The sequence below is a fragment of the Equus asinus genome, chromosome 25, assembly GCF_041296235.1.
Source record: "Equus asinus isolate D_3611 breed Donkey chromosome 25, EquAss-T2T_v2, whole genome shotgun sequence".
In the NCBI taxonomy this organism is placed as follows: Eukaryota; Metazoa; Chordata; class Mammalia; order Perissodactyla; family Equidae; genus Equus; species Equus asinus.
This window is the reverse complement of record NC_091814.1, coordinates 19,153,154-19,269,034: the sequence shown is the minus strand read 5'-3', so window position 1 is coordinate 19,269,034 and position 115,881 is coordinate 19,153,154. Positions and strand designations below refer to the sequence as shown.

Genomic DNA, 115,881 nt, shown 5'->3' with positions numbered 1-115,881 from the left:
GGGGAATACCTAGAAGCAGGGAAACGATGGAGAGGGTGAGGCCATCGCCGCTCAAACCTTGGCTGATGGCCCGTTTCCCAGGCTCGGGAAGTCCTACGGGCTAAAGAAGCAGCAGTGGCACGTCGGAAGAACAGATATTGGCAGCTGCAAACTGCAAGGGAGATGACTTTTTCAGCTCCAATTTAAGCAAATAACTGCCTGCTAGAACAATTTTCATCTTCAGAAGAACGTGGCGGAATCCAGAAATGCTATGACATATTGTTCACAATGCTAGTTTTTAACCAAAAGTACTAGACATGCAAAGAAAGAGTGAAGTGTGATCTATGTAAGGAAACGGTAAAGTGTGATCCATATTCAGGAAAAAAGACCATCAATGGAAACTACCTTTACAAGGACCCAGATGCAGGATTTAGCAGAGAAAAATAAAAAATTAAGTGTTACAAATATGTTCAAAGAATTGAAGGAAATATGCTACCAATGAAAGACCACGAAGAGTATCTCAATGGAAAAATGGAAATTACAGAAGAAATAAGATCGAAGTTCTGAGTTTTAAAATTACAATAACTGAAATTAAAAATATTTGATTTGCTCATAAGCGTATTAGATATGATGGAAGAAAGAGTTCATTAACTAGGAGATAGATCAATAAAAATTGCTCATTTTGAACAAAATTAAGATTGAACATTGAATGAAAGTGAACAGAATCCCACACCTGTGGGACAATATGAATAAGTCCAAGGTATGTGTAATTGAAATTCCCGAAAAAGAGGGGCAAAGAAGTGGAAAATATATTTGAAGAAATAAAAGTGATTCCAATTTGTCCAAAATTTGATGGAAATCATTAATTTTAGAATCAAGAAGCTCACAGAAAATAACCACTAGTCACATTATAGTCAAACTGCTGAAAACCAAAAGTACAGGAAAAATCTTGACAAGAGCGGGAGAAAAATAGTGTCTTAGCTACAGGGGAACAGTGATGATGACTAACTTTGCAGCAGAAGACATTGGAATGGTTATTCAAAATACCGAAGGAAAAAAATGTCAGTTGATATCCAATGAACTTGAAATCTAATGATGTTCTCCTTCAAAAATGGAAAAGTAAAGACATTTTCAGATAAACAATAGTACAGAAATTTGAGTCCAGCATATCTGTACAAGTAATTCCAGAGACTTCTTCAGTCCAAAGGGAAATGACTCAAGAGGACAACTCAGATAAGCAAAAAGGAAAAAAGACACTGGAAATGGCAAAAATGTCAATAAATATAAAAGATCAAATATAATTGTGGTTTTCTTCTCTTGAGTTTTTATAAAGACATGGTATTTTAAAGCAAAAATTATAACACTACGTTGGAGGCTTTTATACATCTTTCCCAGAAATTAATTAGGCAAAAAAAAAAAAAAAAAAACCCACTAAGAATATAGGTGATCTGAATGACATAACCAACTTCTTTAACCCAGTTGACATTTATAGAAACTGCACTCAGCTGCTAAAAAATGCACAGTCTTTTCAAGGGCACATATAAAATGCCCATCAAGATAGACCATATTCTCAGCCATAAAACAAACCTCAATAGTTGTTGAAATATTGCAGAGTATGTTCTCTGACCACAGTGAAATTAAATTAGAAGTCAAAAAATATAAAATATCCTTAAAAATGCCCCCAAAGTTCTGGAAATTAAACAACTTTCTTCTAAACAACCTGCGGGTCAAAGAAGAAATTACAAAGGAAGTTAGAAAGCATGTCTGAAGTAGGTGACAATAAAAACACAGCATATTAAATTTGGGGGATGCAGCAAAGGCCCCATAGCATTACGTGCTGATAGAAGAAAGTAAGAAAGTTCTCAAATGACTCATCTAAGCTTCCACTTTAACAAATCAGAAAAACAAGAGCAAACGAGATCGAAAGTAAGAAGAAGAAAGAAAACAACACAGACAGACCAGAAATCAATGAAATCGAAAGCAGAAAAACAATAGAGGAAAACCAGCAAAATCAAACACATGAGGAAACAATGGAGAGAGGACACAAATCAGCAACGTGAGAAGAGAGAACATTGCTACAGACACAGCACACATCAGAGTAATAATAAGGAAATATCACAACCAACTTTATCAATAAGCTTGATGATGTTGATGATACAGACTAATTCTTTGAAAGACACAAGTTACAAAAGTTTACTTAAGAAATAAATAATTTGAACAGGACTTTATCTGTTAAGGAAATTAAATCTATAGCTAAAAATCTTCACACAAAGATAATTCTAGGTCCATATGGCTTCACTGCTGAATTCTGCCAAACACTGAAGGCAGAAGGATCACAAATCTCCAGAAATGCTTTGAGAAAATAGGAGAAGAGGAAACACTTCCTAACTCACCTCATAAGGTTGGCATTACCCAGATGCCCAAACCAAACAAGACACGACAAGAAAATAAAGCTACTGACCAGTCTTCCTCATGAATTTAGATGCAAAATTCCTTCTGAAAATATTAGGAAACAGGATCTTGCAATATACAAAAAGGATACAATATTTTGACCAAGTAGGGTTCATGCCAGGAATGCAAGGTTGATGGAACATTCAAAATCAAGCAATGTAATTCACCATATTACCATATGATCATTTCAATAAATCCATAAAAAGTATGTGACAAAATTCAATGCTATGATAAAAATTCCCAGCAAAGTGGAATGGAAGACAACTTACACTGACGAAGGTCATTTATGAAAAATGTTTAGGGAGTTCATAGAGTAAGAGAAAATATTTGTAAAATGTATATCTGATAAAGAACTTCTGTTAAGAATATATACAGAACTCTTAGGCTCCATAAGATGAACAACCTCTAAAAAACAAGTAAATGACCTCAACAGACATTTCACCAAAAGAGACAGACAAATTGCAAAGAAGCACCTGAAAGATGGAGAAGTGCTTATGTCATTAATCGTGAGGAAAATGCAAATGAAAATCGCACTGAGATACCACTACACAACCCTACAATGGCTAACACAGGATAACTGGAAATACCAAGTGTTGGAGAAGATTTGGAGCAACTGGAATTCTCATATGCTGGTAGAAGTAATGAAAATGGTACATCCACTTTGGGAATTTGGCAATTTCTTATAATTTTAACCATACATTCACCATATGAGCGTTCCACGCATAGATGTTGACTCCACAGTGCCATTCCTAAGGAAATGAAAACCAAGGCTGAGATTAGGCGAGGCAAGATAGGTACCCAGGGAGCACAGTGCCTCCTCAAATTTTGTACCCTAGATGCCTGCCTTTCCTCAGACCAGTCCCAGCCCTGAGAAAACATATCTACACAAATGTACGAGTGTTCACAGTGTCTTTATTTGTAATAGCCAAAATCTGGAAGCAACCCAAATGTCTATCCATCGGTGAATGGATACCACCTAGTGGTCCCTCCATACAATGGGTACTACTCAGCAACCAAAAGAAATGAACCGCCAGTACTCACAAAAACATGGAACACTCTCCAAGGCTTTACGCTAAATGAAAGAAGTCAGACGCAAAAGACTACCTACTATGTGAGTTCATTTACACAAGTTTCTAGAAAAGACAAAATTATAGTGTCAGAAAGCAGATCTGTGTTTCCTGGATGGAGGAGGATGCGGAGGGAAGGAGATTGATCGCAAAGGGAGACAACAGAATTTTTTGGAGTGATAGAGATATTCTACATCTTTATTGTGTGGTGACTACTTCACTGTATACGTTTGCGTGAATATGGGAAGGAATGCATCCCTCAGAGGCAGACAGAGTTTGTTGGATCCCTGAGACAGACTTAGAAGCCCTGAGGCTGAAAGACAATATACAGACTCTGCTGGTGACTGACCCAAATGCCAGAAGAGGATTTGTTGAGTCCAAGGACTTTTCATCTTCCACGGACTGGGTGAAAGGTAACATCCTGGGCTCATCCGGTGATGAGCAAGCAGCTTCTTGTGGAGCTTAAATCTAAAGAGAGAACCACACATTAAAGAAACAGACATATCCGTCCTTAATTACAAATAAATGCTTCAGAAGCACAGTAAAGGGTGCCAGAGATCAGATGTAGTAGGAAGGAGCTGGGAGTTGGGAGAGAATGGATATCACATTCCAGGCAGAGGGAATGGCATGTGAAAAGCCCTGAGGTAGGAGGGAGCAAGGTTCACTTTTCAGAGAATGACTCTTTTATATTGAGATGTCATTTACATACAGTGGCCAATTTTAAGTGTATAAGAAGATTTTCTTGTGTTTCCTAGAGAAAAACTTTAGCTTTTCTACAACTGTGTATTAGATTCATTCAGGGTTTTATTTCTTAAATTGGAGTGGGAACAAATTGGTCTGGCATTTTCCTCAAGATGTTAGAGTACAACCATGCCTCCCTATCCTGTTTGGAACTTCCCTCGAGAAGCTAAGTGCTTGGGCCAGATGTTGATGTTGGCTGTGTAGCTACTCACTTGTTGAAACAGGTGGATTTAGACATGGGACTGTGGGCAGCCATTCTGAGAGCTTAGTCTCTGTGGTTTTTCTGTGAATTTGCTAGAACCGCTTGCACCTCAAGTGCCCTGGGCTTATGAGTTGGTTCTGTTCCATGATGCAGTAGTGCCCCTTTGATTTGCATGTGTGTGTATTTTCATTTTTGCGTGGCCCAGCAAGTTTGGTAACCAGCATCATTGGTATTGTTATCTGTAGAAGCAGAGCCTGGAGAAAACAGCATGTGGTAAACATTGGTCACTACAGACCCTCCTGGAAGAAATTCTTGGGTGACGATGAAGATGTTGGCAGAAGTTACAAAGATTTTTTTTTACTGCAGCAAAAAGCATAGTAGGGTATCTAGGCTGTTGTAGGACTGAGATTTGGGTTGCCTTGGAAGTAAGCAGTTCCTCTCACATGAATGCTCATCAGTATTGGGGCAGACCAGCTTCCATTGTAGAACATTGGAGAAAATATTGAAACTACAATTGAGTATTCGGGAACTTTTTTCAACAGATGCCTAGCCACATCTTCCAACATCTTGTCATGTACAGTAGCATCATGGTAATGGACTGGTAGCTGAGGCGAGCTGATGGGGCTCCTCTCCTTATACTTTAAGTTTCAGAGGCTTGGGGATGAGTGGAACCCTGGCATGGATTCCCAGCTTTCCAGTTTCATTCTCAGCATTTGATGCTGTTCTGCCATGGCCCCTTTCAGACCCTGCATCATGAGGTGCAGAGCTGAGGCCCCTGAGCTGAGCTGAGCTGGGAGGGGACCCAGATGCTTGGCCTCACACATGAGATCAGCTGCAGCGGCTCATGGCCCTGAGGTCAGCGGTCTCTGACGTAAAAGCTGGTGGAGGCAGCTATGTGGAGCCCTGAGGCTGCAAGGACCTCCAGGGCAGAGGCGAGCAGCTGCACATCTTGGCCCAGGCTGCACCACCTGGGTTGTTAGGAGGATGGAGGGGACCTGGTGGCTTCTACTCCCCAGGGTCTGGCCAGCTTTCATTGGCTGAGGAACATGAGGAAAATATTAATAGTAACTGCAATGGTTTGGATTTACGCATAACTCTTTTAGGAGAATATTTCAAAGGTCATTAGCTTTAGGATGAATCAATACTGCAAGGGGTTGTGTAAAATGGGGTATGAGTGAATTGAGTTATTGAGGTTGCAGTCTTCAATTTATTCACTCATGGAAAAAAGTGGTTGATGGCTTAAAATGAGTAAATTTTTAAATAGGAATTTTAGCAATGACTCAAATGATGGTCAGTCATGTTTATGGTAAACAGACTCAAGTCGATAACCATTGGAACAAAAAATGTGAATTCACAATAGTCTTATTAAATTCCAATCACCAATTTCGTTCCAGCAGAATAACATTGCCCACCACATGAAATTAATGTTAACTTGAATTTTATTGCTCTGTTTCAGTTTTTATACTTTAAACTTTTATTGATATGAGACAAGCATAAAGTGTATAGATTTAGTATTTGTAAATCTTTGAGCAATGTCACAATAAAATAACTTAAATCAAAGCTGGGGTTCGAAGTGTACATGATACGTTTTAGTTCTAAAGACATCTCTGATTCTTGCTCCTAAGGCAAGTAGTGTCCGCCACACATAATGGCAGTGACCACCACACATAATGGCAGTGACCAACCTGGTGGTTAGAGGAAGCACTGCAATTCACTGAATGCTGGCCCGTTTAAACAGCCTTCCCTTAGATAAACTTCTGCATTCTTCTGGGGAGGTCTTGAAATGAGGTGAGCACCAGTCACTCGTCTCTCCCGTATTGACCTGTTCCATACTGTGGCTCTCCAGCTATATGAAGCAACTATATGAGCGAGAGAATTAGACTCCATGTGCTGAGAACAGAACGTGGAAAGAAATGATGACTTTTAGAGTGAGGAAGTTTTCAGGAAAGCGTTGCTAACAGAGTGATCCAACAATGTACACAGTTTGGCTAGAAATTCTCTTCTCTTCAATTTTTACTTTTGGTAGCTCTAACATTTCTTGACCTTTTGCCCTCTGGGTAATCCATTGCCCACCACCAGAAGAGTTTAACCAGCAGCTAATGACCACCGGTCAGGGATTCTATTGACGGGCCTCCTGCATTTGGGTTAGAAGGCCTCCTGGCTGGGCCCAGTGCAGCCCTGAGAGTCTATGGGCTCAGAGTTGAATTTTATTCCAGTGACTCTATGAAGGTAGGAGGGGGAGAGGAGGCCCAGAGCAGGTGGGTGGGAAGTGTTGGTCCAGCTTGTTGGGCTCAGGCCCACTCTGCTCCATCTGCTTCTGAATGGTGTCCATCCAGGTCTCCATCCTCACTGTCTCCACGTCACTTGAGCTCTTATTAGGGTCACTTGAATAAAACCTTGCTACTGCCCTCTCCACTGGGGTGTCCTACAAGTGACTTTGCTGACCAGGGGACAGAGACACTCAGCCCCTGGACTGTCCTGAGCCAGGCCTGAGGAGGCATCTCTCCCTCTTGTGGAGTCTTTTTGCCAAATGAGTGAGGAGAAAATCCAGTCAGCTCAGGGCAGGTTGGGTTCAGACTCCTTGTCCTGGGGGTTGGGGATGACCTGGCCCCCACCTGGGCAGAAAGCAGGAGCTCCATGGAGATTGAAACAGGAGGCACCCTATGAATGGAAGCCAAGCAGGCCTTTCCCTAACTCTGCCTTGAGCAGCCCCAGGAGAAATGTTGAACCTTTTCCTTATATAATAAACAACAGCTGAATGATAAGACCTATTGTTTACACGAGGAATCTTGGTTAAACTAGGTTACAGAGTACAAGTGTGCCGTTGCTTTAGTTTTATATCTGGTGCTTGTGTGACAATGGCCGTCAAAAATATGTACAGGATTAACCAAAAAACCAACTCAATGTAGGAACGTAGCCCTAAAAGACAAAATATTGTATGGGAGATACATGTTGAAGACTGTCCCAGAGACAAGGCTGACCTCCTGATTGCCACTCCTGCCTCCCACCTAGGGTGTGTGGCTCTTGTCAGCTCCCCGAGGTTGAAAGCAGTGGCTTTCCTGCCCTGGGAGTGATGGAGCAGAGGCCGGAGGAACTCTGGGTAAAGAGGTACCAGAACAGCGCGATTCTTGAACGTTTTTGCCCCTGACTCACAGTAAGAAACACATATTACATCACCGGCTCTAGGAAATCTGATGAACTCTGGGGCTTCTATTCCATTCCATTTCATTCCATTCTGTTTTCTGGTCCACTAATTGGCTTTTACAACATTGAGTCTTTGAGATTTTTGTTTTATTTATTCGTATATCCTCAGTCCCCAGGACAATATTGCTTGGAATAGAGGAGAGTAGATGCCTAATAGACACTGGTCAAAGGATGAAGAACTAATACGGAGTAATGACTTGTACCAGGACGTTTGTGGTTCGGGATGCTCTGAACATTTTGTGATCTGTTGACGTGTGCTCTAAAGTTATGTGTTGCATCTGGCTGTTTTATGATTAATTAACTTTATCTGAAAAATGTAACACTTTGTCTTTTAGGAAGTAGGTCCCTGCATTGAATTAAGTTGGAATGTGTGTGTCCCTAATTAGTTTTGGATAATTATGTACATATGTTTGCCTGCCATAGTTATGTAAGTGCCAGATATAAACCTAATCCATACTTTGTAACCTCACGAAATCAAGATTCCTCATGTAAAAAGTGAGTCTTATTTTTTTGGCTATTTCCTGTATAAATAAAAGTTGCCACTTAAAGGACTCTCCCTGCGTCTCCAACTGACAGAGCCTGGTAAAGGAGATCTCCTTTGCACCAGGACATGTTGGCAGCTTGGGCAAGTGACTGCGCTGACGCGGGAAGCTGAGGGGTAGAAGATAGTGTGACTGTGGGGCTCGGTGGGGAAGGGACACATGTCCTGCAAACCAACAAGACTCTGCTCCAGAAACAACAGTACTGCTTAAGCCGGTGGTTCTCAAGGTGTGCTCCCAGGACCAGCAGCATGGACATCATTTGGGAACTTATTAGCCAGGCAAATTCTTGGGCTCCACCCCAGGCCTTCTAAATCAGACACTCTAGGGGTGGGGCTGGCATCCGTGTTCCAAGAGGCCCCGGTGGTTCTGATGCAGCTGCAGCGTGAGAATCCATGCCGTAGAGGAGGCTACCTGGGCCCAAAGATGGTTCTTGAAGCTCTTTTTGAGAGCAAATATGCCCCAAATGGCCAACAGATCACAGAAAGAATTGTGCCTTTGTCACTATGAGAGAATCAGAGGTGGCCATGTTCTTAACGTGTGGCAATAGTGCAGATGGGGACTCAGGAGTCAAAGTCATAGATTTACAGAATAATCCCAATAAGAACAGTAGGTGCAACCCCTAAAACCCCTCACCAGTGTGAGGCCTGTCCACTATCACACCTGAAGGGAGACCGACAGAGGCCAGGAAGCAGAGTGGGGACAATACGAGATTGTCTAAAACAAATATGATAAAATCAGGCAGGTCATGGGCAAAATGCAACCAGAGGTTATGAGATATTCACTATGAGTACCACTGTGAGCGAGGTCCTGTTTAGAAAGAAGAGACTTATGGGGATCCTGAGATAAGAAGAACTTGTAATCTAAAGAAATATTGAAAACAGAGCAAAACCAAGGAATTGCTGTGGTTCCTACAGAACTAGAGTGGGGACAGAACAAGGGAGTTCTCATTAAATGAAGGAGGCAACCTAACACATTCAGAGGCATGTGAAGGCCTCAGGGTTCCAGGATCCCCAGAACTGGGAAGACATCATGTGCAAAAGCCCTTCTCAGCAATGTCCTGAGGCCTTTCCTTGGGATTGAATTTCTGGCCTCAGAGCCTCTGTGTTGCAGGCCCTGGATCTGTGCTGTTTGTGGGAGGTGCTGCTCACTTTGGGAAATCTACTTGATCCAAGACCAAGATCCATATGTTATGCAGGCTGACCTGACCATCGTCTCCATAATTGGTTTCCTGCCTGCAAACTACCAGGTGGAGATTGCGGGTGCCCTGGCTGAACTTGACAGGAATTTCCTCAGAATCAGGTGATACTGTGATCTGTTGCCCAGGGAGCATGCAGACTTCTTCAGTGAGCCTGGCCTTTGGGCCCATTTGGGGTGCCCCTGGCAGCATGGCCATATTATTGGGTGCAATCCCAGGCTTTCCATGTGGGGGCAGGGCTGGTCCTCATGGAGATACAGGTGGATCTGATGTCCTGCAAGGATCAGAGGGAGTTTGTGTGGCCTGGGGATGGGGCATGGTTTTGTGGGTCCAAAATGTGACTGACCACCTGGAGACGTGCTCTGAGACCAGAGACTGTGTATGCAGGCCTTGCAGACAGGCGGCGAGCTCTGTCACCTTCTAGTTGAATGAGCTTGGGCAAGGTAGTGAACTCTGAGCCTTAGTTTCCTTTCTTTCTAAGATGAGGATGTGAAAGTATTAATTGCACCTACCCCAGAGGACTGCATGGAATAATGCCTTGAGGTGCCTAGGTCAGTGCCAGGCACATGGCGGGACCTCGGCAGAGATGAGTTGCAGTTACTACAACCCTGTGGATAGGACAGACCAGGGCCAAGGGGTCCATCTGGTTGTCTGGGATTTCACAGGACAGGCCTTTGCTGTAGAATACTGTTAAATGGTCTGGATTATGAAGATTGGATTTACAAGATTTAGGAAGCCAATAGAGACCAATCATGAGGCATCTCTCTCTCTCTTCTCTCCTTCTCCCCATCCCTGGTTGCAAAAAGACAATTATGAAAAGTCCAGAAGTGTTTGGTGCCTCCATGATGCTACAAGCAACTCTTTTCAGGATGCCTGTAACTTGGGTGGAAAAGCTTGTGTGGTAATGGGAGTGGGGTCAGGCATAGGCTGCCGAGGAGGGATGGTGTAAAGACTATGATGACCTTTGGAATTCTGTAACTTAACATCAGTAGGTTTGACTATCGATGAATGACCTGAAGGTCTGTGGCATGTAATGCATAAATTTACGAGTACAAAACTTCAAATCACATGCTCTGTGAGGCTAGTGTGCGTTGAAAGTTGCTTAGCTAGTGAGCGAGCCTAGGAGACGGCCCAGCACACCCAACCAACGTGGTCCTCTATGGGTCTTCATGAGCATGGTAGCTCTGGAGATTTGATTAAGAACGAGTGTGTGTAGGGCCGGCCCTGTGGCCGAGTGGTTAAGTTCACCTGCTCCCCTTCAGCGGCCCAGGGCTTCACTGGTTCGAATGCTGGGTGAGGACATGGCACCGCTCATCAGGCCATGTTGAGGCAGCGTCCCACATGGCACAACCAGATGCACTCACAACTAGAATATACACAACTAGGTACTAGGGGGCTTTGGGAGGAAAAAGGAGGAAAACAATAAAAAGATTGACAACAGTTGTTAGCTCAGGTGCCAATCTTTAAAAAAAAAAAGAACGAGTGTGTATGTGTGTGTGAAAATGGCTCTCCAAGGAGAGAAACATGTTGGTGAAAGACAAAATTGTCTTAAAGCACAAGGATATTCACAGGAAACATCTGACTCTTAATGAAAGTGTGGTCCCGGGGACAGAAGAGAGGCCGCTCCCACGGCTCCTTACATGTGAGTTTGGGGATATTTGCAGGTGTCCAGAGAACACCTAGAAAATACCCAGGGTGTCCTGGATGATCGTAATGTCCTGGAGGAAGTGAGGCCTTGTCTGCTCAGACTCTGAGGGTGCCCATCACGCAGGGCCAGGGACGGACCCAGGCTCCCGGCTGCTATCAGAAGCCGGCCCTTTTGTGAATGGAGCTTGGGGTCTATCAAGTGGTAACAATGTCCATTGATGTCAGGGTGTGACAGCACTGTGGTGACATACGTATAAATTGCACTGACACTCTGGTGACCCTCCTTATGATGAGATCTTAAGCCTATGTGTTGATGCTGTGACCAAAATGATGAGGGTTGAAGGAAAGCTAAGAAATCTGTATGTGTCTCTGCCTTAAGGAAACACTAACCCTTTGAGAAACTTCCCCTTTCTACTCTTTCCACCATCATGGGTGACAAAACAAGCATACTAATAAAAGGAAATTGTTTTCTCTCCTCTTCTCACCTCTTGCCCCTAGCTGGGAGAAGCACACACACACACATGTCCACTCTGGAGGGTCCTGGACACAGGAACACTTTCTTCCTTCAGGTTGAATGTTTCTCAGCTGCTTCATGTGGGGCACAAATCTTGAGTGTGTCCATGGATTTTGGCCCGAAGACCAGGGAGAGATCACGGTGAGAAACACTGAGCCACCTTGCCTCCCCTCCCTGCCACCGCCCCACCCAGTGGCTTTCTGTCTGGATGCTGCTGGGCTTTGAGAGTGAGGCCCTGGTTGCTCGGTCTGTTTATACCCCTCCTTTGCTTTTACCATAGGCATGCTCCTTTGCAGAGCATTCACAGAAATACTGGAAATGGCCCCACATGGTAGAGCTCTTGCCTGACTGGGCGATAAATTCTTCCACATGTGCTGAGGCAAGCGATGTTCTTACCGACACTGATAAATGATAGTTGTGTCCTAGTCAAGCATCTTTCCATCTTTCTATCATTTTACCAAGGGTTCTTTTGCAATCATATGCTGGTGCACATGCTGGGGCAACGGTCTGGTTGTGAGGAGGGAAGGTGTAAATTCTCCATGGAGAAGCTGTGAGCTCTGTAGTGGCTCCGTGGATTTCTGCCCGGTGGAAATGAGGCTCTCCTGAGTTCATTTGTCAGGCCCAGGTCACTTCCCATCATTTGTCTTGAGGTCTTTTTGTTTGCTTTTCTGTTTCTTTGAAAGCACTCGTTTTATTCCTTAGAGTTGGCAGTCCTGTGAAAATAGCTTTTCACAAAGAATAAAGTGTAGATGTTACTCTAGAGAATATATTGTGAAAGCCTTTTGCATCCAAGTGGGGGGTTTTTGAGGCTTCAGACATTACATTATCAATCATCAAAAAGTTGACATTCCCCTTGGGAAATGGTTATTGAGTCCACATGACAGTTGCAGGCTGACCCCAAAAGGGAGCTGTGAGAACTTGTGCTGTGCGTCCTTATGCAGCCCTGCAAAGGGCTGTGGTATCTGACAATTTCTTCAAGTCCACATGACAGTATTTGTTATCATGTTTTAGTTTTTTGGTTGGTCTTTTACAAATAGCCTCTAACCAGAATGGGCGGAGGTAGGAGGGCCTGGCCGACGGGAACCCCTGAGAAGGGCCCTGTGAGGACCTGTCAGGGGCTCAGCAACCGGGTGCCCAGTTTTGAAATGATCAGTCAGGACTTTTACGTGTTTGCTCGGTGTGTACAGCAGTCCCCCTGCTCTGTGGTTTCACTTTTCACCGTTTCAGTTACTCATGGTCAAATGTTAAATACAAAATTCCAGAATGAAACAATTCATATAAATTGCCCGACATTGGGAGTAGCATGATGAAATCTCACACCATCCCACTCTGTCAGGCAAGGGATGTGAATCATTGCTTTGTGCAGCGTATCCATGCTGTGTACACGACCCGCCCCTCAGTCAGTTGGTAGCTGTCTACCGAGGGCTACCACCCTCTGCCTCTGTCAGATCGATGGTGGTGGTATCGCGGTGCCTGTGCTCAAGTAACCCTTATTTTACTTAATCACGGCCCCAAAGTGCAAGAACAGTGATGCTGGCAATTCGGATATACCAAAGAGTAGCCATAAAGTGCTTCCTTGAAGTGAAAAGGTAAAAGTTCTCAACTTAACGTGGAAAAAAAAAAATCATATGATGAGGATGCTAAGATCCACGGGAACTCTTATTACACTATATTGTGATAATTGCTTTATTTTATCATTATTTATTGTTGTTAATCTCTCACTAGGCCTAATTTATAAATTAAACTTTATCATAGGTGTGTATGTATAGGAAAGAACATAGTATATATAGGACTTGATATTATCCACCATTTCAGGCATCCAGTGGGGGTCTTGGAACATTTCCCCATGAATAAGAGGGACTACTATATTTTTCTCAAGCTTCGTCTCATTCATTTAGCACTTCCTGTGGTGGAAAATCTTGGTCTGATGTTCGACCATCTGCCTATTACCACAGACTCTTCTGGAAAACACTGTTGATGATGAAGCCTATCTCCGGAGCCCTGATGGCCTCGCCTTACTCAGTGGCCACACAGCCACCATATGTCCTGCTTTGGTCACTTGAGTCCTACACCTGTTATGTTCCCGCCTCCCTGTGTTGGTGGTCTGTGCACTTTGTACCCACCACACAGGGTGACGAGCTCTCAATGGTCTTAGAAGAAGGACAGAAACTGAAGACTCCTTCCGTTTTGTGGCTGGTGACCCCATGAATGTGGGTCCCTGTCCTGCTGAGGATGAAGAATCTGAAGAGTGTCTGGCGGTCCCACAGGCCTTCCTGTAGGAATCCGGCCCTCCCTGACCCCCTTCCCTTCCCTCCCACAGGGCCGAGGGCCTAACTTATTCTTCTTTCCTTTTAGAGCTTTCACCAGCCAGTTTACCTGGGGTTTTCTCTTCCCTTGACCCTGACTTTGGATCCAGCTCCCTTATGCTTGCCTATTCCTGGGACCCTTCATTTTCAGGATTTTACTGGGTTTATTCTGGGGGTGTAGACTAGTGGTTCAAAAATAGGCAAGTTATAAAATTCAAGAAGTCCTACGGGTGTAACCCGAGGCTTACCAACTGCTGAGAGTTGTGGAAACCTCGCTGGCTGCAGGCTGCAAACGTGAGAAAGGGGAGACTGGGTGGGGAGTCATGGCCAAAAGCCTGGGGGTATTTTCCACCCCTACGGAGCCAGAGAGACAGCCGAGCTTGTTTGAGATGAGAAAGACGGTGATCACCAAAACGAAATCATCACATTGGGTTTGGGTTTTAATTTAAAAATTCAGAAATCACTTGTAAAATTTTTGTTGTTGTTGGAAGAGAACAGTGAAATTGTTCCCCTGACACCACAATTAACTTTTCAGCATTAAAAGTAAGTCCTTGACTACTATGGACTTAAAAAGTTTGATCGCTTTACTGCTGAATTGTTTGTATCAACTTATGTAATTTTCCAAATCACCTTTCATTTTTACCCTCATTATTTTTTTATGACTTAATTATCTAAACAACATTTCAGTCCTTCAAACTATTGAAACATAAAGGTTTTAATGTGTATCATGTGAACAAAATTGGCAAGTTTCTTTGGATTAAGGGAGTCCTCATTACCGTGGTTTGTTAGGGTTTGAATATAGTAAGTGCAGTCAAAGCCAGAGAAAATAAAAACAGAAAACAACAACAAATGTTTGCCCTGAGACTTTTTATTTAAATCTCAATAGCTACAAGTTTACTGATTAGAAACTGTTTTAGTCAGTTAGAGATGCTGCATTAGTCAGGGTTCTCCAGAGAAACAGAACCAATAGGATAGATAGACGATGGATGGCTAGCTAGCTAAAAAAGGATTTATTATGAGGGATTGGCTCACTCCATTATGGAGGCTGAGAGGTCCCACAATCTTCCCTCTGGAAGATGGAGGCCCAGGAAAGCTGGTGGTGTTAGTCCCAGTCTGGGTCCACAGACCCAGAAATCAGGAGCGCTGATGTCTGAGGGCAGAAGATGGATGTCCCAGCTCAGTCGAGGGCAAATTCACCCTGCCTCCTCCTTTTTGTTCTCTTCAGGCCCTCAGCAGGTTGGATGACACCCACCCACCCACAGTGGTGAGGGGGATCTTCTCTGCTTAGTCCACCAATTCTGATTCAAATTTCTTCTGGAAACACTCTCACAGAACACTCAGAATTAATGATTTACTAGCTATCTGAGCATCTCTCAGCTGAGTCAAGTTGATACATAAAATTAACCATCACAGCTGCCATAACAAAACACAATAGACTGAATGGCTTAAACAACACAAAATGATTTCTCACGGTTCTGGAGGCTGCAAGGCCCAGGTCAAGGTCCAGCAGGGTTTAGTTTCTGGTGACACCTCTCTTCCTGGCTTATAGAATAGACTGCCTTCTTGCTGTGTCCTCATGTGGCAGAGAGAGACAGAGACAGAGACTAGACAGAGACAGAGAGAGACAGAGAGAGAGAAAGAGAGAGAGAGTGAGAGCGAGAGAGCTCTGGTGTTTCTTCTTATAACAGCACTAATTCCATCATAAGGACCCCAACTTCTTGACCTTGTTTAACCTTAATATCTTCATTACTCCAAACACAGCCACTCTGGGGGTTAAGGCTTCAGTATATGAATTGTGAGGGGCACAAATATTCAGTCCATACCATTCCACCGGGCCCCCCCAAATTCATATCAAAAATGTATTCATTTCAACCTGACAGCCCCAAAAGTCTTAACTTGTTCCAACGTCAACCCTAAAATACAAACTCTCATCTAAATGTCATCTAAGTCAAATATAGTTGAGATTCAAGTCTGATTCTTACTGAGGCAAAATTCCTTTCCACCTGTGAATCTGTGAAACCAGATAAATTATGTGCTTCCAAAATACAGTTGTGGGACAGGCGTAGGATAGACATTCCCATTCCAAAAGGGAGAGAGAGGAATGAAGGAAGAGGTGATGAGAGCCAAACAAGTCCAAAACCTAGCAAGCCAAGTTCCATTAGCCTCGAGAATAATCCTCTCTGGCTCGATGCCCTGCCCTCCAGGCCCACTGGGTGGCAGCCTCACCCCCATGGTTTTAGGTGGGGGTCCTGCCTCCACAGCTCTGCAGGGCAGTCCCACCCCCAAAGTTTCGGGAGGAGGCATCTGGCCTATGGAAACTGGGGTGATGGCCCTCATGACCTCTGAGTTGCCTTCAGGGTCATTTTTCCCTCTTCTGGAAGAGCAGCGCAGGTTAGCAGCCCTGAGAGAGGAGGTGAATCCGGGCAGGGGAGCTTTAACATAGAAGAGAGATGAGATGCATGAAGGCCCATGTGAGGAGATGAGAAAGGAACACAGGCCAGACATATGTTTAGCAGATGTAGGCTGATAATCATTTTATGGTGGTTTATCTACTGAAAAAGTCCCTGTTATCACATCTTGTGAACCACGAGGCTCTTATTTTACCTCAAAATATTTTGGGGGAGGTGACAGTATTTTCCCTTAGACCTCTCTAGAGTTATAACCATTCATCACCCCTGCATTATTTCTCAACATATATCACTTTATTTAACCAGTTGACCACAACCTTAACCTTAACCACAACCACAGATAATAAACTAGAAAAATTTTTTGACGTAAACTTGGTATATAACATTTTAAAAGTTTCAAGTGTACAACAAAGTAATTCAGCATCTGTACACACTACAAAGTGGTGGCCACCCTAAGTCCATTTACCATCCATCACCATACAATTGAGCCCACGCACACGTATCACCCACCCTCTGATCCCTTTCCTTCTGGTAACCACCAACCTCTTCTCTGTATCTATGAGTTTGTTTTTGTTGTGTTTGTTTGTTCTGTTTTTTCAGATTCCACATATGAGTGAAATAATGCAGTGCTGTCTTTCTCCATCTGACATTTCACTTAGCATAATACCCTCAAGGTCCATCTATGTTGTTGCAAATGGCAAGATTTCATTCATTTTTTTACAGCTAAGTGATATTCCATTGTATGTGTGTGTGTATATATCTATATGTATATATACACACCACAGCTTCTTTATCCATTCATCCACTAATGGACACTTAGGTTGTTTCCAAGTCTTGGCTCTTGTAAGTAATGCTGCAATGATATAGGGGAGCTTATATCTTTTTGAATTAATGGTTTCGTGTTCTCCTGATAAATACCCAGAAGTGGAATAGTTAGATCATATGGGAGTTCTAGTCTTAATTTTTTGAGGAACTTCCATGCTGTTTTCCACAGTGGCTGCACCAGTTTACATTCCCACCAACAGTGTTTGAGGGTTCCCTTTTCTCCACATCCTCACCAAGACTTGTTATTTCTTATGTCTTTGACAATAGCTGTCGGTGTCGCAATCCAATGTACACATCAGGATAGATGTAGAGAGGGCTGATGGCAACTCTGAGTTTATTGTAACCAGTGTTTCAATATATACATAGCTTACATCTGTTAAACATACACAGGTGTTCTGGATGAAATAATTAGCGAATGCCAAGAATTCTTAGTGATTTCTCAAGGAGCCCTCCCTGGGCATCTGTTTTGATATTATCATGTTATTGCTGTGCTTGTACATTTTTATCTCGGAGCAGGCAAGGTCTCTTAGGCAACGGTCCCTCCTGCTCCCGATGTTGATACCGTTTCTCCATCTGTGCCCCCGGGCAGCCGCCGCCTGTCTTAGGTTGTCTCCCCCTGGAGGTCTTACCCGTCATTGGCTAACCGGCCTTCTCACCTCCGGGTCACAGTTTGTTGGCAAGCTTTTTCCAGTGATTATTAACCCTTCCTGTGTCAGGGGAGGCTACAATAGCCATTCTGATGAGCATCAGGTGACATTTCATTGTAGTTTTTATTTGCATTTCCCTGATAATTAGTGATGTTGAACATCTTTTCATGTGCCTGTTGGCCATTTGTATATCTTCTTCGGAAAAATATCTATGTAGATTCTCTGTCCATTTGCCAGCCAGGTTGCTTGTTTTTGCATTGTATGTATTCTTTATATATTTTGGATATTAACCCCTTATCTGATGTAATATTTGCAAATATCTTCTCTCATTCAGTAGGTTGCCTTTTCATTTTGATGATGGTTTTCTTCTTTGTGCAGAAGCTTTTTAGTTTGATGTAGTTCCATTTGTTTTTTCTGCTTTTGGTTCCTTTCCCTTGGGAGTCATATCCATAAAAAACATTTCTAAGATCGATGTCAAGGAACTTATCACCTTTGTTTTATTCTAGGAATTTTATGATTTCATCTCTTATATTCAAGTCCTTAATCCACTTTGTGTTAATCTTTGTGCCTGGTGTAAGATAGTGGTCTAGTTTCATTCTTTTGCATGTGGCTGTCCAGTTTTCCCAAAACCATTTATTGAAGTGACTATCATCTCTCCATTATATGTTCTTGGCTCCTTTGTCATAAATTAATTGACCATATATTTCTAGGCTTATTTCTGAGTCCTCTGTTCTGTTCCATTGATCTGTGTGTCTGTTTTTATGCCAATACTATATTATGTTGATTGCTATAGGTTTGTAGTATCATTTGAAATCCAGGAGCATGTTACATCCAACTTTGTTCTTCTTTCTCAAGATAGCTTTGGCTATTCAGGATCTTTTTTGGTTCCATACAAATTTTAGAATTATTTCTTCAAGTTCTGTGAAAATTGCCATTGGAATTTGAATGGCGATTGCATTGAATCTGTAGATTGCCTCAGATAGTATGGGCATTTTCACAATTTTAATTCTTCCAATTCATGGACATGCAATATGTTTCCATTTTTCTGTGTCTTCTTCAATTTCTTTCATCAGTGTCTTATAGGTTTCAGTGTACTAAACTAGAAAATATTTTAAAGAAATAGACACCTAAAGTATTATTCGGGATTGGCCTTGAATTTCTGCGTCCACACCAACCCATCCTAAGTGTTAGTGAAATTTGCCCTGCTGGTGAGTCTGAGTGTTGGACTCTGTGGTCCATCTTCCTTCACAGGCACCAGAGGTCTATGACCTAAGCTGCCTAAAGTGCAGCCTGTGTCAACCTGTTGAGATTAGAGCTCCTATTTGCCACTGATGGGTGTGTCTGTAGGGGTGGGTGGGTCGAATGTGCACAGATGTTGAGGATGGACAGAAAGACCATGGGTTGTATTTAGGGAGGAGCTGAGAATTGGTTGTAGGAAGACTTGGGTTGTATTTTGGCAGGAGCTGAGAGCAAAGAATCAGAACCATTTGTCTGTCTGCATCCCCATTTCCCCTCTCAGCAGAGCTGAATTCCCCACACCAAGGAAAGGGTGGAGTTTGCCCACATCAGCATGATGGCCCGCAGCCCCCATCCCTTCTTGGGTTTTACAGCAACTGTTCTATGCCTGGACAGCCGGAACAACATGACCTGCCGTTGGTTGAGCCTTTGCAATATGTGTGGCACTTTGGCTGGAAGAGAAGTCTACTTACATTACCCCCAATGTTATTTATAATCTTAATAATGACACATAGACTGGACTGATTACTACTACTAATAGTGATAAATATAACGACATATAATGATGGTAATAGCTAATGCTTAATGAGTTCTTTCCATGTGCTAGGCATACTCTGAGTATTTTATTCATTCATCATTCATAAAATACTTAAGGAGCTCCTACTGTGTACTAACTATGATTCTAAGAGGAGGACACGCAGAGAACGGGACAGACTCAGTCTCATGGACGGCACCTTGGAGCTGGGCAGAGAGCAGATAAACAAAGAAACAGGCCTGTGCCATCTGAGGTCATGCAGTGATAAGTGCCATGAAGAAACTGCAAGCAGGGCACAGGGACAGTGAGTGACGGAGGGAGAGCCAGTGTGCGGCATTGTTTTCAGTAGAAGGGTCAGAGCCAGCCTCTCTCAGGAAGCATCATCTGAGTAGAAAGTCGAATGCAGTGCAGGAGTGAGCCCTGGGAAGATCTAGGGCAGAAAGGGGGGGCACAGCAGGGTCCAAGTCTCTTAGGCAGGAATAACCTGCACTGAAAAACAGCTCCCCTCACATTTAAAAATGTATCCTCTTTTTAGCATATAGTCTGTGAGTTTTGACAAACATACCCATTCATAGAACCACCACCACAGTCAAGTTAGAATATTCCATCACCCCCAGAACCCTGTGTCCCTTTGTAGTGAAACTTTTCTGCCCCCCCTCACCCCACCCCCATCTCTGGCAGCCGCCGATGTGTTTGCTGTCCCCGTCATTTGGCCTCATAAGAAATCACGACAGTGGCATTGTGCAGGCTGTAGTTCTGAGAGTGGCTCCTTCCACTTGGCACAGTGTGTGAGATTCATCCACGTTGCTGCAGTGTCAGCAGCTTGCTCTTTTGAAATTTGCTGAACGGGTTTCCATGGATGCTTATCCATTTTGCTTATCCTATTCCCAGTTAGGGAATATTTGGGTTGTTTCCAGTTTGGGGCCACTATCAACAAAACTGCTAAAAACATTCGCGCGCAAGATTTGGTGTAAATGGAGGTTTCCCTTTCACCTGGGCAAACACCTAGGCCTGAGATTGCTGGGTTGAACAGCTAGTGTGCATTTAGCTTTACAGGAAACTGCCAAATTGAGAAAGAGTTTTTAAAATTTTTTAAATCTCAGTCTTTACAACAATTGTTTGGGGTGGGACCCATCATTATCCCACATTCCACGTGTGGGTTCTGAGCTCTCCTGTGGTGGATCTTGGGAATTTGGGCTCAACTCTCTTCCCTGATGTAATTGCTTCTCTCTGCCCAGTGGCTTCTTTCTGGTCTCTCAGGCTGGTTTCCTCGGCTTTCTCTCAGTTTCTGCCTCTCCTAGCATGAAGGCTGGCCCAGGCCTGGCCTCCTGGGGCATCTTCTCCATCAGGACGTGTTCTCCCGTGGTGGTGCCACGGGGGGCTGCCCAGGCACTTCTGCCACAGTTGCCTGTTGAGGGGCCCCTGCCACTGTGCACTCCCCACTGTCCAACCTGAGGCTGCCCATGTCTGGGACACGGCTGGCTGTGTGCAGAATGCCAGCTCCTGCCTCTGGCAGAGCCACTGGTCTCCAGCTGCTGCCTCCTTCTGCCCCCTTCCCTGTCATGGCCCCAAGGAGACAGGAGGCAGCTCCCCCAGGTTGTTGCTGGGTACTAGTCACCCTCCCAGCCTAGCACCAGCCCGGGGACACAGTGACCTAGCGGTCAGTAGTTAGAACTGTGGCTTTACTTTGAGTTTCCAATGTGTTGACAATACCCTCTCTGATGCACCTCCACACGAACTAGACACATTCCTGCGGACAGGATTCACGCTCGTGTTTACAAACTCACACAGGAGATGAAAGTACACAATAATAGTAATGTTCTCCTCCCTCTTGCTCCAGTTTTAGTCCTGCAATTACCAACTTCTGGTGTTAGTCATCTGGTGATTCGCACAAAAATATAAATAGCATGATAATATATGTAAATTATTGCTTTATTAGCTTTAGATAGTGTCTGTTAACTATGTTGTAGGAAAGATAAAGAATTTAGGGCATTATATGACCTTCCTTTCTCCCTGCCCTCTCTGCTTGCTGGTTTTGATCTGTAATGTTACTGGGTTTTCTAGTGGTTAGATGCATGCTTAAAAAGAGAGTACTTAAATCTCTATTTCTTGATGGATCGTCTTTACACAAAAATGTATTGATGCTCCACTACCCAGAACAAGGAAATTAGTGCATGTAGACTTCCCTCCACTCTCCCCTCCAGATTTCTGCCAGCCATACTATCACTTTCATACTGAGCGTGTTTATAGCGTTTAAATACTGAAACAACTATAATTAAGTATTCTATACTTTGGGTTGATTCTGAAAAGTGAAAACCCTTAAACAGTGTTTAATGCATTCTGATTATGTAAACATTATTCACTGCAGAACCAAGTCCTCTGATTAGACTCATGGAAAAGGAAATAAAGGACCGTGTAATTAAACTTTGGGCACTCAAGGACAATGTTCTGTGAAAGAAGGTCTCTTTTCTTCCACTCCGTCATTTACCCACAATTACTGCACGCTTCAGTTTGCATCAAATTTGAACCATGACTTTCTTAAACTGTCTCGTTTTTCCCAAGGTTTCTAATTGCCATTTTATTTGTTGTTTTTAGAAAATCACATATATCTTCATTTTATCATTAGAATTGACTAAGACCTGCTTAGGATCTTTATTTTGAGTTCTTATTCATGTAACTTGTACAGTGGAAATGACTTGCTTTCTGAATACAATCTGTACAGAGTCCTCTGACTGTTTTGGGGCCATTTGCTTCCTAGGGCTGCTGTGTGGTTGTCAGTTTAGGAGTTTTTCATTGCCCACTTGAGTCTCACATTTTCTTGGATCTGGGGTCATTTTCTTTTTTGGAATTCATTATCATTGCTGAAATTTAGATTTGCTGGGTGCATACTCCATCAGTGTAGCATAGCAGTTAAGAATTGGTCTCCTGAGTCTGAAATCTGTCTTCACCACTTATTAATTCTGTGCTCTTGAACAACTGTGTGCTCAGGGCCTTGGTATCCTCACCTATAAAATGAGTAGAATACAGCTCCCACACTGGGTATTTCAGGATGGGCTAACAGCGACCAATAAACAATACAGATTAATATTTTGGTGGATTCTGGGAGGGAGAGTAGTATATTGGTGTGCTCGTGTGACCATCCTGGAGCCTGGCAGACAAGCGTATTTCTGAAGTAGTCATGAAGGACTGCTCTGCCACGATGCGCTCCCTGATTATCTCAAGTTGTATTTTATGCCCAAGAAGCCCGCATGCATGTGTCCAGACCTCCCTCCCAAGCCCAGACTCCCATCGCTGTCTCCACTTGCATGTCCAGTACACATCTCAAATGCAACTATTCAGAACTAAAGTCCTGATCTTCTCCCCCAAACTGGTTCCACTCACTATCTGTTTTCCGCTGCTAGAATGACAGCTCCCTGAGGACAGAGTTTTGATCTGTTTTGTTCACCGATGGATCCAAGTGCCTAGCACGTGCCTGGCTCAGTTGTAGGCACTAAATAAACCTTGTCGAATGAATGAGTGAATGGCAGTGGGGAGAGCCAAGCTTCTCCCACACTGCCTTGCTCCACTGGTGCAGCTCTTTGAAGGTAACACCTGGAGGGGTCCATCTGGTTAATAAGTCCAGAGAGCAGAATCTCCTTAAGGGTAAGAGTCACAGGGAGGTGGCTTCCAGAGTGCAAGAAGGGAGACAAGAAACATGAGGATTTCCCACCCCAGCCGTCACTAGACCAGCTGGTCTCAAGGGTTCTCTCCAGCTCTAACCTTCTGTGACCTCACACCCTGCTGAGCTCCCTGGCCCTGGAGGTGTTCCAGCATAGGCTGGATGATGTCTCAATAAGGATAACAAGGGGGGACTCAAGCATGAGAAAAGTACCAAGAGTGGATGACCTTCAAGTTCTCCTCTAATAATAAGATTTGATAATTAGGTGACTAGCCTCCCGCTTGTCTCTGCCATCTCCCAAAGCCAGAGTCACAGCCCTGGAATCCATGGCCTGCTGGGTGCTCTTGAGCCCTGTCCTGACCCTCACTACTACGCTATTACTCCATGGTCACGGCCAAAGAAGCTGGTTTCCTTTCCCTTCAGCATTTATTCTATGTTTGACGAGCAATATGGAATGTCCTTGACTGAGAGAGGACATACTGGACAGATGGAAGGGAGGCTAGAGAGGGACATCTGCCTCTCAGTCTTCCTCTTCCATCTCTTCTCCCAATTCTCACCCCTTCTCACTGACATGGCTACATAGCCAGCTCTGGATGAGACCTATCCATCAGGATGCACTGTGGCTCTCCACGTGGAGCCACAGGTGGACATATGGGTTCAGAGGTGTGGAGCAAGCCTGGGAGAGATCTGGACAAGAACAGTGACGATCAGGTGGGAAGTGAGGCTGGAGGCTGGGATGAGGAGGAACGGCTCCAAGGGACCCATCAGCCTGAGTACTCTCATTTTGTCTCTTTTCCTCCTTGTTCTGGATCCTTCAGCTCCCTGGTGCCAGGAAACCTAGCGCTGCAGCATATGCTGCCCCTTGCCCAAAGAATTGGTATTTATTCCAAGCCCTCTTTTGAGCAAACAGCATGATCTTTGGTCAAGAAGAGACCTGGAAGAATGCCTCTAGGGAATTCACTCCTTTGCTCTTATTTCTCTGGAAAATGGCCAGATAACACCCAAATCACAAAGGTCAATCCCTGAAATGCTAAAAACCCATATTCCCACACCTCCTGCCTAATTATCCCATTCCCCTCATGTTAAAAAGGGTACCAAGAGATATTCCACTGTTTTTCTTCTGGAGTATCTTTTTGGCAATTCAGCAGCTGCTTCACCGTAATGATGGGATCTGGACCAATAAAGCAAACAGAAACCAAGGCGAACTCTGTAATGAGCACATACACCTCACCATCTGCTTCTGAGGACACCTGCTCAGTGTGTACACAAACCTCCTCTCCTTCGATATGTAATCCGGTCAGCAGCTGTTATTATTTTTCCTGTTTACAGATGAGGGAACCAGAGCGTGGAGAGGCTAGATGGTGAGTGATGGACCCTTACAGGAGCCAGGCCTTCTGACTCCAAGGTTCATGCGCTCCTCTGCTTCTGCACAAATGCCTCTGTCCAAATGGGACTAGCGGCCCGTGAAGCCCATCCAGGCCATTTGGTGAAGTGGTTAAGAGCATGGACCTGGGCACTGGACAGTTCACACTCCAACTTACTAATCTGTCACTTTGGGTAAATTGCTTCATTTCTGTAAACTTCAGTTTCCTCATCTGTAAAAGGGACAGCAATGGATACTCATTGTGTAGGTTTGTTGTGAGAATTAAACGATGTATGAAGAAAGCCTAGAGTGATGCCTGACACATTAATTCTTCAACAAATAGTAACTATTCTTATGAGCTAGGTCTCTGTTGAGTGGGCAGAACTGATCAAAGGATCAGGAGGAGGGGAAGACAACAAGGTTGGCTAGTGGAAGTAGAGGGAGTTAAATCAGGAGACGTTGTGCAGGTCCGGCAGACGTCAAAAAGAAAGATGGACCTGAAGAGGGATAGAGGCGAAAACAGAAAGAGAAAGCAGATGCACCGTTGATATGATTGACATTCTTTTAACCACAAAGTGAGGGAGGCCAGGCAGGCACCTCTCCTCCTTGAGGAGACCCCCAAATAATGCCCCTCTTCCCTGTCAGAGTTCTGAGCCAATTGAGAAACAGACCAAAAGATTTAATGGTGCCAATAGACCACCTTTGTGCCTGTGATGGTGAATTTTGTGTGTCACCTTGACTGGGCCATGGGGTGCCCAGACATCTGGACAAACATTCTGGGTGTGTCAGTGCAGGTTTTTCTGGATGAGATTAACATTTGAATTGGCAGACTGAGCAAAGCGGATTTTTCTCCCTAATGTGGGTGAGCCTCATCCAATGGGTCAAAGGCCTGATAGAACAACAAACATTGACCCTCCTCCAAGTAAGGGGCGATTTCTCCTGCCTGAGTAGCTTCAAGCTGGATACTCATTTTACTTCCCACCCTGGACTCAAACTGAAATATTGGCTCTTTCTGGGTCTCAAACCTGCTGGCATTTTGACTAGAGCTACAGCATCAGCTCTTCGGGGTCTCCAGTTTGCCAAATGCAAATCTTGAGACTTGTCAGCCTCCATCATCACGTGAGCCAATTCCTTATAATTAATCAAGCTCTGTCCTCTCTCTCTACATATATAGTCTATTGATTCTGTTTCTCTTGGAGAACCCTAATGCAATGATTAATAAAGCTGAGTTGTGAGAGCCAAATGGACTCGCTAACTGCCTACTCTCCAGGGTGACCTTGAGACAGCCCACCTGAGGGAAAATTTCGGTCTTCAGAGAAGATACACTTCTCTAGATTGCAGGCTTATGCTGGTCCTGAGTAGAGAGGAAGGAGAAAGAGAGAAAATCCTCACGCTTAGGACTTGGATAAAGTAGATTCACCAGTGAAGACGAGTGAACCAATGGCCCTCACCCACTAACTGAGGAAGAGTAAGGGGTGTTTAGAGAAAATGCTAATGTTCTGTAGCCTTTGTTCAGACCGTTGTGCTCATCCATTAAGCCTGTGGTTGATCAGGGGTGAGGTCAGCAGAAAGAATATCTAGACTGACCACGTATGAGGGGCTGCTCCTCCAAATCAGATATTCCATTTCTGTGCAGCCTCCTGGGAACACTGCTGGGCAGGTGGGGTTTTGTCCCTAGGGACCTCTGAAAGGGGTCAGAGCAGTGAGCAAGTTAGAGTCCACTCCAGGTCACCGGCACCCGACGCTGAGCGCTTCCTCTCTGTTCTATTACCCATCCTGAGTTATTTCATCCACATGTTCGAGCTGTTTATCAGAGGCTCTGCAATGAGATCCGATGACATCATTGAGCCCTCCAATCATAACGTGCCAGCAGATAGATACTCTGATGATGAAAACAAACTCCATTCCATTAGGGAATCCTCAGGGAGAAGACAGTTCAAAGGTTAAATTCCCAAGGAAATTAAAGCAAAATATTTTAAATTAAAAAGCCCAGCTGTCGTCCTCAATGTCTTATCTGGCTATGTCCTTGGTGGGGGCGTCCCAGTGCCTGAGCCAGGCAGGCCTCATTCCACACTGGTTGTGGCAGAGGGTGGCCCCCAGGACTGGGGGAATTTCTTTTGTCACCTCGGGGTGCTATCAATTCAACACTGAGCATCTGAGGGGCTCCATGCTCCCCCACCCAATGTTTTAATTACAGAATTTTCAAATTTTGGAAAACTTGAAAGAGAACAATGTAATGAACACTGGTGTGACCTTCCTTGCATTCACCAATTGTCAATTTTCTTTGGGTTACGTTTGTACTCTTTCTCTCTCTCTCTCTCCACACACACACATTTTAAAAAGTTTTACTGAATCATTTGAAAGTATTTCAAATATTTTCAAAAGTATTTCTAAAGTAATGTCAGATTATCGATTCAATAGTATCAGTAATACATAGTCCATATTCAACTTTCTGTAATTATCTCCAGAATTTCTCCGATGTTTTTTTCTCTGGATCCAGAATCCAATCAAGGTTCCTCTGAGGTTGTTGTGTGTCCTCAGCTTCCCTTAGTCTCGCTGCCCTTTTGTTTTGTCTTTCATGACTGTAGCTGCCCCTGACACAGGAAGGGTTAATAATCACTGGAAAAAGCTTCCCAACAAACTGTGACCCGGAGGTGAGAGGGCCGGTTAGCCAATGACGGGTAAGACCCCGGGGCGGGGTGGGGGGGGGGGGGTGCAACCTAAGACAGGCAGCGGCCGCCCGGGGGCACAGATGGAGAAACAATATCGATATCGGGAGCAGGAGGGACGGTTGCCTAAGAGACCTTGCCTGCTCCGAGATAAAAATGTACGAGCACAGCAATAACATGATAATATCAAAACAGATGCCCAGGGAGGGCTCCTTGAGAAATCACTAAGAATTCTTGGCATTCGCTAATTATTTCATCCAGAACACCTGTGTATGTCTAACAGATATAAGCTATGTATATATTGAAATGCTGGTTACAATAAACTCAGAGTGGCCATCAGCCCTCTCCGCATCTATCCTGATGTGTACATTGGATTGCGACACCGACAGTGACTTCCGCAGTTTCGGGAGTCTCTCTCCAAATGGCCCAGGTTCTGAATTTGTTCATCTTCTCCCATAGGTTCTAGGTGAGCTTCTTTGACAAGAGCACTCTAAGGGGGAGCCTGGACTCGCCCCTGCTCCCATCAGAGGGCACATAGGGTCAGTGGCGCCCACTACTGGTGATGCCATGTCTGATCACATCATTAGGACTGGCCCTGCCAGCTCTCTCCATTGTAAAGGTACATTTCCCCTTTTGATTGACAAGTACTGAGAGTGGTGATGCATTGAGATCCTGTGGATGGCCTGTTGCCCAGCAACCTCTCATCCAGTAATTTTAACATCCATTGGTGATCCCTGCCTGAAGCAATTGTTACCAGGGGATGGCAAAGTGATTTCCTAAGGTCAACATTCCTTCAACACTTACTATCTGTTTTCTTTTGTAAAGAAAAGCTTTTGCCTACCCTTTTTTTCTTTTGAGAATAGTTATCTCACGAATTCTTTTCAAATTCAATGCTATAGCTTGTTACTACCAACATTCTTTTTCATGCTCACATTATCCCAAGGTTAGTAGTTACTAGTTAGTAGATGGTTTGTCTTACAATTTGCCACATACTGAATGTTTGTGTCTCCTCCAAATTCATTATGTTGAAACCTAATCCCCCATGTGATGGTAGTAGGAGATGGGGCCTTTGGGAGGTGATTAGGTCATGAGCACAGGGCCCTCACAGAGGGGATTAGTGCTCTTATAAAAGAGGCCCCAGGGAGCTCCCTTGCCCCTTCTGCCATGTGAGCACATGTCTATGAACCAGGAAGTAGGCCCTCACCAGACTCTGACTCTGCCGGCAACTTGCCTGTGGAAATCCCAGCTTTCAGAACTGTAAGAAATAAATTTCTGCTGTTTATAAGCCACACAGTCTATGATATTTTTGTTATAGCAGCCCGGGCAGACTGAGACACTATTTAAAACAATCTAGAGAGTAACCAGGACACGTCAGTCTATGCAGCACTGGCCCTAGACTCCCCAGCCGTAGAAAATGATGTGGATTAAGGCTGCTCCAGGTAAAGAAGCCCAAGGTGACCTGGCCTACGTGCCGAACTATATGACCCGGTGGATTTTTATGGTATGAATTAGGGCTGCCCCAGGGAGAGAAGCCCAAGGAATCCTCACTACATGCCGATCTATGTGACCAGATTCATATCTAAAGTTATATGACCGCATAATAACCAGACCCCATCTGCACTGAAATCATTTAATGACTTTTTACATCATCTTTTCTTTTTCCAGTAAAAATAAGTCACGTACCCATGCCTTATAAAATTAGCCCTAACCCTCAACTCAGGGCAGCAGCAGGAGCTCTGACTGCCCATGAGTCCTGTCCCCATGCTATTCTGTACTATTCTCTAAATAAAAGAGCACCACTGCCAGACCTTGAGAGTCCAAGAAATCTTTCTTTTGACTCCTCGGCTCACAGATCCCGCATCAGAAAAGAAGCCAGTCTCAAGCTCCTGAGCAGTTATCCCAATAAAATCATGGCCCCAGGGCCCGGCATTTAGCGTTGCCAAAGAGACTGTGTCTGAATCATGGAGGGGAGATGGAAAAGATCTCTTTAATGTTAGTCTTGCCAGAATGACCACAATCTTTATATCTGTCTGGAGTCTACAATTGTAACTCAAGTGGAAGAGGTCTTTCCGGAAGAGGTTTGCTTTGCCAGGATGCAAAGGGGAGGGGGAAGGAGGAGACATCCACCTGGGAGGAGCCTTCCTCTCCCCTTGAGGAATTTTAACATTTCCTATCTTAAGCCTGGTGCTTCTGCTTTCCCTGAGCCTCACAGAGGGTGAGCTTCATTGTGTCACGTGGCCTCCATAATAAGGTGGGAACAGAGCTTTTCCTCTGGTCCTGGGCTACTCTTGCCATTGGCATCTCTTGATTTGCAATTAGGCCTAAGTCCTGCCTCCCAGGGCCTGCTTGCCCCAACTCCACCCTTGGGTTAGCTGCAGTTCTGTGGTGGAGACAAGGTCTCTCCCTCGTGCTCTTCAAGGCAGCATGGGGCGCAGTTCAGGCTCTTGTCTCTGGTGTCTGGTTTCCTTTTTGAAAGGCTCAGCTGAGGCTGGGGCAGCAGGTGCAGCGCTGCCTATCTTGGCAAGAACCTAACACCTAACAGCTTGAAAAGCTTTAGGACACGCAAGAAATCAGCTGCCTTAGATTAAAAGCAGAAAATATTGCCCTGGCTCCCAATATGTCAAAGGCCTTTCATGAAAAAGTTCTTTTTTATGGTTGAATCTTTTCCGCTGTCACAGCTGTTCAGGAAACCCACATCTGTTAAAACAAAAGTGGGTATTTTTCAAGGCCCTGGCTTTGCTGAGGCTCTCACCACGCCCTCCCACTTGCTGAGGCCACATGCTGGGCATCTGACTGTTAGGTCCCACGTGACCACCATTTGGCTGAAACTCTGTGTAGCTTGAGGCCTATGGATCCTGCTGTCTTAGCTATGGTTCCCTAGAAAATAGCCTGAAGCAAAAGCTCACGTGCTAACCCATTATGAGTGAGTACAATCCCAGGGAAGCAGGAGTGAGAGGGGATGGGGAGGCTGGGGGAGAAGGAGGACACATGTGAGGGTGTGTGTACCTGACTTGGCCACAGCTTACAATAGGTTAATGGCTTGTTCTCTAAGGATGTCCTCTGAGAGGTCACATAAAGCCTTTGTATCTCTGAGTAGTCCATTGAGGAAGGGTTTAGAGTGGAGAAAAGGAGCAAAATTTATTCACTGATTGCAATATCCCATTGCTAAGGTCAACTTCTCTGCACGTCTGCACTTCAGCCCAAGAGAGGAGCCCCAGGGTGGAGCTGGAAGGTGCATGATGTATGTGAGGGAGGTGCTGTCAGGTCATGCCTCCATGGGAGGAACTGGGACCCTTGCCTGGTAGAGGAAGCTGTCTGAATTCATAACCACAGGAACAGCGCAAGCCGCATCTAGGGCCGCTCCAGCCTAAAGAGTCCAGTGCACCTGCTCACCACCGCTTAGTGGTCAGTGTGCGCAGCCCCAGCCCCAAAGCCCTTGGTCAAAGCTGGTCCAAGCTCTAGAGACTTGCCAAAAAACACTGCAGCCTAAGGCTTGGAGCTCCTCCCCCCAGTTCAGCATCCAAAAGCCCACTTCGTTCCAAACAGATTGATGGCTCTTGGTCAATTGCCATGAAGAACCACAGTAAAACCCACACGGCCTGTGCGGGGTAAGCACCTCCAAAGTGTGAAGCCACCTGCCCTGGTTGGAGCAGAAGTCTCCATCTCTCACTGTGCATTTTGCTCCCCTGACTTCTCTATTTTTATTTCTTAAGGTTTGAACCCTCATGAGTCAACTATTGAGGTTGGGGTTACGCCTGTGAAACCATAAGCAGCCTTCTTAGAGGCATGTCCTTTTCAAACTTAGAGCAGAGGAGAACACAAGCTCCTGTGGGCTGCTGTTGGCCTTGAGGAAGGGAGACCGAGAGGCAGGGCCATGCAGGCTCGTGTTCACCTTCTAAGCCCACTAGACACATAAGGAACTGTTCCTCCTCTGGGGAATGAGTGAAGGCAGGAGTGTTACACTCACGGAACCCCTTCCCCATAGGAGGAAACAACAGGAGTGGAGGAGAAGACGTTCCACTCTCACGTCCCCAAACTCCAGGGCCCTCGTGTCAAGATCTCTTAAAAGCTTTCTCACTGGGCTTTGATCTGGGAGCCACTCCAGGAGAGCCAGTGAGTTCCTGATGCCCAAGAAATCTCCTTGAGTGGTGAGGGACTGTCTTCCCTTCTCTAAGCAATTATCTAAGAGTCCTGTCTTCCCCTGGCTGGAGTTCAGATGGGAGGTAAAATGCCCGGCGCCCCTCACTGGATCACCATCTCCTTCCCTATCATCATCCTTAGTGAACTCTAGACATCAGCTCATAAAGGATATATGAGGAGCCAGGGAAGTGCTCAAGAGTGGTGTGGCCACTTCTTAGTTGATCCTGTGGGAATGTGTCTAGAAACTGCTCTTCAAAACATGTGGGTAACTATCAACTGTTGAGCTCAGCATTGGGCTTTAAGTGTTACTCTGAGAAAACAGGAAAAGTCTCATTCCACACTACTGCCCATTCATTGTTTCACTAGGAATTGAGTATCTATGATTCACCAGGCCCTGTGCTGTGTGTTGGGGGTAATATGAGGATGCAGGGAGGATTCTAAACTAGAGCAAGTCATAACACTTGATCCTGGAGAGGCTTTAAATAGTCCAGGGAGGGAAGCAGACACACACACATACACGCACATGCACATGCACACAAACACACACACTCCTGCAAGGACTACAAGAAATGTCGATTCAAAAGGCTATGGAAACCCAGAAGGAAAAGTGAGGCTTCCTTTGACATTTGAACTCGGTCTTGAAGGATGAGTGAGTTTGACAGAGAGGACAAAAAGGGAAAAGTTAGTAGGAAAAGGCATAGCATGTGCAAAGTCACGGCTGCTTGAAAGGAAGTGGTACAGACAGGAAATCGAGAGGTTTGTGTGGCAGCAGCACACGGTGTATGTCCTTGTTGGTTCAGGGGGATATTGGGAGATGAAGCTGAAGCGGAAGTTGGATCTAAATCATAAAGAGACTTGTGTCCCATGATAGAGTCTGAACTCTGGGTAATTCAAGGATTTCCAGCAGAGGAATAGACAGGGTTGGGATTTAGGAAGATCGTACTAGCAGTCCTGCTGGGGATGGTTCTGCTCGGAGCGAGTCTGCAGGTAGGGAAGGCAGTTCTGAGGCTCCTACAATAGTCCTGGTGGTAGGTGATGGAGGCCTGCCCTAGAGCAGGGGCAGTGGGGACGGACAGGAGGACAGGATTTGAGATATTTAGGGAAGAAAGTTGGCTGAATTGGACTGGGTGACCAAGTCAATGTAGGGACTCAGAGATGGCTATGTATCTTCCATCTTGGGTGACTGGGAAGAGTGGATACCTTCTCTAACAGGTTCCTTCGACTAAAGAAAGAAGGTACCTGGGTACTTTCAACTAAAAAAAAAGACGAAGGGAGGGAGGAAGTCCTGGGTTTAGTTTGGTATGAGCTTTGTCACTAATTGGTGGTGTCATTTTCAGCTGGTTGCTTCTGCTTTCTGGTTCTCAAGTTCCAACTACAAAACTAGAGAGTTGTCCTGGATACACTCTAAGTTCTCTCAGAACATCAACCATTGGCGACTCCAAGTCTCACTGAGTAAAAGTACTAGGGGAGCCTGACGGAGAGACGGGTTAACTCTGGTAGGGGCTAACATTTGAGTTGGGGCACGAAAAATGAGCAGGATTCCAGTGGATGGAAATGACGAAGAAAGGCTTCCTAGGAGGAGGAAGTATGGAGAGTCTGTTTTAGGGAATGGAGCAGTTCACCCCCTGACTGGGTGCAGAGTATGGAGGGCAACAAGGATGGGAGAGGCTGAGAGGTAGGTAGGCAGCACCAGTGGAGAAAGACCTTGAATGCCCTATGAAAGACTTTATTCCAGGGCAATGACCCCCACTGAACAGTCCATTGGAGAGTGGAGCTCAAGATAAGGTGTGATGGGTAGCATACAAGTGGAGCAAAACATCCCATGGTGCGGGGCTGGGATAGATCAACTTTGCCTGGTGAAGGCTGAGGAGTATACATATTCACAGTGTATTCACTCCCTCTTTTCAGGGGAAAGTGTGAGGCCTGAGGTGGGGAAACAAAGATGGTGGCAGCTGCATTTCCTCTACCCAGGGTAGCTGATGAGGTCCTATATGTCGCAGAGAAGTTCTCTCAGCAACAGCAGCTGGTGGTGTCCCAGTGGAAGGACAGCACAGGGAGCAGTGTGCCCTGTGTGAAGGCCCCCATGCAGTTAGGCAGTGGGCAGGCAAAGCTCACGCTGCTTCTCCACAGGCCTCTTCCAAGACCTATGGGGCCTCAGTACTCAGTGTGGTGCTGGGACCAGCAGCATCAGCATCCCCTGGGAGCTTGTTAGAAATGCAGAATCTTAGCCTCCACCCAAACCCACTGACTCAGAATCTGCGTGTTTCTTTTTGTTTTGTTTTTTTGGTGAGGAAGATTGTCCCTGAGCTAGCATCCATGCCAGTCTTCCTCTATTTTGGATGTAGGATGTCACCGCAGTATGGCTTGACGAGTGGTGTGTAGGCCCACTCCTGGGATCCGAACCTGCTAACCCCAGGCCACCAAAGCAGAGTGCACAAACTTAACCAGTATGCCACTGGGCCAGCCCCCAGAATCTGCATTTTAACAAGATCCCCATGCTGAGCCCTAAGCACGTTAAAACTTGAGAAGGCTTCCCGCTGGCTGAACACAGCTTTCCTCACTCAAACTCTTTCTCTTAGTTTATTTCGTATTCAGGGAAGACAGAAGAGTACCCCTGGAATTCCTAGGGAGCACATGAGCCAAATGCCAGTCAGAAGGTAGGAATGCTTCATAATTATCCCGAGTATCTTCCTCATTCATTCACTCATTCAATTAAATAATAATAGATCACAGCCTATATCCCAATATGCCTTCTCTCTGCATTCCTTGTCCTCCTGGCCACGAATGTGCTGGGTTACATCTGGCAGAATGGGAAGAGTCTGGAACCTGGGGTGTGAAATCCACTTAGCTGGGCAGATAGATGTTGGCACATGGGCAGGAGAGAATTTATCCTGGTATTAGGTACTGACCTCAAAGTTTCACACAGCCAGGGGAGTGTGAAATGCACTCCCATTATGGGGAGGTCCATAATAAGCCCAGTGTACATGTCTCCAGCGGTGTGTGTTGTCCCTTCTGGCAGAGCACCACAGTAGCCCACCAGGCTGATGGCTGTTGAGAAATGGACCCACTGAGATGTCCACGACGGAGTACAGGAGCAGTCCTCATTGAGGAATGGTGGGGGTGTGTGTGCAAGTAGGACTCAAAATAATGACCTAAGCTGAAGGCCACGAAGGAAGCCAGGGGATGTGATGGGCCCCAGGTTGGGACCAACATGTCGTTAGACACAAAGACCACGAGGGCAGGACTGTAACTTGGGAAATAGGCAGGAGTCCTGCAGAGCCTTGTGTTCTAGTCAGACTGAGGGTGCGGGCACTTGACACAGAGGCACTGGATGTGGCCTGGGGCAGTTTAAGTCTTCCTACTTCGATGATCCCCTCATCCCCAAGGATGGCTTTCGGGGGCAGAGGCTGAGACAGCAGTCAGGGAGCTGTGTGGACTCATCGGATAGGAGCCGAGGAAGCCAAGAACTGAGGCCGAGAGGCTGGAGTTGAAGCCACCCTCACCTGGGAGTAGATGACAGAGGAATCCTGGGAGAAAGAGAACACAAGTGAGGCCAGATCCTGGCGGGCCCATGGCGGGAGGGCATGCGGGTCGCGGGACTCACCGAGTTCTTGAAAAACCTTGGTGTGGAGGCTGCTGTGGAAAGAAGGGAAGTGTTCAGCTGTGAAAGGCCCACTCAGAGCTCTCTCCTTGGCTCTGTGCTGTTAGCCCAGACACAGCTGCCTCTCAGGGCCCCCTTGCCCTGTGTGGGACGTCAGCCATTCCTTTCGTCCTCTCGCTGTGCTGTCACCGCACCTTTCCTAAGCTCCTCAGCCTCAGGGCTTTGACCAACTCTCCCCTCAACAGCACTTCCCACTTTGTTCCCCACTCGGAGCTCCCTAGGGGCTCTCAAAAAAATCTACCCTTTATCTTGTTAGTGCTTTGTTCATAGATTCATAGCTCCGTTCATGGAGATGCAGCCTGGCCCGGAGCAGAGGCAGGACCCTGGTTTAGAGAGTGGAATCGAGGTCCAGACCACCTCAGACTGAGCCCTGGGTCGGCCGTGCCTTTCCTGGGCAAGTCACTCTACATCTTCTGCCTCGGTTGTCTCATCTATATGATGGGAATAATAGTATCACCTACCTTCAGAGTTAGTGTAAATTGATGTATTTATGTGTGCGTGTGATTTCTAATACCTGTCATGACTGCGCAGTTCCTACGTGCCAGGTACAGTTCTGAGTGCTATAAATAAGCAACAAACAAACTATAAATGTATGTGTGTGCATGTATTTATGGCACATATATTCAGAGTGTATTTATTTATAGCACTCAGAACTGTACCCAGCACATAGGAACTGCTCAACACATGCTGATGCGATGTTAGAAGTTATGATTATTGCCATATTGTCTTAAAACTGGAGTGAAATATGACATTCTTCAAACAGGGCTCTCTCCTTTTCACCTGGAGCGAGCATCAAGCCTCCCTGGAGCTGCGCTGAGGAGCAGAGCTTGGTCCAGAGCCTGGACTCTGGAGACAGATTCATCTGTGATTTACAAGATATGTGGCTTCTGGCCAGTCATTTAAGGTCTCTCTGCCTCAGTTCCCTCATCTGTAGAATGAGGATGATAACAATCCTCAATCTCAAAGTAGGTTGTAAGTGTGAATGCGTTCATGTGTGTTAGAGGAGGACCATTGAACCAAGAATGGGGCACAAACACAGTCCATTTGACTTTATACAAGAGGGATAAGAAAACCAGAGAGGGAAGCAGAATGGCTAAAATCACACAGCATGTTTTACAGAGGAGAGTTAGAAAGGCATCTGTTCCAAAGACTGTCCTGCTCTTAGTGGGAGGAAGCCAGGCTGGGACCCACTACCGAGGACCATCTACCCTGAGTAAAGATGACAACATGGCCAGACAACCAGCATAGAGTCATCCTCAAAGCTGCTTACTACACCGCTGTTGTAATAGCATTTCCTCCTCGTCTTCTCATTTGACCCTCACAGTCACCCTGTGAGATGATGTGGTGGGCAGAATAGTGCCCCCTTCCCAAAGACGTCCATGTCCCAATCCCTGGAACGTGCGAAAATGGGACCTTAGAAGGGAAAAGGGGCTTTGCAGATGTGACTAAGACTAAGGACCTTGAAATTTTCCAAGTGGGATTTTAAGGAGGTCTTGAGAGTCAGAGAACTCCTCCCAGCTGTGGTCAGAGGGAGACCTGACCAGGGAAGATGGTCAGAGAGATGCAACCTTGCTGGCTTTGAAGATGGAGGAAGGGGCCATTAGCGACGGAAGGGGGTGTCCTTTAGAAGCTGGAAAAGGCAAGGAAATACATTCTCCCCTGCTGCTTCCAGAAAGGAACGCAGCCCTGTTGTCGCTTTGTTTCTAGCCCAGTGAGACCTGTGTCACACCTCTGACCTACAGCAAGGTAAGATAATAAACTTGTATTGTTTAGTCCCACCAAGTTTGTGGCCATTTGCCACAGCACACTAACAAACTGATACAGATTGGGAGGGAATAATAGTTTTGTCTCATTTTCCAGATGGGGATACTGAAACTCTGAGAGGTTAAGTGACTGCCCAAGGTGATGGCCTTGTGACTCGGCTTATGCTTAGGTATCTGTGGAGAATGGAGAAAGCAGCACTCCGTGGTGGGCTTGGATCAACACCTCAGTGTGGGTGGGCACCAGTTAAGAAGCCCAGGGACCCAGCGTGAGAGGCGGCTCTGTGTCTGGCTGGCCCAGACCTGTTGAAAGGGTGGAGACTGAGCAATTGGCTGGGTTGTCAAAATCAAGGGTCCTCAGGCCTTACCTGCATTTTTGTTTCCCTTCTGAATGCTCCGGACTTCCGTGTATATCACGTCTTCTCCTTCAGGATTTACTTGGAAAGAAGTTGAAGTTTGAGAGGATTCTAAGGTTCTTGCCTCTTGTCTGAGCTACTTCCTCCTCCCGCAGCTAGAGCTTGTCCTCTGTGGGGACTGGAGCCCTACATGCCTCTACATAGTCCCATCCTCATCTCCTGTCCCACCCCTTCCTGGATCAACCCTGCAGTCCCTGCCCAATGGAGGGTCCCCGCTCCTCACCATTGCTGTACACTGGCTGCAGTTCTACCCAGGCTGGTACACTGTGGTAGGTGGGCTCTTGGGGGTCTGAGTTTGAAGGGCTCCTATGAGACAGAAACGTTGATGTTTCCCAGGAACCCTGACAAAGTAGCTATAATGATCATTCCCTGTTAGTGAGTCTTTACCACAGGGTGGCTGCCAAGGCTGGAAACATAGACGAGTACATAACAAATGGGCTATTATATTATGGACTACTATGGACTAATATCCTATGAATTATGATAAATTAATATTATCTGTGTTTCCAGACTTTATGGACGCTTGGTATATACCAGGCACTGAGCTAGTTCTTGTTGATTCTATCGTTATCCCTATTTTATAGATGAAAAAAATGGAGTTTCCAAGAGGTGAAGTGACTTGCCCAATGCCCAATGCTATGTAACCAGAAAGGGAAAGAGCAATATTCAAACCGGGCTTCAAAGCCTCCACTCTCAGAGGGATGAGGATCTCAGAGAAATAAATAGTTAGAAAGGCTCTGAGGAACCCTGCATGTTCTGGATGCTGCTACCAAGGGCTTGCCCAGGGATAGTTTGTGACCTATGGTGTGGCTCCTAAAGTCAGCCTTTGGGATCCAAGATGGCAGCCTCTTCTCCACAGGCACCACCTCCTGTTGGCAGAGTGGTCTTTCTGAGTGGCCAACTTGTGTTACTCCATCCTCTTGGCTCTCATCACAATAGGTATTGGTTAGGTTGGCCATACCCTGACTTTCCAGGATAATTAAGCTAAGATCATCTGAAGACTTGGGCAGATTCAGTGGTCATAGTGGTCACTCAGGCAATCAAGTAACAGTGGTACAAGCATGTAAGTGAAAAAATAAAAAGCATCAATATTTGATGCAAGAAAAAGTCCTACGTGGCTAAGGCAGTGGAAGGTCCTGGGAATTGCCTTGAGATATCCCAAGAGAGGTGGCAACATGAAATTGACGCAACCCATCTCAGTGACATGAAGCAGTGACTGTGCTCTCAGCAGTAACCAGACTCAACTCCATTTTTATACCCTGTGGTCATTTCATTAAACACAGGAATACAGCCTAGCTCTTACCTGGAGAGGTCAGAGGTAGGCCTTCTTCCTGCAAAGGAAAGCAGAGGGACATTGGATCCGGGAGAAGGAGGACTTCACAAGGAGCACAGCTTGTAAGAGGCTCGCCCAGAACCTGCCAGGAGTCGCTTCACTCAGGTGTGAACCCTTCTTCTCTACATCCAAGGGAGGAGGCAGATTGGGCAAAAACTATGGCCCCTGACTTCCAGAGGGGTAGAGTTATAATGTGAAAGGGGAACCCACAATCCATAATCCTTTAACCTGGAGTTTGTAAAGAACAATGGTCAGTAGCTACAGGTGGGAAAGCAGACTTGATCAGCTATGAAAATAATGGACATTTAAGAAATCGGTAAGTTATCAAATCCCATTTGGTTCCTGTTTTCACTCCTGTTTCTCAGAGTCTTTCTTCTCCTCTTCGCGTTTTTTGGGGATGATCTTGTAAGTGGAGAGAGGTAGGTACACTGCAGCTTATGGTGTTGAATAAACTACATCTCATCAAGTCATCTTCTGCTCAGTAGGGTTGTTTTGGAAACTTTGCATTTGGTAAAGACAAATTCTGGGGGACCTAGAGGGAAAGTGGGGACTGTGGGACAGTGGTGGGAGGAGCTGTTGAGAGCTTGGGGGTGGTTACAAAGGCAGCAGGAGCCTGAGGAATTGGAGATGGGAAGGGCATGGACTCAAGCTCAGGTTAGCCAGGGAGTTACCCACCTGCTTTTCTTGGGAGCCAGTAATAAAACAGCAGTCCCGCAGCAGCAAGGCCCAACACGCTGATCAGTCCGCCGGTGACACCTGTGGCGACAGGGCCACTTCTGCTCCCTGTCAGCCATGAAGGTGAAAACCGGTGCATGAGCCAGAGGGAGAGGCTTGTGGTCTTGGACTCCTGCTTCCCCTGGGTCAGAACTGATGCCTGGGCATGGGGAGAGAGGATAAACCTAGGGGACAAGGGTTCCTGAGGCTAAGCAGGTGTTGGTGTGGCACAGGAAATGGCTCTTCTCTTTGTGCAGAAGCTCATCTCTGCTGATGAGGCAACGGGTGAAGGTCAGGATGGACAGCGCCAGCAAAGGGCATTAAATTCAGTGATCCTCTTTGGCCCCTCTCTCCTGCCCCAGTACTATCACTTCAGAAATACTGCAGAAAATGGCAATTTAGAGAACTGCCAGCTTTGTGTACCTGTGCCTGAGAAGCACTGTCCTGGTCAAGCATCAAGACGGTTATCAGAGAATCTTTGGAGGAAATATTTTCTCCACATCTATGGCATGGGCGTAGGAAACTTACTTGTGATAGAAAGTGTCACTGTGTCACTGCGCTGGACAGCCAGGCCATTGTTGGCCTCACAGGAGTAGTTCCCAGAATGTTCTTCAGTCAGAGAGAGGTTGAAGGAAGATCCTCCTCCAGAGAGGCTTGAGTTGCTCTCCAAAGTGACATCATTGCGATAAAACCGGTACTGGATTGGGGGAGAGCCTCTCTGAGCCTCACAGTGAAGCTCCACCACGTCCCCCACCACAGTCTGGGCCCCGGGAGCCCTGAGGGTCAGGACAGGGCGAGACACTGGAACTGAGGGAGACAAAAAGTCAATGGAAGTTGTTACTTCCAACCTATTCATAAGTGAACAAATAACATCTCAAACAAATGGCAAAAGTCAGGTCCCAATTTGGAAAATAGACTGAAACACATATGACAGCCAAAGCTAGTAACTTTAATCTAAAAATAGCTGTCAGTGCACAAGAACAGCCAAGAGAAAAGTGTGGAAAGGGTATGAACCACGAAAAACTTCAAATAGCCAAGAAAGGTATAAAAAGATTATCATCTTCCTTACTAACTGAATATACACAAATAAAAACACCCATTGGATTGACAAAGCTCACCGGGACAGATAACGCTGAGGAGGTTGTAGAGAAACAGGTGCCTTCATGTGCTGTCCATGGGAATGCAAATTTGAGACCATTCCTTGAATGGCAATTTGGTGATATCTACCAAATTTAAAATGCACGTAAACTGTGACCCAGCAAATCTACCTCAAAGACTCTTTCCTGTAGGGACACTGACAGAAGATATGCAAAGATGGTTGTACAAGCATTTCTATTGTAGGATTATTATAAAAGGTAAAAATGAGAGACAACCTAGTTGTCTGGCTAATAAAATATGAAGCATATCTGGGGTGTATTTTGTAAACTAAAGTCGAGATGTATTTTTAATTGAAAAATGCAAGTTGTGCAACTATATGTGTAATATGATTCTACTTTTGTGAAAAATCTTATGCCTTTATGTTTATAATATATTTGATTATTTCTAGAAAAATATACATGGAGCTATCAACAGTGGTGAAGTCTTGGAAGTATGTGGATGTGTCCACACAAGGAGAAAGAGGTATGTATTTTTCATATTGTCCCTTCTGTACCATGTGATTTTTTTATCCTGAAGATTTATGTATTCTTTCACAATAACAAATTATTAAAAACTCAAGAGTTTGTTAAAATGTGGCCACAAAAGATGAAGAAATCTCGTACAGTCAACGTATGTTAAGAGTTGGATAAGCCCATGTTTCAACCTGACTTTGTCATTGCCAGCTGGGTCTGTAAGCAAGTTACTTCACCTCTCTAAGCTTCCATTAACTCTTCTGCAAACCCTCACTGGTTGATCCTTAAGCTTAAATGAGAAGCTGCGCATCAGGTACTAAACACAGGACATGGCACACGCCAGGGCTCAGTTAGTGTTGATGATAATGAAGATGATGATGATGGTGGTGGTGGTGGGTACGATGATAACGAGAAATATTCCTTTATCTTGCAGTTCTCCATGACCCGTTTTCAACTTCTAGGACTCAGACAAAATTTAATTAGGCTGGCAAGAAGTCCCTTAGGTGTGATAGCAGCCTCAGAAATAATGTGCATTTGTACCAGGCAATCATATAAGGAAAGGAGTGGGGATGAGCAAAAAAGCATGAATAGAGTGTGGGAGGTATGATGTGTTGGTCCACTGTGTTGTGAAGAGAGAGGGAGCAGCTCTTGGTCAGTGGTGCATGGTCGTGTGGTGGATGTAAACCATGTGGCAAGAATCCCCATGAATCACAGAGGAAAACTGGCTGAGGTGGATGCTGCCTGCCAGTGGGGGCAGAAGAATGACCTGGTTGAATGGAAAAAATCAAATCTGAAATCAAGTTGCCTCCTGGATGCCAAAGAGATGCCTGCACTGGCCACCTTGATGAGATGCTGAATCCTGAGCTGGCATCCCCAAACCAAGCTTCTCCTGTGGCTGTCGCTATTTTTTATTATATTCAGGCACTCAGCCAAAGCAGACTAAGAGCATCCATCTGCATTTGGCTTTAGCTATCTCCGGGGGCATTTGCATGCCCTTTCACGGTATCCTGCTTTCCGGGATGTACCCCAGGAGCAGGGACCCCCAGCTATTCCTGCTCATGTCTCCTTCCAGGGACCTTTGAGTCTGAAATACTCCATATTCCCTGTGCAGCAAACTCATAGGATTCTAGGGCTTTGAGGATGGCCATAATGTCCGCCACATCTGATTTTCCCACTTTATAGGTGAGGAAATTGAGGTCAGTCTAGGGAAATATTCTTGGCCGGGGACATCCAGCTGGCTATCTTCAGAACATTCATCTCAAGCCTTTAGCATGCTTTTGCTATACCTCACATCTCCCTATACAGGAGTTTGGAGGTTGGGCCTGTAGGGGGTCATCACAAAACAGACTCAGAGCTCATAAGAAGCAGTTTTCCTTGGCGATTACACTTACAGGCAGGGGATCAAAGGACAGCTTAGAGAAGGAAGGAATTTGATTGATGGCTGGCCATTTCCACTCCACGTCCTCCAGCTCTCACCTTCTCTGCGCTGGTCCCCTCTGTACCCATTGCTTTAAGAATCACTTTGAAAACTAACTTGGACTGGTTGTGTCTCCCAAAAGGCAGTGCACGCAGCTAATGTCAACATAGAATTTTTGACATGGAAATGTGAGGCCTGTTTATACCCCTAGTAATGAAAGAAACTCAAGAGTAGAGACTTGTGGGGAGTCAATGAGAGAAAAACCAGGACAAGGAATGGCCAAACATTTTTTGGAACAGGCACAGCCGTAGGCAGAATTCTTTAGTTTCCCTTTTGTATCATAACTGCAGATAGGAATGCAGTGTATGTTCTAGGAAAGTCTTCTTTGCATTTTTAGTGAGGAGTTTTGAACACATTCAGGAGGACTGCTTGAACTGTGCTGCTGGGGAGGTCTGGGTTTCTGAAACCAAAACCACAGGAAAGGTCCTAGACTTCCAAAAGGAGGTTCCGTGGGCAGGAGGTCTGCCGGGGTACTTAGAGCAGGTTGGAGTGCTGGAGCCGCATTTCAGCTGCTTGGGAGAGAAGGCAGTCAGTCCCTGTTTGTGCTGCTGGTGGGCAGGACCAACTCACCTAAGACATTGAGCATCACCATCTCACTGCGCTGGGACCCCAGGTCATTGTTGGCCTCACAGGAGTAGTTTCCAGAATGTTCTGCAGTCAGAGAGAGGTTGAAGAATGCTCCTCCTCCAGAGGGGGCCAAGCTGCTCCCCAGGGTGACATCCGCATGATAAAACTGGTACAGGATCGGAGGAGAGCCTCTATGGGCCTCACAGTGAAGCTCCATCACGTCCCCCACCACAGTCTGGGCCCTGGGAGCCCTGAGGGTGAGGACAGGGCGAGACACTGGAACTGAGGGAGAAAAAATAGTTAATTATCACTTCCTACTGTTTACGCTCTTCCGTAGGAGAGACATTTCAAACAGGGAACTGCTTTTCTCAGTTTTTAATGACCTTGTGGCATCACTCAGAACTCAGCTATAATTTCGTCAGACTGGAAGAAACAGCAACACTTGTGTAGTGCTCTGTAGAGTCTGCAGTGCCCGGACACACAATCTCAAGTGTGTTTGGCGAATCTGAAGAGAAAGATGAAATGTAACCCTGGGGTCTGAGAAGTCAAAAGACAGCTGGGAAAAAGGAGGTCAGCTAGTGGAAAGTAAGGAACTGGAGAGACCTGTTGCTGACAAAGCCAAGGATGTAACTGAGCCTGGGCAGGATCAGAAATGAGGCCCACAAGAGAATGAATATTGATTATTTCATTTGCTCATTGTTATATTAATTCATTCATAAAAATAAATGAGCAATTAATAATGGCACTATTTTCTGGGGAATCAATAGTGGGAAAGACACAGTCCCTGCTCTCATGAAGCCTACCATCTAGAGGAGATGATAGACAGCAATTAAATTAAAAAATGTAGAAGTAAAACATTGATAATTGATACAAAATAAAGAATAGGGTGCTATGAAATGTATAATTCAGGGACTAAACATATTATGGATTAGTCAGTGAACATTCCCTCATTAAGTGACATTTGAAACTAACTAGGTGAAGAGGGATACAAAGAATGCACCAGGAAGGCAAACAGTATGTGCAAAGGCCCTGAGTTTGGAAGAAGGTTGGAACTTTTGAGTTATTCAAACAAGGTGACAACAACGCTAAGAGAAGTGTCTGAAGACTGCTGTGAAATAGAAGGCTGGAGAGCGAGACAAGGCTTCAGGAGCCACGATAAGGGTTTTGATCTTTCTTCACAGAAGAATAGGAAGTCTATAAGTGTCACTCTACAGGGGCATGAAATGATCAAATTTGTCTTTTTAAGAGACCATTCAGACATCAGTTTGCAAAATGGATTGCAGTGGGACAGAAGTGGAGTGGAGAGGTAGTTAGAAGTGCAGTGGAGAGGTGGCATTGCAGTATAATTTGAGTGATGGTAGGTTTGACTAGGAGAGTGGTAGTGGAGATGGAAATAAGATCCAAGAAATATTTAGGAAGTAAAATCCACAGGACTTAATGATTAACTGGCTATGAAGAGCAAGGGAGAAAAATGTCAAGGAAGACTGCTGGGCTTTGCCTTGTATGTCTGGGTAAAAGCTATCTGGCTATTATCTGGCTGTATCTTGACAGAGGTAGGGACTTGTGGAGAGAAACGGGTCTGGAGGAACAAGATGAGTTCAGTTTTGGAGATATCCAGGTTCATGAGCTTTTAGGCTATTTGAGTGGAAATATGGTGTGTGCAGGTGTTCAGGTGGGAGGTCTCCTTTGGACATAGAAGCTTAGGACTCATTTATAGATGACATCCTCAGGATCATCCAGAGAAAGAATACAGATAAGAGAAGAGGGTGCATGCAGGACAAAGCTTGGGAACAGACCTACACTTAGTCTGTCTATAAAAGGAGGAGCCAGTAAAGGAGACTGAGAAGGAGGGCAGAGAGACGAGAGCCAGGAGAGGGTGGAGTCATTGAAGAAATGGAAAGGAAGGTCAAGAGGCAAGAAAAGATGGACAATGTGGGCTATTTCTGAGAGTTCAAGTAAGATGAGGTTTGGAAAATGGCCATTGGATTTTAAGTTCTGGGGGTCATTGGTGACCCTTATGAGAGCCATTTTGGTAGATAGGTCAGAAGAAACCAATGGATTAGAATACAGTGGGTAACAAGGAAAGGGAGACAATCTATGCGGCTCACCCTGTTTAGAAATTTAGCCATAATAAAGCAGTGGCTGGAGGCATAAGTAGGATCGAGTTGGGGTTTTTCTTAGCCATGGGAGAGACATAGCATGTTAAATGTCAATGTGAAAGATCCTATATTGGGGAACATACGATAGAAAGGGATAATTAGTTGTGCAAAGTGTCTGAGAATGCAAGAAAGATCTAATCTAGAGATCAGGTGGAGATTTTGATTTTTCATAGGCAACAGAGTTCTCTCTTCTATACCTTAGAAAGAGGAGGGATGAGTCACTGGATGGATACAGAGACAAACACCCAATATGGTGGTGAGAGTGGAGGGTGTCATTGCCTCAGAGGGAGTAGAGGTGTTAATGAACTGAGGGTTCTGGGGATATAGGAGAAGAATAGTGATTGGAAGAGTTGAAGAAGCGAGTAGAAGGATAGGAGGTTGTGGTCAGACAATTGGAGTGCTGTGTGAATGTGGGAGTGGGTGGTTGATGTGGAGAGAATGACAAGCCATGGTGTTGAGTGGATCATCCATGTGGACATTAGAGTCATGGAATGAAGGCAGAATGTAGGGTATAGACCACCTAGACTATGAGCCTGGACATGCGAGGACATGACCTGGAGGTCAGCCTATGACAGGGCCAGGTGGGAGAGAGTGCTCTAGCTGAGTGTATTAGGGACATATAAGAAGTCAGGAGAATGATGTTGGGAAGTCTTTTAGCAAGAGTTCTGGGTCGGGTGCTGAGCTGCTGTGGGACAGGTGCAGGAGAAGCTAGAGAGAAACTCATGTGCCACTGAGAGAATGAGTTGGCCTTTGGATTGATTGACAGACCGTGGAAGCCCCAACTAAATCTCCTCTGAGGTCAGACATGCTGAACTTCTTAATTTCCTTCCCTGCTGATTGTGGGTTGACCGGGACATAATTTCTGTTTTGAAAGCCTTTATTCCTATGTTAGGTGAGTTTGGTCACGATGGCTGCACTCTTGCTACCAGGAAAGGCATAGCACGCAGAGGGAAGGTGCAAGTTCCTGGAAATGTAGAATCCAGAACTCTCGAATGGAGGCCTACTATGATGTCACACAGCAAATGGCCCTGTCGGACCTCCAATCTTAGCTATTGGGGAAAGGGGGAGATGGTCTTTCCCCGGTTGTACTATAGTTTGGAGGGTCAACATACCTGTGACTCTGAGTGACACTGCGTCACTGCGCCGGACACCCAGACCATTGTTGGCCTCACAGGAGTAGTTCCCAGAATGTTCTTCAGTCAGAGAGAGTTTGAAGGAAGATCCTCCTCCAGAGAGGCTTGAGTTGCTCTCCAAAGTGACATCATTGCGATAAAACTGGTACAGGATCGGGGGAGAGCCTCTCTGGGCCTCACAGTGAAGCTCCACCACGTCCCCCACCACAGTCTGGGCCCCGGGAGCCCTGAGGGTGAGGACAGGGCGAGACACTGGAACTGAGAGCAAAAATGAGGTAATTGACACCAGTATTTTTTCCTATTTCTTGTATTTTCATTTTCCAGAGATTAATTCTGTTGAGTATTTAGTGACACATTCTAGATCTGTTCTCTGTTTAAGAACACTCACTCATATCAACACACAAATATGAACATTAAAGCACGCACACACACACACACATACAAGTGCATGGTTTCACAATATGCATACTGGTTTACAACCTGAGCTTTCCTCTTTGCAACATATCCTGGGCATCTTTCTGTGTTATTACTTAAAGATCTATCTCATTCACTTTGAAAAATCAGCTTTACTAGGACATAATTTACACAAAATAAAATGCATCTTTCTTAAATTTAGAATTTGATAATTTGGGGTAAACATTCCTTGATTATTTTTAACCATCACAAAGCATTCCATTGTGTGGATTTACTGTAATGTATTTGAGCAATTCCCCTTTAGCGGATATTTAGGTTAGTTATTTTCTAGTTTCAGATAATGCCACATGGAACCATTGTGTATATATACCATTTTACATTGTGCATGCTTTTTTAAGAAATAATTCTTATAGGTGAAATTTTGGGGATGAGGGATATAGGCATTTCAAATAATGATATTTAATGCTAAATTGTTCTTCAAAAACTTTGTACCAATTTACACTGCACTATTGGTTTACAAGAGTTTCAGTGTCCCAACTCAGCGATCAGCTATAGTCTTATAAAAGTAGAAGGTTATTTTCATTACTTATTCTCTTTTCCTAGTCTTAAACTCTACAGTTATTCTATCTGAACAATTCACTCATTCTGTCCATCTGAGCAGGTCACTCTAGCAGCCCTACAGTCTATTATTTGACTTTTCATGGATGACTAGTGAACTATAATCTTTTTTTTTTAAAGATTTTATTTTTCCTTTTTCTCCCCAAAGCTCCCAGTACATAGTTGTGTGTTGTATTTTCAGTTGTGGGTCCTTCTAATTGTGGCATGTGGGATGCCACCTCAGCGTAGCCTGTTGAGCTGTGCCGTGTCCGCGCCCCGGATGCGAACTGGTGAAACCCTGGGTCACCGCAGCGGAGCGTGCAAACTTAACCACTTGGCCACGGGGCCGGCCCCTATGAACTATAATCTATTAATGATGAGTCACTGTCTGTAAAGTTTTCAAATTATTTGCAAAACATAAATTCCAAAATCTGTCATTAATTTTTCAAAATTATCACATTAATTCTTTTTTGTTCTCTATGAAATAATAATTATGAGAAAATTATTGTTCTTTTATTTCTTCTCTCTCTGACCAACTGATTTTTTTGTTATGTATATTTTTTACACTTTCAGCATTAGTAATACTTGATTCCTATTCCTATAATTCTCACACTTGATTAACCTTTCTTTTTATACTTGAATCAGTGGTTTTCAACCCCATTTGAACAATAGTCTCATCCGAGGATGTGATTAAACAAATGGATTCTAAGTCCCCATCTGAGAGATTTGAATTTAATTGGTCTGGAGAGAGCTTAGTGTAAGTTTTTTTCCAAAGCTCCTAGGTGATTCTAATATGCAGCCATGGCTGAGAACTCCTGATTTAAATAGATTCGGTACTCACATTTCATACCACAATTTCCTCATTTTGAGTCTTTTAAATTGATTCATAGCTCGGCTGCCTGGATTTTGTCATCAAGTAATTTTCTCAGGAAGGGTTAATGGGTCCCAAGTTCCCTGAGTCCCTGCGTGTTTGAGAACGCCTTTTTGCTTTGACGTAAAATTCCCAGTTCTCATTCCTCCCCTGAAAGTGCAAGTCTGGACACCACCCCTCTCTCTTCTAGCACTGACTTCTGTGGAAAGTCTAAGACCAACAATATTTTTTCTTTCTGAGATGATGGCTGCTTTTTTCTTTTGCCATGATCACACACACACACATACACACACATATATTTTTAACCTTGAAATTCAATAACCTCATTAGGATATGTCTTTTCATCTACATGTTAAAGTTTTCTTCACTTAGGAAAAATTTTTGTTACATCTTTGAGCTTTGCTTTTCTCTTCAGTTTGGTTTTCTAACTTAAAGACTCTTAATTATCCACACATGGGGTCTCTGTTTTCTGATCTCCATACTTAAATTTTTTTCCTTTTTGCCTTTATTTCTGCGTCTTTCTACTCTGTGTTCTGTACTGTTTTCTCAAACTAGTTCTCCATTCAATTAACAGTTTTCAGAAGAATACAATATATTCTTACTGCCTCAACTTTGGGTTTCATTTCTAAAATAACTTTATAATTTTCTTTGGTTTTCCTCCTGAGCTTCACTAGGTGATTTTTTAGTCTCTTCTGTTATCTTATCACATCTTCTTTAATCTTTTAAAATTCCTGTTTGTACTTTTTCTCCCTGGAGTCCATATTTTCTTTAATTGTGTTGAGAATATCCAGAAGATTTTTTTTTCTATTTCCTTTAGCAATTCTTCTTAAAAATACTGCTTACTATGTATCTTTTCTTCCCTTTTATAATTTTAAATGCATCAATGCAAAGATTCTCATATTGGACTTGTTTTGATTATCCTTCAATAAATAGTTATATTCAGAGTCTTGTGTTTGCTTGAGAGTGTTGTGTGTGTGTGTGTGTATATATATTTCAGTGACCAAGGGCTGTTGATAGAGTCAAAATGGGTATATTGAATCAGAACACATTCCCATGAAATCTCTGTGTCTTTTCTTTGGGGTACATTCCCTCAAATAAAGTAGATTATTCTGCCAGAAAGCCTGCCTGGCTCACAGTGAAGCTTTTCAGCTCACAGACAACTTGTTTGCTAATTTAGAGCTCATTTATTTGTCCAGTTGATACAAGCAGATGCAAAGATCAGTGTTCTTTCCCTGCTCTTCTCTTCCTCATCTCACCTCAAAGACCTTTTGTTCATTGAATTGCAAATGCTGACTGAGGACTTCCTCTGTGCCAGACACCAAGCAGGCACAGGGATGTAGAGGGGAGCAAAGCTGATGAGGTTCCATCCTCATGAAGCTTATATTCTGGTATTGAGGCAGACAGACAAGAAACAGGAAATAAAGAGGTTTTAGATATTGCTAAATTCGAGAAGAAAATAAAACATGATAATGGGATAGAGGATGCCTTAGGGCTGGGGGCTATCCTACATAGATTGGGTTCTGGCTTTGGAGTCTGGGTCTCAGAACATTTAATTTTTTTAAATAATCTCTTTACCCAACAATTTATATGGGGAAGGCTTCCTTTGGTCATTCTTGATTTCCATGATCTGAAACAGGAGCTAGCAAGGAGCAAGTGATCCTTCAGATACATATGTTCCAAGACAAGACCATAGTAATAGGAATTCCAAATGGACTCCTGTGTTCCCAAGACCACAGACTGTTCCTGCAACTCACCTAGTTGACAAATTCTGACCAGACCACACTTCCGGTTACAATCACATTCTCACTAATTTCTCCTTCTGAAACCCTATAAGTACCTCCCCTAACGCTCCCTGTGAGTGAGGATGAGACTCTGTCAGGGGGATGCTCTCTCTTGCTTTGCCAGGTAAGTGAGCCGAGCTCTGTAGCAGCCACAGTGTCCCTGGTCTTCTCATATGGGACTTTGGCAAATGCTTCTCAACCTCTTTCTCTCCTCATTTCTTCCAGGGCTTTGTGGATTCCTGGTCTTTGGGTTCCTGTTCCAGGTCAAATCCCAGAATTCTGAGGCTAGAGGGATACTAATTATTATCTTATCTAACTTTCAATATTTGTGGAAACAGTAAGAGAAATAAAGTTTAAAAGTTTTGCCCAAATTATGAACCAGCTATTTTCATAGCCAGAGCTGGATTTCAGGTTTTCTGACCCATACTTATACCAGACAACCCGGGCAATGTGTTTTTCACATACACTGGTTTTCTCTAGGAGACCTCAGAGTCTCTGCTGTGCCTGGTACTTTTATTTATTACCCTAAAAATAGTATTTTCTTAAACATAATTCATTATGTGTCATGTTGTCCCAAGTGACTCTGCTATCTTGTCCATAATTTGCTAAACTAGAGGCGGGCAGTTCGTTTAAGAACAACCCATGTATTGACTTATCAGTGGCCTAGAAGGTGGCTTAGAGGCTAGGCTGCCCTACTAGTTAGGCTAGTTAGGACCACTGGTTGGCAGTGAGCCATATAGCATTGGCAGTTGGAGCAGAAGCTGAAATAGAGCAAGTAGTCCTTACCATAAGCCCAAGGCAGTCAATGCTGGGGTCAGCAGAAGCCCAGAGTAAAGAGAAGTCATGAGATAGAGGGAACGAGAGTGGAGCACACTTTTAGAAGCTGCATGGGCAATGGGGCAAAAGGACACAGAAATAAAATTGTTGATGGGCCTATGAGTAGAGAGTAATGGAAGCTTCTAGGCTCATCAGGGATCAATATAATCTGTTTTTGAGAAATAAATTATATTCTGTGAGATCTCTCCATTCTCCTTCGATTAATCTGGGTATGTCATCGTTCTTATTTTTCTTACTACCTGAATATTCATACAATAAACCATCACTCACTGGGGACACCTGGGGTCTCTGTTTTCTTGTGCTGTAAAATGTTCTGAGGAACCAGATTCAGGATTTTTCTATCATACTTCTGCTTCTCTGAAAAGAAAACTAAACTTTCACTCTACTAAACAAAGATCCAGGTGTAAACAGAAGCAATGTTGCTTTTAAAATGACATTTTTTTGATGGTTCCATGGGTAACCATGAGCTATAGACCTATGAGGTATATACACTTTTCTGAATGTATGTCATACTGCAACAAAATTTTTAAAATGTAAGACAATAGTGGCTGGCCTGGTGGCATAGTGGTTAAGTTTGCACGCTGTGCTTCGGAGATCCCGGGTTTGCAGGTTTGGATCCTGGGTGCAGACCTGCACACAACTCATCAAGCCATGCTGTGGCGGTGTCCCACATACAAAATGGAGGAAGATTGGCACGGATGTTAGCTCGGCAACAACCTTTCTCAAGCAAAGAGAGGAAGATTGGCAACAGGTGTTAGCTCAGGGCCAATCTTCCTCACAAAGAAAAAAAAGCAAACAAAACACAACGCAATAAAATGGCACTTAGTTTAATGGATTAAGACAAGGGAGTATAGAAACCCCAGAAAACCAAGGGGTTGGTTCCCAGGAAGCCATTTCCTCCCTTCCCTTCACCTTCAGCCCTCTCCAAATCTACTGTGAGAGCTGGAACTGCTTGGGAACTCTTTGGAGAAAATAAGATCTTGCCCATGCTTTGTCCACATGACTGTGCTTGCAGCTAAGCTAATATTTAAGCATTAGTAGGGAAGTGCAAGATGCTTCTGTGCATCAAGTTAAGAGAAATTGGCTTAGGAACTGAACTTACAGGTCATGAGAAGATAATTTGAGAAAATACATTCATTTGGTAAAAGCTGGGGAATGTACTGAGCTATCTTAGTGGTCTGGTTGAGCCAGGGCTGGATGAGGACTGAGGCCCACAGATAGTTGGCTCTATGAGATAGGAGCAAAGTGGGACATCAGGTTCATTGGGGTAGGAAACTGGAAGGTACATGCAGACTTCTGAAGGGGTTGGTGCCAGAGGGGTCAGGGATGAGTGACTGGCAGGAATGCAGGGCTTACCTGTGACAGAGAGGCTAACGGCATCACTATGTTTGGAACCAAAGCCATTGTCAGCTGTACAGTGGTAGTTTCCAGAATGCTCTGAGGTCAGAGAGAAGCTGAAGGATGCTCCTACTCCAGATGGAATTGAACTGCTCCCCAAGGTGACGTCCCCATGATAAAACTGGTACTGGATGGGGGGAGAACCTTTCTGGGCTACACAGTGAAGTGTCATCAAATCTCCCTCAACAGCCCAGGGCCCAGGAGGGCTGAGGGTGAGGAGAGGAGGAGACACTGGAGCTAAGAGAGAGAAAAAATTAGTCAGGAGTTGCTTCTGCCCCTTACTGTAGATTTCAACCAGTGGTCAGTGAAATGCCAGTCTCATCTCCACTGGCCCTCAGGGTGGCCCAGCGGCCTCCCAGGCTGTTCGCAGCAGCTCTTTCCTGTCCTCACGCTGGTCTTTTCCTTTCCCCTCAGACCTCTGACCCCTTCCCCTCTCCTGTCTCCCCTTGGTAGGTGACCTCACTCCTGTTTACCAGAGGAAGAAGTCCTTTATCTTGCTGCCATCAGACCCACACCCTTACCTACATCAGCCCCTCGCTCCTCCTCTCTGCCCAGTGACCATGGAAGGGCTGTCCCTCCTCGCTACCGAAGGAGGATCCTTCTTTTGCTTGACCTTGAGCCCCCCTGCCTGTGTCCTGGATGTAAATTCTCTAATTCTGTTGGCTTCTTGCAAACACCATTTAGATGCACTTAACCCTGTCTACACTAGAAAACAACAAAACAAACAAAATAACCCTAACTGCGTTTAATTTTCCCCAGGGCCCCTTACTCCTTTTTTCTGTGGACAGACTTTTGGAAAAAGTGGCCTACATTTATTGTCTCTATTTCTGTACCTCACATTTATTTGTTGTCCATTACAACCTGGTTTTTATCCTCACCACTCTACTAAAGTTGATAGCTCATGTTTACGATTATAATGATGATGCTCATAATGATAAGAGATACTTATAATGACAATGTAGTGCTTTAAAATATGTGTCTGGTGTAGTGTATTTGTCATATATAATTTGTAAATACATGTATGCAGACGCTAATTTAACTATCAAAACAATCCCATGAGGCAGGTACTTTTATTGTTTCTATTTTACAGATGAGGAAACTGAGGCCCAAAGGGGTTAAATTGCACAGTTAGTAAGTGGTGAGCCAGCAGTCAAACCCCAGTATTCCAGTTCTCGTTTGTGTTCTTCTGCTTTTGTATTCAGTGTTTTGTGACTAAATTCAGGGGAGGTGACTTTAGCTTTCCTCATCTATCAGCTCTGCCTTATCTGAATTGGCCCACTATCTTTTGCTTAAAACACTCTGTCCTTTGGTTTCTGTGGTACACACTTTCATAGTGTCTCTCCTCTCAGACACAGTCCCTCTCAGAGTTCCTCCTTCTCAGCAGAGGCTGGCCTTGGGTCCTGTCTGACTGTGCACTCTCCTCATAGTCCATCTCCTCTGTTCCTGGCTGTTCCCCAGACTGGCCCTTCTACCATCCATTCTTCACCCTGTGACTGGAGTGATGTTCCCCAGTATTAAAACCATTCTCGGGCCTCAGATTACCCTTAAGAATAAAGCCCAAGCCCTTACCACTGCTTCTAAGTCCTAATAACCTGGGCCTGCCCTCCTCCCCCACCTCATCCCACCCCTTCCAACCATTTCCCTCTATGTTGCAGTCAATGAGAAAAGATCTCCTTCCAGTTCCTTGAACATTTCTTCCTTCCCTCACCACAATTCTTTAGCACGTGAGTCAACCTGGAACACAGCCTCTTTCTTCCTCCCTCAACCTCTCCTTTCTTCTCCTGGAATCTTCCTATTCACCTTCAGGTCTCAGCTCACACATGAACTCTTCTAAGAAATTTCCCCTCATCCCACTCAGGTTGAGGTGCTGTCCCATTTGCCCCACAGCCTCCTGGTACTTCTCTCCCTTGGATTGGTGTTTGCCCTCTTGCTCACGCACATCTGCTCTTAGACCCTAAGCACTGTGTGCACAGGGCCGTGTTGGTCTAGTCTGATGCATCCTTGGACAGCAGTACAGTCTGGCGTACAGTATATATATATACATCTCTGAGAGCATTTGATAATGTCACTGCCTCCAATTTCCTCGGGCCTCTGGATTCAGGAGCACAGCCAGTCTGTCTCTTTCCTTTGATATCTCCCTCAAGGGTTTTCTGATCCTCGCCTTTGTAGTCTTTTGCACATCTGTCATGGGATAGCCTAGATTTTAGCTTGTCTCAAACCTCGTTTTGTTTTTTTGCAGAAGAGGAAACTGAAGCTGCTTCCAGGACCAACTAGGACTGGACTCTCTGCCACTAACACAAGCCTAAATCACACTGTCCCCTAAAATTGGGCTTGGAATTTGGCTGTACATAGATGCACGAAACTGAGATTCAAGGCTCAACAGAAACCGTTTAACTTCATAACTGGTTGACAATTCCCTTCACGGCCTTGGAGGCATCAAGCATAGCGAGCAGAGGTGAAGGCATCTCTGCTCACGAGGGGCTCTCTCTTGCCCTTCTTCCAACTGCTCCCCTGTCTGTTTCTCCCTCCCGCTATTGCCTAAGCAACTCCGAAAGTGCTTAAGCGAGACGGACACCTTTTGAGTAACTATGACCCTGCTACCTGTCTTTGTATCTTACATGGTTTTGTACACTGTTCGTGATCGATATCCGATATTAATTGGACAGGAGACACCTCTGTGCCCCTGGGAACTGATTTTGTAGCTACTGAGAACAACTTACTAAATAAAAAATCAGGCATCTGAGGATTCACAGACAAGTGGAGAGAAAGAGAAAAGCATTTGGCTCCTCAAAGTTTGGGGGCCAGGAGAGAGAAAGTGCTGTGCAGACAGCCAGGGGTGTAATGGTACCTCGCTGCTCAAGGAACAAGGCTTGAAAGCAGCCAACAGCTGTTTCAGTGAGCCAGGGAGTCTCGAAGGACATGGGGTTAGCCTGAGAAAGAAGCAGAGGAAACTGGAAGGTGGGAACGCATTTGTGGAGGGGTTGGTGAGAGAGGCCAGGGCTGGGTGATTGGCAGAATCTAGGGCTTACTGATGACGGAGAGGTGCACTGCTCTGCTGCGCTGGGCCCCCAGGCCATTGTCAGCGGTGCAGTAGTAGTTCCCAGAATGCTCTGCAGTCAGAGAGAAGCTGAAGGAGCTTGTTCTCAATGAAGTGACTTCTATCTCCTTGAGAAATACATCTTCACGAAAAAACTGGTACTGGATTGGAAGAGAACCTCTCTGGGCTTTACACTGAAGTGTCACCTCAACTCCTTCAGGAGCCCGGTCCCCAGGAGGGCTGAGGGTGAGGCCAGGAGGAGCCACGGGAACTGAGGGAGAGAAAAAATTAGTCAACAGTTGCTTTTACCCCTTACTGTTGATTTCAACCAGTGGCCAGTGAAATGCCCCATCTCATCTGCTCTGGCCTCAGGGCGGCCCAGCGGCCCCCCAGGCTTTTCTCAGCAGGTCTCTCCTGTCCTCACCCTGGTCTTTTCCTTTCCCATCAGACCTCTAGCCCCCTTTGTCCTCTCCTGTCTCCCATTGTAGGTGACCTCACTCCTATTTTCCAGAGGGAACGCCACGCTCAGGGAAAAAGTCCTTTATCTTACTGCCATCAGACCCACACCCTTACCTTGTTCCTTCCCTCTGCTGTATGACCATGGAAGAGCTGCTCCCTACCTGCCAAGCCATTCTGACTTTCTTGTCAGTTACTGTTCTCCCTTCACTGGAGTTGGCCTCAGGGCTCTGCATGTTCATTGGCAAATACAAACTCATACACTAAACTCATACACTCTTCCAGGACCCTCTCCTCTGTTCCTACAGTTTCCCTGCATCCAATATGACCCTCTGTATTTACAGGTGAGTATATGGAGTCAGGAAGAGGTTAGGACACCTGCCTGTCGCCACTCAGCAGGCTGTTTCCAGAGCCACACAGGACCTGGCTCTGTCTCCTGACACTTAGTCCAGTGCTGAATAACATTATGTCCTTAAAAGTGGACCTGGAGTTTGCCATGAGTGGAGGGTATGGCACAGGGCTCCACAGAAGCTGTTTTCCTCTCACCACCACAACTACCTTTGCAACTTTGAGGGCAGGATGGCATCAGATACTGGTACAGAAGGTGATGAAGTCTGGGGTTCTCCCTACCCCCACAGTTACATCTTTGGAGTAACTATGATGTTGCTACTATGATGTTGCTACCTGTCTCTGTAACATACATGGTTGTGTACATTGGTTATTGTCAAAAATTAACTTCATTGATACAACATGTGGATGGATGCTTCCATAACTCTGGTAGATAGAAATGACTTGTGAGCTACTCAGATTGATTCGGTACTTAAGTATCTGGGGATTCAGAGGACAAAAGAGAGAAACAGAGTTCTACAGATGTTGGAGACCGGAGAGAAAGAGAGGGATGCTGCAGACACTTTAAGGAGTGTGACAGTATCTGGGCTGGTTGAATAATGAGGCCCACAAGAGATAGACACTTGTTCCAAGATCTGGGAGCCAATGAGGACATTAGGATGGTGGTATGAACTGAACTGTTTCCCTCCAAAATGCATATGTTGAAGCTCTATCCCCAGTAACCCCCCACTGTGACTGTATTTACAGATAGGGCCTTTAAGGAGATAATTAAGGTTAAATGTGATTATAAGGGTGGGGCCCTAATCCTATAAGACTGATGTCCTTATAAGAAGAGGAAGAGACACCAGATACCTCTCTCTCTCTCAGCCCAAGTAGAAGAAAAGCCATGTGAGGACACACTGAGAAGGTAGCCAACTGCAAGCCAGAAAGAAAGCCCTCCTTAGAACCAATCCTACAGGTACTTTGATCTTGGACTTCTAGTCTCCATAACTGTGAGAAAATACATTTCTGTTGCTTAAGCCACCCAGTATTTTGTTATGGCAGCCTGAACAGACTAATGCAGATGACTTGGGTAAGAGACAAAAAGCAGGTAAGAGTAGAGATTTGTTGGGTAGCAGTAAGAGAAGGAGTGAAACCAGGAGTGGCTGGACTTTTGTTGATTGACAGAAGACTCAAGGACTGAGTATTATCTAAGTCAGGTGATGCTGAACTCTGTAATTTCTCTTTGGCCAGAGATTGCTGATCTGACAGGGTTTGGACTCTAAAAAGTTCTCATAACTATGTTAGTGGAGTTTGGGTCAGACTGTATGTTTTCATGTTGATTCACTCTAAGGAATTCCTGAGTTCCTGAGAATGTGGTCACAGGGAAGAGCTCAGAACTGCCAAGTGGAGGTAACAAGCTTGCTCTGATCCCATGTGAGCCAAAGCCTGCGAATTTCAGAGTTGGAGTCTCTAGACTGTGGAGAACATGCAGCCTGAACCTGGCTGTGACTTCTTGCGGTCAGTTAATGCATTTTTGATGGAAAGTGGCCTCTCCTTGCTGGCTGGATCCCCAGGCCACCATCTTGGCACAGGAGTCATTCCCAGAATGTTCTGTGGGCACGGAGATTGAGGGACGCTCCTCCTCTATAGAGGTCTGGGGTCCTCAGGATTTCAGCCTCATGATAAAACTGATACAGGATGGGAGAGAGGCTCCCTTGATTTCCCAGTGAAACTCGACCACTTTCTTCACAACATCCTGTACCCTAGGGGCCCTGATGGTGAAGAAAGGATGTGTTACTGGGGCTGAAAGAGACAACAAGCTGGTCAGGGAGGGTCCCTGCACATCCTTAAATCAATGAGGCTTAATGAGAGACACAGAGCCAGATGAGACCTGGTTTTAATATTGTATTTGCTATGCCTTTATTCCCAGGAGACATTTCACTTACACTAAGAAGGAATTTGTAAAAATAAAGGGCTATTCAGAGTATTAAATTATTGTTAACTATCGATATCCATTCCCTCCCAACTACCTTGTAGTCTTCACTAAGTTTTATAACCCATTCCTCAGATAATATCTAGCAGACGCACCTTTCACATTGATGGTCACTGGCTTGCTGCGAAAGGAGAGGCGACCGTTGTTGGCTTCACAGTAATACTCTCCAGCATCTCTCTTTTTCACCATGGAGATCTTGAATTCTTCATTCAGGGAATTCTGAATCTTTGCTTTCATAGGCTTCTTGTTTGATGTTTTGTACCAGAAGATTCTGACAGGCCCTGGGACTCCATCTACTGAGCAGATGAGGACCAGTTCATGCCCTGCAAACACCAACTCTAAGGCTGGGCGGGTGTGCATTTGGACATTGGCAACAACTCCTAAATGAATAAAAATGACATATAAGACTCTTGGCAGTGGGGTACTCATGGCTAGAAAAGAGTCACAGGATCGGAAGGGCTAAATCTGCTGATCCAATGTGAAGTATTGGCCTGGGGTGGAATTGGGCTTTTTCCTTGAGAAGAAGGAGGAAGTCGTGGAGAGACTGTGTTCCCTCCATGCTTTGGGAGACTCTCTGCTCCCTAATGATCTTGTGGAGGATCCTGCTCAATGAAAGAGGCAACCCTGTCCACTTTCCCTCATGTCCCACCTATCTCCTGGCAGAGCACAGGCCAGTTATTCCAGAGATTACATCCAGTACCCAGGCATTGCTTGGGGGAAGTGGTGGGGGTGGTGAAGGGGCCAAGGAGATTTGGCATCAGAGATGCTTGTCCTGGAGCTGTGGTCACTGCAGTGCAAATCATTGGCATATACAATAAGTTTACCCTCAAGCAAGCACTTCTTAACCCCTCTAGCTTGTCAGTTAAATGGTCAGAGGAGGTGGACCCAGGACAGTCCTCCTAGGTGGGAAAATCTGTGATGAAAATGCTCCACTCTCTAGGTGGATACATACTGATATTGGACTAGAGCAGTGTCTTTTTGAGTCTTCCTGGGGTCACGAAGATCAAGATACCTGAACACAGTGGGAACAGAGCTAGAGGCTGGGGTTCCATTAATTCTGCTGGGGGAGATTTTATGCTAGAAATTACTGTGTTGCAAGTCTTGGGGAACAACCTCTCCACCTTCTCTGAATTGTCATTCTTTAAACTGGTGTTGGAAGAAATACCTGCTACCTGTGATTGGAGAAGAGAAGATTATAAAATCTAGGAAGTTTAGAAGAAACAGTTATAGAACCTTTTTTTTTTTTTTTTTTTTTTTTTGCCTAGGATTGGGAATGAATTTATAGAGTGTCCTACCACTTTCACTCCCTTCTCACTCAGCAAAGCATCCACCCCAGACTATGTATCCCTTCCTAATGCTCAAAAAGATTTCCTATTAGAGAGATCAAATTTAATCTGGGGAGGCATTTGACCATTGGGTAGCAGTAGTGCTTGAAACCTATACAACTTCAGAGACTTAGAGAAAAGCAAAAGTTGGTACAAAACCATCCCTGGTGGCGTTAAGTTGGAACCACTTATTCCCAAAACTTCTGTCCTTTGATTGTCTTATTCTTGCGTGTTCTGCTCCAGGCATCTAACATTCTAGGAATCTGTCCATCTGGCTGAGCACAGTCCATCCAGCCTAGCCAGAGGGCTCTGCCATAGCCCACAGTTTATGCCTATGGGCCTAGCAGGAAAAAAAAATGGTGTCAAGGAAGACAGCTTTCAGAGGGCAAAGAAAGAGTTCTATCTCATGGGGCTGAAGGAAAAACATAACCTTTTCTTAGACTTTCTTGGTTCTAAGTTCTTCTAAGATGTCCACAAGAGTTGATGTACAGCTCCCTTTCCCATAGGTATGAGAAGCACTTTCCACATGGACCAGTGGCCCAAGAAGATGTGCAACCCTGTCTGGCTCTGGGAAGCCCCAGTCCTGGGAAATCTCAGAACCCACTGACACTCACTCTGCACATATATCTGGGATGTCCGGCTCTGTTTCCAGACACGGGATGTCACTGTCTGTGCCTTGCACCAGTAAGACCCTGAGTCTTCTCTCCATATGGTGTTGATCTGGAATTCTGGGGAGCTGCTCCACCCTGGCCCCAGGATCTGTCCATCCTTGAAGAAGCAGAACTGGAGCCGGACATCTGACCTCTGTGGAGGGAGCTGGATCTCACAGGTGAGGGTCACCGGTTCCCCCTCAGTGGGCCAGGAGGAGTTGGCTCTCAGCACAGGATGGTGAAGCAGCTCTACAGAAAGATTACAACAGTCCCAAAGCAATGAGGCTTGGAAGTGCTCTGGAGAAAAACATAATTCATCCTCAGCACCGGCATGCAGAGCATACAAAAGCAGGCACAGAAAGAGATGCCACTTTTGATTCCTAGCATCCTTCAGCCCAAAGCACAGTTGCGCTTTCTCTGTTCCTTACAGGAATGCACCCGGAGGTTCAATGGTATTCCAGTCCACCCTTTTCTTCCTATTCTCCCTTCTACAACCTCAGAGACCCTGCTTCTGACTAACCCATTTCACAAGTAATGAAGTCTTTACCTTGGACTTGGATATTGACTCTGTTTGAAATAATAGAGCAACAACCTTTCTTAAATCCAGTACAGTGATATGCTCCATTGTCCTTCAGATGTGCTTGATGAATCTGAAAGTCAGAGGTGTTACTAAGGAATGCCAGCAATCTATCATTCTTGTATAGGGTCACATTAGTCAGTGCTACTCCTGCCTTTGCTCGGCATCTCAGAACCACGGAGTCTCCTTCAAACACATAAAGTGGAGCCTGCAGGATGAGGGTAGCTGTAGGAAACACAACACCCGTTATTTCTTTCACCTCATTGTTTCTCCCTTCTTTTTGTTATTGTTCCAAGTAGATTTTATAGGAAAGAGGGCTGGGAAAAGCATTCTTAAAATAATTGTCATTTCTGCTTTCTGATTTTACATTGAACACATATGTCTTGAAAAAATTAGGAAAGCAGAAATGCAAATAAAAATCTCCTATCATCTCACCACCCAGATTTTGGCATATGCTTTTCCAGTTCTCTTTTCCATGTGCATGTATGTGAGAGTGTGTGCATTTTTTTTATGAAATTGGAATAATATTCACCTCTTTGATAACTTGCTTTTCCCTTACTATGCCCTGAACACTTTTCTGTCATCAATATCACTACTGAACCCAGTTTTCAATGGTCACAAAGTTTCCTTCAATGGCAGCAATGTAATTTATTTAATGAGTTTTCTTTTCTTGACCATTTAAGGTCCTGCAGTTTCGTAGGTGTATATCCATGATTGTTTCAGTAGGTAAATTCTTAAGAGGGGAATTGTCAGGTAAAAGAGGATAAGCATTTTATTTATTCATTGCTACTATACTGTTTCCTTGTTCACTAAATTAAGGAGCATTATAACTAGAAAGATACTGCTTCAAATTCAAAACAGGCGGCTTTTGGACAAGAAAGGAAATGGTTCTTCTTTTCTCCAACTCTCTATCCCTGTACCCTTCTATCTATCTATCATCTCTAAATATGAATAATCCTCATGCTGCTTATTATTTCATGTAAATGATCTATTCTTAAAACCATACATAGATCCAGGAACCATTCAAATAAATTGTTCTCAAATTTCCTTTTACTAGAGAGGCTTGTACAAAATAAAAATTCCTCAGTCCTATTCCTATAGATTCTGATTCAGTAAATATTGGGTAAGTTTTAGGTAACTATATGATTTCAAAAGTTTTTAATTCTTTCACTTTTTTCTCACCTGCGGAAAAGAGCAAGCTCACAGGGTTACTTAGGAGCGAGCCTGAGGTCTGGCAACTGTACTCCCCAGAATCATGAACCTCATGGGTGTTAGTTAGGGTTTCACTTGATATTTCTCCCCTATGGTACCAACGGTACCATGTTGCTTTCCCTGGTTGGCTGAAGTGAGGTCCATTGCAGATCAGTTTCACCTTCTCTCCTTGGGAGGCAACGGTCCATGGAGGATGGAGGGAAATCACAGATTTAGGTCCAGTTGCTGAGGAGGAAAGAAAAAAAGAATCTGAGCTGGAGTTGCTTGCAGTCCCCATTACTGTGGTTTGTGGGGGACAGACTGGAGGATATGACTTTAGAAAATCCCAAAGAAAACCCCCTGGAAAGGTTATTGATCACTCAAGTCTGCGTGTCAGCCAGCGCAGTCACCTTCCCAGGGGACAGTGATTGCTCAGGGGATGGCAATAAGCAAAATGACTTTAAGAGGGCAATAGCAGCAAGATTCACTGCCAACCGTCAATGGGAAAAAATGGCTACTTATCCTGTTATGTAACGGATCCTAGAAAAGTCACCCCTTGCCCCTGCCACTTCATCCTGTTCATAAAACCATAACAACTTCCCAAAGAGTTATTAAAATCACAATTTTGCACTTTCTCTAAAAGGATGAACTATGTTATCTTAAGATTTTGGCACTGAGAAAAGCTTGAGAGATGAACTTGTCTAACACCTTCATTTTATCCATGATGATGCAAATGATCAGAAAAATCCCATCATAGCTAATTGTGGCAGAGCAAAGGATGAACAAGTCATTCACTGGAGTCCAGACATGACCTAGACAAGGATGAAATTCTGCTGCAGCTGATTTTGGACAAAGAGCGAGATTTAAGAGTGTTCTTGCTATTCATAGGTCCTCAAGTATCCAAGACATTCTCTGACCGAGAAGAATGGCAATGAGAGTCAGAACTAAGAAAGTATGTGAAACAGGCAATTCGTCTTCTCTCGTAATCTCCAATTTTTATGCATTTCTTCCTTTTAAGGGCTCAGTTGTTGGATGTTCTCATGCTCTCCACACATTTCCTGGAGGATTTTACTCCTGAAACTGTATAGGATGCGATATTGCTGCCGTATCTCCACAATGTGATGTTTTCAGAGGAGCTTTTCTGGCTTGCTGGCTCAGGAAAATCTTATCCCAAGCCCTGCACATTTGCAGTGGAGTGGAAGATATCTTGTCTTGTTAACTGGAGTCCATTTGCAATAGGACTAAGTGTGGGGCATGGCAAACACCAGGAGCTGCTTATGCATATACCACTTCTTCCAGGGAGGTTCAGAGGGTGATCATGAAGCTATCCTGGGTAATGTCAATAGACCAGGTGACATTGTCACATCTCTACTGGTCTTCACAAAAAGAACAGGAGACATTAGGGATCCTCAGACAGCCATTATAAATGTTTCATATTTATTAGGGAGACATTTTTATCCAGAGACACTGAAGAGCAAAAGAAAGGAGAACTCACCAAATTGTCCACTGATAGGAGCTGCAAAACACAAATAAATAAATAAATAAATAACCAACCAGAGGTAAGCATAGAGCAAGAATTCGTTGGCTTTTCAAAGGCAATGCCTATTTTTTTCTGTCCATTTATTATTTCTTCCATTAAAAACTCATTTTTAAAAATTTAATGGTCATTTATTAATTGTCTATACATATTAGGCATTGTGCTTGGACCTGTAAGATGAATGAAAAATGGTATCTGCTACCAAGAATTTGATTGGTGGGAGAAACAGAAATATGAAGCAAAGTAATATAATTATCATACAAGGTGTAAGTGAAATACTAGAAACACACAGAAGGGCCGCCCATCCCAGTGTATAGGGTGTGTGTGTGTGTGTGTGTGTGGTAAACAGGATAAGTTGATCATTAAAGGTACCTGAAGGAAGTGATGCTTGAGAAAACTGAATGAGAACATAGGAGTCAGCCAGGCAAAGATGTTTGTGTGTGGCAAAAGATTATAGGGAGGGTAATCAAAGGAGAAAGGGCACAAAAGTGAAGAAATAGCATTTGTGTTCATGAGTTGGGGGTTCTGGGAAGTAGGGAGTAGTGGGAGAGATCAGATGAGAGAGGTATGCAGGGCCCAAGTCATGGATGGTAAGTAGCTCAGATTTTATTATAAAAGCAATGGAGATCCATGGAAGGGCTTCAAGTAGGAGAGTGACAAGGTCAGAATTTGTAATTTAGATGTATCACTCTGGCAGTGGGTAGACTTCAGTGACACCAGATGTGAAGCAGAGAAACTAGTTAGGAGGCAGAGCAAGAGATGACTGTGTTTCATTTTCTTCGGAGTGTTTATCTGAAATTATCTTACTTACTTCTTTACTTTGTTTGTTTACTTTCCCCTCTCTAGAGTAGAAATTCTGTGAGATCAGGTTCACCATGTATTCCCTAGGAGCTATAACAGTGCCTGGCAAATAGGAGACATTCCATAAATATTTATTGAATATTTATTCATTATGTAATCATTTAATTAGAGAACTAGGTCAATAAGTAGAGATAGGTGGGTACAGGTTTCAGAATTGGGTAATGGGGAGAGAAAGGAGGCAAAATTGGCAAATTTATAAGTTGATTAGACATTTCAGATGAGGGCTAGATTTGGTTAATTTATTCAACAAAAATTTTTGGAATGCCAACCATATGCTAGGAACTGGACAAGACAATGGAAATCCAGCAGTGTGTGTGTGTGAGAGAGACATTGTTCTGGTCCACATGGGGCTGATAGAGGAGTCATCTAAACCTAAGTGTTTTATAGAGATCAATGGATTCTTTGCCATTAGATATCTTGGTCACAATGGATTTTGTATTGTTTTAAATGTAGTTAATATTTTTCTGAATGCATTCTATGTGGTAGACATTCACATATATTATTTCATGTAATCTTGTCAATATCCCCATGAGATAAGTTTTATGATTGATTATCCCCATTTTACACACCAAAAATAGTTTAAGTAGACAGTAGGTGACAGAATGGAGTTTTGAGCCCATTAATTTAAACCCATCCTGTTTGAGCCCAAAGCGCATGCTCCTGGCCATTACCCTGTTATGCCTTTCTGTATTGGTGTCACACTGGAATGTACTTCCTATTTCTGAAGTATTTCATGCAGCTTCCAACTGTGGGGTCCTTTTTTATTACATTGTGCTCCATTCTATCCCCACCCCCCCCTCCCAGCTCCTAGTCCCCCTCTGTTTCATAAAGGCATTACCAGCTACCTGCATATACTTTATTAGCTGCTTGCACCATCACTGGTAACTTTGCCTGGACAATTATTTAACTGGGATCTTGTTACATAGCTGCTTCTTGTACATTGGTCTTTTTGGGGGCCCTTCTGTATAAGAAGCTGCCTGAGCACAGAAATACTGCCTCCCATGTCTTCCCATTATGCTCAGAACCTAGTGAAGTGCTGTGCATAAATGTTACTAAAATTTTTTTGAGTAAATGAATAAATATTTTTTATTCTAATATTCTCCACTTTGGTGAAAACCAACCAGTTTATGTGTATGAATTGATAGAGGCTTATACACACTCACAGGTACAATTAGAATATCATGTGCTGGAAGCAAGATGGTGGAATAAGAGGTCTACACCCTGCATTCCCCCCAAAAGAAACCAATATTTGGCAGCCATCTTCAGACAAAAGTGGGAAGATTTCAGATCCAAGTAAGGGGGTTGTGAAACCCCAGTGGAGCCCAAGACCAAGGACAGCCACTTTAAGAAGGCAGGCACATGCCCTGGTGGCAGCCTCACTGACTATAACCCCATCTGCAAACTGAAAGCTGCCCCATCCTCCTGTGCATTCAACTCTAGCGCTACTTGTCTGTGTTTCTGCCACCAGTCACTTCTGCCATGGGACCAAGGAGGAGCCATGCCTATCTATGCCCTGGTAACATGCCCACCGACCTCAGACCTGACTGCTGTTGCTGAAGCAATCCTGTGACCTTGCTCCACTCCCACTCCACTGTGGTCCAAAGGTAGTTCTTGCTGCCCAGGGACCAACCAAGTGACCCAACAGAGCTGTACTCAAAGACCCAGCAGACATCACACCCATCCACATCCCCAGTAACACAGTTGCTAACTAAAGACCCAAGTGCAGACCCAGCAACAGCTGCAAGGCCCAGCTCCAGCCCTGCTCCATCACAATCCTGGAGGCAGCCCTGTAAGTCAAAGGAAGCAGCAGAGGATGGGATTTATCTGCCAAAAACAGTCTGCAAAGACTGGAAGAGGTGCCTGCTCTTCTAAATACACAAACACCAATGCAAGGCTGCACAAATCATGAAGAGTCAGGCAAACATGAGAACACCAAAGGAAACTAATAAAGTGCCAGTAACTGACCCTAAAGAAATGGAGATCCATGAACTACCCAACAAAGAATTCAAAATAATTGTTTTAAAGTAGCTCAATGAACTATAAGAGAACCCAGACAACTAAATAAAATCAGATAAACAATACATACACCACATGGAAATTTTAAAAAAGAAATAGAAAACATAAAAAAGAACTAAACAGAAATCTTGGAACTAAAGAATACAATAACTGAACCAAAAAGTTTAATGGTGACCTTCAATAGCATAATCAATCATGCAAGAGAATGAATCAACAAACTCGAAGACAAGTCATTTGAAATTATCCAGTTAAAGGAACAAAAAGAAAAAGGAATGAAAAAGTGTAAGAAAGCCTATGTGACTTATGGGTACCATTAAAATAACCAGTATACACACTACTGGAGTCCCAGAAAGAGCAAACGACAAGGGCATAAAGATTATTTAAAGAGACAATGACAGAAAACTTATCCAATCTAAGGAGGAAAATGAATACCCAGGTTCATGATTCTCAAAGTACCCCAAATAAGTTGAACATCAAAAGATCTAAACCAAGACATATTGTAATCAAATTCTTAAAAGTCAAACACAAAGAGAGAATTTTGAAATCAACAAGAGAAAAGTTACTCTTCACGTACCAGGGAGCCCCAGTAAAACTTAGAGTGGATTTCTCAGTAGAAATATTACAGGCCAGGAAAGGGTGGGAAGATATATTCAAAACAGTGAAAGAAAAAAACTTCCAACCCCAAATACTATACCTGGCAAAGCTGTCATTCAAAAATGAAGGGGAGATAAAGATTTTCACAGGACAAAAAAAGCTGGGGGAGTTACCATGAGAACTGCCTTACAAAAAAACTAAAAGGAACTCTTCAAGTTGAAATGAACAGACACTGATTAGCACATGAAAACACATAAAAGTATAAAACTCACTGGTAAAGGTAACTGTGTAGTCAAATTCAAAACTCTCTAATCCTGTTTCTTAGTCCATTCAGGCTGCTATGACAAAAGTGTTATAGACTGGGTAGCTTATAAACAACAGGTATTTATTTCTCACAGTTCTGGAGGCTGTAAAGTCCAAGAGCAAGGTACTAGTATATTCGTATCTGGTGAGGATCCAGTTGATTGTAGACAGTCATCTTCTCACTGTAACCCCACATGGCAGAGTGTGTGAGAGAGCTCCTCTGACCTCATGTATAAGGGCACTAATCTCATTCATGAGGATTCTGCCCTCATGACCTAATCACCTCTCAAAGGCCCCATCTCCTGATAGTATCACCTTAAGGGTTAGGATTTTAACATGTGAATTTTTGGGAACACAAATATTCAGACCATAGTACACTATAATGGTGGTACATAAATCATGTTTAACTCAAGCAGAAAAGTTAAAAAAGATAAAAGTATTAAAAACAACTATAACTACAATTATTTGTTAATGTACAAACAGTATAAAAATATATAAATTGTGACATCAAAACAAAATGTGGAGGGAAGAGAAGAAAGAGGAGAGTTTTTAAATGTGATTAAAGTATACTTCTCAGTTTAAATTGACCCCTTAACTATAAGATTTCTCAGTAATTATGGTAATCACAAAGAAAAAAAACTATAGTAGAGAGTGACATCAGCATCATGGCAGAGTGAGTTGTTCCCTTTGCTTCTCCCCTCTAAGTCACATCCAATTGGACATATTCTCATATCCAACAATGAGTTCAACATCCATTGACAAACAGAGGATTCCCTACACAGCACAACAGAATGCATAAGAAATCCAGGCATCTATACAGCTGAAGGTGGGCGGACTGGACCCTTGGAATGAAATGGAACTAGGGGAGAAGCCCCCTCCTGCCTGCCTTAGCAGCGATGATTAAAGGCACCGATCCCCAAACTGGTCCAGAAATTTGCAAGGACACAAGCGTGGCTTGCTTGAACAGTCTGGCAAGGGCAGAGAGTGTGGATCAGAGTGCTCCCTGCCTGTCTACCAGCAGATCCAGTGTGCATGCCCCTTACCCCTTCTACAGCATTGGCCAGGTCTTTCCAACAGTGGAGATAGTATTCAAAGCTTGATTTCCCAGCTGGGGTGGGATACTCTAACCTGAGTTTTAAAAACACACCAGCTACCACTAGAGATCAGAAGCTGCACAGTGAGCAACCACAAAAACTTCAACCTGCTTAGCCCCTCCTCCTCCCTAGTGGTAGCAGGTGGAACCTATGACCAGATGCTTCAGTAACCACAGCAGAACTGGTGATCCAGCCCCCAGTCGTGGCATCACAAACATCAGCTCCACCAACAGTGGGGGCTGTGCACAGTTCTCCAAGTCCCTTGGCCCAAGCAGTGACAGCAACACCTATGAATCCAGCACCCATGGTTGCAGTGCAACCAGAAACCACAGACAAGCCAAGAACAGCAGCACAGGTGGTGCACAGGGCAGCAGCATTTGAACCCAAGAAGAGCCTGTGGAGAACCACTTGAGGAACACAAGACCAAGTTGACCACAGAAATATTAGAAATGCTTGCAGCCTGGTGACCCTGGTAGTGACAATTGAGACTAAAGGAAAGGCATCAGCAGCCACAGAGGCATGAGCTGCACAAGGAGGGCACTGATGATGCCCCTGGCAGAAGCAGTGGAGAGAGGAATGTGCAGGCTCTCAAATATAACCCAAAGCAGCACAGAAACAAAGTAACCAAAGCCATACCTAAATAAGAAAGGTGATTAGTATCATAAAAGTGTCAGCAGAAGACCAATTCATCAAACACCTTGAAGAGCTACAGTAACATGGCAGAAGAGAAGGAGAAGGACTGCTCTGCAGAAACCAAACTTAAAAGTCACAGATTACAATCTGACTGACAGAGAGTTCATGATAGCTGTCATAAAGAAAATGAGTTACAAGAAAACTCAGAGAGATAGTTCAATGAGGGCAGGAATAAAATTAGTGAACAGAAGGAGTACTTCATCAAGGAAATTGAAACTCTAAAAAAAAAAAACAGAGCTTCTGGAGATGAAAAACACAATAAGTGAAATGAAAAATAATGTAGAAAGCATTAAAAACAGATGAGACTATATAAAGGAGAGAATTAGTGAGCTCGAGGATAGAAACCTAGAAATGAGTCAAGTGGAGCAGGAGAGGGAACAAAGATTTAAAACAAAATGAAGAAATTCTTTGAGCAATATCTGACTCAATTAGGAAAAATAACATAAGGATCACAGGTATCCCAAAAGGAGAATAAAGGGATAATGGAGCAAAGAGCTTGTTCAAAGAAATAATAGCTGAGAATTTCCCAATCCTGGGGAAGGAATCAGTCTTACAAATACCTGAGCCAATAAAACTCCTAATTACATCACTGTAGAAAGATCTTCTCCAAGGCATATAATAGTAAGACTGGAAAAAGTCAACGACAAAGAAAAAATATTAAGGGCAGCAAGGAAGAAGAAAGTGACCTACAAAGGAACCCCTATCAGGCTTTAGAAGATTTCTCAGCAGAAACCTTACAGGCTAGGAGAGAATGGAATGAATATTCAAAATACTGAAAGACAAAAACTTTCAGCCAAGAATACTCTATCCAGCAAAACTATCCTTCAGATATGATCAAGCAATAAAATCTTTCCCAGATAAACAAAAACTGAGAGGGTTCATCACCTCTAGACCTCCCCTACCGGATTGATTAAGGATGCTCTCATATCTGAAACAAAAAGGCAAAGGTCTACAGCGCTTTGAGCAAGGAGATAAAGAGACAGACAAAATCAGAAAATTGCAGCTCTCTTTTAGAACAGGGTAGCAAACACTTAATTATAACTTAAAAGATAAAGGGAAGGAAAGTATCAAAAATAGCTATACAACACTTCAACATAGTCACAAACTCACAACACAAAACAGAAGAATCTGTGACAACAGTAACTCAGAAGGAGAAGAGGGAAGGAATGAAACCTGCTTAGGTTAATGGAGATAAGATGCTGTCTGAAAACAGACTATCTCATTTATGAGAGCTTTTATAAAAACCTCACAGTAACCACTAGACAAAAAAATCAGAGCAGAACCACAATTCCTAAACAAAGAGAAAACCGAGAAAACCTCCACAGAAACCCAACATAATGAAATACAGTGGAAGAGAAACAAAAGAAATATAGAACAATCAGAAAATAAGAGGTAAAATGGCAGTATTAAGCCCTTATATATTAATAACCACTCTATATGTAAATAGATTGAATTCTTCAATCAAAAGACACAGAATAGCTGGATGGATTAGGAAACAAAACCCAACAATATGCTGCCATCAGGAAACACATCTCAGCTCTAAAGACAGACATAGGCTCAGAGTGAAGGGATGGAAGATGATCCTCCAAGCAAATTAATGGCAAACAAAAGAAAGCAGATGTTGCCATATTTATATCAGACAAAGCATAATTCAAGATAAAAAAGACAATAAGAGGGGCTGGCCCCGTGGCTGAGTGGTTAAAAATTCGTGCGCTCCTCTGCAGGCGGCCCAGTGTTTCGTTGGTTCGAATCCTGGGCGCGGACATGGCACTGCTCATTGGACCATGCTGAGGCGGCGTCTCACATGCCACAACTAGAGGGACCCACAACGGAGAATATACAACTGTGTACCGGGGGGCTTTGGGGAGAAAAAGGAAATAATAAAATCTTAAAAAAAAAAAGCTGTTTTAAAAAAAAAAGACAATAAGAGATAAAGAGGGGCAGTATGTAATGATAAAAGAGACTTTCCACCAAGAGAACATAACACTTTTAAATATATGTGCACCTAACACAGGAGCATCATGGTATATAAAACAACTATTAAAAGACTTAAAGGGAGAAATTAAAAGCAACATAATAATAGTAGGGGACCTCAACACCCCAATTATATCAATGGATAGACCCAGACAGAAAGTCAACAAGGAAATAGTGGATTTAAATGAAACACTAGACCAGATGGACTTAATAGATATACAGAGAGCATTCCATCCAAAAACAGCAGAATACACCTGCTTCTCAAGTGCACATGGAACATTCTTAAAGATAGAATATATGTTGGGAAACAAGCCAAGCCTCAATAAATTTAAAAAGATTAAAATCATACCAAGCACCTTTTCCAACCACAATGCTATGAAACTAGGAATCAACTACTAGGAAAAGGCTGGGAAAGTCATAAATATGTGGAGACTACACAATATTCTACTGAACACCCGTTGATTCAATGAAGAAATCAAAGGAGAAATTGAAAAATACGTGGAGACTAATGAAAATGAAAATACAACATACCGACTCTTCTGGGATGCAGCAAAAGCAGTTATAAGAGGGAAACTCATAACAATACAGGCCCACCTCAACAAACAAGAAAATATCAAATAGGTAATCTTAAATTATATCTAAAAGAACTAGAAAAGGAAGAACAAATGAAGTCCAAAGTGAACAGAAGGAGGGAAACAATAAAAATTAGATCAGAAATAAATGAAATAGAGACTCAAAAAAAAAAAAAAAACAGTAGAGTGATCAATGAAACTAGAGCTGGTTCTTTGAGAAGATTGACAAACCCTTAGCCAGACTCACAAAGGAAATCAGAGAGAAGCTCAAATAAGTAACATTAGAAACGAAAGAGGAGAAATTACAATGGATACCACAGAAATACAAAGGACTATAAGAGAATACTATAAAAAACTATATGCCCACAAATTTGATATTCTAGAAGAAGTAGGTAAATTCTTAGACTCAAACAAAGTCCCAAAAAGAAAGAGAAAATCTATGTAGATCAATCACAAGTTAAGAGATTGAAAGAGTAATCAAAAACCTCCCCCAAAACAAAGGTCCTGGACCAGATGGCTTCTCTGGAGAATTCTACCAAACATTCAAAGAAGATTTAATACTTATCCTTCTCAAACTATTCCAAAAAATTGAAGAAGATGGACTGCTTCCTAACTCATTCTAGGAGGCAAACATTACCCTGATGACAAAACCAGCAGAGACAGCACAAAGAAGGAAAACTATGGGCCAATATCGCTGAAGAACATAGATGAAAAAATCCTCAACAAAATATTGGTGAACTGAATACAGCAATACATTTAAAGGGTCATACACCATGATCAAGTAGGATTTATACAACGGACACAGGGATGGTTCAACATGTGCAAATCAATCAATGTAATACACCACATTAACCAAATGAGGAATAAAAGTCACATGATCATGTCAATAGCTGCAGAGAAAGCATTTGACAAGATCTAACATCAATTTATGATAAGAACTCTCAATAAAATGGGTATAGAAGGAAAGTCCCTCAACATAATAAAGGACATATATGACAAATCCATAGCTAACATCATACCAAATCTAGAAAACTAGAAGTCATCCGTCTCAGCACAGGAACAAGACAAGTGTGCCCACTCTTGCCGCTCATATTCAGCATGGTACTGGAGGTTTTGGCCAGACCAATTAGGCAAGAAAAAGAAATAGTAGGGATCCGAATAGGAAAGGAAGTATTAAAACTGTCAGTATTTGCAAATGACAGAACTCTCTATGTAGAAAACCCTACAGAATCCATCAGAAAGCTATTAGAAATAATCAACAACTACAGCAAAGTTGTAGGGTACAAAATCAATTTACAAAAATTAGTTGTATTTCTATACACTACTAATGAACCAGCAGAAAGAGAAGTCAAGTATACAGTCTCATTTACAATTGCAACAAGAAGAATAAAATACCTAGGAATAAATTTAACCAAAGAGGTAAAAGATCTATACACTGAAAACTATAAGACATTATTGAAAGAAATTGGCGGCCGGCCCTGTGACCAAGTGGTTAAGTTTGTGCGTTCCGCTTCAGCAGCCCAGGGTTTCACTGGTTCGGATCCTAGCACTGCTCATCAAGGCATGCTGAAGTGGTGTCCTACATAGCAGAACCTGAAGGACCTACAACTAGAATATACAACTATGTACTGGGTGGCTTTGGGGAGAAGAAGGAAAAAGAAAAGGAAGATTGGCAACAGACGTTAGCTCAGGTGCCAATCTATAAAAAAAAAAAAAGAAATTGAAGAAGATGTAAATAAATGGAGCATATTTCATTCTCATGGATTGGAAGCATAAACACAGTTAAAAATGCCTGTATTACCTGAAGCAACCTACTGATTAAATGCAACCCCAATCAGAATACCAATAACATTCTTCATGGAAATAGAACAAAGAAATAGAACAAATTTATGTAGAACAACAAAGATCTTGAATAGCCAAAGCAACCCTGAGAAAAAAGAACAAAGCTGGAGACATCACAATCCTAGACTTCGAGATATACAATGGAAGCAATAGTAATCAAAACTGTGGTACTGGAATAAAAAAAGACACACAGAACAAAGAAACAGAATCAAAAGCCCAGAAATAAACCCACACATCTATGGTCAGTCAATCTTCAACAAAGCAGCCAAGAACATACAATGGAGAAAGGAAAATTTATTCAGTAATTGGTGTTGGGAAAACTGGACAGCCACATGCAAAAGAATGAAAATAGACCATTATCTTGCACCATACACAAAACTTAACTCAAAATGGATTAGACTTGAATGTATGACGTGAATCCATAAAACACCTGGAAGAAAATATAGGCAGGATACTCTTTGACATTGATCTTAGCAGCATTGTTTCAAATACCATGTCTACTCAGGCAAGGGAAAGTAAAGAAAAAATTAACAAATGGGGCTATATCAGACTATGAACTAAATGGGGAACCATGAACTAAACGGGAAGACAGTCCACCAACTGGGAGAAAACATTTGCAAATCATGTATACGACAAGGGGTTAATTTCCAAAAGACATACTACTCAACAACAAATAAATGAACAATCCTATCCACAAGTAGGCAGGGGATATGAACAGAGCTTTTTCCAAAGGAGATATACAGGTGGCCAACAGGCACATGAAAAGATGTTTAACATCTGTAATTCTTAGGGAAATGCAAAACAAAAATACAGTGACATATCACCTTACACCTGTCAGAATGGCTATAATTAACAAGACAAGAAATGACAAGTGTTGGAGAGAATGTGGAGAAAAAGGAACCCTCATACACTGCTAGTGGGAGTGCAAACTGGTGTAGCCACTTTGGAAAACAGCATGGGAATTTCACAAAAAAATTAAAAAAAGAAATACTATATGATCCAGCTATCCCACTATTGGTTATTGTTGGATATTTATCCAAAGACCTGGAAATCAACAATTCAGTAAGATGTATGCTTCCCTATGATCATCACAGCATTCTTTACAATAGCCAAGACATAGAAGCAACCCAAGTGTCCATCAATGGATGAATGCATAAAGAAGATGTGGTATATATATACAATGGAATAGTACTCAGCCATAAAAAGGACAAAATTGTGCCTTTTGTGACAACATGGATGGACCTTGATATTACGCTGAGCAAATAAGTCAGACTGAGAAAGACAAATACCATATGATTTCACTCATATGTGGAAGATAAAACAAACAATCAAACACACAGATAAGGAGAATATATTAATAGTTACCAGAAGAGAAGGGGGTATGGGGAGGGTGTAAGGGGTAAATGGGCTCATATGCATGGTGACAGATAAAAACTGAACTGTTGGTGGTGAACATGATTCAGTCTATACAGAAACTGATATATAGTGATGTAAAATTTACACAACGTTATAAGTCAATATGACCCCAATAAAATAAATTTTAAAAACTGTAATAGATACCCAAAAGATCAAGAGAAAGCAATCATAGTGTACCACTAAAGAAAATCATCAAATCACAAAGGAAGGCAATAGAAAAGGAAGAAAGGAAAAAAAGAACTACAAAATAGTCAGAAAACAATTAACAAAATGACATTAGCAAGTCCTTACCTATTAATAACTACTTTTAATGTAAAAGGATGAAATTTTCCAATAAAAATCACAGAGTAGCTGAATGGATAAAAAACAAATCCAACTGTATGCTGCGTACAAGATTCATTTTAGATTTAAGGACATACATAGGCTGACATTGAAGGGATGGAAAAAGATATTCCAAGCAAGTGGTAAACAAAAGAGAGCAGGAGTGACTCTACTTTTCTCAGACAAAATAGATTTTAACTGAAAAACCATAGAGGAGACAAAGATAGTCATTATATAATGATAAAGTGAACAATTTATCAACAGGATATAACAATCATAAATATATATGCACCCAATATTAGAGCACCAGAATAAATAAAACAAATATTGACAGGACTCAAGTGAGAAATAGATAACAATACAATAATAGTAGGGGACTTCAATATCCCACTTTGAATGATGGGTTGATCGTTCAGACAGAAAATCATTAAGGAAAAAGCAGAGTTGAGCAAAACTATAGACCAAATAGTCCATGTATCTAATGTGTTCACCTAATGGGCTCATACAGAGCATTCTATCCTACAGTCGCAGAATACCGTTCTTCTCAAGTGAACACGGAACATTCTCAAGGACAGATCATATGTTAGGTCACAAAACAAGTCTTAACAAATTTAAGAAGATGGAAATTACATCAACGATATTTTCTGACCACAATGGTGTAAAACTAGAAAACAATATCAGGATGAAAACTGAAAAATCCAAAATAAATGGAAATTAAGCAACACATTCTGGAATAAACAATGAGTCAAAGAAGAAATCAAAAGGGAAATCAGAAAGTATCTTAAGAGAAACAGCTATGGAAACATGGTATACTAAAATGTATGAAATATAGCAAAAGCAACACTAAGAGGAAAGTTAATAGCAAGAAGTGTCTACATTAAGAATAAAATGAAGCTTTCAAGTAAACAACCTAATTTTATGTCTCAAAGATTTAGAAAAAGAAGCCCAAAGGTGGCAGAAGGAAGGAAATAATAAAGATTAGAGCAGAAATAATCAAATAGAAAATTAAAAAACAATAGAAAAGATCAACAAAACTAAGACTGGTTTTATGAAAAGATAAACAAAATTGTCAACCCTTTAGTTAGACTAAGACAAAAAGAAGACTCAAATAAAATCAGAAATGAAAGAGGAGACATTACAACTGATAGCACAGAAATATAAACAACCAAGGAGATTGCTATGAACTTTGTACACCAACAAATTGAATAACCTAGAAGAAATCAATAAATTTCTAGAAGCAGACAACCTACCATGTCTGAATCATGAAGAAATAGAAAATCTGAACAGAACAACAACAAGTAAGAAGATTGAATTATTTAAAAAAAAATCTCCCCAAAAGAAAAGCCCAGGACCAGATGGCTTTCCTGCTGAATTCTACCAAATATTTAAAGAAGAATTAACTCCAGTCATTCTCAGAAACGTCCAAAAAAAAAAAAAAATGAAGAGGAGAGATTACTTCCAAACACACTTTATGAGGTTAGCTAAACAAGTACACTACAAGAAAACAAAACTACAGGCCAATATCCCTGATGAGCATAGATACAAAAGCCCTAAAACAAAATACTGGCAAACTGAATTCAACAGTATATTAAACAGATCATACACCATGATCAAGTGGGATTTATCCCTGGCATGCAAGTAGATCCAACATCTGCAAGTCAATAAATGTCATACACCACCTTAACAGCATGAAGGATAAAAATCATACAATCTTCTCAATAGGTGCATAAAAAGCATTTGACAAAATTCAACATGATTTCATGATAAAAACTCTCAACATATTAGGTATAGAAGCAAATTGTCTTAACATACTAAAGGCTGTATATGGCAAGCTCGCAAATAACATCGTACTCAGTGGTGAAAAGCTGAAAGTGTTTCCTTTGAGATCAGCGACTCTCTAGTTTTTGGCTGGAGGCTGCCCTCAGTTCCTCACCATGTGGGCCTCTCCACAGGGCAGTTGACAACATGGCAGATGGTTTCATCGGCTGGAGGGAGACAGAGAGTGAGAGCAAGATGGGTCACCTTGCATCGCTAAGTGGCATCCCATCACCTTTGCTGTATCCCGGTCCTTAGAAGCAAGTCATCAGGTACAGACCACACTCCAGGGGAGGTGGTTACAAAGGGTGTAAACATGAGGAGGGAGGGCTCCTTGGACCCACTTTGGAACCTGCTTCCTACAGATATGCACTTAATATGTGTCAGAAAATATGCTGATGCTTTTGATTCTTGAGCTCATTTAATTCACACTATCATTTTGAGGCAGGTAGGGAAACTGCTGGTTAGCAAGTCAAGTAACCTGTTCAAGGTTACACTCCACTGGAACCAGGACTTGATTCCAGAATTGCTTCAAATTCATCGTACTAGGCTGCCCTCCAGGAATCAAGGGAGTGTATTGGATGGATTTCATTTCAAAAGAGGTCTTGTGGTTCTCTCTTTTATCCTTGATCAAAAAACACTCACTTTCCTGTTTCCAATGCCCTGGTGTCCGCACCACTGGGATCAAGATTTCTGGAGCACATGGTTCTGCAGTTCAGGATTCTGGAGCCTACACTCCTCTGAAGGGGATCCAAGGAGGTTCTGTGTCGTTTCATGTGATCAAGGAGCCAGGAACAGAGCAGGAAGAGATCTTGTGGGGCTTTGGGCCTGAGTTAAAATGGAGAGCCATGCTCAAAGTCCATAGTGGGACAGAAGAGGTTCCACCCTGGGTCTGCCTCGAGGACAAGTATGAGCAGAGGGTCTATGTGCCCAACATGACATCCCTGAGAATTGAGACTTGACCCATAAGGACAGTGGACAGTAACGGGCTGTAGCCAGCTTAACTGGAGGGGTGGAATCTATCCATATTTTTCACCTCACTGTCTATGGTACATGACAACCCCTCACCTCAATCTCATGGCTACTGTCATCTTTTGTGCCTAAGAGTGTCACGTGGGCCCTATTTTGCAGGACTCCTTCCAGATACCAGCCATCAGGCTCTATTTTCCCTCTTGAAATTAGGATAAGTGGGTTCAGCACAAATGGAGAGCAGAGCTGAGACTCACACTAGGAATAAAATCAATTCAGTGTTTTGGGAGAGGAAAATAGAACTTTAGGGGAAATGGAATTTTTGCCATAACACCTATTGTTATTTAGAGGATTAAGTTGATTTGTGTATTAGTTTTCTATTGCTGCTATAACAAATTACAGCAGCACCCCATTATCCACGGGGAACACGTTCCAAGACCACCAGTGGGTGCCTGAAACCATGGATAGTTTTGAATCCTTTATATACTTTGTTTTTTCCTATGCATACACACCTATGATAAAGTTTCGTTTATAAATTAGGCACAGTAAGAGTTTAAAAACCATAACTAATAATAAAATAGAGCAATTATAACAATATACTGTAATAAAAGTTACCATAGGTTTTAGCAACCTTGGCATATGGGTTTTTTTAATTTCTTATTAAGTCAAAAACTTTCACCTTTCACCTACATGAAGCACTTTTTGGCTCTATTTGGCATATCCAAATTGCCAGCATCACAACTCTTGTTCTTTGAGGCCATTATTAAGTAAAATAAGGGTTACTTGAACACAACAACTGCAATAATGCAATAATCATCTGATAACTGAGATGCCTACCGAGTGACTAATGGGCGGGTAGCCTATAAGTTTGGATAAACTGGACAAAAGGATGATTCACATCCTGGACAGGATGAAGTGGGATGAAGCGAGATTCCAACACACTACTCAGAGCAGTGGGCAATTTAAAACATGAACTGTTAACATCTGGAATTTTCCATTTAACATTTTTGGGCTGCAGTTGACCTTGGGTAAATGAAGCCAGGGAGAGTGAAATCTCAGGTGAGGGGAGACTACTGTACTACAAACTCAGTGGCTTAAATTGACACAAATTTATCTCACCGTACGTACGTAGGTCAGGAGTCAGAGACGTGTCTCACTGACCTAAAGTCAAGGTGTTGTCAGGGCTGTGTTCCTTTCTTGAGGAGTCAGGAGAGAAATATTTTCTTGCCTTTTCCATCTTCTATTGGCTGCCTACATTCCTAGCTAGTGACTACCTCCCTCTAGCTTCAAAACCAGCAATGGTGGGATGAGTCCTCTTCACTTTGCATCCCTCTGAACTCCTCTCTTTCTTCTTTCACTTTTAAGGAGCATGATTACATTGGTCCCATCCAGATAATCCAGAAAAATCTCACTATTTTAATGTCAACTGGTTAGCAACCTTAATTCTTTCTATTACCTTAATTCCCGTTGGCCATTAACTTAAGATATTCACAGGTTCTGAGGGTTAGGATATGGACATCTTTAGGGGGGCACTATTCTGCCTACCAAAATTCAGAAATCTTGTATAGTCCATCCTCCTTGTCTCCTGTGCTCTTCCTGAGCCTCAGCCCGAGGCAAGCCTCACTCACAAAATCCAGCCCTAAGAGCCTCCATAGATATACGAGAAAGTCTAGCCTGCCACAATTCTTAAGAACCTCATTTACTAACTCTTTCTTTCCTTACAGTTTCTCTGCATAGAGAAATACCCTGCTGTGTAGACAGTGGCTTTGACAGCTTTAGGACCCCATGGGATTTCTATGACTGGCTTGTAAATTCCCCACTCCACTTCCTCTGTGTACCATAAGTCTAGTGGCATGTTCTAACCACACGTGAGGTTGTCATTCCCAGTCACTACAACTGCATCTCCCACAAATGTGTCTACTTTGGGGCCTTCCTCTGGACTCCCAGAGCTGGCCAGATGTCCTTCTTCACCATGTGTTGTGTAGTACCAGGCATCATCTCAGCAGGCGAAGCAGGAAGAGGTCCCTGAATCAGGACAAGTCCTTCATTCCCAACTTCCAGGACAAGTCCTTCATTCCCAACTTCCTCTCCTTGAGGAGAAACCCAATTTATAAAAGTAAAGGGCCTTGGGTAGGTGGACCGCAGGCTTTATTTTCTTGTGGGAGATTTTTAAGACTTGCTCAGTCTAGTGTAATCACATAAGGTTTAACTCAGTGGCTCCCTTCCTTCTTGTCTCTTTCTATGTATTTAGCTTTGGCAAATTCTATTTTGTCTACAAAATGTCTCATCTTCTGTACAAGGAGGAAACCAGAGCTTCAGTGAGATAATGGATTATAATGTTTGTAATGTAATTGTAATGTTCTCCACTCACATAAGGCTCCATTCTCTTGACCGTCCTACCCCAGAACCTGTACCCCTTCCCAAAATCCTGGTTTGGTCACTGTCCATCACACCCAGGTGGAGTAACATCACCCTGGAGTGCAGGCTGTGGCAGTCACAGAGCACCTGAACATGATCTGGGAGATCTTGGACTTTAGAGTCAGCAAGACTTAAGCTCCACTTAAGTTGAAGTCCAGGTCCTCCATTTTCTGGCTGTGTGGACTTGAGCTGTTATTTAACCTCTCTTCCTTTCTCAACTGTGAAATGGAAATGTTAACAGTGTTCACCTCACAGAATTATTGTGGGGATTTAAGAAGATAAAAGCTTTCAGCACAGTGGTCGATAATTGTTCCATAAATATGTTCCTTCACATTATGATGGCGATTATTCTTGACCAAGCCCACCTGGCATCAGACCCAGACATTCCCAGGTCCCAGAGTAGTGCCCTTTCCTCTCCCCCAGCTGTCCCCTCAGGGTCTCCAACTGGGTACAGTGATGGGCTTGTGGGGGCCTGGAATTGGCCACCCCAAGATATGTCTCTTTGGGATGATGATTATTTGAGGCTGGTTACTTTGCAGACAGGAAAGCAACTGAAAAGTAGAATTTACTTACCCTTTGTAAGACACTTACATTGTAAAGGAAATCTCCATCTGTAAAGATATCTCCCTCTCTACCAGGAAGAAGCGGGGATGACCTCATCTCTAGAAACTCTTAATCAATGGGGAAGGCAAGGATTTAAATCTGCATTTGTTTATTGTGCTTGTCTGGTAACCTCCTGTAACTGACTTCCTCCACCCCCAACATCCTCCTTTGTCTTTAGCTGGAGATGGTATTTAAGTGGGGACTTCAGCCATTTTGACGAGTTGCTCAGCTTGCCTGACTTCTCCCATGTATACATGTTATAAAGCTTTGTTTAATTTCTCCTGCTATCATGTCTCACATGAATTTAATTCATCCTCTGGCCAGACAAACCCACATTGGGTAGAGGAAATGTCTTCCCCCCCTACAGGCTCCAGGGAGTCAGACACCCATGGGTGTGATCCCATAGATGGTTGTAAGGAGTCAAAGTCTACCCAGGGCCTTCTTGTTTTCCAAAGCCCTCAGACTGAATGGAAGTTTATTGCTGTGTCCAGAGCAGCTGACTTCCATGGCCACTGTCAACTCCCATGTTGCCAGGTACCCAAGGACATCTGTGCTGCCAGGGAGAATGGTAAAGATGGAGGAAAGACAGGCTACATGTTATCTCAAGCTTGAGTTGAGAAAATTTATATTGTTAACTCAATTTGATGTGGGCATTTTCCCCTTTCTTTAGTAAGTTGCTTTGTAATTGTAAAAGTATAATGTGTTCATAAAAAACTACTATATAGATTATGGAATTGATTCAAGTAAAAGTTCAAAGAGTGCCTCCTCCCAGAGGTAAGCACTGTTATTAACATGTATCCCTCCAGACCTTTCTCTGTGTAACCACAAATACCATAAACTCTGTAAACACAGGGCATCTGTTTGTAAATTCATTGTGAAACTGAGAACTAAGGAGTTAAAAAATCCTCCCTAGAGCCAAAATGTTGAGATAAGCTTTGCTGACTGCAGCTGTGCATATTCAACATGGCCAACTGTTGTTCAAAGCTAGCCAGGTCTTCCTGTCCCTCCTTAGCATATGAGTGAGCTGTCTTTCCCGGGAAGTCAAGGTCCAGACATCAAGATTCAGCCTCCCAGGGCCAAACACAGACTTAAGATGAAAACTGATCAGAAAAGTCCAGACAGTGCATGGAAAAGAAATTCAGTCTTCAAAGCCAAATGTAGGCTGGTGGGAAGACACCAATGAGCAAGGCCACGTGCACCACATCCTGCCTAAAACCCCAGATAAAAAACCCTCTCTTTTTCCATTTGAGGAGGTGGACCTGAGTTCTAACTCCAACCCCTCGTCTGTCTGCCTTTCAATAATAATAAACCCTCTTTCCTTGCCACAAGCCTGATTTTTCTGTTTTGGGCACTACTGTGCAATAAGTAAATGAACCTATGTTTGTGTTCAGTAACAATTCTAGCATTTGTGATGACTTATATGGGTGTGGTCTCTTACTCTTCCTTTGAACCAGTTCCAATAGGCTACTGGTTCTCTCATTAATTAATGAGTGAAATCAAGGTATTTTTTAACACCTCAGTCACTCACGGCGTTCCGAGGTAATCGCATGTTGAAATACGCAGTTTTGGGTACAGCGATAGACACTAACCATAAACGCTCTATTTAACCTGGTGCTCAAAGGAACACCCCGGTTCCAATGGGGAAATGTGCAGATGGTTGTACTGAGAAAGAGCATTTCAGTTTCCAGTGTGGCACCTTCCTAAGGGATTTTCACCAGCAATTCTGACCATACAATGTTTGTCTATTCCCCCCGGCATTGGTAAGAGGGGGTCAGTGCTGGGGAACAGATAGAAAGAAATTGGTATTTCTTGCTCAACAAACAGAAACTGAGAAGCTCTAGCCGAGGTTCTCAGTTAACTGCTTCTGAGTAGCACTGCTGTAGCATGCTTTCCTGAGCAGGGTTTGCAGATGTAGTCCCACACACTGGGGGAAGAAGATGATGTCCTTCCAGTTGGCCTTGAGACTCCTCTCAGGAGCAGAGAGAGAGAAAACAGAGGGCCAGGCTGGATCCCAAAGAAGAGGCTTGAAGAGGAGGATTCCCTCTCTCCTTGGAGGGCTGAGGAAGTGACCACAGGGACTGCCAGGGGTCTTCTCTTTGAAGGTGCTCTAAACAGGTTTACCAGCTAGCAATCCCTCTTAGGCCACAGGAATGGGACAAGACGAGATGAAGAGACAGAGGGAGACCTTGAAGTAGCCACAGGAGAGTCCTGTTTGGGTGGATGCATAAATCTCAGCATGTCATAGCTGGGAGGGGACTTAGAGGGAATTTGAACAGGCCCCTCCTTTCACAGGGCGGGAGGCCCCTTGATGGATGACCATGTCCTGGATCACACAGGGCAGAGCCAGACCTGGAACCTGGATCTCCTCTCTTCCCACCCAGAGCTTCTCTCCTGCAGGAGCTGCCCATCAGCTCTCCCACCCTTTCCCTGTCCTCCCCAGGGCTCCTCTCTCCCAGGACTTTGATCACCAGGATCTGAGCAGGTCTTGTAGTCTCATCCTCCAACTTCCCTCTCCAGGGAAAGGGGAAGCCAGTACTTTCAGGGGTTAGCAGAGCAGGGACTTCTTGCTAGGGAAGGGTTAAACAGAAGCCCAGTCAGACTCCCCAATTTATAGAAAGGGGGGACCCAGAGAGAGAGGAGGCTCGGCTCTCAGGCTTCAGGGGATGATCTGCCCCAGAAGCTGGGTGGGGAGCACCAGCTGTGAGGAAGATGGAAGAAGACTTAGAAAGAGAAGGAAAGCAGCAAGAGCTCTGGGGTCCACAAAAGATCTAATCCTGAAGAAGAAAATAAAGCCATGGGAAGGCATGATAGTCAGAAAGACAGAGTTAAAATTCAATCAAATGATATAAAATTTAACACTCAAAAATCATCATAAATGTCCATTTTTGTGATACTTCCTGTTTTTCTTCCTCTCTTTTCCTCCCTACTTCCTTCCCTCCCTCCCTTTCTCCCTCTTTTCTATATAATTTTACAACCCCAGGGGCAATGGAGAAAACCCTATATAATTTAATATATTTCTCCATTTGAATAAAACTGAAGAAGTGGAGAAAGCCTACATTTTACTGTTGACACTGGGTTACATAGTTAAAGGGGTCTAATGCAAAGCTCACTGTTAATTCAAGACATCCTGTGCACAGATGCCCTCTAATCCACTATATTTCATATAATTCCCTGCAACTTCATTTAGCAGATGGAATATTAGGACAAAACACAACAGTGAAAGCTTTCACAGCTTTCATCTGAATTCCTACTTCACTAGTTGTTATTTTGTTCCCATTAGTTCTAACAAGAGATTTTCACATATTGAGGTGTATGAAGTAACTATTTTGGTTCAAAACTGATTCAGCTTGAACTAAAGAAACCTGACTTGTGGCCTATTAAACATACATTGTATTTCTGCTTTAAACATTAAATTAGGGAATGCAATCTCAAGATAAGAATGCATACTTCCCCTCCTATGCCCTATTGTTAATGCCCAGATTAGTCCCTTTCCTGACCTCAGGGTCAAGTTGACCTGCTAATTTGCAACTAAATGCCTCTTTGAAATTTTGATGAAAATGTATCCTGGGTGTGTTTAATATGTATGTTCTTTGTTCTAAAAAGATACAAGACTGTAATGAAAACGATCCTTCTCTGGAATGCTTTCTAAGGCCTTGGTGGGATATAATCCTCACTCTGGCTCAAGTATAACTCATCTTATTTCTTTTATCTATAGAATGGTTATTGGTTATTTTGCATTGACATTTCTTGGCATAGTGAGGCAAGATTTCTGAGAAACCCACTGGAGACCACCTGGAATACACTTTGAACTGTTGCTTGGTACCACTATGGCCCATTGAGCTCTTCTGGCTTCACTACACAGTTCAGGTGGCCCTTGTAAGTTTTCCTGAAGCCTGGACATCTTTATTTAAGCTGTAGGTCCTGACTCCTAATTGAGCTGCTTCAAGTCTTAAGACAAGGCATCTTAAGGGACTGCTGGTACATTTCCTAGGTAAGAGGAATCTATGGGGAATTCCCTAGGCAAGAGAAACATAGGAGGAATTTCCTAAGCCAGGGGAGCCTAGGGGGAACTTTGGAATGAACAGAGCAGGCTGGCCTGTTTAATTTGACTTTAAATTGGAAGAAATTTTCTCTATAAAGTCTGAACGAATTGTTTAATAGGTCCTTAGAAGTTGTTCAGACTTTGTAGTAAAAGAATACTAAAAGAAAATGGAAAGTCACACTTCTAAAAGCTGACCAGCTCCCAAAAGGCAGCCTCCCCTGGAATTCTGACTGACTTCATGTACAATACATTTGGTGGAGCAGATACTTGCAAGTGCTTAACAAAATGGAGACAACTGTAAATGGTTGGATCCTTGGATCAAGATAACCTGGGATAATTTAAAATTACAGTAGCCACTTTGGGGCTCCTTTGAGCCTCCAAAACTTGTACTTTGGCCATTAGATGGAATGTTCCAATTAAGTGAGATCACTTAAGAAGTGCATTTAGTAAGTCCTGGCTTTAAGGGCATCCTCATAACCTACCTTCAAACGAGGACACGATATGAGCCCCTCTCAGGGTTAATAAGACCCTGAGAGATTTTTCTGGGAAACTACTACCTTTAAATAGTTAAGGGGAGACTAAGATTAAAAATTAGTGGAATTGTTTAATGCTGCCAGGTATAGTTACTGTTTGTCTCAGCGAAAACTGACAAGATATTTGAAAGGATTTAGTAACTCATGATCAGAAATTTGGCCAAGTTAGAAGCTGATCTTCAAAGCCTGATAGGAGTTTTTAGGCCTTCTTGCCTAAATTAAGATAAAATTAAGCACCCAGAGGGAAAAAAGCAAATTAAGGAAAATGTAATTGTGTGTGTGTGTGTCAGTCTTTTGATAAGTAAGTAACCTCCTCTGTTTTTCTCAAAGAAACTTGTGACCTCTCTGGGATCTATTATCTAGACTATCCTAGATTCCTAAATCTGGAGAACAAAAGGGGGGATTGTGGGGGGAAGAATCTTTTGGAGATACAGACTGCTACAAAAACACCCTTAACCAAAGATCTAAGGAAAATTTTTTAAATGAACGCTATAAAATCTTTGTTGCATCAGTCTGTGTGTTTGTGCGTGTCTCTCTATATATGTTATATATGTGATATTTTTCTACCTCTGAGTGGCATAATTTCTAAAGAAGCTCTATTTAATTGGTTTAAAGTAAGTGCTTACATTAGTTATCTCTAAATTTAATAGAAACTAACCAAAATATCTTTCAAGCTAATATAATATGAAATAAGCTTTGGTAAACAAAAGCTTGTTTAAATAGGCATGTCCCCTGAGCCATCAGTGTTGGAATGATGCAGACTCGCATCTCAGGTTTATTAGTCAAATAAGCTCATGTACCATAATTTGTCAGCAAAATAGTGTAGAATGAAACTCAAAATGGATCAAAGACCTAAAGATTAGGTCTGAAACAATAAGTCTTCTAGAAGAGAATATAGGCAGTACACTCTTTGACATCAGTTTCAAAAGAATCTTTTCGGACACCATAACCCCTCAGACGAGGGAAACAATAGAAAGAATAAACAAATGGGACTTCATCAGACTAAAGAGCTTCTTCAAGGCAAGGGAAGACAGGATTGAACAAAAAAACAGCCCACTAATTGGGAAAAAATATTTACAAGTTATTTATCCGACAAAGAGTTAATCTCCATAATACATAAAGAACTCACACAGCTCAACAACAAAAAATCAAACAACCCAATCAAAAAATGGGCAGGGGACATGAACAGACATTTCTCCAGAGAAGATATACGGATGGCCAATAGACACATGAAAAGATGCTCATCCTCACTAATCATCAGGGAAATGCAAATCAAAACTACACTAAGATATCACCTTACACCTGTTAGAATGGCAAAAATATCCAAAACCAAGAGTGACAAATGTTGGAGAGGCTGTGAAGAAAAAGGAACCCTCATACACTGTTGGTGGGAATGCAAACTGATGCAACCACTATGAAAAACAGTACGGAGATATCTCAAAAAGTTAAACCTAGAAATACCTTATGACCCAGCCATCCCACTACTGGGTATCTATCTTAAGAACCTGAAATCAGCAACTCCAAAAATCCCATGCACCCCTGTGTTCATGGCAGCATTATTCACAACAGCCAAGACATGAAAGCAACCTAAGTGCCCAGCAACTGAAGATTGGATAAAAAAGATAGGGTATATGTATACAATGGAATACTACTCAGCCATAAAAAAGGGCAAAGTCATCCCTTTCACAACAACATGGATAGACCTTGATGGTATTATGTTGAGTGAAATAAGCCAGACAGAGAAAGACAAACTCTGTATGACTCCACTCATAGGTAGTAGTTAACATATAGACAAAGAGAACTGATTGGTGGTTACCAGGGGAAAGGGGAGGTGGGGGGAGGGCACTAAGGGTGAAGTGGTGTACCTACAACATGACTAATAATAATGTACAACTGTAATTTCACAAGGTTGTTAACTATCAAAATCTTAATAAAAAGTAGTGTAGAATGATAGCTGATTTTGTCTAATGTCTCATAAACTTTTTGTAGGCAATCTAAATATAATTATTGGAAACAAGTAAACCAAATGGATGAGAAAAGATAAAAGTTTTGGGGTGAAATTTTAACAATAATTATGTGTTATGGTGTATGTACTTAAAATAACTTCAAAACATTTTGATGACTTGAAACCTTAGAGTTTTGTTAAATTAGCTTAAATGATAGAAATTTATTGAGTATCTTGGTCATTTCCATATGAGATAAAATATTAGATATTCATTACTAAATATAAGTTTATCTACTTTTGCCTTCTTATTACAGAGAGACTAAAAGATGTTTGGGTCTATTATCAAACAAGTCTTTCATTTTATTAAAAGATTGTACTATGAAGTAGCATTCTTCTAGAAATTGTAAAAAGTATTTATAAATTTGCCAAGACACAGAATACTAATGCAAAAGACAGTTTATAATTGCCTACTTCTTGGTTTTCACTAAAAATTAGGGTCTGTAAGGGTTAAGAAACCTAATTAACACATGTGACTAAAGCTACTAAAAGTTAGTAAGGAAAACATCTTTGCATTCAAGGAAAGTAAGATGTATGTTTTCAGTAAAGAAGCTATAAAGAAAGGAAATATTTTTGTTTTGTTAAGAAAGATTATTTGTCCTAAAGCACTAGGGAAAAAAATGAAGGCATGGGACAAATTCTGAATGTACAAAGAAATTTATAGGAGGTTTGCAAAAAAGGAACCTTGAGAAAAGAGTTCTATGCATGGTCAAGCTGGCTAAGAGTGGAATAAATTTAACTAAGTAAATGAGTGTAAATATCAAAAGTAAGCCAATGAAAAATCAGAATTTGGTTTTCTCTTTCTTGAAAGGCTAATTTTCCTGAACTTTTAGTCTGCTGTTGATAATAAGATTATAAAGGGTATTTCCTTATTTATTTTGAGCACCTCAGTGCTCAAAAGAAGTCTACCTAAAAAACAGACATTCTATGTTTTGTCAAAATAATTTCCTATGTTCTAAAAGGCTGAAATACCTCTGTTGAAGGATCTAAGGTGTTTTTTTAACTGTTTGTCTTTAAAATCTGTTGCACTGGGGCCAGCCTGATGGCACAGCAATTAAGTATGCATGTTCCGCTTGGCAGCCCAAGGTTTGCTGGTTCGGATCTTAGGTGCGGACATGTCATCGCTTGGCAAGCCATGCTGTGGTAGGTATCCCACATAGAAAGTAGAGGAAGATAGGCACAATGTTAGCTCAGGGCCAGTCTTCCTCAGCAAAAAAAAGGAGGATTGGTAGCAGTTAGCTCAGGGCTAATCTTCCTCAAAAAGAAAAAAATCTGTGGTGCTTTGGTTAAGTGGATAACTAAGTATTATTTCACAGCAACCAGTGTTTCAGAGCAACACAAAATCAGCAAAACACCTGATCTTATTTGATCACGTTTTAAAACCTTTTGATATTTTTGACAAGCTTCTCCCAAAACTCAGATCTTAAATGAAGTCTTTGATTTGACCTGAAATAAATTGTTTCTTTGAGAATTTTCAAAGGACCCCTGGGACTTCTTGAATAAATTTGTCCTCCCTATAAAGGGGGAGATACTGAACTAATTAGGCTTGTTTGATATGCTAAATTGCATGGGTAGCATTAAGTGTTGACAAACCTTTTCAGGTTACATTTCATAGGCAAATATTATTCATTATCTTAACCCTGCTACCTTGCTTCCAGCACCAGAGGAGGAAGACAATCATGACAGCTTTATATTATCTGATTTGGTTTACAGATGGGTCTTACCTAAAGGATAAGCAAGGACATTATCAAGCAGGATATGCTGTCCAGCCTCAAGAATGCCCACTACTTTCTATTAACTCTGCTAACCCAGTCAAAGATTTCCTTCTCCAGGCTCACGAAATTGCCATGGAAGAAGAGACACAGAGGTGGCAACAAAAGGGGGAATTTTTGACACCACCACACAGATGTGGTTCCGGTTTGATAACAAACCACAGTGCCTACTGGAGCACAATTTCCATTGCATCATGATATGCATCAATTTCCCATTGAGCACCTTAAAAGATGATTTTGTGGGGAAAACAATAGTTTTTGAAACTTTCTCCCACAGTGGTTCATAAAGCATATGCTCATTGTATTATATGCCCTAAATATAAGCCCAGGAAAACCCTTCATGGGTCAAATGGTCACTTTTCCCTTACTAAGGGACCCTTTGAGGTATGGCAATTGAACTTCGTTCAAACACGACCATCTCATGGGTATAATTATCTTATTAATGATCTGTTTATTTTCATATTGAGTTGAGGCCTTTCCCTGAAGAAGAGTAGTGGCTTTAGTAGTAGGTAAATTATTGAAAAGAATAATTCTGTTTGGGGAATTCCTACTGAGTTACCCAGTGACCAGAAAACTCATTTCACTGGACAAATAATTAAATCTATCTGTAACATTTGGCCGATAATGCAACATTTTAACTAACAGTATAATCAAAACTCAATTGGCAAAGATTTCAAACATTTAATCTCTCATGGCCAAAAGCTCTTCAGTCAGTACTTCTCAGTCTTGGATCTACACCTTTTGGTAAATATCAGTTGTCTCCTTTTGAAGTAATAACAGGACAGGTTATGTAATCAGATTAGGAAATGTATGAACCAACTTTGCTTAAGGGTGATATATTACATTGTTGTCAGTGTCTCACTGAGGTGCTTAAAAGAAATGAAAGCTTAGTAGCTGATTTCTTTTACAGAGAGCTCCTGAGAGATGAAGACCTTAAGGATCATGGACTATGACCTGGAGAACTTATTTACTGGAAGAAGCATCAAATAAAAGAGTTTCAGCAGTTCCTTTGGAAAGAACCATAACAGGTAATTTTAACCAGTCCTTGTGCTGCAGAAATAAAGGGCATAGACTCATGGGTTCACATCTGTCATTAAAAAAAGGCTCTTCTGCCTGAGTGGATTTCAACTCCTGTTTCTGACACCTGACTTCAACTGACCAAGATGAATACCTCCAAACCAGGATGAGAAGAAGATGGGATCTGTTGTAGACACCTGTCGCAAGACTCTGGACCACACCTGTATTCCCAACCTTCTATCTCATCATTTAAACCCTTGTAATGCTGAAATCACATACCCATTTTATAATTGTTCCATTTAAGGCTTTCATAATACTATCATACTCAAAGAAAGTGATTGGTTTGGAACAGACTGGTCTTGAAGGCCAGGCATTTATTAGGTGGCTCCTAATGGAACTCAATGGTTATGTGGAACAAATCTCTGGCCTTGGCTACCACCCAGATGGCTAGGGCATTGCACCCTGGTTTTCCCTTGGATGCAGAGAGGGACTTGCCCTGAACCAACAATAATTGCCAATCTTCTTTCCTTAAGGACAGTTGGGCTCATTCATTGTTTCCCTGATATGGCCACCTAGTGGCTATATTTGCTCTTTCTTTGGGGCTAGAAGATGTCTTATCACATATAGAAGCCCAGACTAAATTTACTCAACAAGCCCTTAATGATAGTCAAGCAGGAATAGCCTTATTAAATACTGAAGTGTCTTTAATGAGAAAGGCTGCCCTTTAAAATAAAATGGCTTTAGATATTTCAACTGCATCCCAAGGTGGTATGTGTGTAATCATTCAAACTAAATGCTATGCTTTTATATCTGATGAAGCTTACAAAGTGTCATCTCTGTTACACCACATGAAAAATTAGGTGAATGCCCTAAGGGTCCCTACACCAAGCCTTGATTTGTTTAGTTGTCTCCTTTCCAGTATTGTCTCACTTTTGCAATCTGGATTGTAATTCCTATTTCTACAACTCCTTTTTTTTTTTTTGAGGAAGATTAGCCCTGAGCTAACATCTGTTGCCAATCCTCCTCTTTTTTGCTGAGGAAGATTGGCCCTGTGCTAACATCTGTGCCCATATTCCTCTACTTTTTATATGTGGGACGCCTACCACAGCACGGCTTGACAAGCAGTGCCATGTCCACACCCAGGATTCAAACTGGCAAATCCTGGCCCGCAAAAGCTGGCTCCTCTACTACTCCTTAGAATTCTTGTATTAGTCATAATATTCTAACTAATTATTTTTTTTCTTTGCTCAGTGTTGTAAGACTGGCACGCAGGCTAGAGTAATGACTGCTCGACAAATTGAGATGGTTGATCAATCTTACAACTCTGAACAAATTTCCTTTTCTTATTAAGACTATGCCTAAGTATTCATTTTTAAGTGAATCATTCTAAGTATTTGATTGCCTGTTCAATAATTGTTTTAAACAATGTAACTATCGGAAGTCATGTAAAGCACATGTGCAATGTTTGTGTGATAATCTAAAAATAGTTGACAAGTTACATATCCTATGAAATGCTTCCCCTATTAATATGTATGTCTATGCTTGTCCACTATATCTGAACTTTTCCCCCCAACACGGATAACTGGGAAAACTGATGAAATAAAAACCTAGCACCAAGGGACATGATGGACCCAGGGCAGGCAGCAACTATGCTGCCACCGAGGGACAATATTTTGGTCAGCAATGCTTTCTATTGAAAGATTATTGATCAAAAGGGGAAAATGAGAAGAGATTTTCACATATTGAGGTATATCTGGTAACTATTTGGGTTCAAAACTGATTCAGCTTGAACAAAAGAAGCCTGACTTGTGGCCTATACATACATTGTACTTCTGATTTAAACAATAAATTAAAGAATGCAATCTCAAGATAGGAATGCATCTTTCCTCTCCTATGACCTATTGGCAATGCCTAGATTAGTCCCTTTCCTGACATCAGAGTTGTGTTGACCTACTAATTTGCAACTAAATACCTCTCTGAAACTTTGACAAAAATATATCGTGGGTGTGTTTAATGGATGTTCTTTCTTCTAAAAAGATATAAGACTGTGCTGAAAATGATGCTTCTCTGGAACTCTTTCTAAAGCCTTCCCTGATTATAATCCTCACTCTGGCTCAAGTAAAACTCACCTTATTTCTCTTATCTGTAGAACGATTATTGGTTATTTTGCAGTGACAGTTCTTATTTAATTTTGTTATACATAAACACAAATCTCAAAGTCATAAATGAGATACTCAGCCTTCCATAAGACAGTCTTTCTTTCAATTCTCTTTCTGCTTAACCCTCCCTCATCTCTACTTCCCCCTCCTCAGTTTCCTCCTCAAGATTGTCCTCTCCAGGAATCCATTTTAGCAGTCTGCTGCTTCCTTCCACATTTTCTCCATTTATAAATGTGTGGCTACAGAGATATCCTTAAATTTTGAAGGCTCCCGTTCACTTACAAAATCAGAATTTCATCATATTCAGTGTCCTGTATCTTGCTCATGGAAATTCATGCATCTGAGTTCATGGAAACTGGAAATCCCATCGAGACAACTGGTAGATTTGCTTTTTTATCCTCCATGTTATTCCATGGTACACATATTCCTCACTTTGTTCAATCGTTCCTGAACTGATGTGCATCTTCTTTGTTTCCAGGGTTTTTGTCTAAAACAGTGCCTTCAGTTGGCAGTAGGAGTTGCAACCCACAGGGATGAAAAAGGGCATCCTCCTAGAGGATCACTTTACTCAAAGATAAATACTTCTTACCTTTTTATTTCTTTTTGAGGAAGACTTGCCCTGAGCTAACATCTGTGCCCATCTTCCTCTATTTTATGTGGGACGCCCTCCACAGCATGGCTTGATAAGTGGTGTGTAGGTCCGCACCTAGCATCTGAACTGGTAAACCCTGGACCACCGAAGCTGAACATGCGAACTTAACCTGTGCACCACTGGGCTGGCCCCACTTCTTAACTTTTTCAGATGAAAACTATAGTGGAATGCAAAATTGACAAGTAATCTTAAGTTAAATGTGAGACTCTCTCCTTGGTGCTTAGAGCTGAGCCCCAAACACAGGTTGAGTGTGTTTATTCACTCTCCTTTTCAGAGGAGAAGCCCAGACTAGAGCTGATTCCTCCAGCTCAGACACAGGAGTGCTATGTCAGCCCCCTCCTCCACGTGACACTTGAAGAGGCCGTCAGATCTCCTCTGAGTTCCAGGCCAAGAGTGCCTGGTTCCCACTCTCTCGGTCCCCAGGAGACATTTCTTTGTCTGTCTCCATCCCTCTCCCCAGGCAGCTCCAGGTTCTCCTGCCTTACTGCTATAGCAGCAGAAGTGGCCTCACCTCCACGTTAATGGTCTCTTAATGCACCAAGGCTGCTCTAGCTCAGGGTTCCCAGACTCCCCACAACCAAAAGGCCATTTGTTCTTTCTGTTCACCCCTGGACTCTAAACCAAAAGCAGTGCATTTGCTAAATTATAAGATTTATTTTGTCTTTTTGTTCACCAAAGACATAAAACAGGAAAGGAAGACCCTGCCTCTCTGTTCCTTCCAACTGCCCCCCCTCCCAGGAGCCCGGACAACTCACTGAGGAGGAGGCTGATGATTCCCAGGAGCCAAGCGGCCCAGCAGAGGTGGCGGTCTTCTGAACAGGGCTCCATCTCAGTCTGCCTGCCAGCCTGTTCAGTTGCAGTGAAAACATCTAAGAGGCAGAGACAAAAGAAGATGAAAAGCTTCACTCAGAGAAGCCCCTTATGCACTTCCCCACCCCAAGGGCGGAGCTAAATATTTTTTATAGGATGGCAGCCCAATAGTCAAGAGTAACTCATTCAGCTTTTTCATATCATCCCCAGCACCTACAGTAGGACCTTGATCATGAGTGCAGAATAAATTATAAACAGCCTCACTCTATGATATGCCAGGCCCTGTGTTGGAGAGACCCCTCCCTGTGGCAGTGATCTCACCCTTTCCACCCCTACAGCTGCTCAAAACCCGTACCAGCTTCTCTGGGTTAACAGCCTGCCAGGCAGCCCTGCCCACCAAGGCCAGCCTATGGTCAGCTCAGAGGTCACTCTATTACAGCCAGGCTGGACTAAGCCTTTCATGTCCTCTGTTCCTATGCTGTTTAATGAGTCAAACTTCCATTCAGATTTTCCACAAATTTCAACTATCAGTTGCCTAAATAAGAAGCTCTGAGCCAAAAAGCTTTTTGTAGGAAACATCAAATCCCTACACCCCCAAAGCACATGTTGCCATTTGCCTATTGCTTGCACCTACATGGCTTTCTCACCTGTCACCAGTGCTAGTGATGCTCCCCACGCAGGACAAAGCCAAACCCCCAGTGAAACTGATAGGCTCTGAGCTGCACCAAAACCAAGTATTTCCTTTTAAGCCTCTGTCAGCTCTGCTCCTGCCATCACAGAGTGGCAGGGGTGCACATCTGCACACTCCCCCTGGCCACAGCCTCAGGTGCCTCAGACTCACCATCATCTACTGAGGGTCAAGCCCTGGACCCTTTTCCCCAGACTGGATACTCTGCAACATCCAAGAACTCTTGCCTCCTGTAACCTAGAAGAGCAGCACGATCTTGCTAACCCCAGGGCAGTGCCTCCTTCTCCTCCCCACTGAGGCTTCCCCCTCAGCTGCCCAGATAGCACACCCAAAGACTGGAGCTGCAGCACTGGCCCCATGACCATGCACTCAAGGTAGTCAGGGTATTGTGTACTAAGCCCATTTATGGATGTGAAACCCGAGTCCTAAGGGATTGTACAACCTGTGAAAGGTCACACAATAAATCAAGGGCCACACAACCCCACCTAGTAATGAGGAAATTACTTCAAAGACTGTCCATGAGTCCTATGGTCAGAAACTTCCTGTATGGAGTGAAAATCTGGGCAGCTCCTCCAATGGTCACTCTCAGGGTGATGGGTTAGGAGGTCTCTTAGGTCCCCCTCCCCTATGTCCCTACACCTCTTATGAGAGCACTCTTCATGTGAGAATGGTTGAGTTACAAAAAGCAATTGCTCAAGGGGCATGGGGAGGTGGAGCCTAGAGAGAGGGAACCAGCAATGTAGGCACAGGCCAGGGACACTGCAGAGAGCCAGACTGGAGACTTTTTCATGCTGGAAAAATGCCAGACATTTTTTAAAAATCCAGATATCTAACCTCATTTCTACATCCCAGCCATCCTGTGCCAAGGCATAACACACAAACAAGCACACATGCCAGCTGCAGAACTTTTGGTAAAAATGCGACACACACAACTACCTGATGCCAGGAACATTATGGGCATTAAAGAAAGGTACAGTTGGATCTACAGCAGCATAATGTATGTGTCAGGAAGGGCCAGGTAGGAGAAAAATGTAGAGTTCAGTGAGCTGAGCACACAGGAAGAACAAGAGATCTGAGAGGTGACCAGGAGAATAAGTTCCTAGGAAGTCACAGAAATTGTAGGGAATTCTTTGGACCTCCAAGGGAGTTGGTGGGTGGTAATGTCTATTTTACTGGAATTCTACAGGGCAAGACACCCTAGTTGAGAGAGGGTCATGTGAAGAATACATTTATTGAATCTCTACATGCCAGAGGCTTTCCATGTGTTCTTTCCACTAATCCACAATATATGTTTAATTAAATCCTCATGACACCATATTACCTAAGCATTATATGCTCTAATGAAGGAGCGTCCTGAAAGTCCAAAGAGGTTAAGTAACTTGTCTAAGGTCATATTTTACATAAATGACAAAGTGCTCACAAGCTGACATCATCATCCCAGCCACGGATATGCCTCAGAGGAAAAAGAGGGTGTAGATTCTGAGAAATCCAAGTCATGACTGTGAAAGACCCTGGGCAGAAAGAGATTGGTCGCTTTATCATGTGAGGGGAGCATGTATCCCCAGGAGGAGGGGTAGGCGTTTGGGTAAAGGAGAGTTTGGATGAAAAAATTTAATTATGGCCTTTTCTCTGACCACTCCTCCTGGGTGAAAGAGAAGCGCCACCTGCCCAGCCATGAATGGTTTGTAACAGAGCAGCAGGGCAGCCCCAGAACTGAAGTGGAGAGAAGAGGAGACAGCAGTAGGTGCAGACTGATAATCACTATCATTTTTCATCCTTCCCTCTTCCTCTATAATCCAACTAACTATTTGCTGGTAAAAAAATTATAATTAATATTTTTATTAAAAGTAAATAGAACTAAAACTTTTGAAAGTAATAACAGGATAATTTTTGGTTCCAATGGATGATTTAGTGAGAAGTATGTAAATGCTGAACAACTTTAGTCATAATTGGAATAAAATTAATAATTTACAAGGTATGTTAAAATGTGAAGGGTAGAAATGTAAGAGTAAAGACCTTCAAAAATGCTCTCCTTCATGAAAACAATGAGAAAACTGCCGTGCTTAAAGAACTTTGTCAGAATACTGGAAATTAACTAATAGCATATTATAACCTAAGGAGAATTTATTCCAGAACAATGGCTTCATCTCAATAAGAACAAGGAGCTTTGTTGTGTTTTCTCTTTCCCTAGTTGCTTCTCTGCTCTCTAGCAGCACTCTATGCTGAGAAAATAAATGCCAGCATTCTCAGTGAACACCAGGAGCCTTTCAGCCACTAGAGGGAGCACTTTCAAAGCTTCATTCCCAGTAAATAATTATGATCTGTCTTGTCTGGTCATACCCTGAAGACCCCACTTGCAACAGAGTCTGCATTTTCCTTAACTTTGAGCTCTCCTACTGTGAGCTGCCCTTTACCCTCAGGCAATTGTTTAACTTCAGGGCTGCCTGAGGTAGTGGATAACAGTGGATGCATAGAGACTAATTAAAACTTTGTAAGGGATGGGGCCAACCCCGTGGCACAGCAGTTAAATGCACACATTCCACTTCGGAGGCCCAGGGTTCACCGGTTTGGATCCCGGGTACAGGCATGGCACTGCTTAGCAAACCACGCTGTGGCAAGAGTCCCAGATATAAAGTAGGGGAAGATGGGCACAGATGTTAGCTCAGGGTCAGTCTTCCTCAGCAAAAAGAGGAGAATTGGCAGCAGATGTTAGCTCAGGGCTAATCTTCCTCAAAACAAAAAGAAAAACAAAAAACAAAAAACCTTATAAGGGAAAGCTGGAAAGTGAGATATGTGTGGAGGCTTTGAAAAGCTCTGACATATTCCTGGAATTTAGAAATCTAAGCACATGCATATGGCTATGTGCATGCTCAAAAAAGGCCTAAAATATCATCATCCTAACCTATGGCTAACACTCAGGCTCTGTGCAAGCTTGAATTGAAGTCTAAAGGCACAGTTGTCAAATGCCTGGATGAGTGTGCACGACAAGACCAACATGCACACAGAAACCTTCCCTCAGCAAAGACTGGGAGGCTTATTGGGCACAGGTGTTTAAGAAAATTTGCAAAACGTTAGCTGATTACCAGGCTAAATGAGCAGAAACCTTAGTAGCCACACACAACAAAGGATGCAAATAAGAAGAATGAGTTCAGAAATGGACCTAAACAAACAGGAAAATCTACAACATACAGCAGCAACAACAAGCCCCGGAAAGGGAAAGAATCTGATTTTTAGAGTTGCCATGTTATACTACTTTAAATGTTATTTACTTTTTAAAAGTAATTTAAAAGTTATACTACTTTAAATGACTGGTTTTCAACAAAAAAATTATGAGACATGAAAACAAACAAGAATATACCATACATTCACAAGGGGAAAAAGATAACATCCCTGGAAAAGCACAATCAATGGACTGACTTGACCAAGACTTTAAATCTGCTCCTTTAGATATGTTCAAATAACTAAAGGAAATCGTATAGGAAAAACAAAAGAAAGCACAACATCAATGTATCAAATAGAAAAGATTGATAAAAAGAGAAATTGTAAGAAAGAAGCAAGTAGAAATTCTGGAGTTGAAGAATACAATAACTGGAGTGAAAAAATCACTGGAAGAGCTCAACAGCAGAAATGAGCAGACACAAACATAATCAAGGAACTTGAAGATATGTAAATTAAATTCTCCAGTCTGAGGAATACAAGGAGAAAATAAGGAAGAAAAATAAAAAGACATTTAGAGACTTATAGGATATCTTCAAGCATAACATCAAATACCTAATGGAATTCTAGGAATAGAGAAGAAAGGCGTAGGAAAATTGTGTGAAGAAATATTGGCAGTAAATTTCCCAGATTTTTTTTTCCAAAACCCTCTAAACTACACTCAAGAAGCTCAATGAGCTCTGAGTAGGTTAAACTCAAAGAGATCCACATCTAGAAATCAGAATCAGATTATTAAAAGATACAGAGAGTCTGGTTCAAGATAGCAATGTAAGAGAATCCTGATGTCCTATCCTCCCACGGACATACCAAATCTACACCTATGTATGAAACAATTTGCTCTGAAACAAACCCCAAAACTAGCCAAGTGGCTCCTGCACGCAGGGGAAGGAGAAAAAACTCACACAGAAGTCACTGGGAAAGGTTAAGTCACAGTCTCACCATAAACTCCAACCCTGGCATGGCAACTCACAATCAAGAGAGAACTCAAACCCAAGGTACTCCCTGAGGAGCAAAGGGTTTGAATCCCACCTCTGGCACCCAAACTTTTAAGACATGCACCTGACAAACAAGCCACAAAATATCTAACTTTGAAAGCCAACAGGGCTTGTGTCCATGAGATGCACAAGGTTTTAGTGAATTGAGAAAGAGTCATTAAAGAGCTTATGCATGAGGACTCACAACCCCCAGAGTTGGGGTTCCAATCAGCCTGAACCTAGGTGCTGACTGAAATTCTCCTGTTTGGGACACTAACAGGACTTGGCACACAGGCAACTACTGTGAGCCACTAAAAATACAGTATGTTGCCTAAATGGTTTCGAAGGTTTGAGAGACAACCAAGAGCTAGGCAGGGTTGAATGATACAGTTCATCTCTTACTTGAGGCCACTCCTTCATGACTGGGAGAGGTGGCTTTTTCGTCTAATGCAGAGAAACCAACACAGAGAGTTATGGAAAAAGAAGAAACAAAAGAACATGTTCCAAATGGAAGAATAAGATAAAACTTCAAAAAAAGATCTTAATAAAATAGAGAAGAGTGATTTACCTGACAAAAATTTCAAAATAATGGTCATAAAGATGCTCACTGAGCTCAGGGAAGAATAGATGAAGAAAGGGAGAATTTCAACAAAGAGATAGAGAATATAAGAAAGTATCAAATATCAAGATGGGAAGATGGCGGCACATGAGGATTGTAAGCTCACCTCCTTCCATGGACTCAACAAATTTACAACTACTCTTGGAACAATTACCCCTCAGAGAAAACTGGAAACTGAAAGCTGGATGAAAAGAACCCCCAACAAGGGACAGTGCTGACTGAGGTAGAAGGGGAAGAAATTCCTTTCTGGAGAGGATAAAGCCACATTTTAGCCACGGCACTTCATGGCCAGGAGCAATCTTAAGGTATGAAGATTTCTAGAGAAGCAAAAACTAAAGGAGTTCATCACCACTAGACTGGCACTGGAGAAATGTTAAAGGAACTTCTTTAAGCTGAAATTAAAGGCTATTCTTTAGTAACAGGAAAACATATGAAAGTATAAATCTCACTGGTAAAGATAAATATATAGTAAAATTCAGAATAATCAACTGTTGTAAAAGTGGTGGTTTAATCACTTAGAAAGCTAATATAAAGGGTAAAATTAAAAAGTAGTAAAAATAATGGTAATATCAATAATTATTTAATAGATACACAAGACACAAGAAGGAAATTGTCATATCAAAAGCAAAATGTGTGGGGGGAAGTAAAATATAGAGCTTTAAAACATTCAAGCTTAAGTTGTTATTATCTTAAAATTGACTGTTATGAATATAAGTTGTTTTATGTAAGCCTCATGGTAACCACAAAGCAAAAACCTATTGTAGATACACAAAAGATAAAGGAGTCTAGCACACCACTACAGTAAATCAGGAAATCACCAGAGGAGAGGGCAAGAGAAGAAAGGAACAAAACAGCCAGAAAACAATGAACAAAATGGCAATAAGCATAAACCTATCAATAATTACTTTAAAAGTAACTGGACTAAATTCTCCAATCGAATGACACAGAGTGGCTGAATGGAAAAAAAATAAAACTAGACTCATCTATATGCTGCATAGAAAGACTCACTTTAGAGGTAAGGACACACACAGACTGAAGTGAAAGGATATGGACATATAGTCCACGCAAATGGAAACTAAAGGAAAGCTGGATTACTTATACTTATATCAGGCAAAATAGACTTTCAGAGAAAGAATGTAATAAGAGACTAAGAAGGTCATTACATAACGATAAAGAGGTCAATTCAATGAGAGGATAGAACATCTGTAATTATTTATGCTCCCAACATAGGAACACCTAAATATACAAAGGAAATCTTAACAGACCTAAAGGAAGAAATAGACAGCAATACAATAACAGTAGGGAACTTTAATACTGCACTTTCACAGATGGATAAGTCATCCACACAGAAATTAAATAAGGAAATATTGGTCTTAAAGGACATGTTAGACTAGACAGACTTAACAGACGAATGCAAAACATTCCAGCCAGCAGCAACAAAATAAACATTCTTTTCAAGGCCACATGCAGCAATCTCCAGAATAGATCATATGTTAGGCTACAAAACGACTAAATAAATTTAAGAGGGTTGAAATCATATCAAGCATCTTTGCTCACAACAATTGTAGGGAACTAGAAATCAATTACAAGAAGAAAACTGGAACATTCACAAATATGTGGAGACTAAATATCATGCTACTAAACAACCAATGGACCAAAGAACAAATGAAAAGAAATAAAAAATACCTTGACATAAATGAAAATAGAAATAAAAAATACCAAAACTTATATGATGCAGCAAAGGCATCTAAGAGAGAAGTTCATGGTGATAAATAAGAAATTTATTTACATGAATAAACATGAAAAAATCTCAAATAAACAACCTAACTTTACACCTAAAGTAACTAGTAAAAAGAAGAACAAATGAAGTCCAAAGTTGATAGAGGGAAGGAAATGACAAAGATCAGAGTGGAAATAAATGAAATAGAGACTAAAAGACAACAAAAAATATAAATGAAGCTAAAAGCAAGATTTTTGAAAAGATAAACAAAATAAGGTGTTAGGTAGACTCACTCAGAAAAAAACAAAACATGAGGACTCAAATAAATAAAATCAGAAATGAAATAGGAGATGACTCTATTGATACTGCAGAAATACAAAGGATCATAAGAGACCACTATGAATAATTATACACCAAAAAATTAGACAGCCTAGAAGAAATGGATAAATTCCTAGAAACATAAAACCTACCAAGACTGAATCAGGCTGGAAGAGAAAATCTGAATAGATTGATTACTAGTAAGTTGATTGAATGAGTAGTCAATAAACTCCCAACACACAAAAGCCCAGGACCAGATTCACCCTTCACCAGTGAATTGTATGAAACACTTAGAGAAGAATTAATACTAATCCTTCTGAAACACTTCCAAAAAACAGAAAATGAGAGAATGCTTCCAAATCCATTTCACAAGGCCCTGATACCAAAACCAGGTAAGCAACTACAAGAAGAAAACTACAGGCCAATATAGCTGATCAATATAGATGCAAAAACTTTAGTAAAATATTAGCAAATCAAATTCAACAATACATTGAATAGATCATACCCCTTGATGAAGTGGGATTTACATGGATGCAAGAATGGTTCAACGTGCATAAATCAAACAATGTGATATACCACACTAACAAAATGAAGGCTAAAAGTCAAATGATCATCTCAATAGATATATAAAAAGCATTTAACAAACTAAAGCATCACTTTATCATTAAAACTCTCAACAATGTGCGTGTAGAGGGAACATACCTCAATATAATAAAGGCCATGTATAAAAAGTCCACAGCTAACATCATACTGACTAGTAAAGAGCTGAAAACTTTTCCTCTAAGATGAGGACATCTAAGACAAGGATGCTTACATTTGCCACTTTTACTCAACATAGGATTAGAGCACATGGCTGTTAACAAAAAGACAAGAATTAACTAGTGTTGATGAGGCCATGGAGAAAAGGGAACACTTGTGTACTGTTGGTGGGAATGTAAATCAGTAGAGCCACAATGGAAAAAGGTATGGATGTCCCTCAAAAAATTTAGAGCAAACTACCATATGATCCAGAAATTCCACTTTTGGGTATTTATCTAAAGGAAAAGAAGACACTAACTCAAAAGATATATGCATCTCCACGTTCATTGCAGCATTTTTTATTATAGCCAAGACGTGGAAGCCACTTAAGGTTCATCAATGGTGAATAGATAAAGATGATGTGGTGTATATCTATCTATAGATAGATAGATAGATATACACAATGGAATATTATTCAGCTATAAAAAAGAAGGAAGTCTTGCCATAGGCCACAACATAGATGGACCTTCAGGGCAGTGTGCTAAGTGAAATAAGTCAGACCAAGAAAGACAAATACTGTATGATCTCACTTATATGTGGAATGTAAATAAATAAGTGAACTCATTGATCCAAAGAACAGATTGCCACATCTGTTACAAAGAACAGGTTGCCAGAGGTGAGGCTTGGAGGTGAGTGAAATGGGCGAAGGTGGTCAAAAGGTACAAACTAGGTATAAAGTAAGTATGTCTGGGAATGTAATGTACAGCGTGGTGAATATAGTTAATAATACTGTATTATATTTGAAAGTTGCTAAGAGAGTAGATCTTTTCTTATCACAAAAATATTTGTAGCTATGTGTGATGACACACGTTAACTAGATTTATTGTGGTGATCATTGCACAATATATACAAATATTGTGTCATTATGGTGTACACTCAAAACTAATATAATTTTATATGTCAGTTATATCTCAATAAAAAAGACAAAGACAAACAGAGATTCTTGAAAACAGAGATAGAAAAGTTACTCATCACATACTAGGGATCCCCACTGAGATTAACAGCTGATTTCAGAAATCATGGAGGCCAGAGTACACTGGGATGACATATTTGAAATTTTGAGAGAAAAGCAACCTGTCAATTTAAATTTTCTACCCAGCAAAACTATCCATCAAACATGAAGGAGAAATTGAGACATACTCAAATAAGCAAAAATGAGATTTTGTCACTAGCAGACCTGGCCTATAACAAATACTAAAGGGAATCACTCAGGCTGAAATGAAGGGACACTAGTCAGTAAATAGAATGCATATGAACAAATAAATTGCATCAGTAAAAGTCAATAGATAGATAAATAAAAAAGAAAATATGAATGAGTGTTTTTTGTTGTTGTTGTTCTTTAATATAGTTTTTTCTCCTAACTGGCTTAGAAGAAACTTGCATCATGCAAAAATTATAGATCTGCATTAATGAGCACACAAAGTAAAATATGGAATTTGTATAAGAATAACAGCACAAAGCAGGATAGAACATAGCTCTATATGATCAAAATTTTGTTTACTATTTACATTATATTGCTATTAATCTTGTTGGGATTGTAGAAATTAGGAAATTAACTTAATCCACACAAGTAAATAAATATTATGAGGAAAACTGTGAACAACTGTAAGGAAAAAATTACGTAAATTAGATTATAGACAAATTTCAAGGAAGACACAACTATCAAAAGTAACAAGAATAAATTGAAAATCTAGGTAAACCTATGACAAATAAAGAGGATGAATCAGTAATCAAAATACTCCCTCAAAGTAAAGCCAGAATGGCTTCACCTTGAATTGTACCAGACATTTAAAGGAGAACTAATGTGAATCCTTCACAAATGCTTCCAAAAAATGTAATAGGAAATGGCACTTAGGGAGTGACCAACTCATTCTATGAAGCCAGAATCACCCTGATATCAAAACAAGACCATGACATCACAAGAAAACTACAGACCAATATCCTCATGATTATACATGCAAAAATCCTCCACAAATTATTAGCAAACTGAAACCACCAGCATATAAAAAAGGATTATACAACATGACCAAGTGGGACTCTTCTCAGACATGCAGGGTTGGTTGAACATAAGAAAATTAAGCAAGGTAACATGAGATGTTAGTCAATTAAAGGAAAAACACCCACATGATCACCAAGGTAGAGAAAAAAATATTTGACAAAATCCACCACTTTTGCATGAAGAAACCACTCAACAAGTAGTGATTGAGAAGACCTTCTTCCACCTGATTGAAGGTATTTATGAAAAAAATGGCAGTTATCTTGTTTTATGGTGAAAAACTAAAATCTTTCTCCCTAAGGTTAAACAACAACAACACAAGAGTATCTGGTCTCATCATTTGTATTTAACGTTATACCACAGTTACTAGCCATAACAATTAAGTAAGAAAAAGAAAAAATTCTACACATAGTAGAAAGGAAGATTTAAAACCATCTCTATTTGAAAATGGCATGATTTTATATAAAGAACATCCACATCCAAGGGAATACACAAGAAAATATCAGATCTAATAAACTAGTTCTGTAATGTTTTAGAAGACAAGGTAAATATTCAAAAATTAGTTATATTTGTATATACTAGGAACAAACACTCTAAAAATGAATTAAGAAAGCAACTCCATTAAAATAGAATCAAAAAGAAAAAAAAGCACTTATCAATAAGTTTAACAAAAGAAATGTAAGACTAGTGTCCTGAAAATGCAAAACATTGTTGAAAGAAATCAAAGAGCTCCTAAATAAATGTAACAATATACCATGTTCATGGATTAGCGATTTAATATTTTAAATTGGCAATACTCCCCAAACTGAACTGCATATTCAATGGAATCCCCTTCAAAATTTCTTCTGGATTTTTGGGGCAGAAATTGAAAGCCAATGCTAAAATTTACGTGGAAATAAAGAAGACCCAGAATAACCAAAACAATCTTGGAAAAGAGGAATAAATTTAGAAGACTCACACTTCATGGTTTCAAGATTTGCTACAAAGCTAAAGTAATCAAGACAATGTAGTATTGGCATGAGAATAAATCACTGGAATAAAATTAGAAGAACAGAGGTAAACCCAGACAGCAACGGTCAATTGATTTTCAGCAAGGGTGCCCTGAAAACTCAGTGGGAGAAAGAACAGTTCTTCCAACAAATGGTTCTGGGAAAGCTGGATATCCACATGCAAAAGAATGAAGTTTCACCCTTATCTCAGACTGTATACAAAAATTATCTTCAAGTTAATCAAAGACTTTAGTATAGGAGCTAAAAGCATCAAACTCTTTAAAGAAACCTAGATGAAAATATTCATGACATTGGATTAGGCAATAGTTTCTTAGATATGACAGCTAAAGTTCAAGCAACCAGATTTAGAATAGATAAATTGCACTTCAATAAAAATAAAAAAATCTGTGCTTCAAGGGACCCTATCAAAAAAGTGAAATACAATCTTCCAAATGGGACAAATATTTGCAAGTTATATGTCTACTAAGGGTCTAGTGTCCAGAATACATAGCCACCCTGGTGGTCTAATGATGAATATTCAGCACTTTCACTGTTGTGGCCCAGATCTGTTTCCTGGTCAGGGAACCACAACAACCTTCTGTTGATTGTCTTTCTTGGTGGTTACATGTTGCTATGGTACTGAAAGCTACGCCACTGGTACTTCAAATACCAACAGGGTCACCTGTGGTGGGTAGGTTTCAGCCAAACTTCCAGACTAAGATAGGCTAGGAAGAAGGACCTGGCCACCCACTTCCAAAACTATTGGCCATGAAAACCCTGTGAATAGCAGTGAAGCATTGTCTGATATACTGCTGGAAGATGAGAGGCTGGCACAAAAAGACCAGGCAGGGTTCCACTCTGCTGTATGCAGTGTCTCTAGGAGTCAGAATCCAACCAACAGCACTAACAACAAATCCTCATGTGAGCGAAATCATACATTATCTGTCTTTCTCCATTTAACTTCTTTCACTTAGCATAAAACCCTCAAGGTCCATACTTGTAGTCCCAAGTGGCAAGATTTCGTTCTTTTTTATGGCTGAGTAGTATTCCAGTGTGTGTGTGTGTGTGTGTATACACCACATCTTCTTTATCCATTCATCTATCAGTGGGCGCTTAGGTAGTTTCCATGTCTTGGTGATTGTAAATAATGTTGCAATGAAAATAGGGGTGCATATATCTTTTCAAATTCGTGTTTTCACATGCTTTGGATAAATACCCAGAAGTGGCATAGCTGGATCATATGGTAGTTCTATTCTTACTTTCTGGAGGAATCACCATACTGTTTTCCACAGTGGCTGCACCAGCTTACATTCCCACCAACGGGCTTCGAGGGTTCCCTTTTCTCCACATCCTCTCCAACACCTGTTATTTCTCATCTTTTCAGTAATAGTCATTCTGATGGGCATGAGGTAATCTCTTATTGTGGTTTTTATTTGCATTGCCCTAACAATTACTGATGTTGAACATCCTTTTATGTGCCTGTTGGCCATCTATATGTCTTCTTCAGAAAAATGTCTATACAGCTCCTCTGTCCATTTTCTAATTGAGTGGTTTGTTTTTTTAATATTTAGTTGTATGAGTTCTTTATGCATTTTGGATATTAACTCCTTATTGGATGTATGATTTGCAAATATCCTCTCCCGATTTGGGGGTTGTCTTTTCACTTTGTGGGGGTTTCCTTTGCTGTACAGAAGCTTTTCAGTTTGATGTAGTCCCATTTGTTTATTTTTGCTTTTGTTTCCCTTGCCTGAGGAGATATATTCAAGAAGACACTGCTAAGATCAATGTCAAAGAGCATACTGCCTATGTTTTCTTCTAGGGATTTTATGGTCACAGGTCCAACATTCAAGTCTTCAATCCATTTTTAGCATTTTGGTATGGTGTATGACAGTGTCTGATTTCATGCTTTTGCATGAGGCTGCCCCCTAATTGTTTTATGTGCTCCATTCCCTTCTATTTCCTTTATGATCTTCTCTCTAGATTTTCTATCCATTACTAAAATTGGGTTAGTGAAGACTCCAACTATTATTGTTAAATTGTGTCTTTCTTCCTTCTATTCCATCATTTTTGCCTCTTGTATGTTGGGGCTCTGTCTGTAGGTTCATATAGGTTTATAATTGTTATGTCTTCTTGATATATTGTCATTATAAAATATACTTTCTATCTAGCAATAATTTTTGTCCTAAAGTTTATTTTTTCTGTTACTAGAGATTGAACTCTGCCTTCTTTTAATTCTTTAAAACATTACTGGCACTAGGCTGTCACACGTAGCACCCCCTTCCCTGGACTCTTCTACAGCTGGTATGCGTGTGCTTGTTCATGTGTTATGCCTTGACACAGGGTGGATGGGACATTGAGATTAGACTTTTTTTAAAGTCTTTGGCATTTTTCCAGCAGGGAGTGTGTATGGACTGACTCCTTCCCTGTACTCCTGGCCCCCAGCCATATTACTGTCTCCCCTCTCTAGGCTCCTCCTCCCCACTCTCCCTCACACAAATCGGTTTCCTAATCAAACAGTTCCCAAACAAGGAGTCCTTTCAGGAGAGGTATAGGAACATGAGAGGGAGTGGTGGCATGTGAGAATTGTTCTCCATCATCTTGTGGGGGATGAGGGGATGAGCTGCTTAGATTTTGATTCTGTATAAGAAGAAGTTTTGACCACAGGTTGCATGGACCTCCTCTGGAAGATATTTCTCCATTACAAGGTGGGCTGTAGAGGGAATGTTGAAGCCAATGTTGAATAGCCCTTGTCTGAGATGCTGCCTAGCAGTTTGGAAGAGGACAGACTGGACTCCAGGGGACTTGCTTGAGGCCATGCAGTGGGAGGGGAGAGGGGCTGTGATGTTGGGGGAGGAGTCCTGAGCTTATTGCCAAGACTCCAGACTCTTTCCCTTGATTTGCTATATGATCTTTTAAGGTTACATAACCCATCTAGGGCTCATGTTTCACATCCATAAAATGGGTTTATATGCAGTGACCCAAGTTCCTTGAGAATGTGGGAGTGTAGCCAGACCTGCAGGCTATAGGGCCTCAAAAACTAGTTCCCAGGACAAAGTAAATACCAATATTTGCATTGGTGACGTGAGAGTTAACACTTCCCACAAAGAGTTTTGTTCTTTGCCCACAGTTTCTTCGTAAGGCAACTAACAGTTGAAGTTTTTAGAAACTGAGAGAGGAAATTTGACTCATTGAAAGGGATAGGACCAGAAGACGGCCCCTGAATCCAGGAGAACCTAGCCCAAACTCGCTGTAAAAATATGATTTCCAGGGCTGACCATAGTCTGGCCCTGAGGAGCAGGGTTGCCAAGGGAAGAGCCATTGACCCAGGGAAGCAGCAAAGGCTTGGGGGAGGGTGTGTGCGAGAACCCCAAGCTGGCTGTGACCAGCAAAGTGGGGCCTGTCCAACATGGTGCCAGGCAGGTCCTAAAGTGAAGCTGTTTGTTCATTCATTCTACGATTATTTGTTGAGTACCTACTGTGGTGCTGGGGATTGAGTGCTTACTGTGCTTCAGCAAAGAAGGTACTAGGAATAGAGAGATGATCAAATTTAATTCCAACCCACAGGAGGCTTACAGTCTTCAGGGATATACTCAAACAACCATAATCGAAAAAGGAAATTGCTCTAGTGATGTTATGTACAAAATGCACTGTGACCTTAGAAGAAAGAGTCCTCCATTGGCCTGAGCACTCAGAAGATTTCAGAGACAAAGAATGATGGGGCCACTCTGTGGCCCAGTGGTTAAGTTTGCGCACTCTGCTTCAGCAGCCCAGGGTTCTCCGGTTCAGATCCTGCTGTGCACCTGCACACAGCTCATCAAGCCATGCTGTGGTGACATCTCACATAGAAGAACTAGAATGACTTACAACTAAGTTATACAATTATGCACTGGGGCTTTGGGGAGGGAAAAAAAAAGAGGAAGACTGGTAACAGATGTTAGCTTAGGGCCAATCTTCAGCACCAAAAAGTATACATTAAAAAGGAAAACAAACAAACAAAAAGAATGAGAGGGTAGTTGACAGGTGGCAAGAAGTTTGCTTGCAAGGACCAGTTTGAGGAGCATGTTCTTCTACGAAAATAGCACACAAAGACACAGAGGTGCAAGGAGCTCAGAATGTTCAAGATGGCAGAGGAAGTGTGTTGCCAGAAATGACAGACTCTCCTTAGGAAGAGTTTTGGTTTCATTTTAGCCTGACACCCGGGCTCTCTGCTGGGGTTGTCTCCCCAGAACTGACCTGCTAGTCAGTGGTCAGCAAACGTGGATCACAGTGTCTTTATCTGCAGGCTTGGCTAGACAACACTGCTCCTCTTCTCTGTGTCACCTGCAGCTGAGCAGGCAACCTGACTCCTACTGTGGCCCCTGCTCAGGGGCTCGGGCCTCCAGTGGCCTCTTAGCTTCTAGGCTGCATTTGCCTCCTGTACAGTAAGAGGTTCAGGATGCCCAGAAAATCATAGCAATTCAGTGGAACCAGAACACAGGGTCCTGAGCACCTGGAGGGTTGTTTAAGCTGCCAGGGCCTGGGCAGCTGAGACAGTGTGATCCGCTCTGAGAGTCCCTCACTATTGCGCCCACAGTGTTTTAGCTCAGTCATTCTGTGTCCACCCCATGTTCCAAAAGACCCCTCCCCAGCAGCTCCCTTCTCAGGAAGCCTGGGCAGATAGAAGGGCGCTTTCCCTCCTTCCCTGCCCCTGGAAGGGGAAGATGCTCCACACACTGAACTCTGAATCTGCTCTGTGCTATTCAGCTTTTCCGATAAAGCTGCCAAGAAAGCACAGTGGTACCGCCAAAGTACCCTCTTGGGCAGGGGACGTGGACAGACATTTCTCTGAAGAAGATATACGGATGGCCAATAGACACATGAAAAGATGCTCACCATCACTAATCATCAGGGAAATGCAAATCAAAACTACACTAAGATATCACCTTATACCTGTTAGAATCGCAAAAATAACCAAAACAAAAAGTGACAAATGTTGGAGAGGTTGTGGAGAAAAAGGAACCCTCATACACTGTTGGAGGGAATGCAAACTGGTGCAGCCACTATGGAAAACAGTATGGAGATTTCTCAAAAAATTAAAAATAGAAATAGCTTATGACCCAGCCATCCCACTACTGGGTATCTATCCAAAGAACTTGAAATCAGCAATTCCAAAAGTCCCATGCACCCCTATGTTCATTGCAGCATTACTTACAATAGCCAAGATATGGAAGCAACCTAAATGCCCATCAACTGATGATTGGATAAAGAAGATATGGTATATATATACAATGGAATAGTACTCAGCCATAAGAAAGACAAAATCGTCCCATTCACAACAACATGAATGGACCTTGAAGGTATTATGTTAAGTGAAATAAGCCAGACAGAAAAAGACGAACTCTGTATGATTCCACTCATAGGTGGAAGTTAAACATAGAGACAAAGAGAATTGATTGGTGGTTACCAGGGGAAAGGGAGGGTGGGGAGAGGGCACAAAGGGTGAAGTGGTGCACCTACACATGACTAACAATAATGTACACCTGCCAAAATTACCCCCTTGGGATCTAAGAATTAAGGGAAAAATGAGCTTCCACCCTAGAACAGAAATCTGGAGTCAGGCTGTCACAGATTGGGAGAAAATACTTGTAAATCACATATCTGATAGAGCATGGTTATTGCACTAATTTTTTTTTGGAAAATATTGTTATTGTTTCATTAAAAAATGTCATTTATTTAAGTATATAATGGGCTTATAGCAAATTACAACAAATGTAGTGGCTTAAAATGACACCCATTTATTATCTCACAGTTCCATAAGTGAGAAGTCAGATACAACATGGCTGGGTTCTCTGATCAGAGGCTCAAAGCTGAAATCAACATGTCAGCTGAGAGCCTTCTCATCTGGAGCTTGGGGTCCTCCTCCAAGCTCCCTCTTCTTGTTGGAAGAATTCACTTCCTTGTCGTAGCATGTTCTTGCTGTGTGTCAGCCAAGTACAATTTTCGACTCCTAGAGGCCACTCTCAAGTTCTCACCGCGGGGCCCTCTCCGTCTGGGCAACAGAGAACTTCTCCTGCTTCCGGTCTCTCTGGTCTCCTCTTCTTCCACAAGCTGGAGAAAACTCTTTTTGAAGGGCTCATGTGATTATGTTCCACCAGCCCAATAATCTCCCTTTCTTAAAGTCAACTGTGCCGTGTAACATAATCTCATCACAGGAGTAAAACCCATCATATGCACAGTCCTAGGGATCAGAGTGGGACTCTTAGGAGCCATTTTATAATTTTGTATATAGATACACCCATATGTATATATAATTGTAATATGTTTGTATTTTATTTATAGTATGATATAAAATATGTAAATATCTTTTACTGCCCAAGAAGTGCAAGAACATGTAGTGTATCCTTCACTCTGCTCTCCCCTCTATCACTCTCCTCTTAGTTGCACAGATGTGCTCAGGTCCTTGGTCAACACAACGCATTGAATGTCCTCTTAAAGTCAGTGGCTTCTTGGGAATGCCAGGTTCTGATCACAGCTATGTGTATGACCTTAGTGAAGTAATAAAAACAGTAATAATTGTTTGTTGAGCAGCGCTATGGTCCAGACTCTGTGCTCAAAGCTTTATATGCACACTCATTTTAGCAAGGAGTTTTCAGTGGCGATGTCAACCTTGCAGTTGCTGCTCATGTGACCTAAGGCATAGTGGGCAGCTGGTTATGGAGGATCACAGGCTCTGGGCCTGTGGGAGTCTCCATTTCTGGGAGATCCTAGGTTGCAACCAGCAATAAGCTATGCAACCAGTGTAGCATGGACCAGAGAAGTTTCTTGCATCGGAACTCCATGGGCAACTTTTGGCCAACACGGGAGGTGCAGAGACTCCAAGAAGTATGAGGGAAGTTTGCTAAAGTCTTTACAGTGAAGGAGAACCTGGGGACACCCACAGGAGTGCCTATGATATTCCGATTTGGACTTCTCTAGAGTCTTTTGTTGTAAAGGAGTTTACAATTTGTAGAGGAGTTATGTGTTGCCTCCAGAACTCAAAAAGGCCTAAAAGATGTTAAGCATGTTTTAATCAGCATTGTGAGTGTTAAAGGGTCAATAGTTGTTTCTTGGCCATGTCAGGGATGGGGCAGCCCTCGACTCCCCAGATAATTTTTAGGAACTTACCCAAGGTGGCAGGGTCTCGTACTATGTGTGTGGCAATGACCCATCTCCTTTTTGTAAGCTCCTTTGTGAAAATCTTTAGGTCCTGGCTGAGTGTGTTAAATGACCCAGCGATCCTACTTCAGGGTATATATACAAGAGAATTGAAATCAGGATCTTGAAGAGGTATCTGCACTCCCATGTTCAGTGAAGCATCATTCACAATAGCCAACATATGGAATCAACCCAAATGTCCAGCAACAGGTAAATAGATGAAGGAAATGTGGTATATGCATATAATGGAATATTGTTCAGCCTTAAAAAAAAGAAGAAAATTCTACCATTTGTGACCATGGATGGACCTGGAAGATATTATACGAAGTGAAATGTCAGTCACAGAAGAACAAATACTGCATGATTCTACTCACAAGCTCCCTAAAAAAGTCAAAGGTATAGAAGTAGACAATAGAATGGTGGTTACCAGGGCTGAGGGGAGGAGGACATGGGGCCTTATTGTTCAATGAGTATAAAGTTACAATTATACAAGATGAGTAAGTTCCAGAGATCTTCTGCACAACATAGTGCCTACAGTGACAATAAGATACTGTGTACTTAAAAATTTAAGAGAGTAGATCTCATGTTAAGTGTTCATACCTCCCCCCCACCACAGACACACACACACGCATGCACAAAAGAACAAAGGGATACAAGGAAACTTTTGGAGGTGATGACATGTTTACTACCTGGATTGTGGTGATGGTAACATGAGTGTATACATATGTCCAAACTTACCAAATTGTGTTCATTAACTATGTGCTGCTTTTTTATAACAATAATACCTTAATAAAGCTGAAAAAAGAAAAAGGAAAGAACCATCAAAAATGGAGTCGGTCTCCTCATTACAGGGCAAAGTCAAAATTCCTCTGCCCTTTCTTAACCCAAAGAAGGCACTGGCTGCTCCTCAGTGTCGGCTCTGACCGAGAATGTTAGGTGAAAGTCACACAGCAGCATCCCTGAATTATGTAACTGCAACATTAACAGGCTCCTTCAAGGTCTGGAGACATTAATAGAAAGGGTGTTGACTCCTGTTTGAGAAAGAGCAAAGAGGTAGCCGCTGAGAGGTGGGGCTTCTGGGTCTGTGAGGTGGTGGATGCAGGTGTGGGTCCTGCTCAGCCTCCAGCTTATGCCATGCCCTGGGAAGGGGCCGTGTGTGGACTGAAAGGTGATTTCTTAGAGCTGCAGTGATGGCTGGGGCTTAGCTCTCTTGGGGAATTGCTGCTGAGCGTGTCCAGGGAGATGAGCTTTCCTTCCGCGGCTAGGGAGGGCTTGGTAGCAGCTGCACGGGGCCTCGGCTTCCACAGCCTTGCCCAGGGCATGGTCTTCAGGGACACCTTGTCATTCTTAGCTTCCCACAGACTTAAAGAAATTCTGGAGCAGCTTCAGATCACCTTGCTGCTTCACCTGCCCACTCCTTGTCCTTGCCAGAGAGACCCATATTCCTCACACACGTGACCCCGTAACCAGTGCCTGGCTTACTGTAACACCACCCCCACCCCAGAACCTCCTCTGCCTCAAGCCTGCTCCTCTCCCACGTCCACCATCTTGGGACAAGCACTGGGGAGCAGTGGGGACAGGAAGAGCTTTCACGTAGAGGCCATGGCCAGACTGATGAGGGGTCCACTTCCTGGGTGTTACTCTCGGGAGAGGCAGCTGCCACCCCAGAGTCACTATTTCTTGCACTCGTGGCTGCACAGGACTTGGGCCCTCATCTGGCTTCTGCACACAGGAAGAGTCCCTCAGCTGACAGAATCCCCACCTCATTCACCTCACGTGGAACAGGGACAGGGCTGGCCTGGACTCCTCTTCCTCAAGACATTAGTGATCCTAAGATGCCTGGAATCCCGTGGATGCATAATGGAGGGAGTTGAAGCTCAGGGAGGGTGAGTGTGGACCTCTGTCCCCTCCAGTTGCTGATGTGTTAGCACTGTGTCCTGGGACCAGCTGGGCCGTGTGGTCATGACTAGTTTGGAGAGATCAGTCCCATGCAGCAAATCTTATCCATCTTCCCATGGACCCATGCCAGGGTGTCTGCCCTGCACCCCAGGGCATGCCCCAAAGGGCAGCATGGTGAAAGCTCTAGTGAAACTGCCCCCTGGACTGGACCAGCAGCTGAAAGCAATGCGATATAGACAGGAACAGATGGAAGGAGGAGCCTTGAGTTTGGGAGGAGGCTGACCTGGGTGGCCCAAGGTAGAAATAGACACTATGCTGGATCCACTGATGTAGGTCTTGAAGGTCACCCCCCTGGGCCACCTTGAGGGGAGCTGAAGGGACTGGGATGCTTTCAGCCTGAAGAAGCAGTGCCCACAACACCTCCGCCATGAAGCCTTTCCTGATTCCACCAAGCAGAAGTGACCTCTCCCTCCTCTGAACTTTTTTGTATCTTGTTTTCTAGGTAACGCTTTCTGGTATTCAGCCTTGTAATGGGGTAGCTCCATACTGGATTTTTCCACATCAATGTGAATGTGACTCCCCAGGGCTTGGTCCCCATCTTACTCCTTCATGTGTCCCCAAGGGCCTTTCTCCTAGGAGATGATTGGCCAAATGCGTTAATTAATAAATAGGAAGAACATATCTCGCAGGGAGCTGCCCCTGGAGCCACGGTATGAGATATTCTTTGCCCCAGTGAGGGAAAGGAATGAGTTTAACTTATGCAAGAGGGAGACAGACCAGATACAAGGAAGAACTTACTGATTCAGTAAGCTGGTTACACTGTCTGGCAGTGGCAAACCCAAGTAAATCCTACACCTGTTTGAAATCAAGAGATCATTCTTCTATCAAGGTGAGAGCAGGTTGGCTTCTGTGGTACTTCCGGTGGTCCAGTTCTGGGCTGGCACAAAAAACAGAGTTGGAGCAGAAGTCTCCTCCATTTGTCTGGGGTTGACCAGAGGCCCAGGGTTAGTGGCTATCGGGCCACTCAGGGCTCAGGAGGAGGGCCTGTTGCAGTGTAACAGCACAGAGCAACTGAGCGAGGCTGGGGTTGTCAGGCCACCACCCCTAAGAAGGGAATAAACATGTACCTAGGACTTCCTGTGTGACAGAGGCTGCGCCAGGTGCTTAGGACACTCTCTCATTTCACCCATGCAGCAACGCTGTGAGGTAAGCGTTGTGAGCCCTCTTTTCAGGAGAGGAAACTATGGCTTAGCAAGTTCAGTGAATTAACCCAAAGTCAACATGACTACATTTGAAATTTGCACAGAGGTCTATTCTAATTTTACTACATCAGTTGCCTTCCTAGAATCATCCTAGTCTTCCTAGAACAGACTGGATGGACTCAGTTTAAAAAGGAAGATTTCTCATCTCTTTTCAATAAGAAGACATTCACGGTTCTGGTTTCCAATGCCCTAGGTGTCTGCAGCACTGGGGCCAAGAGTTCTGGAGCACATGGTGCTGGAGTTCAGGATTCTGGAGCCTGTGTTCCTCTGAAGGGGATCTGAGGAGGTTCTGTGCTGTTTCATGTGATCAAGGAGCCAGGAGCCGAGCTGGAGGAGATCTCGTGGGACTTTGGTCCTGAATCAAACTAGAGTCATGCTGTAAGTCCACAGTGGGTCAGAAGAGGCTCCAACCTGAGTCAGCCTCCAGGACAAGTACAAGCAGAGGATCCACGTGCCCAACACGACGTCCCTGTGGACTGAGACTTTGACCTGTAAGGACAGTGGGCACTACCAGGATCTAGCTCAACTGGAGAAACAGAATTTAACCAAGTTTTCCACCTCACTGTCGATGGTGACAGCTGTAGACATATTTTGGGGA

The 115,881-nt window shown here is 42.7% G+C and overlaps 1 protein-coding gene across 15 annotated transcripts; it reads right to left on the bottom strand.

Annotated features, from left to right (window-relative positions):
- Positions 1–32,978: 32,978 nt before the first annotated feature.
- On the bottom strand, positions 32,979–94,225 carry LOC106828404 (Fc receptor-like protein 5). 15 transcript variants are annotated; one of them, XR_011498194.1, is made up of 19 exons: positions 93,987–94,225; positions 93,577–93,690; positions 76,773–76,824; positions 63,112–63,132; positions 61,608–61,862; positions 60,396–60,650; positions 59,813–60,145; positions 57,969–58,253; positions 55,087–55,365; positions 52,016–52,294; positions 46,139–46,417; positions 42,871–43,149; positions 39,742–40,020; positions 39,175–39,373; positions 38,470–38,497; positions 37,390–37,472; positions 37,119–37,187; positions 34,934–34,965; positions 32,981–34,856 (listed from the first exon to the last, which is right to left on the bottom strand). XR_011498194.1 is itself a non-coding variant. In XM_070497476.1 (19 exons), the coding sequence occupies exons 2-19, from the start codon at positions 93,688–93,690 to the stop codon at positions 34,767–34,769; spliced, it is 3,108 nt and encodes a 1,035-aa protein (XP_070353577.1). In that variant the 5' UTR covers positions 93,987–94,223; the 3' UTR covers positions 32,986–34,766. The 15 variants fall into 15 exon arrangements, 13 of the variants coding, with proteins under 13 accessions (XP_070353575.1, XP_070353574.1, XP_070353573.1 ...); XM_070497476.1 differs by having other exon boundaries at positions 32,986–34,856; positions 37,119–37,175; positions 39,175–39,282; positions 93,987–94,223; XM_070497475.1 differs by having other exon boundaries at positions 32,988–34,856; positions 39,175–39,282; positions 93,987–94,223.
- Positions 94,226–115,881: the final 21,656 nt, after the last annotated feature.

Excerpts from the sequence above, each read along its gene's own strand:
- LOC106828404 (XM_070497471.1), bottom strand. The coding sequence starts at position 93,690 with ATGTTTTCACTGCAACTGAACAGGCTGGCAGGCAGACTGAGATGGAGC. Across the intron at positions 52,295-55,086 it reads AGTGCACCTCTCCGTCATCA|CTCCAGTGTCTCCTCCTCTC; the intron begins GTAAGCCCTAGA and ends TCTCTCTCTTAG. Across the intron at positions 43,150-46,138 it reads AGTGTCACTCAGAGTCACAG|TTCCAGTGTCTCGCCCTGTC; the intron begins GTATGTTGACCC and ends TTTCTCCCTCAG.